Source organism: Fringilla coelebs (assembly GCF_963513975.1).
Source record: "Fringilla coelebs genome assembly, chromosome: 2".
Taxonomy (NCBI): Eukaryota; Metazoa; Chordata; class Aves; order Passeriformes; family Fringillidae; genus Fringilla; species Fringilla coelebs.
The window spans coordinates 31,723,438-31,842,464 of record NC_140029.1 but is presented as its reverse complement, the minus strand read 5'-3'; the positions used below and the strand labels follow the sequence as shown (position 1 = coordinate 31,842,464).

The following is a 119,027-nucleotide window of genomic DNA, read 5'->3' as shown; positions in this document are numbered from 1 at the left end:
GAGAAGTGCAGAAAGAAGCAAATGTCAATACAGATTTTATGTCCACTTTCTAAGAAAATGCCCTTGAGGTGTTTCTGTCAAGCTGGGATCTCAAATAGTAGTCCTCCAGGAAGGACCCTCTATCTGAAAATTGAAGATCTGAAAATTCACTCTCTATTTGCCTATTGTGAAGCAAATTTTTGAGTCAGAGTGTCATTAGCATTGGATAAAGTGGGATCTTCAGGAGGTACACTCACTCTCCTGAAGTTTTTACCAGACAACACTCAAGTAGTCTTTGAGTGGCAGCAGGAAGTGAGTGGGATGTTCTCACACTGCAGTAACAAGCTTCACATGGGACTCTCTTGCAAGCTGTGAAAAATCACAGCTCAGTTACTTGCCCTAAACAAGCCAGAGCATCTGGAGTGTAGCATCCATAAGAGAGAGAAAAAGTATTGGCTGGGGAGGGCACAAAAGGAGTGGGGGTGGCTGGAGAGAGAATTAAATAGATACAGGCTGACCATTTTAGTTAAGGGATTAATAAAATTTTCCCAAAAGAAAAAAACTACACAAAGATAACCCCAAACCAAAACAAATTAGCTATTCTGGAAAGTTTCCTTAGTGTTTTTAGTATGAGTCCATGGCAGGATGAAATCACTGGTGTTTCAGCTTAGTTATAAGAATCTTGCTGGGAAACAAATGTACCAGGAAAGCAGCACCTGGAGCAGCTTCTGCCTCATCCAGCATCAATTCCTGGCCACTCTGGAGTTACTGGCAGGGAAGACACTGCTCACCAGAGAGAGTGAGCCATTAATCTGCTTTGTGGCAATGTAGGTCACAATAGAAGCCAGTGAGGATGGCCCACTGCCTGTCAAGAGGGAAATACGCAGAAAGTGGAATCAGAGGAGAGGCTGAAATGCTCCTTCAGTGGCTATTGTTGGCTTCCTGGAAGGGGGAAGGACTTTTAGCCCCTCTTCCTGCTCTAGCCTGTCCTTATCAGTCATTTCATTAGCAGCAAAATCCTGCCAACTCTATAAAGAGTCTGACAACAAACAATGAAGGTCCCTAAAACTAGGCAACATTCTTCATTAAATGAGTATGACTCAGCTTACAGCTCACAGGGGAATTCCTGATGTGCTAGAAATCTTTTGGGACAACAGTAATTTTAAGGAATATTCATTTATGTCTTATCCCAAACCAGAACTTTATTCCTGTGAGCTTCCCAAGCAGGTGTAGCTGCCAAACTTTGCCCACCTGCCAAATTCCGTTCTGTGGCTGAAGACTGGATCTCCAGTTCAAGGAGGTAAAAATCAACAGATCTTAAGAACACATCAATGGTTTCTTAACTCTTCAGGTAAACTGTGCAAAGGCCATAGCAGAAAATACTATATTAATGCTTTGAAATAATAGGGAGGCACACAAAGAATAAAATAGTTCAGTGGAATTTAGCATGATAGGGAGAAATTCAGATTTCACGTGAAAGTGAGGAAGGGAGGGTGGAAAAAAAGAGGTTTAGATTGGCTATTAGAAAAAACTTCTTCACCAAGAGTTGGTATATATTGGAACAGGCTGCTCAGGGAACTGGTGGAGTCACCATCCTTGGAGGTATTTAAAACATGTGTTGCACTAGAGGTCATATTTTAGTGATGGACTTGGCAGTGTTACATCAACAGTTGGACCTGATGTTCTGAAAGGTCTTTTCCAACCTAAATGGTTTTGTGGTCCTGTTCCTGTTAAAGATGGCCCTCTCTTTGAAGCAGCTGAACTCAACATTTTAAAGACATGCTCCAAATGGAAAACTCATCACAGCTCAAACAGAAAGCAAACATCCATGCTACAACTGTCAGCACACAGAATATCTCATGGTTATGTGGAAATTAATTTCAGATGTGAAAATGTGGGAGCTGAGCACTGGCTGTGAGTTGAACCCACGGTTCCAGGTATGTGGAATGAGAATGAGGTGCATTGTGAGCTTAGTGCCCTTGCATTAATCAACTGCATTCAAAAATCCATGTGGTGCAGTTATTAGAACAATAAAAACTGAATATTGCTCCAGTCAGCAGGTTCAGCACCAGAGAACTTCAGGAAATGGACGGTATTTGTCCTGACTTTGTAATTTAATGGAACTTCCTTGAAAAAAGACTGATTTGGTCTATACAGCAATAATAACTCATGGGGGAAAAAAAGGCTTTTAGGAACTCTGATTTACTTGGCACACTGGAATTCACTTCCCCAGACTCAATAAATGTGACTTATGCTGTTTCCTCCCTTTGCAGAGTGAGGAATGAGAGTTCCACTGTTGGATCAACAGCCCCCCTCTGTGGCTGCAAAGAGCAATCTGGACACCACAGCAGTGCCAGTGGCTTTAGGATTTCCTCTAAGGCTTATCCTGACACCTTGAAAGAAAACATTTCAGATTTAGTAGTAGTATTTTGCTTTAATTAATTGTGCTTGGGAAAATTAACACTCTTTTCCGCGCTGCCAGGCTACACAGCTGCCATTTCTCAACAGTGATGTGCCACGAGTCCTACAGCAAGAGGAACTGGAATGTTCTTGCAGTTCAGTAGGGAAAGTCCACAAACCTGGGCATAGACCAGTCTTTTACTTCTCTTACACCAGGCCTTTACTTCTCTTCAAGCATAATATCACAACATGCCTGACAAGCCTAATGCAATCAAAATATTTCCTGAATTTATTCTGATATTTCTTTCATCAAACTATCTAAAAGGAACAACTTTTCTTTCTTTCCTCTTCTGCATAGAATCTTTTCCAGTATCTCTTTTTCTATATCTGCTCACCACACAAAATTGTTTCCCCACCTTTTTAGTAACATTAGTCACAGTTTTGTATTCTCTAAATAACTATCACTCTTGATTTATAATATGAAATCAAGAACAGTGATCATATTGCTGTTTATCTATGTCCATAGCTTGAGAGTAGATGGGAATGTATCGATAAAATAAAACCAATAATAATAATAAAAACAAACAGAAAAAACCAGCTACAGTCTATCAATGAGCCACCATCTTTCTGGTTAACTACTTCCACCATAGAGACAAACTGAGAAGCTAGTTCAAGTATTCTATGCACAATCTGCATAATCTTCATCTTCTGAGGACTGAAATGATGAGAGCCCAAGAAGAAATAAAGAAGTGAATACTCAGAGAAGGGGAAGTAGAGACAAAGTGACACAATGGAAAACACCAAAATGGCACTAAATAAATCAACTCAGAGCTAACACTTCTGACAAACCTACTTTCAAAAATGCAAATCATTTAAAAAAACCTGTGCAAATGCATGTGAAAATCCCATGCTATGTTTACTCTGCCCTTCCACAGATATGAGGTAAAAGCCACTGTCAAGACAGGACATGAGATAGGGATGGGTTTTCCTATCACAAAGTACAGATATTTTGAGGTTTCTAATTCAGGTTTGTAATTCTTGAATCTATTTGCTTGCTGAATCTTACCTACTAACTGCCTGTTTAATTAAGTAATTGTCACTTCTGTGCCTGTCCAAGCAGGACCCAGAAAATCAGAGTTTCTCTGGCCCCTGGGTAGTTTCACCAGCAGAACAGCACTGCTCATGAAATGCAAACCCTACTGCAGGAATCCTGGTCATGGAGGGAGCATTTGGGCCACAGAATTACAGACAAGAGGCTGCTTCCTGCCTTCACCCCAAACTGTGAGAAACAAGTAGCTAACCTAGGATAAATTCACCCTAAGAAACCATTTGTCCCTGGAAATGCCCCATGGCACTCATCCTGCCTGCCTCACTGACAATCCTCCCTGGCAAAATGAGAAGTCACTTTCCCACCTCTCCACTCAGTAAAATTCCCACTGATTTCTCAGAACCTAAATCAGCAGCACTTCACTGCCTTACTGAAAAGGTCCCCTGGTGCTTTTGGAGTTGCTTTCTGAGGATGACTGGAGGAAAGGGAGAGAAGCAAAGAACAGAAAAAGAAGAGCCCAGTTTCCAGCATCCTGTGCAAAAGCTGATGAAGATGCAGCAAGGATTTGGAGGGGAAGGACAGTGCCTGCTGGTGATGGATTCCTGAGGACTGCAATGCAGACAGAGAACAGGGAACAGGCAGCTCTTGAAGACCTTGTCCACAAGCCATGTTTCTCAACCATGTGGCTGGGGTAAGGCTGTGGCTGTGCCACCAAGGCCAGAGGTACAAATCCCTGCCTCTATTCCCAGCACTGGGCAGTGAGAGGAGGAAGGCCAGGCTGAGGTAAATCTCACTGACAAACTTCTCATTGGCAATTCTGTGGTAATCACATATCCTCTGAACAGAGAGACACATCATTCTCTCCCAGGATTTTCCTGAGAAGCTGTGAGAAAGCTTAGAGAAAACAATTCCTATCTTCACTTGCTGCACCTGTTGTTGTGCACATGTGGAATGTGTTATGGAGATTGTTTACCAAAAGGTAATTTCCTGATTGGACTCTGGTGATGGTGTTTTGATTGATTGATTGATTGATTGATTGATTGATTGATTGATTTAGGTCAAAGCTGTATTGGACTGTCTGGCAAGAGCCATGGGTTTTTCATGTAGGATAGGATAGGATAGGATAGGATAGGATAGGATAGGATAGGATAGGATAGGATAGGATAGGATAGGATAGGATAGGATAGGATAGGAACGGAACAATAAAGCAATGGATCAGCCTTCTGCAATCATGGAGCCAATGCTCATCATTCCCTGTTCAGGGGCTTGCTGCTACTGTAGCAATTCCTAATACAGAAAGCCTTAGGAAACTCAACAGGCAGCTAAGACATCTACAAGTTGGGCAAGCTATAGGATGCAAGTATCATTTGTAGATTTAGTCCAAGTGGTTCTTGCAAAGCTTTGCTGATGGCAGCAGTGGACCCAGAATCTGGAGTGTGCAGCTCACTGCAGATCCAGTCACACAGCCAAGGATGACAGCTGGATTTTGTGTGCTGGGTCAGCCCCACAAAATGGTATCACACAGGACCAATCTAGATACACACAGTAAACACAAACCTTGCCCATTTCCTCAGTAAATAAGCACTCTACTGGCTGACACTTCTTAATAAGCTTCATTCTAGCTCCTGCCATGTCACACAGGTGTTCCAAAGTTATCCACCTCCAGACACTAATCCCACACAAGAATTGTAAAGCCGTATTTTCCACACAGAAAGTTTGTTCACTTTTTTTTTTTAAGAGATAGAAGTTTCATGAGAGAAATTCTAAATCTAACAAGGAACTGAGAAAAGTCAGACTCCTCTTCAGCCATTTGCCTACAGACCTTGAAGTTGTGGATAGGGCCACAGCATTTCAGGGGAACGCCCACTCGAACACCCACTCACTCATGCTTGAAACCAAAGCTGATAAAAAATAAAAGTTTGTGTGCTGTGAAAGTCCTGACACACTCATGGGAAATTTGGTCAAAACACAACATTAAGAACAGGGAATGAAACACCATGGTTAGAGGAACAAAAGGGGGCAGGAATACCCCCAAATGCGAGAGTTCTGCTGTCAGAAAAAAATACAGGAAAACCCATCAGAAGGACAGAATCCTGTTGTAGCTAATGAATGCCATTCCAGACCTGACAGATGTCTCTCAAACACTTAGGCAGGTTCACCTCATGTTTGTTACAAACCTAAAACATGAAGGGCATTTTATCAACACTTTCAGAGCGTTTCTATAGCAGCAGGTAGGCTCAGTGATTTCAGTGCTTGGTTCTGGTGCCATCATCTGCCTGATACCAACATTGGTTGGTGGCAAGTCAATCAACATCTTGAAACACCTAAAAAGAAAGTGAGTTATTTCCATACTGCATTTCAGAACCTCTCAAATCTACACTGTAGGCTAACAGCAGCACTTTGAAACATGTCTACAATTCAAGCAATTTGTAGACAAATACTAAGAGCACTTAAAAGCTATCTGGACTTTATGTAAACATGTTTTACTGCTTTTATTTTAGGGACTCCAAAGATCAACTTGCCTCTGTTTCAAAATGGGAATTGCAGGTGCCACCAATATGCTGAGCCAATGGAAAACTAAATGACAGGCAGCAACCAAAGGATGTTTCATTTAAGCACAGGATCTAACAAACACTACAACAGGATTCTCAGTCCTAGATGAAATAATACTACAGTCCCAGCACATTTCCACAAGAGATGCTGCACAGTGGCAGAGGGGATGGTCTGTGCTGCCAAGCAGCCCTTGCCCATGAGGAGCGATGTTTGAAGGAATGTGTGTGAGCACCAGGCCAGCCTTGCTTCCACAGCAGCCTCCTTCCCTCCCTCCCTCCCTCCCTCCCTTCCACCAGAGGAAGGCAGTGGCCACTACTGTGGGGCCTCTCTGGCTGGCCAGGACACCCAGAGTAGGTGGGAATATGCAGCTGGCTGTGGGTGGAAGAGGACAAGTGGGAACCCCTGGCTGGGTCCTGGTGCTCCCAGACGTCCCCTGTGTGTCTGTCACACAGCATCAGAGAGCACTCTGAGTCAGAAGGACCCACCAGGACCATCGAGTCCAACTCTTGAGCAAATGGCCCATAGAGGGATGAACCCCCAACCTTGGAGTTATTAACACCACACTCCCAGCAGTTTCCCGTGGTCAGCAGGGTTATGGCCCTTCGTGGTGTCCAGGCTGAAAGGCCCCAGGTGACTCCTGTGTCCATGTCACTCACTCTTGTTACTTACCCATTTTCTGCTTATCCCTCTTCAAATCACATTGTGAATAAATGGATAAACTGCATCCATCCTGAATTGTGAAGGGCAAAATATTTCATGAATTGGGAGAGAAAGTTTTCCTGACATTTAAGGCAATGTGAGAAAAAGAGGTTGCTGTTGTGTTTTCCTTCACTGCCTAGAAGTCTTGTGGTTCATTGGGAAGAGGTATTTTAAACAAACCCACATGCAGTCAGCAACAATATATAGACACAAAGTTTCTAAGATATAAGTCTCAGATATATTTAGGAATTCGCAAACTGAAAAAGGTAGAAAAAGCTCGCCCTTGGTCACCAAAATTACATACAGCTTCTCCTGATGAGGACTCTTTCTCTGGTTTAAACACGTGGTTTGCCATTTTTTGTTGTACCCTTCTTGGTTTTCTATTCTCTCATGCATTTTTTGTGTTTCATCTATGAATACTTCCTCTCTTTTGGCACAGTACACGTTTCAGACTTGAAGCACATCTGTGGCACCAGCTAATGCCTTCAGAAGTGCTGTTGGTGCCCGTACACAGACCCCTGTACCAGCCCTTCCAGCCCTGCCTGAAGGGCAGCAGAAGTCATGGGGAGAGATGGAATTCTGCTCCAGAGCAGAGCACGTGGTCATTGCTGCTCCCAGCAGCTCCCCATGGGATCATTCACAGCCCACAGATACACAAAGGCCCTTCACTCAGCCCAGGGAGTGCCCAGGGAACCCAGAGTCATGGTCAGGGCTCCAAATGGAGCAATCTTTATGGAAACACATTCACCAGCATCAAACACGGGACACTTCCCGATAGCTCAGAATGCCTTTTAAGGATGCCAGATTTTCAACCATTTTTTAAACAGCCCACCTTTTAAAATTAAGGATAACACTAGCAGATACCTTTTGAACACCAATTAGATGTTTTGAAATCTGTGTATATATATTTTTATATATACATCTGATTTTCATTTGCAGTTTAGGAATTCCTACCTGCCAAGCATCTTCTCTTTCTGCATTTTGAATGAAAGCAGCGTGGGTTTTTATCTTCTATTGTTTTTCCTTTAATATAACTAAAAAAATTAATTCACTGAGCTCCACCAATGTTCCTCAGCCCTCTTTCACACCAAGAAAATTCTATTTGACAGTTCCCAAACTCCCAGTGGAAACAGAATTCTATTTTTGTGTTCTATTCTTCATATTTTAGAGAAATCTGAATGCTCCGAATTATTGTCTGTTCCACTATTATATAAACTTTATTTAATTTGAAATCAAAATGAGAATCAACAAGGACAACCTGTCCACATTGAAAAGCAGCACAACTGCTAAAGCTGCTTGGAGGGATGAGTTGGCTCAATGGGAAGCAGCAGCAGAGAAAAAATTCTGCTAATGGAAGGAAAAGTGAAAGAGCAGAGAACAAAGCTCAGGAAGCTCTAACAGAATGTTTACAGAGGAAGTAGGTAATATTAAGGCAGAAGAATATGTCATATCACTTCATTACTTAACTGCTGCTGCACAATGTGCAGCATGTAGGACAAGCTGGTACCTCACTTATAACTACAGAAAATTGGTATCAGCTGTTCTTCAGGAGGGGTTAGAAGTAACTACTTCCTGACTTGCACATCTGTGTAAAATGACCCCCTACACAACTTGGCTTTATATGCTCTCCAACAGATAAAAGTGTATCAAGCCAAGGAGCCTGAAAGTGTTTATTTTCCCTTACCACAGACATATTAAAAGTAAGCCACCATTGTTATTCTTGTCAGTTCTTTATTGGTTTTCATCCTAAAGACTAGCACATTTACAGCATACATGGATTGGATGAACTAGAATATATAAAACAGTAGCCATATGTTTATGATATATTAATACTGCCCAAAACCAAATAAATAAAAATATTTCAATGCACAAAGCATAGCAAATACAGTTGTGTTGGGACAAAACTGTGTCATATAATACAATAATTTTACACGTATAAATGAAAAAAAGGCAACTGTGCTGTAGGTACTTTCACAGAACATACACAGAACATACTTGGCAACAGTTTTCTTCTTTTACCTTTGTATGTTTTATAATTTAAAAAATGTACTCAAAAAAGGAACATTAGACAGAACTTCATTTTACAGTAATCCTTAGATTTGCCTCTCCTGTGCAACAGAAAAGCTCCCTTCCCCCTTGTGAGGGTCCCATGTGGACTTCACGTGTCACAGTTTTCTCTGGAGGCACCGCTCGAGCCCTCGCTGTCGGCGCTGCCCTCGGGAGGAGCCCGAGCTGTGCCAATCCCGGCGCTGCCGTGCCCATCCTGGCAATGCCGTGTCCATCCTGGCAGTGCCATGTCCATCCTGGCAGTGCCACGTCCATCCCGGCAGTGCCATGCCCATCCTGGCAGTGCCCATCCTGGCAGTGCCCTGTCCATCCTGGCAGTGCCCATCCCAGCAGTGCCCTGTCCATCCTGGCAGTGCCATGTCCATCCTGGCAGTGCCCTGTCCATCCTGGCAGTGCCATGCCCATCCTGGCAGTGCCATGTCCATCCCGGCAGTGCCGTGTCCAGGGCACACCGCAGGGACCCCGCGCTGGCAGCTCAGCACCCCGGCACAGCCCCACGGCACCCAGGGCTGCGGCTCCAGCGCACGCAGACAAAATTCAGCAACTTTTTCAGATTACATTGCTATACAAAATAAATAAAGGATTTCTAAGCTCTGTAGCAGGTCTAATGATTGTTGGCCACCATCTAAGAGGGTGGCGCTGCTAATTTTTACAAGAGACATTTGAAATTTCTTTCTGAAGCTGAACATTGGGAGGTTTTTAGTGTAACAATACAGGACTTAAACCATGTTTGAAATAGACAAAATAAAATTATCAACTCATAAAAACTAAGGGATATAAAGAGCATAGTTCATACAAAAATAAAGTAGCATTTAATAATGGGCCAGGGACTGAAGGCTGAGCAAAACTAATGGAGTAGCATGTCTAAAGATATCCCACTGAACAATTTTTCATCATATATTTCTTTACTTTTTAGCAAAAAATAAAATCAACATTTATTAATTGGCAAATAGGTTTGCAACATTTCCGAGGGACCGTTCTACTGTAGATGATTTGTTCAGACCTGGGGTAGGTACTACAATACATTGCTTTTGCACAGAATTCCATGTTTTGTTATCCTAAAGAGTCTAAAATAATGGTAACAGCCTAGTTCAGCAGAACTGTCTGGCCTGGCTTTGTGACATGCTGCTCAGTGTTAAACTGCAAAAAGCAAAATGCAAAAACTGCTGGACCTGTAACCCCCAAACCTACATGGGAGCAGAATGAACATGGCTGATTGATAGAGCAGTGACAGCACAGACAAACATCAGTGAGAGGGAGAAAGAAATCAGAAAACAGCCATATACTTACCTGGCTGTTGCTACTCCCACAAGAAAAAATGGGCAGATTTTTTTCTATTCTAAAACTCAGATTCTTAGAAACCAAGAAGGAAAGGACAGTGTGCTGAATGAAACTAGCTAGAGATTACTGGATCCTGTTAAAATTTGGAAATGAACATTTAGCTGCTTTTTAAAATGCTATCTTAGCTTCAAAGGCATTATTTGGGAGATTATTTCAGAGGAGATCTGTTGAACAATTTTTATCAAATGCTATCCAACTGACCACCTTTGTCATAAGCTAGAACCCACCTGTGGTTCTCAGGCACGAGCAGTAGCACTGAGCAGTTCCTCTCTATCAACACAGGGCATTGCTATCTTCCTCAGAAATACCCTGACACCGGCCACACTTCCCCCCACCAGGACTCTCAACAGGTGAAATGCAAAGGCAAACAGAAACCAATTTTGATTTTGGTTGGAGCAAAGGGGATGCATTGGGCACTTTGAGCATTTTGGTAATGACATACAAAACCAATACAGAAAAATCGTACGCTGACCAAAATAACGTAACGCCCCGAGATACTGAGGCTTACAATCCAGAAGTGATATAAAAAACCATGGGTAAAAATATGTTAATTGATGTACAACACCATGGAATATACTGAACACATCACGTGCAACATCAGCAACTTGCTTGTTGCACTTGCCTTAGAGTGGGGAAGGTCATGGGGAACTGTTGCTGGCATTAAGAGTTAAGCATCATGATGTCTCTGAAATACTTTTAAAAATCAGTTGTGTGCCCAAAGCCTTATCGGCAAAAGATGACAGGAATTTGTATTTATTCGAACAGAATTATAAACCAGACCTCACATGCCTGGCCTTTTATATATTGTTAATTTCATACATGAAAGTGGCATCCTATATACAGTAAAACAATTCTTTCTCCTGGCTCTTATTGTGCTGATTTTTTTTTTTTTTAATCAAACCCCCTTTTATTGATTGTAACAATGCGTTCTACAGTTACTAAACTGTCTAGGAGCCTTTTTATTTACAACTTTTGAGTTTTACTCTCAGTTTTAAAAAGTTTAGGAAAAGCTCAATCTGAAATCAACTCAGTATAAAAAGATGTTATGGAAACAGCTGCCTAAATGCCGTTCCTAGAGTCTTTGCCCATCCAGGAGGTACCTAGCTATTTGCATATAGGTAATTATTAAGTAGCACAGTATCTGCTCATCTTACATACACTGAAGGCTATTGAAACGGGCAGAGAGTCATCACACTATTCTCAAGCTAAGGTGTCAGAATAATTGTTACTATAGATTCCAATTCAGTAACATGCTCTGTATGACCTAACGAAACATACAAAAAGGTTATTTATCTCTTCTGGATGACAAAATCATGTGTTAATCTAGAGTGTATCCACATGTTTTAATGGAACAGCAATTAAAGGACATGGTATGCTTATGTTTCAACTTTTCCATAAGTTCCTTCTGGAGGCCTGTAATACTTTGGGAAAGCCTTCAGTTGCAGGGAATTAAATGCATACTTGCGACATCCAACATTCTTCATTGTATTTTCTCGGCGACAACCCTCACTGGGGAAAAAAACAAGCACAAAAAATGACAGCAGTAAAAGGGAAAAAAAAAAGAAAAAAGACTTAAACTAAGATGAAATGAACTGGTTATTTTTTAGCATTAAAATAAAGTTGGTTATATTTAATGAGCGTTTAATTAATTTGCCACTGCAAATATTAAAAGAGATGATTCATCATACAATGCCAGTAAGAAGCACACAGAATGGACACAAGCTATGTCTGATTGCTAGTTTTGCATTTCTAGAAAGCAGCAGCACATCTACTGAAAAGGTTCTTTCACGCCGGTTTCATGTATTTCAAGGTACACTGTTGTGGAGTTCACATGCCATTCACTGCACAAGGGATCCCAAGGGATTGCTTAAAAGCAGTTCTGCTAATTTATTAACACATAAAGCTGAAAACCAAAACCTGCTGATCTCTCTATAAGAGCTTTAAAGTAGTTTTATTGTTCCCTGTATGTCAGTATTATAAGTATTTACTTAAAGATTAGAGCTGATACAAAAATAATGTATGCCTTTCTAGTTATCTCTGCATGCATAAATGGATGTGAAAACCAAAGCAATCTAAAAAATAATCCTAACCATGAAATAGCAGTGCAAAAAAGACTGGCTGCATTGACAGTCATCACCCTAAAGAAACAAAGCTGTGCAGAATTTAATTTTCACCCAATATTTTGGTGCAACTGCCCCACATTACAAAGAGGTTCTGTGCTACAATAGAAAACTACTCCAGTTATAAGGCTTCTTTACACTTGAAAATCTAATCCAGAGTTCCTTTGATTATATCCAAAAAACAGACATACAAAGAGGAAGCACTATCTTTTAAATATATATTATAAATCAATTTAGGCTTGCAGGAGAATTATTTTCCCTGATTGAGGACTGGAACCTAAACAATGACTACTGAACCTTCATGGCAAAGTGTACAGTACAACATCTTATCGTGGAAATGTCAGATTAGTCCCACCTTGGAGACAGCTGCAGCATCTACCAGGTAAGCTGTGATCATCTGATTCAAAAGGAGGGTTTGGATTCTGGTTCTGTTTGAAAGCTCTCTTGCTCTTACAGACCTCACCATTCTTCTAATTTTGGTTCATGAAACTGGCTGTAACTGTGTTCTGTATGTAACAACTCGTTTAACTTCATAAAATACAGTAATTTTTTATTTGCTTTAAGGAATAGTTTAACTAAGTTTGAAATTTGTCTCTGGAGCACATTCTGTGCTTGCCTTTTATAGAATGGATCATCTGTGATGACACTGTTTTTCTGGCACTGGTTTGTATTTCACAAAACTCCCCCGATGGCTCTTGCAGCCAAACAGATACATCAAAAGTTTGCACAAATCATACTTCAGAGAATTAATAAAAGCAGTAAGTTTAACTAGCAAATATGTGATGCTAGGTGAGCATTTTAACTGCAAAGTGAATCATTCTCTTCATATCACAGTTCACTGGTTATTGCATGTGTCCCTCACGGCACAGATAGGGTGACAAGGATTTATTTCCCACATTTCACATGCCATCTTCCTTTTCTTGGAAGCACATAAGTAGGATGCACTACTGCATCTTAAATCTGAGTGCCTTAACAAAAGCACAGACCTGTCCCCAAAAGGAAAAAAAAAAACAACAAATTTGTCCCCATTGAAATGAAAAAGAAAAACCTACATTTTTTCCAAGAAGCCTGGGCTTTCATTCCAAACAGTTTTAAGGTGGTCTTATTGCAACCCTAGTGGTAATGATGAGCAGCACCTTCATACTTTAAACAGATTAATAATCTCAGGGAGCTCAGTGAATGTGCCTGCCACCAGAGTGTGGCTGGACACTGGAACAGGCTGCCCAGGGAAGTGTTTGGACAGTGCACTCAGGCACAGCCTGTGGCTGTGCTGTGCCTAGCCAGGAACTGATCCTTGGCCCTTCCAACTCAGGATACTCTGTGATTCCAAAGCTACTTTCACATCTGGTTAGACTGAACCCAGGACCATCCCTGCCACAGTCCAACCTGACAACTGCTCACCTTGTAAAAAGGTAGACTGGGGCACCCCCCAAACAAACCAGTGCTAACCATAAAGAACAGATGATTTCTGTGGAGACACAGCAGCGTCAGATGTCAGCACAGCACAGGGATGTGTCCCAAACCACCACAGCATGGTAAACCTCAACAGCAGTGAGGATGTACCAATGCACCAAAACTCATTGCAACTAAAAATTAATATGACATGTGCTTTATATATATAGATAAACATATATGTCTTAACATATATGCCTTTGTGGTGGTTTTTTTGGTTTTTTTTCTTTTAAAACAAAATTGGAAGAATAGTGAGGAAAAATAATAAGAGATAGTGTACTGCACAGTCTGATTTCATGAAGACACAAATATAACCACACACTTTTTTTTTTAAGTTAGAATAATTAAATCCAAATTTAGGATTTAATTCTGATTTTTATTCTAACTGTGCTTTTTTGGTTTTTTTATTTCAGCATACGTCTCTCAGCAGCTCTCAATTCCATTAAAATTTATAATAAAAGCTAAAGCTATCTATATTTTTTGAGCAAGTTAATAGTAGAAAATACAAATCACAGTACTAGTTTCTCCTCAGAAGCCCAATGTCATCTCAGGCACCAAGCGAAGTAAAACCCCTTATGAAGTTATCAAACTCTGTTAAATGAGGTTAGTTTTTTAATCAGCTATTGCTATTGACAAGCTCTGCCAGACCACAGCATCAACAAAATCTTTCAGTTTAAATAGGCCTCCCCTAGTTTGATGTTATATATAAATGATGATCAGATTTCATCTGCAATTACTCTGCATCACTAAACTAGGAAGCCACTTTAGCCTCACCACTTAAATAAATGCTAACTCACCATTGCTCGCTTATCACTAAGCCACTATCAGCATCATATTTTATTAAAGCTGTGCAACGCTTAAAAATGGAAGTAACAGTAATATTTAGTCTAATGTAATTAAAATAAAGACCAGTGGAAAACCTGAAACCCACCTACTGAAAGAGTTAACTGATACCTCCCGCTTCTTGCCTGAAAATTAAAGACCATTATCTTTAACTTCTAGGATGACCCTATTTCACAGTAAGTTCTATAACAGAGCACCTAAAATAGATAATGGATCATTAGCAGGCTAATGCCAGTCACATCCCCTTCCTAACCACAAGGTTCATTTTCCTCATGTCTTTAATACATTGCAAAATGCAGATCCACAAATAGAATGAAATAATTCTGCATGCAGCACACTGCAAGTTGTTTTATGAGTGCTTTCTAGTCTATTAGAATATATTTAACCATGAGAAAGGAACAAGACTATGGTTCTACAAACTGTTCAATAATGTAATTTGGATATTATGCTTTGAAATGAAAGTATAAATTTGTTACTTCTTTAAATAAATTTCTTACAATTTCTTATAAACCCCACCCATGTTTTTATTTTTCTCTTCATACCTCGTAAAAATGAAAGGCAAGATTAGCATACACCTTAAATATACAAAAAGATACAAATTCTTTTCAGACAGAGTTCCTTTCTCTGGAATACATGAAACAAGTAACACAAAACTGTATTTGGTAAGAGATCTTCAGGCCGGCTAAAGTAAAGAGGTAACAGGCCAATGTCAGACTATGTTACAAGCACTGAAAGCAGAACAATAATTTAAAGTTTCAATACAACTGTTTTTGATAAAATAATTTGATGTATATTTACAGTTTAGTACAATAGAAACGTAAAATTGTAAGGCATAATAATAATTCTTGGCAGACAATGCTATGACACATTCCTTTGTCCAGCAGGTACCAAGTGGCAATACACATTCAAGCACTTTTTTGTTTTTGTGGGTTTTTGTTGTTTTTCTTTTTTTTCTTTTTTCTTTTTTTTTTTTTTGTTTATTTTTGAACTCTATCTTCACTTGCAACGTAATCTGGCCACCAGGTATGCTATGCTCAGAAACAGCCACACAATCAGTAAATTGGGGCTGAGAGCTAGTAAAGGAATAGAGTAGAGGAGGCTGGGATCTAGTCTGAAATCTCGGATGGGCACCAAGCCACTCAAGTTCTTCTGGGTGACTATCTCCCGTGTTCCAATGCTGTGAAAAGGAAGAAGTTTGGGAAGAGGGAAAATAAAACAGAAAGGAAGACAGACATGCAAATGGATGGATAAAAAGAGATGGCAACACAAGGTGGTCAAGAAAATGAAAAACCATGGAAGAACGCACAACAGAACCAGAAGATGAAGTAAAGAAAGAGTGGAAAAACATCTCAAAAATATGTATCAGTACAATTATAAAAATAAGGAGAGGGAAAGAGAATAAAAGAGAAAAATAAGAAAGAAGTACTGTAGTCTAGTGAAAATAAACACATGTAGGTTGAACATTAATGGTTTTCCATGTTCATTCTTTCAGATTACCAAGCAATAATACCCCATGCTGCTCTGCCATGCTTTGGCGTGCTGCAAAGAAGTGGAGCTCTGAAAAGCAAGCTGAACATGAATAACCATTGTAGTATTTGACCCTTTCAAACATCTTTCCATGTGGGCTGTAGTGATTTAATTTAACCTCTTAACTACCTGTCCAACACCTTAATAAAAAAAACAAAACAAAACAAAACAAAAAACACCCACCTATTTTTCTGCTTGGACATGAACTCAAGGATATATCAATAGGCTTATTTCTGAAAGACATGCTGCAAAGCCCATCTCATTGTGCACCCACTCCTTACATTGAGCACCTAAGGCTACAGTGAAAAACAGCTCCTTAGGTAGCCTGGTTGGCTTGGTAGTGTGGTCTTCAAGTTTGGATCACTCTTATATCCTGAGCTCTGCAACTCTATTTTTAGTTCACAAAGCAACAACTAAATGACCAAGATGAACAGAGAGATGGAGCACCTCTCCTACAAGGAAAGGCTGAGAGAACTGGGTTTGTTCAGACTGAAAAAGAGATGACTTAGGGGTTATGGTATTGCAGCCTTCCAGTACTAGAAGGGAGCATACAGGAAAGAGGGAGAGAGAATATTTACAAGAGCATGTAGTGACAGGACAAGGGAGAATATCCTCAAAGGGAAAGAGAACAGGTTTAGATTAGATATAAGGAAAAAATTCTTTACTCTGAGGTGGTGAAGCAGCCAGGGATGCTTATCACTGGGAGTGTTCAAGGCCAGGCTGGATGGGGCTTTGAGCAACCTGGTCTAATTGAATCTGTCCCTGTCCATGGCAGGGGTGTTGGAACCAGACCATCTTCAAGGTCTCCTTCAGCTCAAACAATTCTATGATTCTGTGATTCTAAATGCAATCTGTAAGCCTCATGCTTTTCAAGCTTGTGCACTTGCTCCATCCATAACAAGCCATCCATAACCTTGATGGTTGAGTAGCAGGGTTATGTAAGCATCAGACAATGTCCTGCAAGGAATCAGACACACCCTGGAGGTGGTGAAAAAGAGCATTCAGGTGCTGGTGACACATCAAGTCAAATGGAATTAGTGGGCAAGGAACTAAACCAACTGTATTTCTGATCTGGATTTGATCCAAATTGGTGATTAAGACATATTTTCACTCCTACAGTGGACAAGGCTAGATTGAATCTGTGATGCCTACAAATCCCAATTTCTTTTAGCAGTGGGGAGAGTGTGTGTGAAAATCAGCCAGTGGAAACCTAGTGTTTACTGGAAAGTGGTGGATAAAGGCTCAACGAAATGGCCTGGAGGAAGAAAAGTGTTTTAGAATATTGAGAAAATGTACAACAATGGGAGAGGTGAAGAAGAAAGGCTAAAAATGCTAAGTGGGCATTGAACACCACATGCCACATCTCCACCATTAAAAATTAGTATCATGCTACTTAATTTTACACAAAGACATATACACAGACACATGTGGTGGGAAAGGAGGGAAGAGCTGGAAAGTGCTTTCCTTGTCACTGTTGGCCCATGAAGATGCTTCCCCCGACAGGTGAAAAGTTACCTTTTGGAAATATCAAATATTCCAAATTGTACAGGGTCTTAAATCAAAACATTCATCAGCAGACTAGCTCTAGGAGAGGACCAGGGTTAGGAGACACAGCAATTTCCCTTCTAATTTAGCTTGCATATGGGAATTCTCTCTGTGAGGAGAGGCTAGGGCTGCCCCATGCTGGACACTGCTGGCTCCAGCCAGCTTCAGTGACCCACTGCAGGCACAGCTGAGCCTCAGCCACGCTGGTGCCTCAGGGAAGGAGTGTGTGAGAAAAGGCAAAGCACTGCATGGCAGTGAAGAGCGACGATAAAGATCTGAGAAAGAGCCCTGTGAGCACCAGAGTCAGGGAAGGAGGGGAGAAAGAGTTGAAGCAGTCTCCCCTGCAGTTGTGGAGAGGCACTATCCACACTGCAGCCATGGAGGACCCACAGTGCAGCAGATGAATATTTACTGAAGGAAACTGGAGACCATGGAGAGCCCGTGCAGGAGCATCCTGAAGGACTGCAGCCCATGGGAAGGACCCACACTGGAGTGAAGGAAGAGTGCAAGGAGGAAGGAACAGAGGAGACTGTTATAGACTGACTGCAAATCCCTGATCCACATCCACTGTGCATTGCTCAGCATGGGGAGGAGGTAGAGAAGCTGAGAAAGAAGCAGTGGAATTCTTAGGCTTGGGACAAGAAGGGAGGTGGAGGGCAAGGTTTTCTAATTTTCATTTTATTTCTTAACATCTCCAATCCATTGGCAATAAATTAAAAAAATTTCTCTGAGTCTGGTTTGCCAGCTGTGTATCAGTAAGTGGCAAGGGATCTCCCTGTCTTTATCTCAACTCATGAGCTTTTTCACATACTTTTTCCCCCTGTCCTTTTGGGGGAAGGTAGTGAGCAGCTGGGTTGGCATCTGCCAAGTGGTCTAGCTTAACTCAATATGATTTTAAAGCAGGTCAATCAGTGAAGAAAACCAACCAAGCTTGTTATCATAGCTGTTTTATTTCATGAGTGGTCATACCCAAACATGACTCCCAGGACTTTATTATGTAATCATTTTAGTCAGCACCATGGTGATCTTCCTCACCTCATTTCCAGCTGCTTTTCAAGAGCCCCTATCAGAGATGGCTCTTCTCTGTTGGCTAAATTGCTTGTGTTGCACCTTCCTAATTAATTTCATTTAATGAAAATGAGCTGGGCTACCTGAAACATGTAAAAGATTTTGCCAGCCAGAATGATCTTGACTGAAACTGCCTTAGACCATATTCCCAAAAACAGCTCCACTGGCATTTCTGACAAGACAGAAATCTGGTAGGAAGAGGGAAGGCAAGGAGTCAAAGATCTAGTGGGGAGCGTGGGCTGCAGATGGAAGAGGCTACCTGAGCCAGCTGGACTTTGACTCTTGTTCTGCCTTTACTGGTCAGGTAGCCATGTCCTCTTAGCTTGGACTTCCAGACATATCATCATGATTTGACTATTTGTGAGCTGGGAGTTACTGTGTGTTTAATTTAAGACTGGAAAGGCTGTAACTTATCTACAGAAAATGAGATTATTGTAATAAGATATTTGTTTCTAAAGTGAAAGCCACAAACTTGTATATGTAAGGTACAATTTGCTACCCTTTTTTATCCTGTATCTGTCGTCTATGTCAGCTCAAACTGTCCATACTGGAGTGGGATTTGGTGGAGTTTGACTCCTACATATTTGTTCCATAATCCTGTCTCTCTCATTAAGCTTTATCAATTCTGTGCCATTGTTCCTGAGTGGAATTGACAAATAATTTTAAAAACACAACCACCAGTCCCAAAGAGCAATAAGATGTGAGGAAGAGTGATGGGCTTGAAGAATGGTCTGATCTTGGTTTTCCTTCTGGACAAGTCAGTATTTGTCCTGCACAATCTCTCTTAGTCAAAGATTTAACAGAAGAAAAAGCCATGTCCTTCACCTGCCAGAGCAAGTCCCTGATGTTGATAGAACACTCAAGCCAAAGGTTTTGATTAAATTGGCCCTCTTTCAATATCCCTGTATAGGTCAACACAAAGCAGTATTTCTCTTGGGTCAGTATTTTATCTGATCCTGTGTTATATTAAATTGGTAGACTGAAGGACCAAAACAATGTTATTATTCACCTCTCTCTCTCTCTATTGCGTCCATGATTGCATTAAAAAAACAGTGACCCAGTAAAGAATTTGAAGAAAGTAACAAGATTCCCAGTATTTCTCCTAGTTGGTTTTATTCTTATTAAATACACAACTGTGAAACTGTATAACAATTTCAGATGTCTATGTCAACAAGTGGCACAATTTAAATAAAGATGTTTGAGAACCACTTAGTCCATTATAAGTTAGTAAATTCTCCCTCACAAAGCTGTTTCAAGTTTTGTTTCTAATATCAAGGTTTAAGTAGTTTCTGAGTGCACTTTTCATGTACTGTACTAACTCTGTGACAATGTAGCAAAAAGTGCAGCAAAAAATTGAAAATAAACCCAGTGCCACCCAATTAGATGTAGGTATAAACCCCCAAATTACTAGTGTAAGAGGCTGCAAGTGTTATTATATGAGACATTTTTCTTCTAGGTAACTGAAGAGTAAGAAAGGGTCAAACAGCAAAAACATACAGAAAGGATAAGAGAATTGAACACTCTAGAGAATTTGGTGAAAAGACACACAGTACAGTACATTCGATAAGAGTGAATGTTGAAAAACAGGACTGAACAGCATTGTTGAACTACATTGATAAAGACTAAAGCTAGATTTCTTATCCTTTCTTTTGGTATGTGACTTACGGAGTTTTCCAGCAGTGCTTGAAACAAGGCATTGAACAACAGTAAACAGATTTTTTTTTTTTTTTTTAAGTACAGTACTTAATTCTGCAAACATCTCTGCTGCTTCAGAATACAGAACGTCATTATTTTGATATGACAACAGCACACTGACACGTTGTGATGAAATTTGGTTGCTTTATAGTGTGAAACACTCATACTGACATTTCAGCCAGTGAGCAGTGTTTCACTGCTAAAGAATACACTGGCAAACCAGTGCAAACTGCAGGTGTCTGTGTTTCAAAGAATAAAAAACAGGTCATCCCTGAGTAATTTCCCTGATCTAGAACTAAGAAACCTAGTGCTATGATGGTTCAGGTAAAGTCATCATTAAACAACTTTCAAAGAAGCACCAGTTTCCTGTTCCGTAAGCTCAGCATTAAGGGAAAACATATTTTTACATGCTTGTCTGAAAACTCCTAATTTTCTACTGAAAACTCAAGCCCATCTGATATAAATCTGGTAAGAACCAGCTTCAGCATATGCAACTCACATGCACAGGAAGGATGAATTCTAGCAGCCAGTTTTACAGTTCCTGACTTTAGCTTACTTTTTTTTTTTTCTTTTGATGGAAACAGAGACCACCACTCCTCTGCAGTTTGCATGGTTCCTTATTTAGGAATAAGTAATGTGGTCAAACTCTTACCTCCTCATACACTCCAGAGCCTGAGTGAAGACCTGTGGAGCCATTCCATGTTCATGCTGTAGGATCAAACACTGCTCCAGGGTGATGGACATGGCAGTCCTATCCTTGGCACTCTTACAGCTCGTGAACCGAACACCGTTGAGTCTGCGGCATATCTAGAAATGGGATAGACAACCCATGATCCTTCTACAGGCAAAACTTCCTGCCAGAGACAACACCTCTACTTCCCCTCAGAGACACAAACCTTCAGTGTCAAAGTTTGGCATATTTGAGGGAGCAGAACTTCATTTTGTATGAGTTGAGGGGAAAGTCTGACATGGAAAATACATTTTATTTCCCCATGTTTCATTCTAGAGGAGGTCTAGCCTGGCAGCATTTGCAAGCTACATGCAAGCAAATGAAGAAACTCAAATATACCAGTAATAAAAAAGTGGCAAATACATATGGATACAGAAAATCAGCTGAACTATGCAGAGATGGTTAGATGAATAAATACCTCAGCAGCTTGCCAAAGGATATCAACATTCTTGTTTTTCCTTGCATGAACATTTTGTCCCAGAAATCTTAACAGTTCAGGCAGGCACGTCTGACTACGAGATCGAGGTAGACCTATAAAACAAACAAAAGCAACTCCACCTATTAATCTGTATTCAACAGATCTTTTACAGAGTGTTTCTATATGCCTGTTGCAAACACATTTATGTTTTCTTGAAACTAGAACAATTATTCAAGGTCTGATTTACTTAGGACCATCAACGAAACAAAATCATGCTTAATTAAACTCAATTGGAAATATAAATTCCAGTTATTTAAAACTTCAGGGACTCAGAATCTAAAAGCAGTATAATAAGAGAATGACCAAAGGGAGCAAGATTGGTCCAGTCCTTTGGTTTGTGAGTCACAGACATGACAGGAGAACATGCATGTCTTCAGAGAAACTCCCCAGATATCTTACATTCTGCTCACATTTTCAATTTTAAATTTGCAAGCTGGTCAGCTTTCAGTTACAAGAAACACCCACAGGACACCACATTGTTGTGATCTGTTTATTAATACTTCACTAAGTGGAAATAAAGCAGTTAAAATTTTTCAGAGTACCTTCAGTATTCATCTTCTGTGTTCAAACTGTTGCACATCATCTCTTAAATATGTAGTAAGATACTCCAGACAATCAATTACAAATATTCAACAAGTTCTCTTTTTTTAAAGGAGTAAGCACAGAGAACACCAGCTATAGTTGTGACTGAATAAATAAAGAGGTATGCACTGTAAGAGATGACACTGTGACAGAAAGAATCCTACCTGAGTGACATGTGAGGTTTTATTTTAGGCCTACTTCTCACAGCAAATGGTATGTTGGACTAACCTGATCTCCTCCTACAGGAAGCTGACCTGCTGGGTTCAGCATGATCAAGGGTCAGGTCCTGCCCTTGGGTCACAACAACCCCAGGCAGTGCTCCAGGCTGGGGCAGAGAGGCTGGGAAGCTGCCCAGGGGAAAAGAACCTGGGGGTGCTGGTCCACAGCAGCTGAACATGAGCCAGCAGTGCCCAGGTGGCCAAGAATGGCACAGTGGTGACCTGGCCTGGATCAGCCATAGTGTGACAGCAGGACCAGGCAGGGATTGTCCCCTGTACTGGGCACTGGTGAGGCTGCACCTCAAATCCCGCGCTCCTTTCTGTGCCCCTCACTGTGAGATGGACATCGAGGTGCTGAAACCTCAGTGGTGTCCAGAGAAGAGCAGCAGAGCTGGTGAAGGGTGTGGAGCACATGTCCTGTGAGAAGCAGGTGAAGGAGCTGGGGCTGTTTAGCCTGGAGAAAAGGAGGCTCAGGGAGACCTTATTGCTCTCTACAACCTCCTGAAAGCCAGCAGGCAACTTCTCCCAGGCAAGCAGCAACAGGACGGGAGAAAATGGCCTCAAGCTGCACCAGGGGAGGTTTAGATTGGATGTTGGGAAAAATTTCTTCACTGAAAGGGCTGTCAAGCACTGGAACAAGCTGCTCAGGGAAGTGGTTGAGTCAGACACTGGAGGTATTTAAAAAACGTGGAGATGTGGCACTCGGGGAGACTGTTTAGGGGTGGACTTAGGAGTGCTGGGGAAACAGTTGGACTTGATGATTTTAAAGATCTTTTCCAACCTAAAGAATTCTACATTTCTATTCTATAATTAACAATCCTGTGCCTGTCCTGGGCTGGGTTGTTTGGACTCTACACCTAGAAAGAAAGCAATACCTGTAAACAAAAAGAGGGCACAGGCCATCTCCTCTTTCTAAAAACAAGGAGAGCTAACAGAACAAGGACAAGGAGCTAAGACTAATTTCTTAGAAATTCTGCAGAGTTTAGAATTAATAACACAGGGACATGGACAGTGGATAAGGAATCAACTTTTCTTGTGTACTGCTCCTGAAGGGAACATTTCCTGACATCTGCCAGCCCATAGCTCACTGGGACCTTTGCTCCCTAGAATGATCTGTCTGTTTTTCCTTTTGCCTCTACCTACCACAGAGCACATAACTGGGCATAATTACCTGGTCTGCAGTTAAATGTAAAATGCTATTCTCCCTTGATAAGGGTTCACAGAAAACTATACTTCATTTTGTATATCCTAAATTATCACAACTTTCAGGAGGAAAAAAAAAAGGCAAAAGCAAAAAGATGATTGGATCAAACATAAGAGGTTTGGGGAAGAGGGAAGAGACAAGTTATTAAAAAAAAGGCAAGCAAAATAAAGAGGAGAGGGAGGAGCTGAATGGGAATTATTATTATAAAAGACTAGACAGAGACATGAACAAAATTCATTTTAAACTGGTTAATTTTTGAATCATACAAGCAAATCTGATGCTAGACTACTATACAATAAAGAATTAAACTTTGCAGCTAACATTCCAGTGAATTTATTGTGCAGCATCATGAATGCCTGGATGGAGGAAAGCTGGCTGTGCTCTCAGCTGTATCAAAAAAACTTCAGGGTAACCAAACTCACAATAACACACTTTAACAGACAGAATTCTTACTATCTTGTTGCATGCTGTTGTATTTGTATCTCTGGAATAAAATTGTAACTGTAGAGTACATGAAATAACCTTAGAAGAGGTTTGATTGTAATAATAATGAATTGATGAATTTTCACTCTTTTTGTAAATAACACACCACTGCCTTCTCAACAAAACCCCAAGCAGCAACAAGCAAATAAAAAACCCAGTAAAAATGAAGCATGTAGCTTTTGTCACTCTCCTAGGCTCTCTGTTGTTGGCTGCAGATGCAACAATCACAGGGAAGCACCAAAGGAAAAACAGAGGGGAGTGACTGAGTTTCAAAAAACTGGCAGCTGCTCTCTGTGCAGGTTTTATCATAAGTGCAGGGAGCATCACCAAACACTGCAGATAAAAGTGCTGCTGCTACACTTCACCTTACAACAATCTCCCTGCCTAACTGGGTGATTATACAGTACAAAGTGCCACTTAGAAAGAGATGTAAAAGTAACCTTAAAAAGGAAAGTTAATCAGTCTGACCTTTAAACCCCTTGAATCCACTCTGCTTTACTACTAAAGTATTAAAAGAGAGTTATATCATTTCTTGGAGGTTACTAAAGCTGGTATACCAACAACAATTAAAAAACCAGCATAAAGCAAACAAATGAAAAGATCAGCCTGAATTTTGCTGTTCAAGCAAATTTGTCATTAATTACAAAATACTTACAATCATCAGGCAAAACTTCCTTGAACTGCTCAAAATATGAATTCAACCTCACTAAGCTTTCCATGTTAATTATTTCTTGCAGTGAGGTGTCTCCAAACCTTTAAAAGGAGAAAAAAGGAACAATTAAGCCCAAGGTAAAATGTGTCTCTTTTTCTTTGAAAGAACTGCACTAGGCAATACATCTACCAAAAAAACAGTTTAAAGATTCATCCCAGGAGTTCCCTAACCATTCAAATGCCAGGTGAAATGTAACAGAGAACTTGTTGTAATGATTCATTACAGAGAAAGAAAATATATGAGTATGAGGAGAAAAAGGGAAGGAAGGTATAAGAAAAATCTTGTAGAAAATAGTATTTAAAATTCTTTGAATTTCATGTCTCTCTTTCAATATTAAATCCCTACCTGGCAAATTTTTTTACCTAAATTTAAACTTTTAATAATGGATTTAATAGTTTAGTTCATAAACTAATAATAACAACCATAACATCAGTAGATTGGACTGAAAATGTTGACTTCAGGTATGTAAATGAAAAATATGGCTCTAGGATTAATAAACCATGAATGTAATAAATATTGTCAACAATGCCCCAATGCCTCTTATCTAAATATATCCACATACACAGATGTACCCACAGAGTGCTGACATCTGTAACTGTGCTAGTCATCTTGCGGCAACAGAGGACAGCAGAAATTGCTGGAATGCTTTTGTTAGACTTTTTCTCGTTGTCCACCACCACAGTGCACACTCCAGCCTGGTACCAAGGCTGCTGCTACAACATGCATGTGCCTGGCTTCACTGGAGTGCTCCACTGGAGCAGTGCTCTGCCAATGTACTCTTTAGAGGATGTGGCCATAACAGAGGGAATCTGCTGGCTCTTCCAGAACTGAGCAGTTTCCCTAGCAAATATAATTACATAATTATATTTTTCAGTTTTACAACAGCAGTGTTGCAATACATTAATACTGCAAGGGTATGTTAAAACAGAGGTGTACCTTGCCCATTATTCTGAATTTTGGCAGCGACCAGGAGAGGGAGACTCAGGGAGAGTGCAAAACCAAGACAGTAAATACACAGCAAGACCCAGAATGATCTCAGCTCTAGTGATCTGTCACTCACAGAGGTCTTAAGTCACAAGGAGCATCTGTGTGCTAACTGGCCCTTGATAGATCTCCCACTGTAAATTCACATCTGAACCACATAAACTTGCACTAGTCTCAAACCCATGAGGTAAGGAGTTTCACAGCTATGTGGCACATAAAGAAGGAGCTCCTTTTGTTTGGCATTTGGCAGATTCATTCAGAACAGCGTTCCCATGTTGGTGTATTGGAGAAACTGAATTGCCGTCAGTTGTCAGTTATGTGAGAGTGCAATTCCACACCAACACAGTTCCATAGCTGAACTGCCAGCAAGGCTGAGCTTGCCTGACTGGGTACCTACTTCTCTGCTAGGGTTTGCTGCTCATTGATTCCCACGTTGAAAAGAACAGGCTGAACCCTCAGTAACATTCCACTTTGAATCTCACGTGGCAACAAATCAAACAAGGCGCTTGGCAGAGGGATCCTCACGTTAAATCCATCACTGAAAAGAAATAAACAGCTGTTGGACATAAGGATCAAAAAGCTGTGTTCCAAGAATGTGTTATTTGTCTGAAGAGGGATAACACCTAGAACATAATACAACCATTAAAAAGCAACCATCAGTTAGAACTGACTCTGAGGAACTGCCACAACTTGCTTCTAGTCATAAGATCTATCCTAGTTCAAAAACAAACCTGCAGCAACCTGTAATGTAGCATTTATATCCTCTCAGACATTCACATCAGATCTCCCAATCTCCTGACAATACCTGATTTTGCTCTGCTCATTTATACTGCAGCTCTTCTACAACTTGGGTAGAAAAACCCAAATTTTAGCATGTTCCCACTCACCAAGAATAAAGCACATTTATTGGTTTTTACCGATTTCCAGTGATGACTGGCAGCATGTCAGTAGATGTATTTGATGTAGCCTGAGTTACTTTAAAGGTTACATTCCTCAAGTCCATGATTCCCAAACTCATGTCCTCCAGCATTGCCAGCTCCTCACCTAAATCCAAGAGGAAAAAGTGAATTGTAATTACTTGTTATGCACAACTTCCCTTTGTCAATCTGATGGCAACAATAGGCCATCACTCCATACAGAACTCCACAGATGAAGCAGTGCTGCAGCCCCAGCCTCCCCCTTGACCTACAGACAATGTCATGGCTGATTTTTTGAGTTCAGCAAGTTTAGAAAACGCCAGTTATCTAGAACAGTCCAGACTACTGTTCTTTAAGTATTTTATATGCTGATTTTCCAAGTTAGGTGATGCTAATAAGTACTTCTCAGCATTGTCAGAGCCATGATATCCTTTGCACAAGGTATTCTGGATTTGTCCAATAAAACATTCCCTAACGAGTATCCAGACAGCTTTTGAGACACAGGAGTGAAACACTTCTGAGTGAAGTACTTTCCTTTTTTATATTCTCTCTTCAGTCTCACATTGTGCTGCAAGACTACAGAAGTTTCAAGAAAATTCAAAAAGTGTATTTTGGGCACAGTTTCTCCCAGCTTACCAGAACCTTCATCCAATTATTTTCTGAAAAAAAACCCCAAAGACCACTGTGATACATTTTAGTCTTTCTTAAACTTTTGACATTCTATTATAAAAGAAGTACACTTATCTTTTGGAAGCAATTCAAGCAAGCGAGAAAAAATTCAGAGTTGTTAGATAATTAAGTACTTCAGCTATAATCTAGTTTTGCATTTTAGTTTTCAGAATAATTTTGTAGCTGAGCTGCAGATTGTCCCAAACACTGAGATCCTGCTGTAGCCAATTTAATGCAGAATTTGCTGACTCAACAGCTAATCCCACCCCCTGGCCCTGTGCCTTTACCATAAGTGCTCAGCAGGCTCTCAAACTGTGCCAGCAAGCCGATGGTGTAGAGCTGTCTTAGAAATCCATCATCATGCAGGCAGTTCCTCAGCTTGATAATGAAACCACAAATGAGAGCTGTCAGCTGTGAGAGAGGAAACAGAAAAGAATGAAATGATTCAAAATAAAAAAGGTTCTTCAGCCCCAAACAAAAATCTTAGCATGCAAAAGAGGTGCAATAAAATCTGTCACACAGATACTCTTTTCCTTTAAACATCTTTTTTTCCTTGCAGCTGAAGACAACCAACCAATGAAAACCAAAAACATTCATAAAAGCAGATTCAGGGCACACTGCCTTCATCTCACAAGCTGTCTCAAAATGGGGCTGCTGTAGATCTCACACCTTCTTGTTTTCTGAACACCATCACTTGTGGTAGGGTCTACAACTTATGAATTACAGAAGTTTTTTCTTAGAGAATTGGTTTAGTTTTAGACAGAAAAGCAACACAGCTAGTTCCAGGCCAAGAATTTTGATAGTATGAATAAATTACTGCTTTTCAAAAATGACATTTGAGAAAGCTTAAAAATGCAGTATCTGTTTGCATTATGCAGACTTAAACTCTGATGTTGCAAGATATTCAGAAAAAGATCCAGAGGATCTAGTACTAAGGTCAGTACTGTTAATCTAAGATTAATACTAGTCTTAATTCATTGTCCACAAAGGAATTTCCCAGGTGATGGCCATATACTATGTATACAGGTGTATGACTTTCTATAGAATTAAAGAGAAGAGAATAAAGTCCTGATCATGATGGGTAAACATATTCAAAGGATTGAATTTAAAAATTATCTGCATTAGGAGGTGGGTTTGACATAGGAAAATTCCCTGATTTTATCTCTGGGAGGTCACAGAATCAAAGAATCATTAAGGTTGGAAAACACCTCCAATATCACCAAGGCCAACCCAGTGCCACCACCATGTACACCACTAAACCACGTCCCCAGCTGCCATATGCACACATTTTTGAACACTTCAGGGATGGTGACTCCACCACTTTCCTGGGAAGCCCACTCCAGGTCTTAACAACCACTTCCATGAAGACATTTTTCCTAATATTTACTCTAAATCTCCCCTGGCACAACTTGAGAACATTTCCTCTCATCCTGCCACTTGTTTTACATTTCTGATAATACATTATTGGACTAAAACCCTGCCAATGATGTCCTAGAAAGAAACTGTTTAAAATAAATGAACAAGACAGTGGTTTCACAGGAAAGCAGACATAATACAAAGGTGTAGTGGGCAGAGGAATTTTTTTTCTGTGGGCAGTGGAAATTTTTTTAGTGCAGACACCTGGTAGTCAGTGTCTGACACAAGAGATGCCAGCAGGTCTAGAAACAGAACTTCTGGGAAAAAAAACCCAGAACTAATTTCTCTTCCTGTGGCTGGACATAGGTACCATCTGTCCTGCTGGGTTTCTCAATGCAGCAAACAACAAAAGGTAACTGAGACACTACACCTGCTACTCACAGACATTTTTGACCTCTCTCTCACACCTCACTTTTGCCTTGCCCTGGTGGCATTGGAAGGCAAAGGCTGTTTCTGAATACAGCAGTATATTCTAGTATACTAGTATTTTTACCAGTTCTGGAATAATTTTTGTTTTCAATAGTGAATGACTGTATACCCAAGGAGACACCTAATTTATGAATTGCCAAATGCACGTAACCAGTAAGGACAGGATAGCACAGCTTGCAAGGGGAAATCAGTGTCAAACCTGGGAAGAGATCTGAAAAATTCTGGAAAGAGTAATCTTTCATATGCATAGAAACCCCACCAAATGTGGAAGTGAAATCAAATCATGCACATGTGCTTGCTTACAGTCTGGCAGAAGACAACATCCCTGCGATACTGAAGGCTCAGGCAGAGCCCTATTGTCGGGGCACTGTCCTGCATTAATAAAAACACCATGGCTTTCTTGGCCTTGTCGCTCATCATGGCTACACAGTCAGTGAGTGTGGTCAGCAAGGGATAAAGAGCTTCACTCCATTCACCTGGTCGAAAGAAAAAAAGAATTTAGCAGCAGTGGAAGCACTTTATTTGAAACAAACACACATTAAGAAGAAACTTCCAGTTGCGGGACAAAGTTGTTGATAATTCACATTTAGAACCCATTTTATTTTGGCTGGATGGTTATTCCCTGCTTTGTAGTAATTAAGTAACCTTACAGTGTGGTTATTGCATGAGGAAAATGGGGAGAATTTTACTTTGCAAAGCTGTTATGACTTTCCAGGCCATGTAAAATTTACCAGAATTTGTGCCCACACAACAGGCTGTACAATAGCTGATGTGGAAATCATAACAGAAACATGAACAATTATACACAGAAGTGTATATAACTGCATGTCCATGTTCTAACAAACCCTTTCACTGCACATACATGGGCAGACAGTAAGGAGTCCATTGTATTACAGAAATAGGCTTAGCCATCTCTGTCAATGAGATTCCTCCCAAACATCCTGCCTTTTCAATCTCTAGCCTCTTAGGTGTGTCATTCAATTGCTTCACCACCTTATTGATCCTTATTGCACCTCACCGAGGCAAGATGATGCTCATCTCCTATTTGCAGCTAAGAATAATAAGGTGGGAGGTGAGAAATTAATGTAGATACTCTTTTAAGTGTTTCCTGTCTCCTGAGCAGTTTTAAAGGCTTTAAGTTAAATAACAAGAAATATTAAACATAGTGAATTAGATGGGAGTCATACAGATTGTTGGAAGTACTTTGGAGCTTTTCTTCCACTGAAATACACAACATACGACCCAGAGGGATTCTGTTCAAGGTCCTGTACAGGAAGCACAGAAGTGAAACTGAGTTGTCAAAGTCCTTCTCTTTTTAAAGGGCAGGTCAATATGTTTTATTTTTTAAAAGCACCAGAGCTCACAAACAACACACACACAACTCCCACCCCAGCTGGCTGTAGGAACAAGGCAACATACAGACCAGAACCTGCAGGAATGAGACATTTAAAGCCCCTGACAGTAAATTGTTTGGGATTTTGATTCAGAGGCAGAACTAAGAGTCAGTAATAATAAATGTTCCTTTGATAACCAGCCAAAAAGGGGAACTCTGGAAGTCTGCTAACAGAAACATATCTGGCAAAAGGAACAGAACTATCCTTTTGGCTTTTGTTCTATGTCGTAGATACATGACCTAACAAACTACACAAAGGGAAAGTTGTTTGACTCCGTTTCATTGCCTTAAAAAAAGCAGGAAACATCAAAAGAACAGGCAAGGAATCACAGCTTGTCTTTTAAATTCTATTAAATATTTTATCTCAAAATTAGTCAGATGCCATAACATGGCCTTGTGAACACTTAGGAAGCAAAATACAGATGAAACTAAGTGTTTTTCTTACTGCATTTAAGAGCTTTTCTGTAAGCAAATGAGAATAATAAGAACTGAAAATATCTTCCAGCACATCATTATCTCATTGACTGTATGTACATACATGTACATAGCTACTAACTCAGAGAAGATTTAAAACTGTAGTGTGTCTGACAGCACTTCATTTTAAAGATATGCTTATCTTTGGTAATCACAAAGTACACTGGTAAAGATAATGCAATTATTAGATGGGTTTTTTTCTTCCAACATTCACATACAAGGCAGGGACTCAACTGGGGTAGTGAGCAAAAATCCTCTGTGCTGTGTATTCTCTTGGTTTAAAATTCTGGCCATGAAAAACAAAGCCTTGTCAGTCTGCAAAGTTCTAAATGATTTTTGCTACCTACTTCACAGAGGTGTCACCTGTGTTCATTTTTTTTTAAGTCAATGGCAGTTGTTATTAACAGTAAACAGGAATAAAACAAATTGCACTCCCAGTGTCAAATTAGGTTGGAACAAGGTAGGGGTATTGGGGAGGCCAATGAGTTCACACTTTTGCTGACTATATACTACTGACTATTTCATAAAAAGTTCGTGTCTCATTAAGAGAACCAAATAAATAAAGCTTGTAGGATGAAACATCAGATGGGAAAAGTTCTTGCTTTTTCTGCCCTAAGGGTCTCTTCTCCAGAACAATAAAAATATTATTAAAACAGCTGTCCTCCTTGAAAAGATATTTTATCTTTTCATATTAAGTACAGAGGGACAGGACATAAGAAAGAAGGTTAACACTGGGATGAGACTCCTAAATTCTGTATCCTGGAACATGAGACTTGTAATCCCCAACACTACTTGGTGTGCACCCACAACAGAGATTTTCCATCAGCTTTGTTGACTCCTCCATGTTCTGCTCAATTTCTCCTTCAGAAAGACCAGCTCAACAGCCCATGTGAAAGGACATGTCTGAGATGTTAGACTCCCACAGACTTCAATGACATTTGGAACAGCCTCAATCCATTGTCACCTGCATCAGTTTGCTGAAACACATCAACTGGAGAGATCCAAGAGGCCCTGAACAAGTGCTCTCCCATACCTGGACGTGTGAGAGGACCAGATACCCCCTGCACTCCTAGGAAATAACTGCTCAACAGCTTAGGTAACTCACGTGGTGTTGTAAAGCACTGCCATTTCAAAATGGTCCATTTTAAAGCAAGGCACTTGTTCAGTTAAGTATGAACAAACCCCTGCAGTTTTCAGAAGAAGCAGAAGCCATGGATGCACATACCTGGGGCAGATTCTTCCGGAGGAGGGCTGCAATCTGCACAGAAATGGAGGGGCAACATGCATGATTAAGGAGCAGCAACACAGTCTAAATACAAGCAACTCAAATGCTCAGTGCCAGGGTTCTCAAACATTTTCACTGAGTGAAGAGGAGCTAGGCAGAAATACTCTATTGCCCCCAGGCATCGAGGGCATGGGCTGTCTCCTCCACTCCATTGTTCTGATCAGAGGAACACCTGGATGGGGACTTGGAGGAAAGCCAGTACCTGCTAGCTCAGAGGCTCGCTGTGGATTACCAGCAAGGGCACTGTCAACCCCCAGTGATCCACAGGGCACAATTTGAGAACCACTGGTTTACTGCAATTACAGATTAAGCTGGCAGTAAGGCTGCTAAACAGAAGAGCAAAAGACCAGCAGTAAGTTCAATGCACTTAACAGAAAATGACATTAAGGCACCCACAATGTAAGAGTAATAAGAAACCAGTACTTTGCTCAGTACCTGAGTCAAAATTCCATTACACAGTTTCTGAGATAATTAACAGAAATATCAGAATGTATATTAAGGGCTGAAACCCCACCAGTGAAGTCTGTGAGTGTTCCATACTCACTTCAGTGGGAGGATCAAGCTGTCAGATGAAAACATACTACAGGTCAGTGCTAACAGTAAAAAAATAACATAAGCCCTGTTATAGCAAGTCCTGCATTAATGAAAAGTAGTTTACTACACTAATGGGATTTAAGCTTCTGTTGTTTATATCTAGATTCACTAGTCAATGAATTAGAAATCTGAACATAACAACAGAAAATATAAAATTCAATAGTGTGCATCAGGATAGTCACCTCAGCTAAGTAATCAGAAAAAACCTCTCAGTAAATTAAAATCCATCATGTTCATTAAAGAAACTCTATGTCCCCATGTGATTTTAGTAATGAATATCTAAGCCAATAACCTAAGTATGTTTGAAAATATATTTTTTAACTTTCCCTTCTACTATTTCAGGCAGTATTTTCTTTCACAAACATTCATTTCCGGAGATCCTTCAATAAAATTTTACTGTCCCTCTCTAACTGATTCTGGAACTATCTTGCTTGGCTTGGTTTTACATTGCTTTCTAAATAATTTCTGTCTGCTCTCCGCTCATTTATGGAATTAAAGTTTTTCCAGTCATCCTGACTGGAAAAACTAATTCTTTCATACACAAAAGTAAAAATGTCATCATTCTGAACTTAGAGAAAGAAACTTCCTTGTCCTTCAATTCTGCCCCAAGTTCTGTAAGTTAAACAAAAGGATTTTTTTTTCCCTATTTTGGAGGGACAGCAGGGAAAAGTTACAGAAACTCTTTGCACTAAAAAAATCTTCAGCAGGGTCACACAGCCAGTTCCACTTTTACATGGCATAAGTGTCAAGATTCAGAGTAGATTTAAAAGCACCACTAAAAATGGTAAGAAAATATTATTCTAAGGTGTTCCCAGCATAGTATTTTCTTGGGAAAAGCTTTTACAGAGATTTTTCCTGTGAATTTTTAATATTAAAAATCCACAACATTTAATCATTTATGTGAATGTGCATTGAAGGTTACTGATTAAACTTACATGTAAATACATATAAAACTTCATGTAAACTAGCTAGCAAACAAAAACATTTATAGGTATCAAACCAGTAGAAGGAATTCAGTCAAAGGTTACTGAAACAAAAACCTACACTCCTATTTATTAATAATGCCCAAAAATGTCAGTCTAATCTAGAAAAACACAGTTGTCTAAGATACTAAATAAACTATAAGGTAACATGCAAAGCTACACAAAAAATATATTAACATTTATTTTCCCTTCCTTTTTGCCTTTTTTTCCTTAAGGCACTGCCTTCCACTGCAACATTAACAATGTGATGGACATGAAGTCACAGACACACATAAGGGACAAGGGCCATCAAACAAGAAGACAGAACAGGACACAGGAAATGAGAACACAGATCAGTCATTTTAGAGCTTCACTCCGCCCACCTGCACTATTAAGTGGCCAAATCAGAGTGACCACATGCAAAGAATGTCAGAATAAGTTAAGTACATAAGTAAATGAAATAATTCTGAAATTTAATGCACAGCTGCCCAACTGTCAGTCTAAAAATGATAAGGATTTATTTCATTCACATGCTCACAACTTTACAGGGGGTTCAATACAGCACCCACTTGAGATTAAATTTTGAATGGATTATTCAGCTAAGAACTTGCACTGCCAATTCCTACATTCCACATACAAAAGGTCTAAATAATTGAGTGCCTCAGCACCACAATATGGGTTAAAATTTGCTTTGAACTCTGTAAGGTTCATCTACATTCAGCTCAGTCTAGTGGGACTGCTTGGGGTCCTCTCCCATGCTTTGGCAGCCCAGCTGGGACTATCAGTTTTTCAGTAGTGTCTGCACTTCTCTCATGTTTTATTTACCTGTAATAAGCTTTGATTGCTGCAAAGAAGCTGAAGCCAAGAGGAAAGCTAGCAGAGGTGGTGGTGTCATGTGATAACCTATACAACTATTTTACCAGCTTAAAACACCCAGAGTGAAAAACCAAGTGCCACTGCCATCAATGGATTTGGAAATTATCTCAGTGGGACCAGGATTTCAAAATAAGCAATGGGTTTAGCAGCTCCCAGTACACCTAACAGCTCTTTCTGCCTGACATCACTGCTTAACACCACCACTGAGCTGAAAACACATGGAGGGCTGTAAGGGAGGCTTAGGAATGATGCCAGCACACAGCAAGAGAGCAGCAGTGAGAAGCAGTGTCTGGCATACGCACTTGTCTTGAGAGAATGGCATGCACAGGATGGTGTGGATGAAGATGGTGGTGAGGATGATGAAGGTGGTGAGGATGATGAGGTCTCATTTAAATCTTCTGGATTTATCCAGTAGGCACGACTGTCCCGATTACCTTTCTTACTAGTACTGCTGACGTCACACTGGAAAACGTCCTCACAGCTGTCACTCTGCAGGCGCTCCTTCTGCAGCAGTTTGTCCACTCGCTGGATGATACACTCCAGGCTTTTGTCAACGTTCAACCAAACCTTCTCCTGAAAAGAAAACATTTCTTTCTCAGTTTAAAACCAAAAGAGACGTTGGGTAACAAATCCCTTGGCGATATATTTCCTCCTGTGATTCTAGTCACAATTCCTCTGCAAATTTTCCTTTGGGCTATTGTGGTTGCATGTGTGCACACACAAATTATGGGTATATAAATAGCGTATACCAGGATGTCAACAACATCTAGTGACATGACTTGTGTGGTAAATTGCAAAGTCATTTACTGTGTAAGCTTGCCAAACAATTTTAAGTTCCTCTTCCTGCCCTATTATTTCAATTTCTAGCTGGCACTATTGTTTACTCTTGAAATTCATCTTTGACATAATAATTGTATACAATCACACATCTTTTTTTCTCTGTAACTCAGTGAACAACAGATAAAATTACTGTATTATAGTAATGTCTAAATACTGAATTAGCTTCATTTGTATCTCATTACTGTGACTTTGACTGTAAGTCAAAGTATGCCAAAATAATTACAACTAGCAAAGATCCATTTCCAAAATGAATTTAATCTCTTTTAAAAGTTGGTATTTCCCAATATTAATAATTGCTTAAATCATTCTTGACTACTTGTGAGATTAGGTTAACTTCTGTTTATTTAACATAATGACAGAATTTACACAGTCCAATTCTCATTTTGACTGGCAGTGTGGTAGGGAAAATCATTTAAATACTTCATGCAAACAGTTTTAAAATGCTGTTCATAATCGAAACAGTGATTGACTGCAAGTTCTAAATGTTTATGGTAGTATTTCTGTAAAAGGAAGACTAAATTGCATAGCTAGTACCCACAAAATAACACTTTATTTGGAAAGTGCAAAAGTCCATTGTAGTGCAGTCAGTTTTTCACTTGAAAAGCTATTTACTTTCCCTTGGGCCTCACCTTAAAAATGCTATGCACCTACTCTAACAATTTCCAGTGTTTAGGAGATGCAGAACTATTTATTAAAGCCTGCTTGTATTCCCATCCCAAGGAGTAACTTCCTGCAGGATAGAGACAACATCTTTGCTAGCTGACCAATACCTCCTACATACTCATCCTATGCATATCTGGTGAGCAGCTACAGAGCTTATTAAAACAGAAAGTAAAAAGAACAAAGGATTCATCACTCCCCTATGCAAACATACCCATTCCTCTTCGTGCCAGTCCACCTGCAGAGAAGATCGGCTATTCCTTCCTGTCCATCTGGCCACAAGTGTATCTTGATCATTCCTTAGCATCACTTGTTCCCCTTCTCCAGAGGTTGGAGATGCTTTTGAAGCTATATAGTCTGGCCTTGCAGCATTCAGTCCATGTATTGAATTTGCCAACAGCTTGCAGTCACAAACTGTGACAAGTTGCCGGGTCTAAAAAGTAATAAAGCCCCACATTTTGAAAATGTTTCATGTTTCCATACACAATTTATACTTTTCATTATTCCATACACAATTTATACTGTATTTTTTTCAAGAAAGAAAAAAAAAAAAAGAAGCAGTATTCTGTAAAAAACTATTGCTTGAAGGTGCCTTTAGAATACCTTTACAGAATGATCATAAAAAATAGTATAGGAACTCAAAATACAAATGATAGTCTGGACTACCATATTACATTTGTAATTGTTGAAAATTTCACTGAGGAATGTGCAATTCATCTTTATTTGCACTTCATTCTCCATTTGATGAAAGCTTAGAACAATGTGCAGACACATGTGGAGTGTTTGAGCACTGGAACAGGCTCCCCAGGGATGTAGTCACAGCACCAAGACAGAGTTCAAGAAGTGTTTGGGCAATGCTCTCAGGCACATGGTGTAAGTCTGGAGTGCAGGACCAGGATGATCCTGATTATAGTCCCTTCCAACTCACTATATTCTATATTAAATGATTTTTATACCCCACACAACAGTTGCCACACTAGAAGGATCAGGTTTCATCCTGATCTTAAGACTTAAGAGGAGGGCTGAAGGTATAACCCACTAATCAATGCAATTTGTTCCCTGTCTTATTTAGCCCTGTTGCATTAAAGGATTTCTGTAAGCCATATGAATATGAAAATTATGTGGCTTGTGTGTCAATAAAAATAACAACAAACAAGACATGAATTTGTTAAATATAAACATAATCCAGTTGTAGAAAATCCCACAGAACAATTATACACTGTATTAATTTAGAAAGAGTATTATAATAAATAATACATTTACATGAGACCCTATTATACAAAGTTGTAGGTGTATCCCTTCCACTGGGACAATTTAGGGCAAACTGATTGGCCACTACTGATCTGCTTCAAGGACAGAAGAGGTCAGTAAAACTGTATTCGGATTTTTTTCTCCCTGTAAGATTGTGTTCAGCTGTGGGTCCAGTCTGTTAGCACACACTGCTGTTAGCACACATCAAGAAATAACTGGTTTACATCACTATAATTCAAGCAAAGGTTGTGCCACCATTGCTACTTATTTCACCAGTGGAAAAATACAGAATTGTTTCATTAACTTTCACACAGTTGCTGCTGCTTGACAGATGACTCGGAACATTAAAACACCCCAGGTGGTTATGGAGAAAAGGATATAAAAGAAAGTGAAGAATGCACATTACTGCAATGTGATGAATGAATAGAGGGAATCCGAGGACATTGCACTTTCAAGAGGAGGTGAAGGCAAGAGTGTCAAAAATAGGAAACACATAAATAAAACTAGGAACTTTTAAAGGCTGATATGACTTTTGCTTAGGTCTGTGCATGTTACAACACACTACTGAAAAAGGTAAAACAGATGTTTCAAGAAAACCTACTAAAGGATCAGACAGAACAAGCAAGACACTGTGCTTCAGCAGGGAAATGAATCATTCTCCTACCTTATCTGCTAGGATGGCAAGTGTTCTTTCAAGGCCATTAGCTGATCTATCCTTGGCAGCTCTTGAGAGCCTTTCTGCATAGTAACTGACTTGTGTTTTCAGGGTGTTGATTTGTGCAATAATTTCCTTTGCTCTAACGATGTCCTGTGGGATGTATATTATAGACTGGGAACCTGTTGAAGTGCTGAAAAAGAAAGACTGATTTCAGGGGGGAAATTCATCTAGAGGTACACACATTACAGTGGCATGCTGGGGAATTAATGGCAGACAACAAAAATGTACCTAAACTAGTGAACAACAGTGAAAGTCCAGTGGGCAATTGCACAGCAGGAACATGATGCTAGAGACTTCTCTGCCTTTACTAAAAGTATTCAGATGCAGATTTACTAATCCCTAATACCAAGGGGCTGTGGGCAGAGTTTGGACACCAGAGGGACAGTTTTGCTGAGGAGAATGCAGGTGACAGATTTTGTCATCAGATACAGAACCAACTTTTGCAGAGACATCTTGCTCCATTCTCCCTCTCCTTACAACATAGATACTTCACTGAGGCCTTACTTACAAATATGTTTTATCATATATCTACTAACATCATGAAAAGAAAATCTATGCTTCTTCTAACACAGAAATGACACCCAGATCCATAATGAAAACACTTTTGTATTAACAAAAAAGTCCTTCTGTGAGTATACAATTTCTCCCATTGCAGACCAGAATCAAGTTATACCAGCAAAAGCAATTTTATGATATGTAAAAAATCAACATGCATCTTCAGGCTGATCCAAGGACACTGTTCTCTGTGTATTTTCTGTTAGCACATACTTAAAATACTGAACTAGGGACAAATATATCTTTATATGGGGATAATGCAGCTGCACTAAGACTGCTTATTTGACAGTGGAGAACAGATTATGCCCTTTTAAGTTTGGATGTCTATAGAAGTTGCTTATCCAATCCAAGACAGATGCTCTACAACTGCTGGAGAAAAAATAGCACTTCCAAGGGGTAATTTGATCCCACCTGAGAGTCATTCACAAAAGCTGTCTTTTAACTTAGAAAATTACTCCAAGTTGAAGTTGTGCTCTGAGTTAATTATTTGGAACCAACTGACAACTACTCCCTTTGTCAAGCAAAATGCTGGGTTCTTCCTTCCCAGTAGAAAAGGTACCCAAATACTGGGCCTTTACATCATCTCCAGCTGTGCCAAGCATGATGTCCATTCTCTACATGGCATCAAGCATGAGAGGACACCTATTGTGTATTACCTTAACTTTATTGGTTTTTTTCAGTCATGAATGGCTTCAGCATAGTGACAGCCCAGAAGAGCCCACTGTTTGCACCCACCTCAGCACTGTTAAATGGAGACAGCCACGCTGAGAGGTAACATGGAGAGGAGTTTCTTTTTCAGGAACAGTTACCACAGACCATGACCTCCAAGGAGCGTGAGCTCCTCTGCTACCCTAGAGCAGTGCTGTTCGTTTCTGCAGCCTATCTGTGAGGTAGGACACAAGGGTGGCGTGGGGCACACCTCAAAATCATGCCACAATTCCAATTCTTATCCCTTAAAGGATATTAAGGCAAGGGAGAAGCCTAGTGCCAGTGTCTGCCTGAGCTCCATTACAAAAGAAAGGTGAGGGATTTGTTATCAAAGGACGTAACTCAGTGATTCTTGGAAGAGCTTCCTTGTTTGTGCTCTGCTCACCCACCTGAGGGGCAGAGAACAACCACTCCCCAGTATTGCTATCCCATACAGCAAATTAATCTCAGCTTTTAGGGCTTTCCCTGTACTTGATCTGTGCTTTCTAGTGACTGCTGATCTTAGTGACAATTCCTCTGAGCAATTTCTTTCCACGACAGTGTGGTTAACATGCATAAAGACATAGTTGGCAGAAAAGGCCATGCAGCATATTGAGATTGGATTTAGAATTATTATATTTTTAATCATAAACATTTGCTAGGATGACTGGGGGAAAAATTATGGTGTAAAGTTCACATATACTTACTTTCCAACCTGCAATTGCTTTTTCAAATGAACAGCTCTCATTGTATTCTAGAAGCAAATTGTAACACAGACTTAAATTCTCAGTGAATTAGGGGTTCAACCTTAATAAGAGTAATTTAGAGCAGAATTTCTGCATTTTTGAACCACCCAGTAGTGTATGCTTTTGATAGCACTGAACACCACAAAATGAGAAAAAATATTATATGAAAATGTTTAAATAAAGGCATGGATTACAAAAATATACACCATGCCAAATCTGTCACTATCAAGGTTTTAAAATACATAAAATTATCTTAATTATCTTCCCTCACCGGCAGACAAGTTTCTCATTCCAGATAGTTTTCACTGTAAATAACAAAGGAAAATAGATCAAATCCTTGTGTTCTTATTTTCAGTTTTTTAACTGATTGTCAGAGAGAGCCAGGAAGCTAGCTGTTCATTGCAAACAAACATTGCAGATGAAATGAAGTTCATTCCCACATCATGTACTACAAAGCAGCTACAATTACTTAGAGCACAATTAGGGATGCCATGATGCATGACATTAAAAAGCCCTGCACACTTTAAAACACACCAGATCTTTGCCAAACAAAAGGAAAATAAAACGACCCAGAGAACAGAAACCCTCTATAGAACTCTCAGAAACAGAAAACTCACCAACACTCCTCATAACTGCTACAAAAACAAAAAACCAAAATAAAATTAGCAGATTGTTAGCAAATACCAAAAGCAGAAACAAAACAAAGTATGATTGGGGAAATAACTTATTTGAGTCATTTTTTCAATAAGGTGGGTATGTGAAGTTGTAAACAAAAAAACACAGATTGCCAGATGACCATGAGCTGATCTGGGGAAATGCTGTGAATGCACCAAGCACAGTTATGCCAATGAAAGAAGAAGGAACTGAATGTAACAATGAAACTGAGGAGATGGATCTTAGTTCTACTATACTGGCTTTTTGATAACATAAATGTATTTAAAACGAAAGCTGTTCTTCAAATGTTGAACCTGCAGTTTTTATGGATCCAGAAGGAACAGTTCTGAAAAGCTTAGAGGAAAAGTACTGGACAGAAATTAAACTCTCCAATCAACTTAATTATTGGGTGAAGGGAACAAGAACAAATCCACATGGGAAATGAGCTACTGCAGGAGCAAGAATCACTTCAGTGACTATGCTGACAGGAGGTTATTTCAAAGAGCAAGGGTGGTATCAAAAGAACAGAAAGGGTGAGCCTGGCATACCAGTGTTCCCAAGTTTACAGTTTCCTCTAGTCCTATCCTAGTGCACTCTGTCAGCCTGAATAATTACACTAGGTGTTTTTGCACCAATCTGCTTATCAGTACATGTCCGACTGACATTCACAAGATGCTGCTATTCATTTCTCTACGGCCAAAATTAATTCTGCAGTTGATTCCCACGTCATTCCCTTGTCCTATCAGCTCCAAATCCTACTAATCCTTTCTTTGGAAGGGCATTATCAAGGTCTCCTTTTCCCTGACTACAATGACTCCTTTTCTTGCTGCTCTTGTGTCTTGAATGCTCCATACAGTAGCAGAAGCAATGCAGATCCTGCAGCCCTCCCCCTTCTCTGGGAGCTGGAGTGGGTGCCATGTTAGCAAATGTGACCTTCCCAGCTTCTGCAATTCCTACAGCTCATACATCCACACTTCTACAGAGGACACTTGGGAGTCCCTGCAGACAGGACCATGGGGGTCAAGTGTCCTGCTGATAGGGCAGAAGCAAAATTCAGAAGCCCAGTCTGTTCATAAAGCTTAGGCAAGGAAAGCCTCCAGCAATAGTTTCAAAACTAAACCCATTTTGTCAACAAGGAATTTACTAATCAGGCAGAGCAGGTTCCTTCTAAAGAGAACTCAGCAGCAGGACCTGGAAGCTATGAGAAGGGTGAAAGTCTCCTGAAAATAATGGGTTGAAGCATGATGCAGTGCAGCTGAGGATGTTCAGCAAATGTTCTGACCCACAATTGGGCAGAACCCAAACCCAACACCAAAAATAGCTAAATTAAATGAATCAACAAGTATTCAGAAAAATTAAAGTTTTCATAAAAAGACTCTTAGAAAGAGCCTGTCAGTAAACAAATAAATACAGTAATATAAGCAGGAAACTGTTTTCCCTCTTCTTCTTTGGAAAAAAAAATGCACAGAAAAATATTCAATACAAAATACTGTATAGTAGTACTATTGAATGAAATAAAAACAGAATGGAATGATTTTCCAAAGAACTGAGCATGGGCCAGGAGGAAAAGGCACAATAATAGCTGACACAATCATATTTCTACTTACTGTTTCTTTGCCTCTTCAAATTTATGCAGCTTTTTCCGCAAGCCACCTGATTTAAAGCCTTGACAGTGAGCTGCTGGTGCTCCTATGGTGACTATGTCGTAGTTCTGATCTGGGATGGACAGAAAGGACTTACAAATGAAAACCTGACATCTTTAATGTGGACAAACAATTGTGTAAGCTCAAAAACTTTTCTGAGAGTGGTTTCTGGAAAACTTTGCCATGGTTTGAAAGACATGGAAAACTGAGTTGCTCTAGAGGCCCTGGAAATCCATCAAACACATTTTCAGGTGAAAGACCCGTACGTGAATGCAGGTCCTTTGTTTCTTAATCTAGAAGATGGACTGTGAAAAAGAAGTATTGAACACTGGTCTGTATACAAAGCTTGCCATTACTGGAATCCCTGACACAGACACAAGTGTGTGTCCATGGTCACAGGGAATTACTGCCAAAAGAAGGGAAAGCCCAGGTTATTTACGATGAAACAAGCTTGATGTGAAAAAAATGTGATTTCACATAACCATACATGCTGATTCTGGAGAAAAAGCACGCAAGTTTAACAAGAAACATCAGTCAGAACCTTTTCTATTCTACTACAATTCAGAATGTCTGGAAGGGACACAGCAGTTTAACTCAATACTAGTACAAAGGCTAACTTGTGCCACCTAGAGTTCAGTTTACTCCAGAACCTAGTTTTGCCACCTGTAGAACAGCAATAATTATATTTCTATCTCTTCTTTTGTAAAGAGATTTGGAATGTGAGACTAGAAGGTGCTATAAAAATGCCAAGTAGCACTACCACAGCAGTTTGTAGAAACTTGGCTGTATGGTTGAAAATGGAAACAAAAAAAAGTGGAGAGAAAAGTAACAAGATCAGTGAAGAAAGAGAAATTAATACCTGATCCTCCATCATCCTGGACTCTCATCCTCTGTATATGTAAATTTGTAGGAACAAACTCCAGTTTTTTATCAGCTTTCAAGCTACTGGCTTTAAATGAAGGACCTGAGAAATGCAAGACAGTAGTAAGCATAAAACCCTTCTCCTTGTGCCTATGCTAAAACATTCAAGAAGCTTTATTCATCATTTGCTATGTGCTGAAAGTAAAGCAGAGAAAATTAAACAGAAAAAACAAACCAAAATTTTTCTGTTACTGTTCACACCTTGTCCTCTACTTTCAGAGTAAGATAAGAGAACAAACAGAACAGACAAATATTCCCAGGTAATTAGCAAACTCACAATAATTATTAATAGATATAAAAAAAATAATAGCATTGTTTACTCTTCATAAAACATTCTGGGTTGCCAGTTTCAGAGAAGCACTAACCATCCTAGTAGAGAATCACAATTTTATTAAAAAAAAAAAAATCACCTTTATACTGGTGCAGGTCAGTCAGATTTTCCTGGTAAGTTAAAATAATTGTTTGGTACTGTGTAACTATTTGTCGACGAAGGCTTTCCCAACAAGGAGACAGTTCTCCCAATTCTTCTAGTTCACAAACCCTGGGGGAAAAAAAAATGGGGAAGGAGGGAAAGAGAGGTGTTTATGTCCATAGTCCACTTGACCAAGAATGAGTTTCATATCTTATCAACAAAACACCATCCTCAGCTGACACACTCTCAATTTACCATGGCTGAGCTACTCACCAGACTGAAAAAGCTTCCAAACACACATCCCAAGCACATCTCAGAGCACAGGCTGAGCACTACTCCAAGGTAATTTGCTTCCTCACAGGCAGAACACACTGTACTCCCCCCAGGAGTCTCAGGTGTTGGTCATAAGCAGAACTTCCCACCTTTCTGCAGGAGCACTCCAACTATATGAGGATTGGTAAATGATGGGAACTGTCATCGTGATGAGGATCTTTTAAGGACACTTTACTGAACTGTGGTGGCTCTTAAACAAACTAAGAACTGTGACAGAGGTTAGGTGGGCTATTAGCACCGATCTGATGTTAGGTACAAGGAGTATATTCACTGGTAAGGTAGGTACACAGTAGTTTGCAAGGCCAGGGAAAGCCTAAGAAGTGTAAGCATTAAGGGTTTGGAGAGACTGAAGATGAGCCAACACAACCTTCATCTGAAATCCAGGATTTTGGGTAGAATAAAGGAGGATTGGACATCCACAGATATAAACAGGAAAACCCCTTGTACCCCAGCTGCCAGGCTTCCAGCCACACATGGCAATCCTCTGTTACATACTGTTCCCCAGCAGTGCTGCTGAGAAAATACTCAGTGTACTCCATGTCACATTTGTATTTCTCTCTTCTTGATTTAGTGTATTATTTGGGAAAAAGTAAGAAGGGGGGAAAATAAACAAGTTAACACCAGACACAATTCAACAGCATGTTACCCCAGAAAAGGTAGAACAATCATCTGTCAAAAGGATCCAGCAGTTCTTTTTGCAATTCTCTCAATATTCCTAATTCCATAGTTTTAACCAATTGTCTGCGTATAATTTAAAACAGCATTTCACAGAGCAATTCCCACTCCATAGTACTTTGGATATTATCAAAAAGAACTAAATTTCCAAGAAAAACATCAGATTGATTTGCCAACAGGCAACAGCATAAAGCATATTTATCAGTGACCTAGATAAAGACACTTTCAGTTTCATCATAAAACCTGCTTTCTGCATAAGATGCTATTATGATTACCTCATCAAACTCCCTGCTCAAAACCAGCCATGCATCTGAGCCCTGGTCTTCCTGAAATAAATTCACAGCTTACCACTTCAAGTTCACTTGTTTGTCCCTTAGAGCCAAGACAGCAAGGAATATGAATGCCATAAATAATGAGGCAGTCAAAATATCACACCCCCCGTAGATGTTTCTTTTCAAAGGGCTCTGGCCCAGAAGAGTTTTATCCAAGAGACAGCAATTGTGATTATCCAAGGACATTTTAAAAGTCACCAGGATGTGAAGACAGAACAGCTGTGCTTGTGTAGCTGTCTGTCATTCCTCTGGGCTGCAGCACTGAGAATGGAGAACAGAGCACTTGGTCAAATTTGAGTGACTCTGTGAACACAGAGTGTGACTGTGCACATTATTGAGGGTCACCTCAACTGAACAGAGACAAGGGAGCCTTTCTCAGTAATTACACAAAGGCCTATTTAGCTCTGAGCCACACCACCCACTGGACACATACAAGGTCATATTAACAATCCCCTGGGCTGTTATTAACCTGTACCTGTTCACAACAGGCATCCACCGACCTCTGCATGATTTCAGCAGGAGCCTCTGAACAGTCACATTTCGTGGCCAAGGCCTCTAACTTCACTGTCTACAGCCTTACAGAAAGACACATCTTTCTGCTCATTCACCCTGAATTCTCCTTATCTTCAAGTCCTTAACCTACATCCATCACACATGGCATCTTATGGATAAGCTTGCCAACTCTTCATTTTTATGGTAGTACCTCATAATGAATAGGTGCTTTTAAACCTACTGTGAGGAAAGCTGTAGAGAAACAAAGATGCAAAATAAAAAACAAATAACTCATGATGAAATGTGCAATGGCATATCCCTAGCCTGCTCCACCAACGTTGTAGTAGGATAGCTGAACAAGATGCGGCATTCAGTTTCTAGAATCTAAGCACACACCACTAAAAACATAACATCAGAAAGTTCAGAAACTCAATTAGCTTTCCCATGCATTACAAAAAGTCTCTGCCATCTTCCTGTGAGAGTTTGGCATTTTCACAAAATATGCAAATACCTACAATGAATGCATTAACCCATGATTTTATTTCACAATATCCCAAAGGAACTGAAATGTCCTAACATACCATAATGAGAACACTAGTTAGTATTAATTAAGGTCAGACTTAGTTAAGGTCTATAGGATTGGATTCAAACACAGTCAAAAAAAAAGCCCAATACTCAAAAACACAGCTAAAATGCTTTAACATTCCAATCTTGGCCTTTAGAAAGAGTACATAAAACATTAGATTTGCAAACCACAACCTACAGATGTAGGGAAGAAATACTCATAAAGGAATATGTTGCCTGGAAGAAAGTTAATTGCTTCAAAAAGAAGCAAATTCAGACTAAACCTACAAAATGCTTAACAGATTTCCTTCTCCCTCCCACCTCCTAAAATGAGGCAATGTCATTATTGTACTACAGCATTTCCTTTTACTTGCTTTCATTCTGTTTTGTTTTACATTCAAAACTACTCTTCTGACTCTCAAAGCCATTTCTTACCTCACTGAGTAGTCAGTGCATTAACACAGTTATATTTATGCCTTTGTCACTCAGTAACAGCCACATCACTGCTGTACTACTGCACAAGTAAACCATCCCAAAACTCACCTTGCTGCATCTTCCTCTAGAAGCAGCTTCACAAATTGTCTGGGGATGTGCAGCGACAGGATGCTCTCTGCCATCTGCTCCAAGATTCTCAAGTGGTTTCCATCGGTGGTTGGGAAACGATACATTCGGCAAATGGCACCACCAAACACTAAAGAATTTAAACCATGTTATTTAAGCCTAGGTTTGAATTACAAGTGTACAAAGTCTCTTCTTTCTGAAAGTAAATGGCTTCAGTTCACTAACATGCTGAAAGACCCTGCTGTAAAGATCTGTTTTAGCCAGGCATCAGTCTACCTTTTGCAAGCATGGTCATTCTGCAATGGCCATTCTTCAAATGTTTGCAGGAAAAGCCTCCACTCCAAATGACTTACTACATTGCTAAGGAAATAAAATTAAATACATATTCACCTTTTAAAATGCCTTCTTTTTTTTTTTGTCTATGTACCATGCATTTTCCTCTCACGCAATCATTTGCTGGAAAACTAACCCTTCTGCAAGATTCTTTTTTTAAAGCAACCTGATTTCCTCTGTCCCTCTCCTCACCCTGCAACAATTGTTTAGGAAGAGACTATGTTATGTTACAGTCAATCTAATGGCAAGAGTTTGCTTCTGCTGTTTTTACAATACAGAATAGTGCGTATGATAAAATGATTTATTCTGGTATGACCCTCAAAGGACTGCTCAATCAGCAGCCTGTTCCTATTCAAATGAAACATCTGCTGAAATGCCCTGGGGCCACAGGCACACAGGGAAGATTAGCTTTTATTGATACCTAAAGCTTACTCCTTACAGCCCAGGGCAGCTTACCAGATTTCAGTAGTGCATCCTTCCGCAGTGAAGCATATTTGGATCTGATTCCTAAGGATTCTGTTAAACTTTCATCAACCGGCAACACAGTCTGAACAAAAACAAAAAACAAGAAAAATCAGAAACTGTAAAGAATGAAACCTCAGTGCTCAAACAATATGCAGTGATGACCTATCAGGAAGACTTCAAAGAAATATTTAATACACACATTCTTTAAATACATATTTCAAATATTTTTACTGTGGATAAAAAATATTGCAGGCTGGAATAATAAATCCCAAGCATTCCTATTTACTTCTACTGCACAGTTCAAAATGCCACAAAAATTTTCATCCAGCCTTTCAATTACTTATGCTGGCACAGCTCCAGAGTCCTTACAGGTACTGCATCAATAGGCATGAACAGATCTGGAGGATAAAAAGGGATTCTAATGCACACTGTGAATATAATACACATATAATAGTGCAATGATCACCAGGACACTCAAACCACAAGCTTTACAGAATTAAATATATGTCTAGGCTCAGAAAGTACTGCAAACATCTGCTTTCGAACAATTCTGGGATTTCCCTAGCATCTTTATTACAGTTTTGCTTAATGGTACCTTCCAATCCACAATGTGAAATAAAATACCACATATCTCTGGAACTGGTTGTCCATGCACCAAATGCACCAATGAACAGTACCAGAAGCCTCTTCCAATGAAGAACATGAATACTTGATACTAAAGCTTAATAATTTTAAATTAAAAATTTTTTCCCAAGACTTTTAACCCCACACATGAGCACCAAGAGCTCTGCAAATCTCAGAATGGCTTCCTCACCATTAGGCTGCTCCTTACAGTATTTTGAAAGTGTAAAGCACTACTAAATATCAAGATGGACAGGAAAGTTGATGGCAGATGTCAAATTAGCTTATTTCAATGCTGGCAATAAATCTGCATTCTTCTGAATTTGGTGCAATGCTCATACTCACCCTTCCATTAATTGTATCAGGTGACCTTGTCACTGGAGGCCTTTGGTCAGATTTTTCCTCCATCTGCCATCCAATAACTGTGATGTTACCAACACGGTCACTTTCAGCCGACCTGCAACAAATACTCTGCGTTGAGATTTTTTTGGAGGAGGACCTGTTCATCAACAAGGAAACACTTATAAAAGGATATTAATCTTCATACTTCAAAGAACATTTTAAACAGGAAGCTTTTCAACTTCATTTGGAATAATTTTATAATGGGTTAGTCCAACAGGAGAACATTCCCCTTATTCCACAAGGATGCTGCAAGGAATGAAGGCAGCCTAGGTAGTGCTCTGTGCTAGCTTATACATTTGAGGGTAACATGACAATGAGAAGAAATGCATGTATTCACACATTTTGATAATCAGAATATACTTGATATCAAAACAAGGGAGTTTAATTAAGTCCATTTCAACTTATGACATAAGAGGTTTTCATCTCATCTTAAGCATGTTTTGAAGAATTTACAGTTAAAAGAAGGAAAATATTACAAACCTTAGTGTTATGTGCAACCTGTGGTACTTCTCCTGAAGAAGATCCTTTACAGTGAACGTCCCAGAACCCAACAAATACATCTGAAAGAAGATGAGTTCCAGAATTTTATTTACCTTTACAGTGAGCAAAGGCTTTGACCACAGCACTGAAGTGCAAAATACAATTATTATGCATACTAGTCCAAGAGCAAAACCATAACTGAATATGCCATATACAACTAATTAAAATCTCTTAAAATGTAATATATTTGATAATTTCTACAAGTTTTTTTTCTACTGGAGGACAATCTGCATTTTTGTTTCTCTAGGATATGCATGGAGGCATCTCAACATATATGAGCTTAGGCCAAGCAATTCAGGAACACTGAAAGCAATGACTGAACAGGGCTCAGGCGGAATTCTTGACCCAAATTTGTCCCCTTGTGAAGAACTTACTTCCTCTGGAGGCATTCATTTTCCCCTAGAGCTTCTCCATGAAGCCCTGAACAGACAGGGACAGCTCTGCTGCCCCTGAGGAAGCCATGGAAGAGCAGACACATTGGGCCTGAAACAGTACTCTGGACAACAGTGGGAGAATAAACGGCCTGTATTGCCCAAAAATCCAAGCAACATGGGAGTGCTGACACTTAAAGGTTTTTTTTTTCAGTAAAGTAACAAACCTTACCCCTTAACAAAATCTAATGTATCAGGGCAGGGTGATTCCCAGAATTTAGGTGCTCTGTTCCAAAGTACAGTTTCATTCTGGCATTTTGGCACAGGCTAGAAGCCTCAGTTAGGGATGTTAGATCCTATTCATTATCTAGTTTGCTAAAGATGTCACAATGTAAGAACACAAGCGACAGGACCTTTTTTATTTAAATCCATGGATTCCAAACTTGCTGCAGACAAGCCTTATTAGAGAAAAGTGGCAATGCTTCTCACTCTGCCAAGCAGTCTCATTTGTTCCTCCTTTCCCTACCCATCCTGCTTTCTGTATGATCAGTGCTGCTATCCCTTTGTTTTCTTCTGCAGAAATTACTAATTTTATCTCTTTGCCTCTCATTTCCTTGCTTCACTGACTGGGCAGGCAACAGAATAAAGAAAACTTACTGTTCCCTGAGATCTGTCTTTAACGTCATACACGGAGAGTTTGATTTGTGTCATTTGATTGATAAGAGAGTCTTGGAAAAAGGCAATGCTGCTTAGAAAGATAGGATTACTTGTTCCCTGTAATCATAAACAAAAAGCCAAAAGTTAATGTAAGGTGATATTCGTTAGGGAAGAAACGATTCCTGTGTTAGCTTTGATCTTAAATCTAATCTAGAAGTACCTCAGCACTCACCTCAATAATTTCTGTCTGCGCATGTTTCGTCCAGAATGCCTGGGGAGGCGTAGTTACACTCACTGCTACAAAACTATTTGGTTTTCGATCTAGCGATGGAGTCAGCAGCTCACTGCAAGCTTTAGGTATGCAACAGATAAATAAATTTAGATTCAGGATCTTTTTCATGTTGCTGTAAGACTCTACATTTTTATAAAACCACATTCTACACCCTGAGCAATCAAACCACAAAGGGCTTAATATTCATTCTATCACCACACTATAGAAGCAGACATCACTCACCTTTGTGCATGCAAACAGTAAACATGCAATCAGTTCAGTCTGGCTCCAAGCTCTAGAGCTGCAATTTAAACTTGTTCTCTTCTAATCCATGCCTATCCACTCCTTGGCAAGCTCATCCTAACAGCCCACATGCAGGTTTTCCCCTGGGAATCTCATGACCTGGCTGCATTTGATTGGAAGTCACGCTCCATTAAGCCCATTATCAAATGGCATTTGCCCAGGGACAACCAACAGAAGCGCCTGAACATTGGTCAAGCAGCACTGCTGAGGAAAACCGGCTTGTAATTGTAAGACGACAGCAATTTATTTCCTCTAAAATGTTACTGTGAGTTTAACTGCTGGGAAAAGGACTATGGTGAGTAGGAAACAATTTCCAAAAATTTCCATGAGTGACTCCACACAATTACATTAAACTTCAGAGCCAAATTCTATAGCCATAGTGTGGTCCAACTCTGCTTCAGCTATGTGCATGAAGTAAATTCTGAAATTCAGCTAAACAGCTTTGTTATTCTAGACATTTTTAATTTATCTGAAAATAACTGAAATACCTCATTCAGCTCTGAGAATGCTTGTTAAGATTATTATTCATAACACAATTATACACAACTGAGAACATTTTCTAATTTTTCATTAGCCTACTGTTATGAGCATAACCTTTCAAATACTAGTCCACTATTAAGCCAAGAAAAACATCCTGCAGTTGAAAATGTGGACTGAATTTTCATGAAGAAAATATTATTCATTCATTCTTAAAGAGAGGTGAGTCAATGCACAAGCTTCTTGTACAAATTCAACCATCTCACAATTCAGGTCACTTCTGCATCTTGCATTATCACTTGACAGCAAAAGCCCCAGGAAAGAAGTTAGGTGTAATTCACAATTCTTAGAAACCATTCTGCCCTAAAATGGTGTTTCCAGCAAATCTTTAGTTTGCTTGAAGACCTGAACTGCTGATTAACTGACAGTGAAGGGAGTTTCACTTCATCTTCACATAAAAAAAGTAAACATTTAATAATAATAATATTCACATAGTAAACATTAAAAATTTTGTAAGACTGGTGTTTTAGTTACAGACTTTTAAAAACTTCACAAAATTAAACTGCTGGCTGCTTATCAAAAGATACAGGCAGCACAAAAATTGTACCAAATCTCCATAAAATCAGAACAATGTTGCAAACCTTACTATATGAAATGCACTTCAAAATCAACACTTAAAAAACCCCACACATATTCAACAGCATGCATTATCAAAACCAGCATAAAAATCACTAAGCCTACCTAAACTGAACTCTAAAATTGGCTCATCTGGATCCTGAATGTTTCCTGTAAAACAGAAAATTAGCACAAGATTAGCCAATTCACATCACTGCCATGTGAATTCTTTCCCAAAGCTGCAATCACACAGAAAAAGAAATTACATTTTATACAAAAAATATTTTTCTTTAATTCAGTGAGCCATGACTGGTATCTAAAACATTTATCTTGTAATCCTTGGTATCCAATAATTAATCTGGGATGATCTTAGTTTATAAAACATATTAAAATATGTAAACCTATATGAGATTATATGCAATATGGGAATAGTAAATGCTTAATCTCAATAGCAAACAACAGGATTAAGGCCCGAGCCACTGTTAACTCCGAATTATTAAATCTGTGGTAGCTAATAGGACAAAATTTAAAAGTACCTGTCTCTCTCACTAATGAAAGCAAGCCTCTGAGGGTTAGAATCCTAATTTAATAACCATAACAGATAAGAGAGACAAGCCTCATCTCCCTGAACTCTCTTGAAAATTTTATACAATGTCAAACAAGGAGGTTGCCAAGACTCTTCCTAGACCGTGACATTATTTTGTTATTTTCTCCCCATTGCTTACTTTTGAGTGACAAACATAACTACACAAAATCTAACTTATTCTTTTTAATCCCCCTCTGATTTCAATGTTTTGTCTATTTCAAAAGTAGCAAATTCAAGATCGTTAGAATTTTTTAGCCTAATTCCTTTATCTCATTACCTCCAGATAACCAGACAGAGCTAAATCTTCGAGCAATTTAAAGAAAAAAAACCCAACATTAGCACGAGGCAGATTCTGGAAGAAGCAGCAGCCAGGAAGGTACAAACCTGTTAGAGAAAGGCCAACCATGTCAGAGGTGACATCAATGGTGGAGGCCCTCTGCACAGTGCGGGACTTGGCACCATGGCGGGGGCTGTGTTCTCGTGCTGTCATTTTCTCATGAAGAGCCCTTCTTTTCTGCCTGCTTGGCTTTACTGATGTTTGTCTCACAGAGCAGCAGAGTGCAGCAGGTTGTCTCCAGCTGCTATTCTTCTAACATTACCATGCTAAGCAACAGAGAAAGGAAAAACATACACCAAAATTTTAGGCCATTATCAGCTACTGTTATTTTCAACAGCAGCAAACCTACTGCCATAAAATCATCTCGGGTCATTCAAATAAAATGCTCAAGGCAGATCCAAGGCACAGTAATTCCATTTGCATGAACTCTACATCTGCAGCATTTTACAGCAAATTGTTGAAAACTGGACCACATGCAAGAAAGCTTTTCTGTCAGAGAATGGGGCTTGAGAGAGAAGCGTTAACAAACCAGCTGCTCTTCTCCTTTGTCTAAGTTATTAAACCATCCTTAATGAAGTTTCCTGGTTTCTACTCCCTGGGGAGCACAAGTAAATTTATCAGATGGGGCCTCTGTCTGCAGAGGAAGCAAAAAGGTTAAGGACAAAGGGACAACAGGTTGGTGGAGTGCAGAACAAAAGGGCAGGAAATGTTGTCAGTGTCAGCACACTGTGTTGTTCTAGGCTCTACTGCCATGAGAAAGGGATAATGAAAACTATAAATAAAGCCTAGTGGGCCAGAGAGAGGTTGAAATTCTGGGATGGTGGTGGAAAGAAAAAGCAAAAAGGGATGCCTGCTGATGTGGCAGATGGCAGCATCTGTGCTTTTCCTCCACCCTACACTTTTTTGGACTACAGACATCCATGACAGTCCTTCCCCTCACAATGCCTATGAAATGAAAAATCACAGTAGGAAAGAAAGCCTACAGCAAATTTGGTTATGATTTTGAAAGTGAATGTTCCTTCAATCGACCATGCGAGCACTGCAGTTATATAACTTTTTTATTTGTTTCATAATCTTATGACAAACACAATTAATTTAGAAAGTGAGGAGTAGAATCTAATAAACCTGAAAACACTAATAGAGTAACTAACACCTTCCCAGTAGTCTCTCATTCATTCTACAAAACATCTGAACCACACTGCAAAATGGGAGAATATTTATTTTCCTTTTAGGTTGATGGACCTAACAATGAGCAAGATGCATTCTAATTAAACAAAGCATCCAGCTTACATTTTACACTTTAAATCTGTCAGAAGGCCTCCAAAGGAACATTCAACCTGCTTAACTTAAGTCTCTGAATTTAATTAGTCAGCACATCCCTCTGGAGGATTTCAAAAGAATCTTTCTCTCTCCATGGGGTACTCAAGCTTTTTCTTAACTATCACTGCTTCACCGGAAACCAAAAATTCAAATGCAAGTTAAGGATGTAAGACAACTGAACTGAACACGGCCCTGGACATCTACACAGCTTAGAAATTAGATTTTAAATGAGAAGTTCATTCTAGAGAGGAAAGAATTTGGACTTTGCCTACAAAATAAGCCAGTCTGCTACCAGTCAGAACTAAGAATTTAATTCAAGTCAGGTTTATATAATATGTCATAAGTCAATTCCAAATAGGAAAAAAAATTTTTGAATGGTAGAAGCAGAAATTGAGATCTCTGAACATCCCATCCCCAAAGCTCTGAAACTCAGTAACAGTGTATAAAAAACAACACTCTGTTTATAGATATCATTTCTGACAGCCAAATATTAAAGCAGGCAGATTTTCAATGCACATTGAATAGTTGAGGTTGGATAAAATCTGGAGTTTATCTAATCCAACCCCCTTGCTTGAAGAAAGCTTCTCATGACTGTGTCCAGTTGGTTTTGGACAAGAATGTACCTCTCTAGCCAACCTGGTTGTTCCAAGGTTTGATCACACACAGTAAAAAAGCTTTATTGTATTTATTAATGTTTAAGTGGCTAGTGAATACCCAACCTTTCTCAAATAGTACTGAATGTCCTAGTATTCATTCAAATAAAACTTCCATCAAAATTCTTTGACAGTGTCCAAGGCTTTCCATTCTCCTATTTTTTTCCCTTCTTCCAGCAAGAGATTTTTCTTGGCTTGTTCTTTATATAATGTGATGTTTAACAGTCTGTAAGTCCATTAAACCTAACTGCCTGATGAAAAGACCTACAAAATGTACTTGCAGAGATTTAGACAGGATACCATAGGCCCTTCCCCCAAAATCTACAAATAATATATTAGAGAATAACTAACATGTTCACCTAGGTACAGGCCAGACAGCAATTAGGTTCAAGAGCCCAGCTGCTTTTCAGCTAAAATCTCTGCAATTCCTGACATCCTTAAAAAGGGTCAATCCTTGATAAATTAAAAGAAGGTCAGATATCTAATTTGTTTTGAAGCTATTTGTATTTAAATATTACCGAGTGTAGTAATTTTCCAAGGTTCTCTAAGACCTCAATGACTCATTTAAATTGCAATATTAATTTATCATCTAATGATACATCTTTACATTACTTACAAGGATCATACTTACAGAGGGCTCTTTTCCTTATGTGGGGAGGGATTCTGTGTATCATAATACAAGTTAAATCCACATCTAAAAAAATAAAGAAAATTATCATCATAAATTCACAGTCTTTTTACACTGCATAAATCACAACCAGTGGGCAGGTACTATTCTCAGATTAACTGTAAATTTAACTTCTGATTACCAGTGCTCACAATAAAGTTTACTGAAAATAAAAAGAATGTATCATCTTCTACTGGACCTCACAGAGCATTAGTCATGGCAATACTCAGCCAGAGCAGGAGCACAAAGAAATAAGCTTATGCTGAAAAGGACTGACTTCAGGTCAGCATTTGGTGAGTGGGTAGAACAGCTGTAAGAAATATATGTAAACATGTTTACCAAAAGGCTTGCTGCTATTAAGAAAAAGGAATGTATATGATATGCTGAGTTTAAGACAGCATTTGTTACTATGCTTGCTTTTCTACAGCTGAACTTCCAAAACGTTGTTTGGAAGAGTTGTAACTGTTACTGTCATGAGAGAAGATCCTGTGTCAAAATACAGAAGTTCAAAAGATCAGGATGTAGGTCTCTTATTCCATTGTGTGAATATGCTATGTGAGGAAGGCTTCTACAAACCGTTGGCAATGAGTACACAGTAAAAGCAAATTATTTTTAATCCTACTACAGGTTAAATGAAGGTTTATATTTGATAATGCCACCATCACATTCAAGTACACTTATATTAAAAGGCTATGTCTTTTAAAACCTCTCATTTATCCCATATTGCAGTAAAAGAAATTGGGAATTCCAGTCTCAGTTTCCTGGGATTTAATCACCACCCCTACCAATTACCCAAGACTGCTTTAGAATTGAACATGAGCATTTATCACTTACAGAAAGATACTATCTCACCTAAAGAACACAGGAGGCAGGTGTCTGATCTCAACTCACCACTCAGGTTCTCTCACTGTGCAGTCAGTGGTGAGACACAGGCACTTCCAGAGAACAAGTCACTCTTTTCCAAGGTAGGTGGGATGAGTCACCCTATGGAGATACCTCTCTCTAATTATAAAAACTGTTTCGATGACTCACTTGGTCCTGATGCTGCAGCTGGGCAAACTGGATCCCTCCTACAGTTGTGCTAGCTCAGGCAGGGGTGAGTTCCCTTTACTCAAGGCATAGACAAACAACAGGTGCTCTGATCCCTCTCCTGAATGACAACTGCTTCAACAATTTCAACCTTATGATCATGTTTTTAAGAAAAACCAAAGGAATTAGCATTCTAACCAAATTAAAGGTTGTATTAAGAGATCACATCGTTTCCTTAGATGGCATGTGTCCTTAAATGGATAGTTTCCAAAGACTGGTACCACTCAAGCAGACAGCAATGCCAAGGCTGATGTAATTCATGTTGAATGATTTATCTACACATAGCCTTTGGCTTTGGCCTTACTAAGATGGCAGACAGTGGATGTTGGCAAGTTGTGCAACTTTGCACTTTGTGAAGCTTTGCTGTAAGCCCAGTTTCAACAGAAACATGAGAAGATGTTGTTGACCTCCAGTATTGGTAAAGGCCACACCCAAAGTTCAGAAAAGGCTTCTGAACAAGCCTCCCTTCAGTTATGTGAATGTTTATTTGCCACTCTATTAGCACAAAAGTGTATGACCTGAAGAAAGGATCTTCATCTGATGCCACTTCTGCCCTGCTACCCCCAGACCTGCCAGTTAGTTGTGGAAAGCAAATGTCATCCTGCTCAGCTACGTGATCTTGTGTCTTCTGGGACTGAAACTTTGGGACATTTGGTCTCACTCTGCTTGCAAGATCTCAAGCAAAAATGATGATCATCTCAGCCCCAGAATAAACCCCTGATGATTAGTTTATACAACTGCAAGCTAATATTCTCCTCACCTCACCAACTGTTTTGGGAAAGGGCTTTGGTCTGTCCCCTTCTTGAAAAAAAAAAACCTCCTACTGAACTAGCCCTTGAAATAAGCATGTGAGGTGAGATTAAACCTTATTTCAGCCTAACATTACTTTTTTTACATTCCTTACACAACTGCAGGAACCAGGATTTTTCCAAATCACACATCAAAGAGGATACTCCAATTACTGACAGAATCACAGTCTACTTTGAGATTGTACTTTTCTACAGCCATAGTGCTCTAGGCTTATGGCATTGGATCAGGTAAAAAGGCATACCAAAGCAAAAAATGCAACAGCAGTGGAAAGCTAAATGTTACTATATATATTATAATAAAATGTTATATATGTTACTATGATATATCTACATGAAGAGAATAATAAACAAAAAAGGAGAGTCTGGCAGTTTCCTTAATGCTTTTTTAAAAAAACAACCACAGATGTAATCCTACTGAAAGTTTACCATCATCTCCAAGAGAGGGTGAAAAGGCAGTTGTGGGCTACTTACTGAATTGCAATCAGTTTTAGAGTCTCAAGGCTCTCCAGACTATAAGGACCATTCCCTGAACCTTACTAATTGGGGTTCTTGTTCCTGAAAAATCCATTTTGAAACATCAAGAGGGCTCCTTCAGCCAACTGCATTCTTCAGACAACACCTTCATAAATATTTCCTTTGATTGAAAATGTTTTAACAATACACAAAATCATAAAAGTGAATATTGCCCAAAACAGCATTTTGGATGTGCAGCATGGCCTGGTTTCCAACTATCATTCTATTAGCCATATAAATATGGACAAAATAACGGAATGGAAGAAATGCCTAATTATGCTAAGTTATGAACATGTTGCCTTTTGTGTAAGAGCAGCATCTCCAGTATAACTAGCATGCAGGGAGTGTTTTATTATTTATTTATTACTTCCAACAATAGAAAACCTTGGTAGTGAAACTAGATTTGACATGTTGGCTCAAACCCAGTCTTTCAGCAATTCCAGCAAACCATCTCCAACAATGGTTTCAAAGATGATGCAAGGAGCTTTATTAGCCAGGCAAGGATCTGAGGTGAAGGTCTGGATGAACCCCACCACTCCTGGCTGCAGAGGCAGCCCAAGAGCCGAGCATCAGCTCAAAGGACAGCAGCTCCCAGCTAAACCCTGCTAAGACCTTCTCCAGTTAAGAGCTATTTTCTTTACAGTCTGACATGCACCCTTCTGTCTCATTTAATGAGAAAAGGAATGTCCTGAATCTTGCATAGATCAAAACAGGAAGAGTCAAAGCCATGAATTTGGAGTCAGATCCTTCCAGCCAAACTCACAGAGGCAGCAACACCGACTATGTCTACTGCAGATCCATGGGTTGACAACAGTTTCAGTCCATTCATTCCATGATCTAGGCCTTGGGAAGGCAAAAGAATGCAAGTGATGCCAGCATCCACTGTGAACCTTTGCCTCCCACTGACATTATTTCCCCACACCTGAGGAGTGGCAGTTTGTCAGCTCCACAAGGAGGCTGTATGTCCCCCTTCAGTCTGCTTCTTGGGTCTGGGTTCCCCTCATAATCTGGGTAAATGTCCCCTTCTCCCAGAACCTTGATTAAAAATACTCAGTTTGGCCTGAAGAATCTTCTTGTCACTCTCTGAGGATTCCCTGAGGATTCTGAGTAAGTGAGTAACTGCTGCAAGAAGATAGAGAAGTCACCAGAAATTGAAATCAACTAATGCAAGAGGTAACAAAGGTATTTGTGCAATGTGGAAATCCCTGACTGCAACCTTTCAGTGATACTTGGATAAAAGGGCTTTTCAGCACCAGGAAATGGCTTGTTTTCTTTTTGCTTTCCTGTCCACAGATCCCACTTAGCTGCAGATAAGTTTGTAAGTCACAAAATTTATTCTTGATCCCTCCCCACTATGAACTTCAGTAAACTCAAATACTCTAAAAACCCAGTTTTACTTCTTTAATATATTTGAGTATTTTAAACAGGAAGCTGCAATTTAGGCCACTTAGTTCTCTGTACAAATTAAAACTATTTGTCTGTATTCATAAAGAAATACAATTAGCATTCTTTTTAATAAGATGCTGTTTTAATTTCATTTGTCATTACAATATTTTTACTCCTTTAGTGCTTCTAGGAGCACAAAAGTACACACATCCAGAGGTGGAAGTGAGCACTTGTAACACACAAATCTGTTAGCTAAAAAGGAAAAAGCCCAGCTCTGTTTCACTTTGCAGAGCAGCTTTTATCAAGCTGAACACAGTCCAATGCCATGGAAAATGCTAAGTTTTGCTACAGGGAAGTTTGAAGTCCAACCCTCTCAGCCTCCTCTGTCACTTTACCAGCAGAAACTGAAACAGCTTACAAGTGGTCTTTACCCCAAATTACCCTTTACCCTCTTCACAAGAAATGTGCTGGGCACTTTGTGGTGAAGTTTCCTGCGCATGGGATGAGTTCTCTCCTCCTGACCTGGGGTTCTCACACTGCCTGCACAGACACAAGAAGCCCGTGAGAACAGGGGACATATTTTCTGTTGAGGAGTCTGGACTGGAAACACTCCTCTGAGTTTGATGGTCCTTTCAACACCTTCCCAACACCTGCCTCTCCTAGAGCAGTCTTTCATCATAACCATGAAGCTAGCAATGCAGAAACACACTGCTCTAGCTGGAAAAAACAAACGCCCTCTCTGAGCTCCTCCTCCTGCAATGAAGAGTGAGGCAGGGGAACAAAGGCAGGGAAAAAACTCAATGAAACAAAACCAAATAAACAAACAAGCCCACAAAAAAAACCAAGCACACCCCATCCCCCCCCCCCCCCCCAAAAAGATTAAAAAAACCAAACCCAAACCAAACAACCTCCCAAAACCACAAATAAACAACAAACAAACAAAACCAAGACGAAATAAAAACAAAACAAAAGCCACAAACAAATCCAAACCCCAACACTTTATGACCTGAAATGGAGATGAACCAGACACACATAACATTTGCTAAAGATTTCATACTGCTGTTGTTTACAGATCAGTGGCATTAACATAGTCTCCCTCATACAGCCAATGAGAGGGGGACCACAGACAAGACAGAGGGATAAAAGCACTAAAACAAGATCTGTAATAAGAACTTTTGGTCAAGTTTGGATCACAACGAAATGTCTAGGGACCTATGTGATCTGCCTGCCTATAATATTCATCCACTGCACTAAAGTCAGTGTACACTGGGCAAAACAGCCCAGGAATCACAGTGCACTGACAGCACTGTCCTCTGTGTGTGTGATGGGATCTGACATCCTGCTCTGAAACACTGAGCTTCACCTGGACAACAGGACTGCACCACAGTCACAGGGGAAACTTTATTTTCCTGAAACTGCATTTTCCCGCATGGAAGGAATGGCCCCATTAGGTCACAGGCACAGCAAAAATATCTCTCAAGCACTCTTCATTTCCACATGGCATTGTTCTGACTCACTGTGATTCTTACACTTATTATTTTAAATGTTTATATAAAGAAGAAATTCAAAACAGCACCTAAAGACAAACCAGCAATGCACAAATTCTTTCTCTAACATATGCATTTTAAATAAGATATAACTGACTCAGAATATGAAACAGTGTCAAGTATTTAGAAAATTAAAAATAAATGTTAGTGTAGGAGTAATATTCCACAAAGTTTATTACTAAGATTTAGGCAGCATAGCAAAACTGGAGTCCTAAGCTACTAATGCAAATCTGCTGGTGCATATTTCTCCATCAACACTTGTTTTGTACTCCTGAACTGTGTTTTGTTCATGTATTTCTGATCATGTAACTTTTTTTCTTACAGAGCACATGCCTGTGCAATGCCTAATGGCCACAATACTAGATATCTTTTTAAATGTTTATTTTTCTGTTGTTCCAGTATCTTATTCCTTTGTGCTGCTTTCATTTCTTCTTCCTGGAAAATAAAATTATTTGTTTGCTTACACTGACCTTTCTAAATCAATGGACAGAGGGTTGCTGCAGGCCAAGATCATGACTGCATGGCTCTTCCCTGCATTTCTTTCTGGAATCATGTGAACAAGTGGTGGGATGCTGGCAGTTTGAAGCATAAGCCTCTAACTCCTCAGAGGCCAACAACAGTCCATGCTTCCCACCACTGTTCCCGTTCCAACGCCTCGGTGGAACAGCTGTCCCAGTGAAAGGAATCCTTTTTAATGCCAGTACCACCCTGTGGGTAAACAGTAAGATCACCCTGTAACATACAATGGAGGGGGCGTGCTGCTTTGGTTTCCTGCCAATTTCTCAAAATAATTTCCCTGACAAGTTACAGGAGGTCTGTCACTAGTGGTGTCCCCCAGGGTTCAATTCTGGGCCCACTGCTGTGTAACTTATTCATCAAGGGTTTGGATGAAGGGGCAGGTGCCTCCTCAGCAAGTTCTAGTGACACAAAGCTGGGAGAAGGGGCTGATACCGCAGAGGGCTGTGCAGCCCTTTGGAAAGACCTCGACAGGTTGGAGGGACGGGCAGAGAAGAACCATTTGAAATTCAAGGAAAGCAACTGCAGAGACCTGCACCTCGTGAGCAGCACACCTGGGCACCAGCACAGGCTGGGGGCTGACCTGCTGGGAAGCAGCTCTGCAGAGGAGGACATGGGGGACAACAAGCTGTCCTTGAGGAAGCAGTGTGCCCTTGGGGCCAAGGTCAGTGGTGTCCTGGGGACCATCAGGAAGAGCACTGGCAGCAGGGCAAGGGAGGGGATCCTGCCTCTCTGCTCAGCCCTGGCGAGGTCACATCTGGAGTGCTGTGCCCAGTCTGGGCTCCTCAGTGCCAGAGAGACATGGGGCTCCTGCAGCAAGCCCAGGGAGGACAATAAAGGTGATCAAGAGACCGGAGCGCCTCTCTTAAGAGGGAAGGCTGGGAAGGCTGGGCCTGTTCAGCCTTGAGAAGAGACTGAGAGGGAGCATCAATATATACAAGTATCTGAAGGGAGGCTGTGAAGAGCATGGAGCCAGGCCCTTCTTGTTGGTGCCAAGCAGTACAAGACACAACGGGTAGAAACTGATGTCCAGGAAGGTCCGCCTGAAAATGAGGAAGAACTTCTTCACTGTGCAGGTGACTGAGCACTGGAACATTGTCCAGGGAGGGTGTGGAGTCCCCCTCACTGGGATATTCAAGAACTGTCTGGACACAATCCTGTGCCATGTACTCTGGGATGACCCTGCTTGAGCAGGAGGTTGGACCAGATGTCCCACTGTGGTCCCTTCCAACCTGACCCACTCTGTGATTCTGTGATTAACTTGTAGCAGAGCAACTGAAACCCAACCATGTAGGAATCATGATATGAACTGATGATCACCAATCACTTTAAATCCTACTGGAATTATACTTGGAATGTATGGTATTTGGCTGCTAAATGAAAAAAACCCAAATCAGTAGCACAAAACTGGAATAAATAAAGAACACAAAGTACAAAGAAAATAGGTAAGTGACTTGAGTGTCTCTGAAGTGTCATAAGAGGAAACCAGACCAAATGTCACTGCCATATTTCCATGAATTTCATTACAAATGAGTATCTAAGATCAATAGCTTTCTATTAGAATACCATATTTCAACAATTGTTCCCTATTTGTGAAAATTCCCGGGAGTTTCCCCAGTTTTGACTATCAGCCTTACCAAAATACTATATTATTTGTTGAGGTGTGATTGAGCAAAAAAGCTACTAGAGAAAATAAATGTCATGTAGTACATATTATGATGTTATCTCTGAGACAGAAATAACAAAAAGTAAAGTTTGGTAAGAGTAACAAAAAGTATTTCAGCTGCTCTGACAGTTTTCACGTGTAAGATGAGCAAACATACAAACAGCTGAGGATAAATAAAATGTTGCAGGTACTTATTTCAAAGGTTTCAAAGGTCTCCTCATGCCAGCATATTACAGGTTAAAATGCTCCATTCAGACAGAGAAGCTGCAGTAGCTGCAGTACGTGTTGTGCAACACTTTATTCCACAATAACATTCTTGTCTGTCAGCTACTAACAGACCAGATGTAATAAACAATTCAATCCAAATTTCCAAGAATTCAAAGAATATTCAGACTCCTGTAGGGTATGCCCATGGATTTCTGGAGTACAGGGCTTTTAAAAACAATTTTCAAGTAACTGCAACCACAATCTACTGGCCTGTTTTCAGCAACTAATACTGATCAATCTTTAGATCCGACACAGTGGCCTTCAAAAATTTATTTGAAAAATAACAGGGGGCAATTGCAGGGAGGCAACAACCACAAAAAAAAGTTATAAATGGTATGCAAAGACAAAGGGTGTATATTAAGGCTGAGTTCCTTGCAGCACTCAGTGCTCAAAAATATGAACTTAAATGTCAGAGTTTTGTCAATTCTCCAAGCACTTACATGACTTCTAAAACTGGAATGTTACTATAGGCCAAGTTTGCATGAATTTCACTTTTTGTAAAAGCAAATTTTGCATGAATACAAAAAGGCCTGAAAATGTGAATGATGTATCCCAAATTACTTTCCTTTCTTAAGTTCATGACTAACTCACTCTCATGACTATTTGACTCCCAATTTTTGCATGTTAAGGCAAACCACAGTGATGCTGACTTTTGCTAACTTCTGTTGCCTCCCACCAGACTTTATCAGAAATTCATAAGCATGCTGCCTACCTCAGCAGTCAAACCTCCACAGCAAGGCAGCAGAAATGATCATTTTGCCCATAGCTACTTGTCTTGATGTTCAGGCTCAGATGTGAGCAGGTAGCTACATTTCAGCCACACTGCATTTAGAGTCCATCACCTCTTCAAAGCCCCTTTCAGCAACAGGTTAAGCTACTGAGCTGCATCACAGCGTGGGCACATGTTCCTACATCCACTGTTTCTGCTGGTGGGACCCTTCTGGCCAAAAGGTGGGACCAAAGGCTGGATATAGAGACTGGGTCAGAACAAAAGCTTAATCAAGCCTGGAGTCTTTGAGAGGAGGCAATGCTAGAGACTGAGAAAAACACTGCAATGAGCAGCACTGATATTCTGTGCAGCATCTCCATGTTTGCACTCCCATACTCACCTGACAAGAGAACTTCTAAGCTGGGCATCATACCCAGACCTCGGTATTTAAGGTCTGGAGGTAACACAACAGACAATGTCACCAGAGTCCCTCTCTGGCCCTTGCAGCTCTGTTACCCTGTAGCCCTGTAGATACCACACTGCCACCACCAGTGCACCAGTGACTGGCCTGAAGCCTTGCAGCAGGGCTTGCAAACATTGAGCACTTTCAGGCTTGCTTTGTTTGAACTCCTATTGACCTGCCTGCAACTTTGTTTTAGCCCACAATTAAACTTGGTTCAGCTGTGACAACAATTTTTTCCAACTGCGTAGATGTCTATGGCTGATTTGTTTTAATTTTTGCTTATATTTGCATCCTCTCATCATCATTTTACAACTCAATACAATGATTAAGTGTAGAAAAATAAAGGCCTGGCATGATAGCAGAGGCCTTCAGACTTGGAGACATAGGATGGAGTAGAAGCATGAGATAAAAAGAGAGAGGGTACAGAGCTGGCACTTGGTGGGACTGTGGCTATAGCTCACCCACGGTCACTTAAAGAACTGCAGACTTAAGGCTGGGCAAAAGTAGTTCTAGAGTGATCAGCTGTATGTATGGTATCACATACAGTAAATCTGGATGTAACTCAGAGCTGCAGAACAGTAGAAAAAAGGCCACCATTCAAAGCTTCTCAGCAAATATAAAAATGACTCTAAGCGGATCCAAGAGCGGAGAAGAAGAAACTACCAACGTGAACATCATATTCCTCAGATATTCATATCCTTCAGTATCTGAAGTCATTTGCATGCTGACAACTGCTAAAATGCCTCCACATACCCACCACCAAAATGAAACCTTACAGTCCAGAAGGGGAGGTAAAAGGTGAGCATTATAGCATGATAGAGGTAGACACTTTATGTGTTCAATGAATTTAACTGCATAGTTAGTTATTGAGACTTTCCCCTATACAGAAGCATTCATTCTTTTCCAGTAATTATTGGATCCAGCCTAGCAATGATTCCTGGATCAAGCTGTGATGAGTTTTAATTATAATAACAACAACTACTTGTCTTTAGACATAACATGAGTTTCATCTTTGCAATTAGATAAAAAAGATTCTGAGTGTAACAGTATGTATGTGGAATTTCGTGCCATTCTTCCCTGTTTACATGTACCAGCAGATGCTGTGGTCCTGTGCTTTATAAGATAATTTCTTCAACAGTTAGGAGCACTAATTTTACTGTTTCCAGCCTTTCAGGTCCTGCAGATCTCCTCTCTACTCTACAGAGTTCATTTACGGAGTTTTTACAGACTGAAGAGGCAAGAATGAGAGCTAGCCATAAGAGGCTAGTCAGGACAGTTTGTGATCATTTGGATAATTTCCATGTTACAAGCACAATATATCTGCTTCCACTGAAAATATAATATGATTGTCTGCCCACAGAGATATCACTGAGAATCATGGACATCACTGTTCTACATCTTTGTCAAATAATTTTGTAAAACAGCCAATGTCACAAAACCCAACTTTTTCACTTTTAGAAGTGAAATAAGCTAGAACTGCATGGCAAAACTAAATGGAACATTATTAAACTCAGCTATCAATAGCTTTCAATCTTTTCTGATTTGAAAATGCCCTGAAAATTTTCCAGTGGAAGAACAAGCTAATTTAGAGCTACTGATCGTGGGTTGCATTCCTCAGTTACTTCCCACCAATTTTATTTGCATAGCTCATGGACAATTTAAAACCATCAATTTAAACATTCTACAAAATAAACAGCTGTTTCATCTGCTCAGTACTACACAAAATATTCACCTAACATTCTAAATTTTTCCATGTTTGGTCTCAATTTAGAAGCAAATTTGGAAAGTGTGAGCAAATATCTTTCTGGGTATTTTCCAGTTCTGAAAAGGGAAAGTCTATTAATATCTTTCTTTATGCAATTAAGAAAGAAAAAAAAAGAAAGCAATCTTTTTTCAACAAAGAAAACAAAACCAGAGTGTAACTGAAAACCTACAGGGCAAATAGTTCTTCATAAAGTATATAGTTAACAAACAATTAGCACATTTGCTAATCCAAAACAAAGTGAGTTAGAAAAAATCAGTCTGGCATTTCCTATGTGGAAGAAGTCAGGAACCACTGGTTGATGTGAAGGAGAGTAGCCTTGACCTTTTAATACTGAAGTAACAACAGTGCCAAAGCCCTGTGAAAACCCAGCAACTAAAGGATGATGCAGAAAAAGTGGTATTAGTGTGCATCCAACAAGCACTTTGTTAATTCTTCCATTCTGAATATCTCTGTGGCTAAGTACCTTAGGAGGGCTGGCTCTGGGGCAATACAGACAAGATTTTTAAGGAGCACTCTACAGGCAACAAGCTACTAAACTGCATCCTTATTCTGGCTATGAAATTATCTGAGTGCTAGAGAACGTCAGGCATGCAGCTTCAATCCCCAATAGAGACTGCAAAAGTCACCAAAAAAATGTCCTCTACCCTTCATTTATACTCTACAAGTTATTACATGACCTAAGCCCCATAAAATGTTTCGCTAATTTGAACGATCGGTGCTGTAAATTATAATCTTGCAAATGGATGAGTGTTCTCAGAGATCCAGAGGGGGTGAGAAATTTAAGAAGGGTGACTGTCAGTCAGGTAGAAGATGCAAAAGTTACCATATTTATTAACATTTGCATAAAAGCATATGCCGTGTAACTGCAGCTATATCTGCCTTTTACAACTGCAGATAAAATTAGATCACCTGGGAGTGGACAACAGCAGCACCCAAATAATTAGAGTTGAAGCATATTCAATTTTTCTCCCCAGTGACAGTCTCCAGGCCCATCCTGCATAAGTAAGAATAGAATTTGTAAACACTTATCCAAATGGATTTTCCTAATGCGTTCTGCCATGTTATACAAGGACTCCTTAATGTGCCAAGATCACAACTGTGAAGGCAGGATTCAACAGGGCAAAATACACTGCGAATTTCTCCTCAGTTCTAGGAAACCAGTGACTATGTGGTAATTGCCCTGTTTTCCAGGCATTTTTACAAACCAAAATCCTTTCGGTTCTCATGTTCAGATTTTCCTTTTTGATCACTAATATGGAAACTGACCTCAGGACAAGAGATATCTTACCCCTTTTGTGCTAAATGACTTCAAAGCCAAAACATTTAAGTTACAATATGCCAGTGTCATCCCTGTAGTGATGGATGCAGCTGGACATTGAAGAGATCTTTGCCATTCTGTGAGGCTCCTATTTAGCAAGCTGATTTAGTCTAGTCTAATGAAAGATGTTTTGTAATGGATGCCAAGTACTCATTGGTACTTAGTGGTGCTCCTGGGAAAGAGGAAGAAGTACAGTTTTTAAACAAGATCCACAAGAGTGGCACCAGATGACTGGAGCTGTCCTGGGACAGTTACAAGCTGCTTTAAGACTTGAAGAAAAATCAAAAGATATTTTTTGCCTGCACTCGCCTCTTCCCTTCACTGCACAGCAAGATATCTAAACTCTCAATTACAGACAAGCTGGAGTACAACCAAGTGCATTTCTCCAACCCCTAAAGTAGAACAAATATCAACACATAGCAAAACACAGTCAACTGAAACCACTCATTCCCAGTGCTCTGGGCATCTCTTTTGTCCTTCATATCCATAACCACTGCCCCTCAGCTTGACTTCTGCTCCCAGCAGAGTTCCCTTTAAAAAACAGTTCTCAAAACCTTTTTCTTTCAATTTTTTCCTTCTTCCATATCAAATACTATCTGAAAACATTTAGCTCCCAGCCTTCCTTCTCAAAGAAACGGAAGACCCTGTGTGGCAGAGTTGACTTGATAACTGTTCCTTAACCCATCAAAGCAAATGGTTAACACATACAACCCATTGTTCGAGGATAAAATGCACCAACAGGCACCACAAAAACAATGCTGATTTGTCCTACTTTGAATCCATAACAGAAATAGCTTTTCTTCTGGTAGTATATGTTTTTCAAAGCTGATTCATGAAGAAATATCAGGAAATTATTAACATTTTTATTATTATTAAAGTAATTCAAAGAAACTAAATGCTACTTGTCAAACTATTGATACGTGCCACATGTCTTAAATATTCACAAAAGACTTTTTTTCAGAATTTATCTCAAAAGCCATTTAAGTACACAGTTAAAGAACTCATCCTTGAACTAGCAAGGATGAGCAAAGAGCTCATCTGTTTGATAGTGCATTGCTGCTGGCTTTGAACATTTTGTATTATCCCCTAACTTACTGTTAAAAAATATGCAAAATGCCCTTAAATTCTAATTTATATTTCTACATAGTTCATATTTCTTTGGTCTACGAACTACAAAACAATAACAAAATAAAGCAGTGATGGCTTTATTATTTTTTTTTCAGTAACTACAGAAACATTAAAATTCCTATGTTGATAAATAATTGCAATTCTATGGCAAGCTTTTTGGCCCACCAATCCCACTATCCCAAGATGCTTTCAGGACACTATACCAAACCTATAAATGTACACAACCGGAGTTTCCTCCACACCATTGTTTTTCTCTACACCTCCACTTTGAATGTTTGAAAGTATTTGGCAGCTGCCTGGGACATTTCCAAAAACCATCTTGTCTAAGATCACAGCAGATTTGACTGAAGGAAAGTCTCCAAAATGAGCATGCACAACCAGAAGTGAAAAATGCCTCCACTTAGAAACACCAAATCAATGTTCAAAAGTCCCAGTAAAAATAGCTCGGTGTTAATAGCTCAGCAGCACTTTTAAAACTCTTTCTTTGCTCATGCTAAAATAGAGAAAAGGCAAAAGTATAATTTCAGACAGCTTATTATTAAAATTTTTTCAAAGACAGTATGCTCCTACAGGGGTCCATGCTATAATACATCCTTCAGATTATTTTATCTTCACATTCTAGACATTTCTGGGGTTAAAATTTAGCAGGAACTGCATTAAGTATAGGGGGTTTTTAATACGGAAATTACAGAACGATCTTGAACATAAATATTCCGCAAGGCGTATATTCTTGTTTCAAAACAAAATCAACATAAACACATCTCAAGAATAAATTATCTCTATCATGTTTGACTACAAACCCCCGAAATACCTTGGCAAAACTTATTTTTAGTTTTTATAGCATATATTCTATCCTAACAGCAAACATACTATTAAAAATATCATGATGCAAAATGCAAGTAAGTTGGAACAACCTTCTCTCTGGTACTGTGCACAGTTCAGCAGAGACACAGTTCACTAGTCCATATAGTTCTGTTGTAGAAAAATATTTAGGTTTTTATTACTGTTTAAGAATCTGTGTGAACAAAGCATAAGGACAGAGTTTACCTAGATTAGATTAGGGTTACGAAAAGGTTAAGCAAGGGGTACAGTCTTGGGATGGGATTCACTTCACTGAACTGTACTGAAGTTAAGCAAAAGAAGAAACTAGATAGGATTGAGCAGGGAAGGATAGGAATCTTCAAAAGGTCATTTTCTCTAACTTTCAAACAGCTATCTTAAGAGACTATGAAACAAGATTCAATTTGCATTCCAGCATCTCATGGTTAGTAATGATCTACAACAGTACATTGTGCTTATCTGATCCACCACCATCCTCCTCACTGCCCATTCCCACACACAAAGAATCTGGGTGTGCTGGAAACTCTTCTGCTTCTTCTTATTCCCCAATATAACTGCAAGATATCTTTTTCCTGAAATTTAGAGGTGGGTTCCCTCAGACCTTATAATCCTTTCTTTTCTAGAAACATCTTCAAGTGATGTTATTCTAGTTTTTCTGGGCATCTTTTTAAGTGACAGCCATGCAGGCCTGAGATGCTCCAAGTATTGTCTCTCAGGAAGAGGCTTAGACAGATTTTCAAAACAAACCCCCAGTTTACTAGCCAGAAAAACATGACTTGGAGCTAAATAAAACCTAGAATACAGGGGGAAAAAAGACATATATAAACTGGGACAGATTCTAAATCTAAGGTAGTTGACCATGACTCTAATTAAAAAATAAATCTGAAAGAGCTCTGACACATTTTCACACTTATCTTCTCAATCCTCCCCTCCTTGTCATCCATCCTCTTGGACTGTCATTCAAAGCACTCTGTTTCCAGCAGAACAACCCCCTTCCAAACTACTGACAATTCGGTGCATAAACAGACTTTTTCTTCACTGTGGCAACTTTCCAAGTAAGGACTGTGAGATCATCATACAATTGTTTTTACCACAGAACAATAACAATGTAGCACCACTATACAATAATTAATTACAAAGCAGACAGGAAAAAAAAAGAGAAGCCATACTACTCTCCCCTGATGTTCTTCTCAGCACTTAAAAACCTCAGAATCCCAGGCTGAGCCCTTATTAATGAACAAATAACTAGAGAAGTAAACATAGTGCTACCAGAAGTACATTAGAAATGTTTCTTGCTGCAGAATTTTCCTCCTGCTGTTTTATGAAGATTTCTGGTAAAAAGCAACCTGATCAATCTCTGAATTACTGGCCAAGCCAATTGGAGTAACTCAGGATTTGCAACAGAGCAGAAAGCACATTACTCACTGTTGCTCAAAGGATTCAACTTCTTTTCAAACCCAGTGTTGGGACAAACCAACATCCAGGGAAAGGGCAGCTCTTCACTAATACACAATTTTTAGTTTCAGTGTTTGTCAAACTAAGGAGGTATCTGGGGCAAGGGCTGTCACTGACTGTAAGTGCTGCACCCATCACTTGTCACTACAGGCACATCAGGGATCTACAACCACAGTTTTCACTTCAGAGCAAGCTTTTCTCTCAGTGGTCATGAGTTTGCTACCCAGCAGTCAGCTTCTAAATGTGTATTTGTCACAGGCTAAACTAAACATGCCTTTGTCCAGCCCTACAAATTCATTCAAAGCCTGATTTATCACACAGCTTTCCATGTGCTGCGCAGGGAACTGCAGGGCAATACAGCAGACAGTAAGCATCACACTCTATAGGAGTTATCAAAAAGCACAAGCAGCCTAAGTCCAAAGAATCCAAGCAATCATTATACAAACCTTTACAAATCTTTAAGCTTGCTCCTAATTTTGCATAAAGCATTCTCCTACTGATTACTGTCCTGTATTATGCAATTATCACTATGCATTCTATGTTGGTTAAATATTTTATCCATGTGCTAGGTGAATGCACAAACTCAATCAGTAAGACATGCCATATATTCAGTGCACATCACCTCTAAATCACACAAGCAGACACTTCTGTTTTGGTATCACAATCTTCCTACAATACCTTAATGTTGCACATAGACCTGCATTAGTCCTCTGATGGTCTGCAGACATGCTGCTTTTTGGCTGTAACCCAGCTGATAACAGCCACATTTCAATGCTCCCTGTAACTCCAGCAGCAGAGCTGTGGCAATTACATTTCCCATTTTACCAGTCTTCCTGAAATACCCAACACAGCTGTCTCAGCCTCCTCCTGTAACATAAGTTCTTCAATCATCCCTCCAGTTTTTCACCAAGTGGTTTGGGTTAAAATGGACCTTAAAGACCATGGGCAGGGATACTTAGACCAGGTTGACCAGGTTGTTGAGAGCCCCATCCAACCTGGCTTTGAACACTCCCAGGGATGGGGCATCCACAGCTTCTTTGGGCAACCTGTTCCAATGTCTCACCACTCACACTGTAAAAAATTACATCTTCATATCTAATCTAAATCCACCCTCTTTCAGTTTTCTCTGCCTCTATCACATACTGAGGTGAGACTTCTCAGATACTGCAAAAGGTGTTGTACACTTATGCTGTTTCAGGTCCCAGCTCAGATGCACCCAGCTGAGATTCCCTCCCTCAACTGGAAATACCTCTTTTTCACACTCGCCTGTACCCCATAGATCATTTTCATGATGGTATCAAACTGACAGACTAAAGACAAACTTAAACCCACTTACCCTCATATAGGCCTTTCTCCTTCAAAATCTTCCATTGCTGAACTCCCTCTTCATAGGAAAAGTTGCTGCATTACTTCCTAAGCTGAGGCTGTAGCACCATCCAGTTTCAGGCACTCAGCACTGATGCCAGAGTCAGGTGCCCAGGCTCTGTTAACAGTCAAGACAGAAAGCAGGAGTTGGGTGCCTAATTAAAAATCTGCCTCTTTCCACTGATTACATAAGAGCTCAGACTGTCATACTGCTAATTTTGACAGCAAGGTTAAACTGGGTAAGAGAATTCATGACAATGTGTGGCCTGACACGTTGCTGGGTTGAATTCCATCCCTTTAGTATTATCTAATTGTCCAATTAATTGCATAGTCACTCCATCTAAAACTGTGCACTAGAAATTAACTTACTCCTCCCATCCCCAAGTTTCAACAGCCTGCTTTTAATACAGCATGCCAACAATATCAACTCCAGAAAAAAACAAAACAAACAAAAAAGCTTCAAGAAAACTAAACAAGCCAACTCCCAGAGAACAATTAACCATACACATCTACCTCCTTCTGTCTCTCCCATGACAGTTCTTTGGGTGTGTTTACAGTTCTTACACTAACCTAATCTTCCTCCACCTTGAACAGCATTTTTGTTGCAATACCATGTTAAATGGCTCAGTAGAATCCAGAGAGACCAGATCTAGCCCATTTACTTTTCTAGAAAACCTACTTTCTTATTAAAAAAAGATACTAGGCCAGTTTGACATGACCTATCTTAGAAAAATAGATTGTGTTTCATCCTCCCTCCACTCAATTCCCATGTCTTTAATTATTTATTCCTTAAAAAAAATTCTAAGGTTATTAGGGTCAAATTACAAGCCTGAAGTTGCCTAGATCATATTTGCCATATATGTAAAATTCAATAGTGTGAGTAATAAAAATCCTCTAAAAACTCTTAGTAACGGATCTACATTTCAATCACACATATAAAAAGTACCTTGAAGAAATTCCCAAATTGGAAACTCCCAATGGAGCAACTTAAAAAGCCATTCTGACAGCCAGAAAGTCTGATTGATTTTAAAATATGAGAGATGCAAAAAATGGATGCTTCGTCTCAGAAATGTAAAATCATGAGTAAAGCACCCAAGGCTTCCTGAAATCTCCAGAGACCACAAAAAACACAGGATATAGCTAAAGCCTTTGTATAACTTCATATGTGTTGGACTCTATGATCTTTTCCAGTCTTAATGATTCTATGGGAAATTCCAGTGCAAATCTGAAATGTTTGTGGGATTCTGTCACACAAGCCTCTGAGGGTTGCACAGTACCTTAAATTCTCATTATTCAGTACAATTTCTTATATTCACAAACTGTTGAATACGTTCATGTACGCTTTTCAATTACTCGGGGGACTTAAGCATGCAACATCTGGAAAAGTTTCTGTTATAAGGCATGATGATTTTCTTGATAATATCCAAAAGCTTTTTAAAAGAATAAGTACACTATTCATTTCAAGAAAACTGTAAACATGCTGTGAGAATTTGGGTTTTGTTTTTCTTCCTCTTCTTGTTGTTTTAGTATTTTGGTATCTCTACCAGCTTCAAATAAAAATGAAAAAAAAAAAACAACTTAAAAGCACAAAACATTTCTTAATCTGCAATTTCAAACTCTTTTTCTGACCTACATTTGCATTTCTCTGCCTTGAGCTGCATGTAATCATTTTGTTAAAAGGTAATATTTTTATATGTTGCCTCCTTCAGACAAATTTGGCCTTAATTTTAATATACTCACTTACTGACTCATTCTTCAAACAGCAAAAGTGTGAGTTGTGCATCTTGGTGCTTTAGCAGTAGGTTTGTAGCTGCCTGCACATGTCACACAATAGTCAAAATAGGCAACCAGTTAAGATTTCTTTTGAATATCATGGCGAAAAATGTCTAATTGTGCTAAATTAATAGCCATGGGGCATCCAATAGGAGGGGTAGAAGTGGGAGGGTAGGCACCAATCTCTTCTCTTTGGTGACCAGTGACAGAATTGCAAGGGAATGGCATGAAGCAGTGTCGGCAAGGTTTGGTTAGATATTAGGAAAAGGTTCTTCTCCCAGGTGGCTGGGCACTGGAACAGGCTCCCCAGGGTGGTCACAGCACCAACCAAGCCTGACAGAGCTCAAGAAGCATTTGGACAACACCCTCAGGCACATGGTGGGGCTCCTGGGGCTGTCCTGTGCAGGATCTAGAGCTGGACTTGATGATCCTCGTGGGTTCCTTCCATCTCAGGAGATTCTATGATCTGTTCTGCTTCAGGAAGGTGACTCAGCACATGAGCAGACACATAACTATAAGCTTCAGTTCCACTGCAGCAAGCAGAAAAGTTAAGATTTCTCCTGGTGTAGATTTTAAGACTGACCTCACTTTTTGGGAGACCTCAGATCACTGACAATTGCTCCTGACTTCACCGAGGGCTGCAGATCCTCGTGTCTACAGAGGACTTTTATTGAGATGTCTGACTACAGATTAAAGATATGAATTTGAAAATTCTCCCTGCCCCCCCAAAGTCATGAAAAATCCTGCACTAAAGTTAAAAATAACTATGAGTCTATTCTGCTATTTATTCTTCAGAGAGTAGCATGCTAGCAGTGTCTCAGTCTGAAATAAACTGCAGATTTTTTGTCTTTTATTGCAGCGCTTCAAGCTATTGCAGGCCATACGTATGGAGACCATACAGAGGGTTCCCAAATGTTTGCACTGCACGGTCCAGACCTTTTGCTGTGGGGAAATCTGTACCCCAGGACCTACATGGTCACTTTTTATCTTCCTAGCTAAAAGGAAAATACTAATGGAAGTAGGAAATTATCCATATGCAGAGTTTCTGTGAATGAAAGAAGCATGGTAGGCAGCTGGTTTTGAAGGTTGGTTTAGATGGTTCAGATTAAGTGCTAATTCTCTCAGTACGTTTTAGTGAAACAATTATTGCTGAAACCCTCATTATTACTCTGTGGTAGTTCATCTATGTATCTCCCAAGGATAATACTGAGATTATTAACAATTAGGTACTGGACATTTTGTAATTTAAACATTGTAACAGCTTTATAATTAAAATGCAAACACAGGAGTAAAATCAATGCTATTGAATTGAATGCAAGCTTGGACTGGATAAAGTTCAAAGACTTTAAAGGGCTTAATGTAAGAGCAGTATTTAATTCCAGAAAAAGCTTGATTTTTGTGCTTGCACAGAATATAATATAGACAAAATATTTGTAAAAAGAGACAGAAGCCATAAGAAAGAACCAAAGTAATAGACCACAGATCTCTCTCGTTTCCAGACACTTAAAACATTTGAAATTCTGCCTCTGCCTCCTCCCTTTGTGCCCCCTTCAGTTGTTTTCATTAGCTACGTGACATTATGTCCTCTTACTTTTCTTTCTCTCCCTCTCCCTGGATTCAGGCTCTATTCAATACCATTACACCTTCATGTAACATATTATTCAAACTCAGTTCTTCATCTCTCTCTTCACTGCTAAAAGCCATGGTTAGATCTGTATACTAAAGCCAGCAGTCAGAAAACCCTCTCATGGAATACAGAATATTACAGAAAGGCCAAGTGCCACACATTATGCAACAACTGCACGTGTAGTTATTGCAATTATCCACGCCACGTTGGCACGGGGCATGAATCCATCTAGCATTAACAAGAGGATGATGAACATGATGCTCTAAGAAACAAGATCACTGCAGCAGTCACACATGGCCTGCTCTGCATTTATATTGTACAAACTGGCAAGAAGGAAAAAGGAACAAACTAGCAAATGCTGGTGGTTTTTGCTAAAATACCCCAACTGTAAAAGCAAATAGAAAATTTGCAATAAGAGGTAACAAGAATAACCATAAAGCAGCTTGCTGTGCTTCTATTAATATCACCTCTCCTTAGTCAGTCTCCCGTGCTGTTTGTCCACTCATCATCTACACCAGTATTTACTTTAGCAGGGCACATTTTCTAGAGGTGTCACCCAGAGAACTGACTGAAGAGAAAGCTGTGACTTCTACTTAAAAAGAGTGACACACCCTGTCTTATACACAATCACGGAGACTTAATAAAAAAAATTATGTGGAGCTTTACATATGCAACATAGAGTTAGACTCCTAATAAGGAAGCCACTAAATCTACATCAGTGGAAAGAAAGTATTCACCAAAGTACCAAGAAAACAGGCAAACAGAAGTGGCATTTTCTTTCCTTTCTCTCCTATCTTCTCTCCAGATCTACTCTAACACAAAGCTTCAAGCAGGTAGTGCAATCTGACAAAAAATGGAGTGGGTTGCACAGCCAGGGCCATATTTGAGAAACACTTAATTAGGATGAAATGCTGTCCCTGTAGGGGAGCCCCAAATGCTGGCTTTTAGCTCTATTATTATGGATTTCTTTGCAAGTGTGGAGACAGACCCCACAGGGGAGAAGTCATAGCTGTCTTGGGGTAGAATGACAATTCTTTTTTAATTTCTTCAGCAAGAAACAGAACTGCATTGGATGGAGATGAAGGATTGCCTCGGGCATTTCTTTTCCAATGCAGACAATGATTAATAAAAGAAAGAAAGATGGTATGAATGACTAGTGTTACTGCAATTCCTTTTAAGTCACAATATAGCTACAGGATCTGGCAATGCTAATTTGCTGCTGGCAACTTTATCCTGGCCTTCTTGGCATGGAGAAAGATCTGTAAGTGCATGCCTGATTCCCAAGTTGTTCTTCACTGAGCAGTTCAAGATGGTCAAAAGAAAAAAATTATCCATAAGCCCCTAGAGCATCCTGTTGTGCACTCTATTCCATTCTGCCCCAATTAAATAACTGAGTCCGTGGTATCGACCATTTGCTCTAATTTCAGATGTAGGCACAATCATGGCAGCACACCTCTCTAGACTTTCCAGTAATTGATTCTCAGTCTGCATTAAGACACACATTTAACACAAGAAAAGCAATGCTGCAGGAGAAAGTGCATCTGCTGACTTTGTCTGCTTGACCTTACAAAAGAATTTGATCTCCCTTAGCAGGAGCAAGGGAATAACATCTCTGAGAAGTCAATACTGTTCACCATTGACTCTACTCCACCATTCATTATTTGCTGAACTCTGTAAAAGGGGACTAAGGGCACTATATCAGGGACAAGGACACTGAGGTCCACCCTCAATTTCTACATCACATTTGACCAAGAGCTACACCTCTCACTACTTCCTATTCCCACACCAGCAAAACTTCCTGCCTCTACCAGAAGACTCTTTTTATTAGTCTGCTTCATACTGCTTTGCAGTTCAGGCCACATCCCCTCTTCTCATCAGCATATGTGGCCCAACTTCTCTTACTCTCTGGAATGCCAGAAGCAGCTGCTTAGCTCAAAACACAGCTGCTCTGCACACAGGAAGCAAGAGGAGTCCTATGACTGAACTTTGCTTGGAAACAAGTGGCCAAGAGTCTTCTCACTTCTGCTAACAGGAGCCCCAGCTGGACAGAGATTTCTCTCTCAGGGCCTAGAAATGTGACCTTCAGTCTCTGCAGCCTGCCACACGCAGGACATAAAGCAGCTCTTTCAATATGGAGAAGTAAATACTTGACAAATGTTTGTGAAGTGCCCAGCAGGGTTCAGATCCCATCCTGAAGGAGATGCTCTATGCTACAGCAATGCTCAATGACAGGCAGACCTGCCTTCTTCATCAACATCTCTGGATGTTTAAGAGAAAAAGTAAAGAAAGACTGGTTTGTTCCTATGGTAGAAACAGGCAATGAACACTGGCCTTTCAGCATAGGCTGTACTTTAAATCTCACAGACTTCCAGAAACACATAATTTGTCCAAATACAGACATATCATCCTGTCACTAACCATTGAACTTTCTCACCCTCTGTGGGCAATGCATCCCACAGAAAATAAAAACAGAAACCCCCTGGCCAATATAATGAACTACTCACACACAAACTATAGGGTAAAAGCACACCACTGGGACCAGAATCTTGTCAGGATCACTTGTTGGATCTTGTCAGTGCTTCATTATTTCCAAGGCTGAAAGTTCCTTTTAGATTTCTCTGCCTCTAATTTATGATGAATCTTTGAACCCTTGCCTTCAGTGTCAACAGATCATCACACATTACAGTAGTAATCACTAAAATTATCTTACCTTACTCCACCTTTCACAAATTAAATTCAGCATGTGCATCCAGTTCTTTTTTTAATGGAGTCTGAAAGACATAAAAAGCACAATTTTTTTCTGACTGAATCAATCCATATAAACAGGCTAGTAGCATAGGATTTTTCTTTTTGAGGGGGAGGGGGGAAGCAGGGCAGAAAGTAATAATTACAGGGACTAAACCCAGCTAAAAACCTGTGAAAAAATGCTGAGTGTTAACATTTTATAACATAGCTTCTCTATCATTTGAAACAAAATCGTTCATTCAGTTTCACACCTTCACCTGTTTATTGGCACTCAGAGAACAAAGACTGTATAACTGGGAGGTAGGAAATAACTCTATAGATCAAACTTTTTATCTTAAGGTCAAAACATGAGCTTATCAAGTAGCATGCCTTCCAGTATAATTTTTAACCTGATGTATCTACCATTTTGCTTTAAGAGAGCATGTTAGAAATCTCTGAGTGTGGTACCACAAAACTGTGGCAAATCAACAGGTTCCTATGTGGAGAAGATGCTTCTCTATTAAAATGTACACACAGGGCAACCATATAAATATATACAGTAAGATTAAGAAAGGTAAATCCTTAATTCACAGAAAAAAAAATGCATTCATAAGAAAAGCACTCCTCAACACATTAAATTCAGGAAAGATTCATACATAAAGCAGTGTTCAAATCCGTGATGCAGTAATCAAGATGCAATTCACCAGCTTACTGCAAAACTAACAAAGGAGAGCCAGAACTGAAGTAAAAGAAAGAAGTTAAAAAGTACTAAGATAAAACAGCACACTACAGACTAACAAGAACTTCTGCTACCAATTGGGAGCTTATCAGTTGATAAAAAACAAGAAGAAAGAAGGCCTTCGAGTCAGATAACACAGCCACAAACAGGGAGATATTTCACTAGCGTGTACCAGCAAATGCGCTGCTGTTGCTACAAGCAGCAGCAATGAAACTAAGTCAGGAACACTTGCTACAACGAGCTGAACAGCACCCAGCTCAGCCTGCAACATGCAGAGAAAGGCTTGTGCAGACAAGGAAGAGCCACCTTCTGCAAAAACACTGTTAAACTCAGCAAAGTGGAAGCTGAGATGAGTTACAATTTGTTCTTCAGAGATACATAACAAGGGCTTTCACCACTGTGGTGAAAAAAGTGTTAAGATAAACAGAATGTTAACAAAGTAACAAATGTAAGCTGAATAATAGCAACGAAAAAAGACAGTTTAAACAAGGGTAACCTTTTTTTTTTCCATATAATAAAGTGTTACACCAACGTTAAAACAGATTTAACTCAGGAAACTGCATCTAGCCCTGGGCTTTCATGGACTCATAAGCAAAGCATCTAAAATTTCTTGCAAAATTATACCTCTTCATAGAAGTGGCCTGCAAAGCAGCTTAGGTTTTGTTCTCTTTTCATTGTCCAAGGTGAAGGCAGAATAAACTCGAGGTTCACATCTATGACTGTCAGTTCAGATGAGAAGTTATAAAGCATTTAATTAGCCCTGGCTTTTTTGTCATGAGGACAGAGACTTCTAACATTATATGGAGCTCTTTTCAGGCTAACTGTGATATGGAAGATATCAGAAAAAAAAAATCTATTTAAAATCATTTTTATATTGGCAAAATCAGTTGCAAAGTTCCAATTTAATATTCTCTATAACTTCAACTGTATTTATTTAGTATGGTTATTTTTTCTTTTTCCACTCTAAAAGCAGGGCAAGTGCTGTGAAAGCTCCTGGACCCCACGAAGGCTACTGTCAAGGCAAGTCATACAAGGCAAGTCATTCAGGCTACTGTCAAGGCAGTCACAGTCACAAGATCAAGGGCTGATACTGTGGACCTACTACACTGATATCCTGTAATATACTGTACCACCTTCACCTTCAAGACATCTAATATAAAACTTAAACCTGGTCAGTTATTATTTATTTAATTTAAAGGAAGAAACTAAAATGGCAGAGCTTATAAAGGAATCTAAAAATTCTATTTACAATACTGTGACAAAAACTAGATTAGTTCTGGGGAGACAGACAAATCCTTTTCAACTTTGTGGCTTAGCTCACATATCTGTAAAATGTGACCTAGTAAGTACATCGAGCTTCCTTGCTGCCAAGTCATATTCCTAACTTGTTCACTACCTTCAGCAAGTCACACCCATCTTGCAAAGCAACCCTGAGATTGGTGATGTGTTTTAAAATCAGCCCATCAGTGAGATTTTTAAAAAAATATTTCAACTTCTGCAGAGAAGGCCAGACCTACCCCTACCAATCTCTCTGCAACTTCTGACCCCCTGCAGATGCCCTCCTGCTCTGCACCCCCTTCTGAAAGCAACTTTGGGTTTTCAACTACATTTCCAGAGGGCATCTTTAAGTCCTCCTCCTTGACACAGCCACAGTTTTTAACTGCACTCCAGTTCTGATGCACTTTGGTACCTGATTAAGAACTGCCAAAGTGCAGCTTTAGCTGTAACAACTGAACTGAAGACCAGCAGCACATGCCCAGGCATTACATTCAGAGATGCCAATGGCATTTGCAGATGAACAATTCTAACTGGGGACCAATTCAAGCCTTTTTCACCTTACATGGTAAAGTTTTTAAATTATATTGCCCTGTAATAGCAGTAAAACCATAGCAGAGGGTGATAATGTATGACTGTAGACTGCACCAAAGGACCATCTTCTTTACATGTTCTGCCTTCTTTCTCTCCTTCTGCATTAAGACAGCCTCATTACAGAAAAAAAAAAACCAAAAAAAAACCAAAAAGCCACATTCTATTAAAGACTGCAGCATGGTTTTGCTTAATTAAAATCATTCAGAAATTGTTTTGCAATAAAGTGATGATGGCAGTTCAAACCTTAGAGCTTGCTGCCAGATTTTAAAAGCCATTCAGATCCTTCACTGTACAGAAAATATATATAGTGAAAATAAATATAGTGAGGCTTTTTCTCTCCCCAATCACTTATACTTGCATCCAGGGTTACCAAATAAACTAAGGAGAACATAATTTCTCCATTAAATCTCCCACACCATTATTCTAAAGTACTGCAGAAAGTGAAGTGCATGACACTATTTTCTGTAGAAAAACATCAGCGTGATAAAAACCAAACATAAAAATAACAGGGAGTATAGTATCCATGCTCTCACTGGAAATGCCTCACTTTCTCCTCCATGTTCCCTTCTTCCTTCTTTCTGACTCACTGGATAGCAGCTAAATCATTCCAGGAAGGAAGGCACAACTAACAGTTCTTCTTTGCAATTAAATGTGGTGTCAACACCTCTGAAAGGTACCTGCAACCCATGACACCAGGTGTGATTTTGTCTATTAGTTAATCAGGGAAAAACAGAGCTGCTTTGACAGGAGGTTAGCCTTGATAGCTTTTGTCCAGGTTCAGTCCAACAGATGTGCTATTCCCTCAAGAGCTGTGCCAATCTAAACTACTGTCTCCCATTGCTTGCCCTCACTTTTCCCCTCTTTCTGTCTGTCAGCAAAATGGCACATGCTGGTATGACCTAAACATCTTTAAAAAAAAATCCAAATACACCACATTAAAAGCAAGCAAAAGAAAAAAAAAACAAAAACCAAACAACTCCACCACCCCACTTAGCCTCTCTCCAGAATATTTGGACAGAAAAAAAAAAAGAGCAAAACAGAACCCTTTGCAAAAGGTACAATGCAAAACCAAAGCTCTCTAACAAGCACAGGATGGGATGGGGAAGGACTGTTTGCTGATAATACTGTCAAATTTGAGGAGAAAGAACCTCAGCAGTGGACAAGAAGGTGAGGATGAACCACATGACAGCAGAGCTGCAAACCAATGCTCATTCAAAGCAAGTTGTTAGACTCAGTGTAGCCCAGAAGATATTTCCTGTAAACATATTTTAGAGGCTCAAGTTTCCAATAATCAGCCAACAAATATAGGCAGCATGTTCTTTTTCTAGCAGACAGAAGGTAGAAAATACTGTGTGTCCTGCTGTGCTGTCTGATCTCTTTGCTTTGGGGCAAATAAAATACTGCATTGTCTCAACTCTCTTCCAACTCTTGCAATATATTATTTCTTGGACTCCTTCTTCATTTCCCATTTTGAAATACCAGTTTACAGGAAGCATAAGAACATAAAGAAGATAAACTCACTTCATTCTGAGCAAATCATTATTATGATCAATATGGCACCTCTTTTTGCAGTATTTACACAAGATGCTATCACCATTACACCAAAATATACCGTCCAGGAAAAGAGTAAACTTGCCTTGTCTTCATGTCGCTTCCCCAGAATTACTTCAGATTCACTTGCATTATATATGCAGCCTGTACTGTGCACATTATGTACACAACATTAAAATTTTATCAATTCTCAGCTCCTGGTTGTGAAGAAATAAAACACGCCTGCAACTCTATCTATCACTTGGTTGCACAGTACTTTACCATTCCTAGTGATAGGATGTGTTCCTGAAGGAGTCACAGCTTCCTGTTGGGCAGAAACACAGGTACAATTTACCTTGCTCTGCACCTGATTTTTATGAAAAGAAAATCATAGAACACACAGGCTGAACACACAGAGTCAGAACCCAGAGCATGACCCAACATTAGGTCCATTCCTCAACACTGTCAAATACCTCCACAAAGTCAGTCTAGATAAAGAGTGCAGTTCTGCAAAATGGGAAGTCAGGAAGAGAAGATTACAAAAGACAGTCTCAAGGTCAAAGTGGCTTGCACAAGTAGATCCTGCATTTCATATTCTATTTTACATACTAAAGAGAAGACATGGTTTGATTTCACAAGCATTACTGACCCAACCATCTGCTATGTGTTTTTGCAAAAAGATGAGGTGACATCCAGGCCCCTGGTGCACCAACTGTGAACAATTTTGTAATAGTGTTGAGAGCAAATGAATGGTGTCCAGCGTCTAAAATTCCTACTCTCTTCTTTCATTTATTCTATCACTGTCACAGTAAGACACATTTTACTCAGCTACCAAATGCCCACAAGGCCTCTCCCTTTTTTTTTATCATGGGAGGCAATGTTTTCAAGCTAGATAATATTTCACTATACTAAACATTCAAGGAACAATGGCTGGAAATTATCTTCATGCAGTGTAACTGGCAATTTTCTGAGGATGTTCAGTTTTACACAAATTCCCAAGACGTTGAGACATTAAGATGGGTTTTCCTTACTGCACTGGCCTTGTAATGTTCATTTTATGAGCCCCCAAATGCAGCTTGAGAGCTCATGTAAATGGGAACATTGGGTACTCCAGCCATGAAACATACAGTACAATATGGAGAAATCTAGGCTGCATTATTAACTGTTCTTATTAACAGTCATGTTTACTGTGAAGGTTGTTTTCCAGAAATCTGAATCACAAAGGAACAGGGGAAAAAATGCAAGTTCTAGGGATGCTGGGAAAGATGTCATGCTTTCAAAAAATAAATGTTACAAACTGTAACATTCTTCCTTCATCAGTTACCACAGTCCTCCCAAATGCCTATTTGACATATACCTCCTTAGCCATCTTTTAGATGTCTGCAAATGCTGCTAGTGACAATAAAGTGCTGTACTAAGAAGAAAATGTTCTTCCCATTTATCCTGGATGCCTTGTTTATGACTGGAAGGGTGATCAAATCTTCACACAAATTGAGTCAAATTACAAGAGTTCTTGTCTCCTACTTATCACAAATATAACACCAGCTAAGCAGATCTTCTCTGGTAAGTGTTCTGTCCTCCATTTGTCTTTCTGCTAAATTTTACATAAAATTGCTATTTAAAGACACCCCTGTTTTTTTTAAAGAGACAATTCTTAGCTGTGCCAAATTTCTCCTAGCCCACAATAAAATCTTACCAGTGGCTCCTTGTGACATTTTGATTTTACATGAAATTAAAGACTATGGTGATGTTTCAATATCTGAAATATAAATCCTACTAACAGGTACAGAAAAGAACATGCAGACCTTCTTGAGGTATTAGGAAATATTTACATCCCCCCCAAAAAGGCAAAGCATTTACAAGGAAGTCAGAATGGAGACAACATGGGTGTTGATGCCAAACCCCTCCCTTCCTCGGATCACACACACATAAACACTGGCAGCATTCCCTCACTTCCACACATAAAAGAAGCTGTTTCACTCACACTCTCACTGTGAAAAAGGAGGTTTATTCTTCCATGTGCCCAACCAGGCTCCCCCACCACTGCTCTCTGTACCCTGAAGGTGCTCATCTCTTTTCACTATGCCCATGCACTCTGTCTCTCTTACGACATTCCAGCAAAATCTGCCTTTCTTACTATGTACCAGCAAAAGAGCAGTCACTTTTCCAAGCAACTTTCCTGTGTAAAATCAGTTTTCTGTAAAAGTGTCAGCTTTATAACATCATGTTCTCATCAGAATCTACAAAGCTACGGGACAATGATGAGAAATCTTCCTTATGCAGGCAAAACCACAAAGGCCACATTCTTCCTATTACTCACTACCTCCTGTTTACCAAAACACAATTGAAAGTCATCTATTTCTCTCAGAAACAGAGAAAAATTTGAGTAACTTTTCCCAGACACCCACTTTTGAGAGAGTGTTTGTGACAGAAAGCACTCACTCTGGCCAGCCCAGTTGCATGCATTTTTATGTCATGTATTTAGAGCTATGATACTAATATTCAATGACAGTAATACTTGTGACACAATCCTTTTCATACAAATCCACATATCATACAGAGCTCAAAAGAGCTCTTCTTCCAAGTTTTCCTGAAACAATAGAGGACGTTGTCAACACGGCATCATTTATTTCATGTTCTTGTATGTGCATAATACAAATCAACATTTTACCATTTTGGTCCATATATCCTCAGGAGAAGCCCTTCCAACTGCTTGACAGAAATAACACTGACGCCTGGAAAAAAATAAATCTTATCCTGTAAAGTCAGGCCTCTTGTGTCTATTTCTGAAATGAGACAGAAGAAATCTTCTATAGCAGTTTGTATTTCAGGAACCTGGGACTTATAATACATTCACCTATCACACATAGGAAATTGGATGAAGTTATTGGCATTTAGTGCAATCTAGAATATTGCAGTGCTGTCCTTTTTTTTTTTTTTTTTTACAGCAGACTCCATGCGCTGTTATTCACCTCTGCCTGTAGCTGCTTTGTCATCTGGAACTAATAAGTATTTATCTAAAAAGAAAATCTGAATTAAGGATCGTGAACCCACTCCCTTTAAACTGTTTCACCTGAACATAGAAGGTCAATTCAGTGTTATGTGAGACATCAAACTACTAATTAGGTGCTGTTTATTTAAGCTCACGCAGAGGAGTCAGAGGTACTCTGCTGCTTTAAAGCCAAAGCATCAATTTGAAATGAAAACAGAGCTAATCCCAGATTTCTGCATCCCTACAAAATACAAGGACAATTCTGCACAGAAATAACATGCCATCATAATCCAGGCCATAACCTCATTTAACCAGAGCAAAATGAACTATCCTCTTCCTCACACTGGCTCTGACTCCAAAGCAGGACAGGGGGACTACAGTCGTGAAGTCAAGTGAAAACCCCGACCCTGAAGGCAAATGAAAGGACCATCATTGTTATCCTCTGAGCATAGGCTGTACCATTCACTCTTTATTTAAACCAGCACAAGCTTCAAAATACACAAAGATTTAAACAGACAAAAAATGAGACTGTGACTTTTTCTGCCTGATGCAAAAGCTGGTGCAACACAATGAGCTGGCAGCCCCTCTGACAGCTCAGGCCTTCCAGGGCAACCAGGACGTGTTCACTGTCTGACTCTGTGTCCCCCTGCTTGAACTGCTCCAGGATTAAGTGGAGAGCTTTTCAGGACACACCACAAAGATTTAACAACTCTTTCCCCCTACTCTTTAAAATCAGGCAGCAAATCTAATCCCTATAAGAAGAGTTCTTCAGAAAACAGCCAAAGGGGCCAAGGAGATGCCCTCTAGATGCTTACATTTACACAAGACCCCAAAAATAACTCATGTAAAAACTGTCATCTCTAAAAATTGCACAAATAAAAAGAGGAGATCTCCAACAAACAAGATGGTCCAGTACTGAAAATGGTGCTATTCATACTGCTCATGTGCAAGGATTTTATTCCAACAGAACTCCAGTTTACATGGGTTTATTTCAAACATGCAAAAAAGAAACAAAAACTTGTAAAAAAACCCTAACTAATGCAATTTTTCCCTCCCTCCACTTCAAATTCCTGTTTGAAAACAGAAATACTGTGCTGTTCTCTGACAAGGATGCACTACACAAACACCAAGATGCTGCTTTTTCTATGCTGCAGAGTCCTTTATCAGGAAGTCTAATGTCAAACAGCGTATCACCACAGAAAATATGGCAACCATTTTTTCTGGGGAAAAAATATAAATCCTTATTCAGTGCATGAGCCATCTTTTACTCTGTGTAAAACTCAGCTTCTGACACAGCAGTGGTCCAGTTTGGGGTGGTCATTAGCTAAAACTGTAATACAATAAAAAAATATCACTCATATTAAAGATGACTCACATAAATTAAATAAATTACAATGACAGGATTGGATTTCCCCTAAGTTCTTCATCAGGCAAGGCTAGTTATAAATCATTGCTAAGGCAGCTTTTGTGTAAAACAGGAGAGTAAGTGCTTCCTCCCACTAAAGAATTTTGGAGAAATGCTTTATTTTCTCTAGGGTCCTCATTTCTCTATGTACTACCCACAGCAACAGCTCTGTTTCCTGCAGCCATTTCCTGCTGTCACAGCACAGAGAGGTAGAACAACATGCCCAAGGATGATGCCACTGTCTGTTTTCAAACTTCTGCTCAAGGACTGAGAGAGCAGAACACGTAAGAGATCACAGTTAATCCAGCAGCTGCCAGGAAGGCTGACAAAGGGATCAGAGCAACACAGAGCATGGCCACAAAAGAAGCCACCAAAAAAAATCAGGAGGTTTTACAAAGGAAGAAACAAATAAAGGACAACCTGAACACCCCACCTGTTGTTTGGAACACAAGCAGCACAAGGAGCAAAAGGGAAGTGCTGAATTACGTGAGCTTTGTGGCATTCAAGGCTCTCCTAGGTGGAAAACCCACCAAGGGGAGAGAATCCACACCTGAGCAGCTGAAGTCAGAATCAACAAGGGGGCTTGAATTTCAGCAGGAAGTTCACAAAAGCTTTAGAGAAGGCAAAAATAACAAAGCATGGCTCTGTAGTAATGCAGAGATGAGAAAAACAGCTGTGATATCCTGTAGGTTAGGAACAGGAGGGGAGAACAGAGAGCTGGGATCTTCTGTTTGGGTTTACAGAAAAAAAAGGCCAAGGATATCAACAACTCTCACAATTCAAGTCCTGCCAAAAAGTACCAGTGAAATAATCCAAATAGCCTCTGCCACTTGTTACCTTTGCAGCCTAACACAAAGCCATCTTAAGGTAACAAAACCCAGCTTTCAGGGTGCCTAGAGAGCAGACTTTGACAAGCCCTGTTATACTTACTGCAAAATCCCTCCACAGAAGGATCAAATGCAGCTGGTTCCTTTGCACTTAACACAGATATTATGTACCTAAATGCATACTTAAAGGCAATTGTTTAAGCAAAATTCTGACACAATCTTAAATAACAGTAATTAAGATATGAATCAGTGGAAAAATTCAGAATGTAAAGAATGTTTTATTTCTACTTTCTTGCATTTGGGAGGAGAAGGAGACTGTAACATGACAGAACTTTGTGAGTGAACAGTCCCAAACCCAACCCTAGCACTGTTTAAACTAGTTTGCATTTATAATGCTGTAGCATGAGAAATATTTAATATCAGAAACACAAGTAATAAAAATTAATCAACAAAATTTTTCCTCTGGGAGTTGGGCATCCATGACAGACATTGTTTTAAATGCTCCTCTCACACTGTAGTTTTCCAAGTTGGATGTGTCATCAGAAGTATAAAGATCCTACAAATTCACTAACAGACCTTACTTTCCATTTTATTAAGAAAACTAATCTATTATAAAAGCTAGAGTAACACCAAATCTGGTTAATTCATAACAATGAAAACACTGTCCATCAGTAAATGCTATAAACTAGCAAGCAGAAGAAGAACCTAAAGATACTGTCATTTTTAAATGCTATTACTACAGCACTACATTTCTTCCAGAGAAGATGACAGTTGTCCCTTTTATGTACATTCTACATGGAAATGAGTGGTAATTTCAAGTACCTGAAAGCAATCTAGGAAATGATCAGGTTTTGAAAAAACCCTCATTCCCTCATTCTGAAAACAAACACAAGTGATCTGGCTCCCTAATTACTGAAAGCAACTGCCAACCTCACCGTACTTCAAAAGGATACTGCTTTGCAAATACAAAATAAATGAAAAAAAAAAAGAGGAGAAAAGAAAAAAATTAATTAATAAATTTACTACTGCAGTTGAAAACCAGAATCCCTAGCTTAAAAAATCTCTTGTGGGAAATACAGCAAATGCTTGAGACTCAGAGGATTCTACATGAGCATAATAAGTGATACCACTCTAACCTTCATTAAAATTACAGGACTAAAGTGAGTAAAATAGCAGTAAAGCCACTATAAACAAATGTTATACCTACTCTGCATATGTCAACACTAACTAGAATATGTCTCATTTTTTGCATATTACTAATTGCTAGAACATGACATTTGTGCTTTTAGTGGCACAAGATGAAAATCACCCCAATATCTGGAAGGACCACTTATAGTATTTGAAGAAACTGTTTACATCCAGGCATTGCACAGATCACATGCACAGCCCCAGCCTGAACGCTGAAGGCAAAACAACACAGTGACTGTAAAGGTAAACAATTATTTTGCTCCTTCAAATACAACAGCTTTCTTTATTCTATTGACACAGAAATTCATTAAGCAAGAACTAGAGAACTGCAGCACCCTCCAAAGAACAGAGAGCTGCTTAAAAACTACTTGTTTTCCTTGCCCTACCGTCTAGCAGCACTGTTTCTTCAAAAGAGGTCTTCTGTCCTTAACATGGCTGCCATGCCTTACATAACATCAATGAATGAGAAAGTAGTTATTTTGTTTCCTAGGATGAACACTGCCCATCAGCCATATGATTCTCCATATGGCACAGCAAACAGCCCAGACAAAGCTTTGCAGCAACGCAGCTCCAAAGATCAGCATCCTCTGAGGATAACAGCAACAGTAATTCAGACTGCACAAGCTCCAAATTCCCTTCGGTACACATTTAAATAAACAGCATTCTTACCTTAAGAAAGCAATACTAACAATAATAGCAGTGCTCAGTAGAGCCTCCCCTGTTTCATCTGCGCTCGTAAAAATGAATCTTGGTGCAACTGTCTGCTGCAGCAGGTAATCAATAATATAACCTGCTTCTTCTGCTGCCAGAGCTGCTCCATCTGAACGCTAGCTAACGTGAACACTGTCAGTGTGAGTCATACCAGTGACTCAGAGCAGATGCAGAGCTGCAGGAGGAGTTTAAGTTTCAAGGCTTCCTCTCGCTCGAGCTCCCTGTCACACAGGCACTCGCTGCCTGCCTGTGTGTCTGTGTGTGCCTGCAGACTGCCCCAGAAGTTGGATTTTATCCTCTGCATAATCTTGGAGAGTTTGCTTTGGGGTTTGGGTTTTCCCCCCAGTATAGCAATTCTGCTTCTTCACCACAAATATATTTATTAGCAATGCAAAAGCTTGCTCTGCAGACCAAGTTAATACCACGGTATGGCAGGTGATGCACCCCTACAAGATACGTGTGGGCTCACGTATCTCATCAAGAGCCTCAAAAAAAAACAGGAAGGACTGTAAAATGAAAGTATTGAGTCTGGGCAATATACATTTATTCATGACAACTTCATAGAAAAGTGTCTGATTTCATTAAGTACTCTGGGCACGGCAAATTTGGTCTCAAATGCAGTGAGATGAAAGAACTGTAGGAAGGACTGTTAGAAGGGATGCACAAGAGCAGAAATGCTGCGTGCCTGACACCAGTTTAGCAGGGAAAAGAGCCTATAGGAAAATAGAATAGCTGCATTATAAACTGGAACAGTGCATCTGGGTTTAGGGTTGAGTTCTGGCAGCTACCCCCACAGGTATCCATCTCACCAGGCACTGATAAGCTAGTCAAAGAAGCATTTTGAACATGTATTTATTTCCCAGGCCTGCCAGACTCCCCACCACGAACAAGCAAGAACAGGCATCATGAAGCCAAAGTTAATGTTGGACTTCATGTTGGACACTTGATATGCATTGCTGTACTGATCCCACTTATTTCTGAAAGGCACATTGTACTAAGCAGTTGCAGTATTTAACAGATTCAGCCTTCAAGAGAGATGAAGCCATCTAGTACTGAGCTATCAGGTTTGGTACATGAAAACAAATTACAGTGGGATGAATCAAGCAAGTATTGTCAAAAGAAGAGGCTGGCTGAAGGAACAATGCCACTAAAATGCATAGATCTGCTAAACAGTCACTCATATAAACATCCCAGATAGTCTGTGGAAAAAACACTTGGTTTATGTCAAAGCATTTACAGCTGAACAATTTCCCTCATACTTAGCAAATGTCCAGTTGGCTATCACCCAGCTAAACAGATTTGTGTTGAGATTTCTCATGGAAAGGCTAATATCAAAGCATGACTTTCTTGGGTCTGTGTGTTTTGTCATTTTAAAGAATTCCTTCTTTTTCAAAGCCCAGTAAAATGAAAGGTACCCATCCCCATTCAATCCAAGTATGTGTGCAGCACTCTCCAGGACTGTATCTGGCTGTTAAAACTGCTGAACAAACCTCGTACTGCTGATGGCGAATGTTTACTCCATGTCTCTCAAAGCAGCCAAGAACACTGCCTTGGCAGGGATCAAGAGATGAGAAGGAATCAAGCTGAGCAAAACAATTCTTGAAGCATGGTCATAGAGACAGCATAAACAAGGGGGATATAGAATAGCTGGTATCAGTGAAGATACCCTGAATTAAATTCTTTCCCCTAAAACCATTAGTATTCTATCGCTTGGAAAATCTTCTGTTGAATCCCATCCTTTCCCCCAGTTTACTAAGGACAGTGAATATTTGCTCCTGTTAAGCTTCCAAGGCTTTATTTTCATGTTTTAATTGCTTGAACAGGCAAGACAATGCTAAGAACCACAGCGCATCAGGGAAAAAACCAAAACACAAAAAAACACAACAGCAGCAACAAAAAACCAAACCAAGACCCCTGGGATTTTAATCAGGAAAACTAACATGTTCCAAATGGCATCTATGACACAGGCAGAGAAGAAGACAAAACTGGATGATACTTCACATGTCTGGGAGTTTGGAGGATGGTATGTTTTCTTTTTGGAGGTGGGGAGTTGTGGGTTTTGTCTCCTTTAAAATATATGGCATGCAATTGTCTATCTACATTCAATTTTGTGCTGCTGTCCAGCTAAGAGCCAAGATTTGGATCAAAGCTGATTCAAAGAAAAGAGCTGTTAAAGGCCTCAAAGGGATAAAGCACACCAAGAGCGAGCACCCACTGTGAAAAATGCATGTACTTGCCTCAGCTGCAAATGACCTCATCTACAAATCAGATGTGATTTAGCTGCTGTAGGCAGCAGTTTCCTGTTGTTTAATTGATCAGTCTTTTTTGCTGGACCTTCTGCAGCAGAAAGGGGTTGGGTCAGGGATTGAAAAGTGGGAAAACCTGAATCTTCTTACCCCCCAAAAAAGTGAATGTACACAGATGTGGATGAAATCTTGACCAGAAATTTAGTACAGCCTTCTGAACTAAACACTGCTGCAAGAGATTCAGTATCAAGAGGCTGTGTAGACTATTATACACTCTTTACAGTCTACAGATAATGTTTTTTCCTTCTTCACCTTTAGGTAGCAAGCAAGCAAAGACTTTTCTATGGCACCTATTCAACATGGTACCAGGCTCAAGAATCTTGTTCTTCCTTATCACCTCCCTGTCTCTAGGAATTAGTTTGTTTGGAATTATTTTTAAAGTCATCATTAAGCCAGTGATGGTGGAAATGGTTTCCCACAGCCTATTCCAGATTGTCAGATTTCTTATTAACCTGCTTTCTCATGAAAGCTCAGATTGTCCTTACTGAGAACACAAACCTCTAATCCTGTTTCTGAGCCTCATTCTCGGTCTGGGGGTGGGGAGGGAATGAAAATATTGTAAAAAGCATTCATTTTCTTCAAGGACAGACATGGCTCATGATGCAGTAGGGCAACAGGAGCAGACTGAGGACCACTGCCAATACCCACAGTGCCTCCTTCCACCCTCACCCTCCTAGCTTTCCAGTCATCTTTCCAACAGCTACACTCTCTGCTGCATCCTAGTGTTTTGTAATCTTGTTTTTCTGAGCCCTATGTAAAGGTAAGAGTTCGGAGACACTAATTTTTGAGAAGCACTGATACACATTTTCAAAAGGAAAAGAAGAGCTATTTTCCTGAACAGACTTTTACTCTTTTATCATTGACATGGGCATTAAAATACTTTCCAAAGTACCAGTGAGCAGCCACACATGGAAATGAGCACCATGCACACACACAGTAGAAGATACCCACTGCAAAAGGAGCATGTATTTTGAAAATACATACAGGCAATAAGTTGGAAAGAGAAATATTTTTTGCATTATATTACAAACACAGCTAACTGCCTTGACATATGTCCACAGAAAAGAAAAATGCAGAAACTAGATCTCAGTGTCTTGCTCATTAGACTATCAGACTTCCCTTTCGATGCATCTCACTAGCTGGCCCCTTTCTTCCATCTAATTACCTTTCATGGCTATTTTGATATGCCATGACAAAAGCACTGTTTGCTTCTCAGGAAAATTAAGACTCCTGCTGGGAAAAGTGTCTGAACCAGAATCTTTACCCTGCACAATGAACAGAGGAAGCCACACATGAAAGCAGATCTTTAGTGATTGGGTATGGGGGCAGGGAAGAGGATGATGCACTTACCACAGTTATCTCAAGGTTTCTGAAGATAAATAGCAGGACACACTGCAGCAGTTGAACTTTTTACCTTCACTACATCATCCACCACTCAGCAGCATCTTGCAGTCCTCTCTAAAAAGCAGTTAGCAAAGCAACCCACAAGAGGCTGTGGGAAACCATTTCCTGCACACAAGTACATCTCTTCACTGAGACCACCTCCTCAAGCTACTGCTATAGTTGTGACCCACGTAAAATGTATTTTTTATAACTCCCTAACAATCCAAAGCCACATAGGCTGCAATGGGAAGAGACAACAAAGTTACAAGCTGTCAGTAACAACTGCATGCAGATCTCAGAGGGAAGTACTTCTGCAATCCAGTGAAAATGCAAAAGACAACCTAAATGTCCATTTCCTCTTAATTGTCTTTTCTCATCAGATGCAACAACAAACTGCAGAGACTAAGATCAGAGAAATCAGCCAAAACAAGACAAGGACAACACATCTCATAGCAACAAAGATGTACTGACCAGATGAGAGACTGGCTTACAGACACTGCTGTGGTTCCTGCATATACAGAGAACCATACATTGCAAAGGCTTGCTTGGGTAAGGACTCTCCAGATTGCTCTTGATGTCAGCACAGAGTCAGCTGATCTTTTGGCAGCAGGCCTGCTCACATCTATCCACTTCTGCTCTCTTTTTCTCTCTAATGCTAACATCTGCCCATGTTTTGCATCCACAGAAAAGGTCAGCAAGACCCTAATGACACATTAAACCTGATAATCAAGCAATGCACCATTTGCAATTACTGTGTGCCCGCTCTCATTCCCCTGATATTCAGAACTCAGTTTTTGCCTAAAAAAAATCCCAACATAGGGCAAGTGCAGAAGAATCTGTAATCTCAAATCTTACATATGTACATAAATTCATTTTGGATAACAGAGAAAGTATGTCAGAACACACCCAGTCTCCCCAGGCTTCCAAGAACATTACATTTTGTACTATCAACATAGCCACAAATTCCTTATTCCAAACAATCTTTATTTTTCTATACAATGCACAACTACCCCTCTGTTGCAAAGCAGCATGCTCATTTTCTGCACTTATACAATCAAGTCAATTGAATATTGACCTGTGAATTCCAAGAAAAGAGACACCCAAACAAACCAGGCATAAATTCATTTTGAGGCAAGCCTGTCTGACTTAAACATGAGAGTTCTTCACATTGTCTAACAAAATTCTATACTCTGATGGATATTCTCTAAATCCACTCATTTTGCTCATCCAATAAACATTTTCAAACTGAAGTTCCTCCTGTTGTCTCCACAATGCAGGACTTGCAGATCTCATGCTGGTGACCTGTGACTGGTAGATTCTTCAAATGCCTCAGAAAGAACAATTGTCAGTGCTGGAGAAAGTGGATGCAAAGACTTATTGTTTTCCCAGTACCATCTGCTGCACTGGGGAAAACAAATCAAACCCTGTAAGACTGAATGCAAAGCTGGACATTTTTGATGACTATTCCTGAAATATTTGTTATAAAATTTACTCCTCATTTCCGCAAACAAAGAGCAGCTGCAATGAGAGATTTCTGTGGTTGCACAACAGATTTCCAATGCTTTGTGCTGTCTTCCCAACTCATCTGTAGTCTTTTGCAAGTTAACCAGTCCCAATTTTCAACAGGGAAATAATCTTTCAATAGGTTCCTAATTAGTAAGGCCATGGAAAGTAACTGCCTATCTAGACATGCTTACGGGCCTCATTCTCTTATTCCTATTTTTGTCATTCTCTGCCTCCATTGTGCAAAAAAAGTCCTGCTCTTAGTACAGTGTAATACCAGCACTTCACAAAATGTTAAGAGGATCCCCAAATGTAAGTTGATCAGTAAAAAAAAATAAAATTAAAGACCACAGGGTTAAACATTTTTCTTCCTTTTCAAAATTCTTCATTTCTCCTTTCAAAAGAAGAAATTATTAGAAACATTAGAAAACAATCCAATCATAAAGAGTTATCTGCAAGCTCACAACTTTGAAGTCATTATGTATTTGTGGTACACAGGAAATTATTCTCCAGATTAATGCCACCAAATAATCAACGGGACCACTCAAAGACAGAGGTACTGTACACGTTGTGCATCCAGCGGGGAGCCCAAGGTGGAAAAGCTTATTAAAAGTGTTGATAATGGAAGCATTTCTTTCATTATTAATTTAAATTTTGACATTCAGAACTTAATTGATTTGAGATCATTTGGGATTTTTCCTAAAATTAGGTCACAGAAAAAGCTCACTAAAAGTAGCACTGTGGTGTTCCTAATGGGATTTCAAAAAATCTTTATGTCAAAGGCTACATGTCTTATTCTAAGAACAGTCAATTCCAAACCAGCAAACCTACAGAGACAGTAAAAGTAGGCAAGTAATAATCATTTTAAAAAATAATTGATTCAGAACCTTCTTATTAAATGAACCTTTTTTTTTTCTGGCAGGTACATAAAAATACAGATCCCAAAGAGACCCACCAGTTATGACATCTTTTTCCATGTATCTGTTGGAAGAGCAGGTGATTTATCAGTGCTGTGATGGATTTCTGCTTTTCTTTCCAATGAGCTTCACTTGTTTATGTATGATCCATAAGCGTGCATTAATATATTGCTGTATGTTTAGAATATTTTCACTTTCTATTAGAGTAAAAGGTCTCTGGCATGGGATGGCTTGGTGACTAAGATGAGATCAGAGATTACAGATCTTTGCATCATACGATATTTCGGGAAAAGACCAAGTCCTTGAATTTTATTTTAACATACAACCTCCTGTTTATACTTAAACTGCACCAATCTAAACAGGTAAGATTTTTGGCATCATCTTTTTATATTACAAAGACAATAAAACAAGTATTTTCTATCAACCTGCTCTCCCCCACTTCCACCTCCTTCTAATTCTGTATTTCAGCTCTTTGAAATTGCTGGCTGCTCCTGCACCTGCCTGATGATGGTCACAGCCCACAGGTCCTGCCACTCTGCACCCCTGGGAGCTGCAGCTGTCCTTTCCAGCCTGGCTGGGCCACAGAACCAAGGCTTCCTTCACACACAGATTAGTTTGGTGAAAAGGACAGGTCTGCTGGCATGCATTTTGCATCTGAGACAACTGGGGATACAGAAAAAGCATGCACCTGGAGATGAGGTCATGTTATCCTCATTACTTGTTCTCTAGATTACCACACTGATTTTAACCCAAACCAGAGGAAGGCTTGTTTTCCTTCTCCCAGCTAATTTTAGGTTTTTCTGGGGGACAAGGTGTGGGACTGGATGGCAATGTCTTGTTTTATTTTTTTCAAATGGAAGAATGAAGCAGGTTGAGTCGGAGGCTCAGAGGTACAAGTTTCTAGGCCCACCTCACTGAGCTGGTAATGATTTTATTCATTACTTGCCTGACATTTTGCAAAAAGTCCTGGGAACTGAATCTTAAGCTCTAATTAGTGCATTTAATATTGGAGAAGCTCTCTTTAGGATATTATTAAGTAATTCTGGGATAATGTTTAGTTTTGGAAGGAAGACATCCATTTATCTCCCATCCACATCTTGTGAAGTTGACTCTAGTCAATGCAGAACACTTCAAAGAACTATTTAATAAATGGCAGCCACATTCCTAGAAAGGTGCACTCCAAACTACATTCACTAGGATTTCAAAAATTTGTTAAGTCATTTTAGAGACAAAGAAGACTAACAGAAAAAACCTGGCTATAAATCCAAAATCACCAGTACAAGTCAGCAAAAGCCACAAAGACAGGTAGAAGGAAAATACTTCATCAATTGCTATATTCCAAAATAGCATTAATTCTCGGTTAATTTCTCTTGGGAAAAACAATTCTAATAACCCTCCATGCAAGGCCTTCTGAAACAGACTGCAGTAAATTAACATTTGCTGATTATATGAAAGGTGAACAGAGACAGCAAGCTGAGCAAAGAGGAAGAACTATATGATCCACACCCATAACTGTGAAAGGACTCTTAAAATACACAGGCAGTAATTCAATGTTACACCCGTAGTTAGGATGGAAAAGGAAACAGAAACATTAAAATGAAAGACAAGTAAAAGCTATCCTCACATTAAACCAGTTTCAAAAGTATGGGTGTCTTTTTTTTTTTTTTTTTACAGTGGGTCTAAAATAGGGTAAGATTTAAGCAGCACCTATTTTGGGCAGAGTTTCTAAATAATCTGCCTTTTTTAGGAATTCATATAATAGACTGAAACCACACAAATACTGGCTAAACACTATTTCAAAGGAACTTGATGCTTTGTCAGCTTCATATAAACAAGCTAAAAATTTATTTTTATAGACTATAATAGGTAGTCAACACAAGTCTTTTTCGTCTATAAAAACAGACCATATTTCTTCAACCTGCTCCCTGCCCCCAAGAGAGAAACTGAAGCAACCAGCATGAAACTGGTAGCAATCAGCACCTATATAAGAAAGGGAAAAGGAAATAATAATTTTTTACTTGCCTAGAAAAGAAATCCATACAGGAAAGCAACATATTTTTAGTACCTTACTTCTGATCTTTTAGTTTGTTTGCTTTTAAGAGAGGGATTTTCAGGTCTATTACTCCAATGTGCAAACTCCTGTAATTTAGATACTAAAAAGATGAAATAGTTAGAGTTGAGTTTTTCATTGAAAAATGTTCCATTAAGGAAAAAAAAAAAAAAAAGGAAAAGAAAAAGTGGGAACTCAAAACGCTTCATTAAAGAAACAAATCTATTTATTCCTCCTACAGATGCAACCTGCTAAACAGAAATAAAGGAGTAAGTACAGAGGCTAAAAAGTCATGCCTTAAAATTCTGCAATGCCTTTCGTCACTTCAATAGGTTGAAAATTACTACAATTCATGCTACCCCTTATATGCAATGTGGAGGATGAATAGACTGCATTATCAACAATGTCCAGGAGAGTCAGAAAATGCACTTTATGCTCTACTTTCTCAGCAAGAAGACAGGCAGAGTGCAATTCAGAGCACCTAAGCTAGGCAGGAGCTATGTTGCTAACTTAGATTCTGTCAGGAATCCCCTCTATAAAGGCAATTGCTTCCCTCTAAAACCACAGAGGGAACAAAGTCTGCTGCTGCTAATATGCCCCCAATCAGACCTACCAACAAATAAAAATTCTACAGAAGATCCACAGAAATGTTGCAGTGGATTAAGTCAAATAGCTATCCAGTAGAAGCAGAGCTCAAAATAGAACATAGATGGGAAGAATCTCTGATGAGATTTTGTACAAGATAATATAAGAAATCAAGGAAATGTCAGAGCAGGGGAATGAAGACTCTCAGCAAGGCAAAGATCAATGTTACCATCAACAGGATACACACCAATCTGAGAGCAGTTCTTAGCATATGGCCTTGAAAGGAGAGAAGTCAAGAGCACTGTGGTGGCTCACTAATCAGCCAAACTGGTTTAGAGAGCAGGAAATAGCAAAGTGATGGCAAAAGTGCACAGCAAGTCATCTTAGGGGAAAGTGTGGCTGGGCAGGAAAAACAGCACAGTTAACTCTGATGGAGAAAGATGCAAAGAGGTGGATTCAGGACAGGAGGAGCTCAGGCAGAGACAGGCACACATTTCCCCAGGCAAGAGTGAGCTGACTGATTGACAGGCTGTTCAGAATAAAGAGAGATGCTTGGGGAAGCTGTGACAGTAAAGGGAGAGAGAGGAGACAAAAGGACCTAGGAAGAGATCACCAGGAAAGCATCACAGAAGTATTATTTGGCAACAAAAACAATGTTTGCTAATTCTCTATGGAAAAAGACCCAAACATTTTCAGGTCTGTCTCTTGTTTTGAATTTAGGCAGAAGTTAACTATATGAATTTAGGCTGTAGTTAACTATGCTACTTGACAGCATCAAGGCCTCTTCCACTGACACAGCTGCATAGAGAGCTTTTCACCATGAAGAGCTCAACAGGCTTCAGTCTGAAAAAGGTCCAATTACAATTTCTGATGAACATAACACTCCCTGGAAGTTTGGGTCTGACTGTCAGGAAACCAAGTGAGACACTAAACCCATAAAGCTTTATTTAGTCAGAGGCTTCAAAAGTAACTCCCTTCCTTGTTCAAGGGGACTAACCATTTACCATGAGGCAACAATTTACACCAAAGCAGTGCTACTTCACATTAAATATTTAAGGTCTGCTTAGCCTCTTTTATGCAATAAAGGCAATGATACTGAATGAAGGGAAAGAAATACCATGCAAGTTTGCAGTGCTTCAATCAGAAACTCCTGGCTGGGCATTAAGCAATCATCAAAGGTTTGGCTCCTGAAGCTGCAATTATGCAAGTCCCCCAGGATTTCTGAGCATGCTGGAGCACAGTTACATAAACCACATGACAGGTTGAGCTTGGATGCTGTTTTGGACCACCCATCCCTGAAACTCCTGGCCTTTTGGCTCGTGACAGAAATACTCCTTTAGTGTCAGCACAGCTTTCACCAAGTGTCGCTTCGCAGATTGGCACCAGTGCCATTTTTCAGAATTGTGTGGTACCAACAAAAAAAGCCAACAAGAAGAAAAATATCAGTTACTCTAGAAGAACTGCTGTGCAGAGACTCCACATGATATTCTACTGCATGGGCTTCAGGCCTGGAAAGGCACTGTAGCAGGCGTGGCCTCTAATACTGCAGAAGACACATAGGAAAAATGGTACTGCAAGTTAAACCTTTCTATGATACTCTGTTATCAACACCCTGAAATCTATAACAAACCCACCTGAAGTAGTTACCTTTTATTGTCCTCCTTAAGTCCACACACTAGTTTTTGTACTTTGAGCAGCTAGTTGGTACAGGGTCTTCTTGAAGAGCTGGATGTCAAATATAGGAGGAAAGGTAACTAACAGGATTGCTTTTATACCTCTTGGAAGTTGTAGGGGCTGCTCATCCTTTTTCCTCCAAAAACTGCTGTCATCAGTTTTCATCACTACCTCTGCTACTCATCACTTTTCTCTTAGTACAAAGAACACTGCAGGAAAGTGTTAAAAAGGTAGATACATAGTAATACAGGCAGTAGTACTATGGTACTCCAGTCTTAGCCTAGTTTCTAGAAACTAAGGACATTAACAGCTGAACTACGGGACAAACCTGGCTTAAATGCAGCACGGTGGAGAATAACAGCACCAGCAGAACGAAATACCGTCTTTAGCTCACATAACACTCAACATACCTCAATTTGTGTACCAAAGCAGACCAACCCTAGTTTTTCAAAACAGCATAAAATTAATCCCAGCAAGACCTAGGGGATGGCATCCTTAGTATTCAATTTGGGAGAGCAACTAAGAGTAGCTGGTGCAGAGCAGCATGTCTTCAAGCTAATCTCTAAACTGTTATCAAGTCCCAGAGTTCTCCTACTATCATCTGCAAGCATAAAAATGGGACAATTCAGGAAATTGCTGTTAGTCCTTTTTCTCTTTCATCAGTCTTTTAAGCCTGAGAGCTAACAACTCTAATAAGAATGAAACAGAAAAAAAAATTCATATAAATAATTAGGCTAGTAGGTCTTATTTTAGACAGAGATTACCCAGTTAAACATCCAAAAAATTTTCCAACTTCTAGGTATTTTTTATCCCATTGCCTATTTGAACAAACACAATATAATCTATTTTTGCACTATACAATCGCCATGGGTGCTAAAGGATGAGACTTGTACACTTGGGGCTAATTAAAGGTAATGTTAGCACTTTTGCACACATGCACCATAATCAAGCACTTACCTTTCTTTGCAGGTGAAAACACGAAATTAATCAGCTAGTTTTTGTAGTAATTTTGTTCTATTTCCTCAAGTCTATCTGCTTTGTCACCCTTCAAATTATTAAAACAGTCCTGCCACAAAATCATTCAGAGTGAACTATCTGCTTGAAAAATAACCCTACAGACAGGTGTAATTTTTAAAGTAGGAATAGTTTTCTCCTGGCATTCTTTTAAGCAACATAAAATTTGTAACTCCTGCAACTGTTGTATCTAAACAAAATAAAAGAAGTAACTCTTGTATTTATGAGAAATCCTTTAATGTATTTCTCAAAAAATGTCACTTAGAACATGAAGCTACATGGATAATAAAACTTGAATCTCTTTAGGATAAGTTCAGCAAATATTTTAAGAGGACAGTACAGAGGTACAGGCCTACCCATCTTACTGCACATACTCATCCACATCTGGCTCAATGCTGCATGGAGAGATTGAAGATCAAACCAAAGAAAGGCAAGTTTTGCAAAGAAAATTAAGGCAAAAAACACCTTGGGATGAAAATACTGTGAGAAGCATAAGGTAGACAAGATACATCCTCTATTATTATGTTGCCTCAAGGCTGGGACAGAGTCAGAAGTTTTAAAGCACCTATGGATGTACATAGTGTATCAGGAATTATAAACTTTCTGACATTCAATGTTTTCCTCAAATTCCCAATTTCTAACATTGCAAGACTAGGCAAAAGTCTCAGATCTGACTCTTAAAATTAAGTAACAATCACTGCAAATCTCTACTCTTTTGTGTTTTAGCAGAGGGAATTTCGAAGACCTGAACCTCCAAAGTTGAAGTGTAAGAGCACTATTACAAGGACTTCCACCTCAGGGTTATTTGAAACCTCATCAATGTTTACAACTAGCTTGAATAATGAGTTTTGACCACTGGCAAGGTAGCTGCACCCAATTACAGTCGCTTGGACTGGAATACTGCAGAAATATTTAGACCAGGTTCAAGGAGCAAAAAGAAGGATGCATGTCAGCACAAAAGACAAAAAAAAAGTAAGCTGGTTCCCTCCATATGGATAGTACTTTTCTCTCAAAAGAACAACACGAAGTGAGACTTTCCTCTAAAAAGACAAAGGCATTTTCTGTCCATTGCTACATTACAGGGTACTCTTTACTCAATTATACCTTCCCTATGCCTCTGTAGCCATACATCCACAAGCAAAGCAGCAAAGCCACTTCCCCTTCTCCCTCTAGTAACTCCTTTCAATTTGCATTTTAAAAAGGCTCAAGGACAAAGTAGTTTTGCCTATGGTTATAGGTAATTTCTTTAACAGAAGTTATTTAATACACCGACTCCAGTCAGATATCTAACTTCCTGTTCAGCAAGTAACTTCACCAATGCCAGTGCAACTTACTCAGCACAAGAAAGACACCAAGGCTCCACTTCAAGCTGCTTTCAATATGCAGGATTGGGTGACAAACAGGAAGAAGTCAGTTTCCCAAGGCGTGAGTTTTGTGCCTCTGAGCACAGGAAGAGCAGAAAGCCAACACGTTATCAGTCATGAGTGTCTCAGATGTCTTGTGCAAACCTGTCCCCGTTAGAACTAAAACTGCTGGGAAGCACTGATCAATAACTACACGTAACTCTGAATTGCTTCCCTTCATGTAAGGCTGAAGCGATCCATCTAGAGTGAACAAAAAAAATTCAGGGAATCTTTGGGGACATAAGCACACCCAAAGGAGAGACAGCAAAACCTAACACATCTGGGATCCACATTTCTGGGGGTACTTCATAGATATAAGCAGAAGTGACAGCAAAACATCTACTCTAAAATATAAACTACTTGAGAAACCCTTCTTAGCAACCGTTTCCTTGTTTCATACTTAATACAGAAAACCACTCTAAGTATTCTAGTGATACAATTAAAAGCTCCAAGAAAATGAAAGTATTAAACTTTGCAGAGACCTCAGGTTCCTCTGACTAAATCTGTTGCCTTCAAATAGCAATCCCCAAGTCCCTAAATTAAATCTGTTGGTGCTTTAGACCTCATCTTGCCTCTGGCTCTCAACTGTTATCCCCGTAACCCTTCAGCAGAATGAACTAATAGATCATGTAATTTTTCACCTCTTTGCTACAAGACATTCTAACATGCCTACCTGTAGAGGCCCCAGCAAGTCAGTTCAACCTAGACTGGTGTTAGTTAACACCAGTAAAACCCACAGAAAAAGCAATCTGAGCCAGCCCTTCACTCCCATCCTACTTCCAACAGCAGGCTCATGTCTCTCAGCATGCAGACAACTGGGATGAAGCCCAGACAAATATAAGTGCACTTACAAAAGCCTTGACAAAAACACTAGTGCTGATGCAAACAAGCACATCCTGTTTCAGCTCATTTCCACCAGTCACCTACAAAACTCTTAACTTTGCTCGAAGTATGCTTAATTACATTAATTAGTCATTTCTCAGCTCCAAAGGTTTGCAAAGTAGCAAGGAGACGGCAGTTAAAGCTGTGCTTTTCTGGTCCTCAAAGAAGCAACAGGCAGCCACCTGAACTCACATTTGTAAGAGCTAAACCTTTCATGATTTGTTGATGAACCTGAACATGTCACCATTCATTTAAAAGGAATTAATTTTTTCATCTAAAACTATTAGATACTATTAGAGCTAAGTAGTAGTTCTGTTTTCTGTATATTGCTTACTACCTTCCCTCATGTCAGCCCTATTTCTCCTGCTACAAAAATGTACAGATGTTTTGCTTTCTAGGATTCTATGATCTATCTCCAGTCTGTATGACTTCCACAGAAATAAAAGTTTGATCCAACACCCACTGATGTCAGAGGAAGAGACAAGTCAGACCATAAAGAGAGGAAAATAGCCAGAATGTAAAAGGTCTGTTCTGACCAATTTAGTGTCTGGCTTTCACAGTTTTTAATGACACCAAGTGCCAAGAACAAAGACTTCCTCAGCTGGAGTCCTGGCAGGTATTATAAGCAAATATGATGAATTTGTGTAGTCTTCATTCTTAGTGCACTTATCATCATGGACTCCATTTACATATTGCAATCTATTTATTCTCCTGCAACAGAACAGAACTTGAAATTATTTTTTTAAAGGGAAAAAAACCCCCCAAACCTTAGAAAAATATTACATCTTTTCATCCTATCTTCCATTACCTACAAAAGTTTCTGTTGACCATAGTTACCTGAATACACACCCTGTGCAGCCAAATTTAAGAGTTGCTGTGTATATGGAACTGACATGTATATGTAAGTTTTCATATTTGCAGATATTTCTAACCTACAGATATGACAACATTTTTCTGAGCAGAAAAACATCTACAGATGTCTCACATCTCTGTGCCCATGGCCAAAAAAAAAAAAAAATATGTCCAAATAATTTTATCTTTAAAATCTGTCATTAGGTCAAATTGAAAGAGGAAAGTAGCCAATATGGCAAAAACAAACACCTAATATTTTCATTGGCCTTTTCATTGTTTTTGGAGAGCTCCTGGATAACATACTATGTAAGAGACAGCTACCAAAGGTATTCTGTTTTAAAAGCCAATTTCAAGGGTAGCAACAACTCTGTCCAGTAAAATAATTTACCATCACGAGTTGTTTCTGTTTTTAGACTTTGTTTTCCTTGAGCAATAAGTAAGCACTGATTTTAATTTCTCAAGCATTAAGAAAATTCTTCATCTCAAAGCCTACATTCACCCTGCCTGGGAAAGAACACGTACTTTTTTCCAAAGCAACATCATTGTTGATTGCACTGTAACAACCAGCAACTGCATCACACTTCACATCTCTCTGGGTTCTGTCCACCCACGGCCACTCACCCCTTCTACCGCAATTCCTTGGACAAAACCAATGACAACAAAGCAAAAAAGCCTGCAGATTCTAAACCAGGTGGTGACTTGTACCAAAACATAAACAAAACCACCCCAAAACCCAAAGAATTATTTGTGAAGTTTCTGCTTATACTGTTTCTCAGGATATTCTAAAAGGACTGAACTCTCAGCAGGCAACAGCCACATTTAGCCTTCTATGTCACCCTCCGTGAGTCGTGTTGCATTTTTCCCCCACGATGCAAGTAGCCATAAATAGATGTGGGAATGCAAAAATATTGAATTAGTTTTGCGGGATTTGTTTTCTTTACTTAAAAAGGGATGATGGTTGAAAGAAAGGAAGAAAAAAATCACATCATACAGTGCAATACATTTAATTACATTTAGAATTCTCTAGTGAAAAGAAAGATCTGAGCAAACTCACCATCTGAAATGAAGCCCAGAGTTTTACAGCACACCAAAATAAAAACACACAGAAATACAGAACTTTCCCAAAGTCAAAGCACAGGATGTATGTTTACTTTAGGCAGCAGCAATCATTGCACACAATAGACATTACTGTCATGTCTGATTAGTAGATATCATAGCATGGCAGTCCAGATCCCAGCTACAAAGTACTATGGGAAACAAAATACATGAGAAGTTTCTTTTTCTGCATGTCCAAAAAATAAAAATGTCTCTACCTAAGCTACACCACAGCAGTTCCCTTGTCACCCCGCCCTGCCCCATTTGTGTTGGTAAAAACTATCTTCTGCAATCACATCTAGATAACCACTGCTAATGACTCACAGAAGCACATTAGTAAAGTGGGATTTATGCCATCTTTTTTTTTCAGTCAAGACTAATTAAAATGATTTGGCAATACTGCAAACACAATTCAGCATCCCTGGCACTGTTTAGAAAACTGTGATCGCAGCTTCACATGTATTAAGACAGGTGGTCATCTGCAAAATTTCATGCTGATGCATCCAAAGAACAGATATCCAGCCAGCCATGTGAACTATGGGTAAAAAGGATGGGTGGGAAAAGAAGATAAGATCCAACGGGGTATGATTAAGCAAATACCCTGTTTCTGAGAGGATAAAATTCCAGCATTAAAAATAGACACTGTGTAATGCCATCTCAAGTGTTGCCTTTTACATTAACAACAAATTAAAAACTAAGACTTCAACAAAAATATAGAAGACAACTGATTTTGATACAAAAATACCTTCTGACAACTATAATTATTATATAAAAATAATTATTTAAATATGTTATCAAACTGCAACAGTGTTTCTCCCCCACCCTCCTCTCTCCTTTCAACTTTGCCTGAAATCAGTTCTCCAATGACAGCAGCAAATCCACTTTGCTTCAGGCATTTCTCTGGCACCAAGAAATGGAGGCAGGGTATCAAGTTAATTAGGAGCATGATATTAAAAGCTGTGTTATCAGCAAATGGAAGGTGCAGACAGCAGCAGATTTTCTGTGACTCTTTATGACAGAACTTGTCTCCACTTCCATCTGAAAGTCAACATCCAGGGCTCTGAATATGGAAATTCAGTTAAAGCCTGGAGGTCAAACAGCAAGAGATTTCAGATTCAAGCAGTTATAAGGGAGAAGTTCCAGCTCCAACAGGTAGACTACTGCTGCTACATGGGGCTATGCCTTCATTTGTTAGATTTTCACACAGTTGTTAGCAAATCCTTTCCAGAGGAACAATAGGTCAGTCAGCCTGACAGTGCAAACAAATGACAGTATCTTATTTCCAAAGCCTTCCAGCGTGTTGCATGTCCATCTCATCACCCACCATCAAGTTTTCTAGTAAAAATCATCTTCATGGGGACATCACAGAGCTCCCACTTCAGCTTAATGCCCTTCCTGTTCAGAAAGAAGACTGCTTACCTACTACTCATCTTACCACATTTGCTCATTATGTCTGTCATGTCAAGGATTTCCAAACTGATCATTACTGCCAGGAACACCCCTCTTGAGCCTAAACCCTGCCTTCATTTCCACCCCTCCTAGCACCCAATGCTGAGTATTGCAGAGGAGTTCAATATCTGATAAATGCAATGTCGTACACACTCATCAGTACCAAAATATCACTTTCAAGCGTGAACACTACAGGAGGTCTCTGGGAAGGGACTTTTTTTAGCATCTCAACCACACAGACACAGAGTAGCAGGTCTAAACAGCATATGGTAGAGTTTCTTTGTGTAAAAATCAGATAGAAAAGAGCAGAATGTGCCTGAAAGGTAACATGGAAAATGGCATTAGCTGGGCTGCCAGGAAAAGACAAGAGTTTTCAACTCTGCTGGTATTTTGGTAAATACAAGCACATTCTACATACACATAGAAGTGCAGTTGCTTTTTCTCCCAGAAAACGTTACTAAATCTTATTGAAGAGTATTCAAGTAAATTCCCAAAAAAATGTAAAACAACCCAACAAAACTATGCAATGTAGGAAGGAAACATGTAGCTTTATCTTCCTTTTCAACCTATCCACCCATTATCTTACTCACAGTGCCTGGTCTCAGCCATGTTCAACACAACTTTTAGGAGAAAACCAGGTCTACACCCGGATTATTGCCAGCCACACACAGCACAACAGGAGAGCACAAATATATCCTGTACCATTCTATCATTCCACTCTTGTCAGCAAACAATAATTTCAGATAAATGCAAGACACCATTAGAAAGTACCTCCACTAAACAAAGCAAACTAAAAAAAAAAAAAAGAAAATAAGCTTTTTTTTAAGTTACCCACCTGCCCACTGCATTTAAACACTGTTAACCAAACCCTTCCTACACACACACACTCATTCACCTTGTAAAAGGGTACAACAACTGTTCAAAGGCAAACAGGGAGACAGGTGATGGGATGGGGAAGGGGACTGACTTCCACTTGGCAGCTTGGGAAGGCTTAGCCTTTGGGAAGGTCAGCAAGCAGCTCTTCAGAGACAGAGGCTGACTAGAACCCCCTCTCATGCTGCCCAGTCTCCAGGAGGACAGAATTGCTTATTTCCTGCGGGATGTTACTCCACTTTGCTTCAGTAGGAAGCAAAAAACCCTTTATATCCCATATGCCATGGTACTCAGAACTACCTGACAGGAAGGATTACAAGCCAACATTTTAGTAATGAATCAAACTTCCAGCTTCAACACAAACTTCCAGCCACAAGTGTTTCACCTTGACAAGCAGCCTAACAAAGCACCCTGTCAGAAGTAAAAAGCTGTTCATCTAGACCAAAAGAGTAGATAGTGGTATGTATCTTGCAACTGATGGAAACAGCAAAGATGAGATCCAGAATGCAGAGTTGCTGACAATATAACAAACCATTTCCTTGATGTCAATGTCTCATTGAAGACATAGTCAACTATCAACTATAGCTTTATTTTTAAGTCATCTTTCTTCCTCTCTGGAAATTAATTACATTTGCATACTTCCTTCTACCCACAGGGCAGCCATTAAAGAAGTTTTCATATTAGCAATCATCGTCACTAAAATCAAAGTAGCTGAGAATATCTTTGGATAACCATGTAAACTGAAATATTATTTTTATACACATCAGCTAAAATTAATGGTTTTCTTTGATTTAAGTATCTATAGTAGTCAGCGTGGGAACCTCATTCTTCACTTCTAAGTTTTCTTTCTTCCTTTTATGCTTTAGTGTGCTGGTTTTGAAAGTAGAGCAAATTCTTATCACTTAAAAATTCTACACAGCCTCTGTACTGGACCTTCTAATTTGCACAGTACCTTGAAGGTACTCTTTTAAAGCATTATTTCAGTATTTTTAAAATTTATTGTGCAGAAAGCTGCTTCTCCTTTCATTTTCTTTCTGAGAAATGCAATTCTCCCAACTTCTAAACTTTTGTGTACTTTCACTTTCTGACTGCTAATTCTGTTAATTCCTAGTACCAAAATTCTCTCAGAGTTCATAGTTCCCCTTCCTTTATTTTTCTTTTTTTAATCTTCTTTAGAGGGTTGTTTTGGTAATTTTTTTCTTTTTCAAGTCTTCCTTCTTGCAACTCTTTACGTTCTCCTGATCTTCAATCACAATTCTAGAGCATCTTCCATTATCTCCTTCCCAACAATATCATCAAAATGACAGATAAATGATATTTCCCCTATATTATCCATAAACTAACATCGAGGTCTTTTAAAGTCTGTGAGCCTAGAACTGATATATAATCCTGCCAAACTTTCACAGGCAGACCATGCCTCTCAACTTGTGCTCTGCAAGTACCCTTGCATATGTTCAGGCATATATCTCTTGCCACCTTCACAGCTTCCCTGTTTCAACTGATCCAAATTCTAGTCTAATCCCAATGTGGAATCATGACTGTAGCAATGATGAAAAAGGGGTCATTGAAAAAAAAAATCCCCTTTTCCTTCTACTTATAGAAGTAACATTTTTCCCTTCTACTTATAGAAGTAAAACTTTTCTTTTCTTTTTTTATTCCCAAGCTCTTGCAACATTTTAGGTAAACTGAAGCTTGCCTCCTTCCAGAGCCACACAACATTACTCTCCCTAGAGGAATAAATCTTCAAGGGCTCTCTAACCAGGATGCTAAAAAATAAACAAGCAAACAAAACAAACAACAAAAAAGGCAAGAAAATAGATGGTTTTTTAGCTCTTCTTGGTTCCTCTAATCTTCAGATCTCACCATTTATTTTTAATTATTATTAGTTATACCAACTGTTCACACACTCTAATTTATAAATCTCAGCAGCAGGTCTCAGATGGGAAGTATCAGACCAAGGGGAGCACGGCACTGCCACAACACTGCTCCCTCCTCATAATTTTCCTTGGCACTCCCCATGTGCTGGGAACCTTAGCCTCAGCAAAAGGCTGCATTTACTGTTCCACTTAGGGTTAGGGTAACCCTTAGGGTTATGGTTGAGAAAACCACAAAGCCTACAGATCCAGGAACAGAGGAATTACAAAAGGCATCCCAAGTGGAGCTTTCCATTAAAAACAGTAAAATAGCATGCTGTGCGTCACCTGAAATTCTGCTATTCCTGAAACTCCTCTCGACTGACTGGATTTTGCTGTGTTTTCTTTTTATAGAGTATACAATCTTCTGGTCATAAAAGATTGATTGTTTCCAGCTTGAAAGCCTCTTGGGAACACAGACTGTAACCTGCCATTCATATATTAAGTACAGAACCTTTCAAAACACCATGACACAGCAATAGCAAAGTGAGAACTTGAGATCAATTTAACAAGGCTTTTCTCCATATCTATGTCTAGATCAAGTGAAGCTGTAAATCCATAGCTCGTGCTGGATGTCTGTGTCTCTAGCACTGCTACCAGAGCCACTAGTATTTCTAGCAGAAATACAGCTCTTACTGATACTTCTTGGAAAGGGTAATTTCACTAAAATATAGACTAGGTCAAACTAACAGGAACACGTATTCTTGGGTAATCTGTTCTTGCCAAAAGAAACATATTGTAGAAAAGATTCAATCAGAGCATATGTAGTTTTCTCAAGTCTTACAAACTTTGTAAGATGAAGACTGTCTATTACTAGAAATAAAACACTCTAAGTAATGCTGACAACTTTGATGGCAGCAACCATACATTTTGGGTTATTGCTCAACAAACGTTTTCTCATGGTTGTTTGAGAAAAGGTACATTGCTTGGGAAGAGAAAGGGTTTTGCTAGACAACAAAGCAAAGGTGCACTTCAACATTTCCACTGTTCTTACCTAAAGGGGAAGAAAAGGAAAATCTCTGTTTACAGTGAAAGCAGTTCCTCCTTAACACAAGATTTCCCCTATTTTTCTAATGGCCAAGTCACCTAAATGCCATCACTAGTCCCACACTGTTCTAAAAACCTCTTATATGCAACTGCATGTCAAACATCACACTGCCATGCCACTGAACAACAGCTGGGATACACAGGCTCCTATGAAGTGAATGAGCAGTTTGTAAAGCTCTTTCTAATTGTTCAGCACAAGAGGGCAATCAGAAGGTGGGACTAGTAGCATCTCTGCCTGTAATTACGCCTGCTCAACACCACTTCTTAAAAGACTATTCTTTTCACTTGCTTACATTTTTCCAAAATGTGTGCTCGGAAATTTTTCATGCTGAGTGTTTGTCTCAGACTCTTTCTAAAGAACAATCATCAGTTTCAGCTCAAACAGTTCAGTTGCTACCAAGAGTAAGGTCTAAAGAAAAAACATTTTGCATAATATGAAAAGAAACCAAAACCAATCAACTATAAGTCTTTCCTTTCTATTGTAATCCTTTAAAAAGTCACAGTAAACACAGATATGGTAGAGGTTAATTCACAACTAAAATCTCCAAAGATGCCAAAAGAATGAGCACTCTTGATTTCCACAGGTATCATAGCTGAACACGCAGGTTCAGAAGACAGTTTCTTGTAATAATCATTCAACATTTGGCTAAATGTTGAACTTGGCCAACAGAACCTATATTTCTACAACAAGCCTCCAGGGATAAGAAAGAAATATCAAATTCAAAAACACAGGTAAAACTGGCCAAACCAAAGGAGCAGAAAAAGTAACTGAAGAGCAATACTGGCAAGTTGTCAGAAGACCAGGACTGATGTTTGGAGCCAGAAATAAAGTCAGAAAGAACTTGGCTGAGAGGAATCTTTGCAGTAAAGAGCTTGGGAAATTGCCAAAAATGGGCAGACCAAAGAGATGGGACAAGTAGCATAAGGAGAATAACCAAAGGGAACAGTCTAAACTAGTGCAAGGAGGCTGGGCGCCATCTCTGAGAATGAGAGAGATACTGGACGCAGATTTCAAGGGAGAACCAGCCAGCTTCTGCAGAAAGAATAAAGTATCAACTAGATTGGGTGTCCAACTCAAGACGCCCATGATTCAATACTGGAAGTATACAGACTCTTACATAATATATGCAGTAATAGATGGGAGGGCTTAGATGTTCTATGAAACTGAAACCAGATCTTAAATCAAGCACACAAAACCTGAGAAATATTGTACTGACCAATGACAAAAGGAAAATTTTCAGACTTGCCTTGCACCACACAGAAACTCTGAGGAGTGGTAGAGTTGTGTCACAGGCCTCTGGAAGGATGCAGCTCTCAATTAAAAAAACAATTTTGTCCTCCTCTTCCTTTAATCTTCTGCTTTGATGGCTGTACAACTTCCAATTTCTGCAACAAATAAAGCTGCTACACTCACTGATAGTCACAGTGAGTTCATCCCCATGAGAACAGTTCATCCTCAGATTAGACCCCTCCTGTGCACTAAATACAACAAGAGAAAAGTAGATCATCTAACTAAAGATTTAGCATAATTGGAATCCACAAGGCTAAACTGTGGCTACACAGATTGCTCTTTCAAGACAGCTCTTTTGACAGCAGTATGGGTCATTTGCAGTTTAAAATGCTGTATTCATGCCTCTGAACTGTCACGTTTATATGGAGCAGCATTGCTTTCCATTTGGCAGGGAAGCAGTTCCAAACACTTCTCCCAGTCTCAGAAATAATGAGGGGTGGTCCGCCCACACTTTGGGAGGAGAAGTTATGATCACTGAAAAACCTCAAGGACCATGTTCATAGAAATATGTGACTGGACAACAAAGCAAGTTCATGATCTACAGGGAGTTAAGTGCCACAGGCCAAATGCTTTCAGCTTCTATCTGTGACACCATCTTTCAAACATACATATATTTTAAAAAAATATATAGAAGGCTTTTCTACTGAAATTATTATCTACTGGTATCACATTAATTGTTGCTGTAACTGTCTGTGTGATACTGTATAATTCTGAACTTTAAAAAGTGACTCGTAAAACCTGTAAGCCATGAGATAATTCTCCTGCACAGATAATGTCCATTCTCAAAAATGGAAATGCTGAGAAATGCTCCACAGGCTTCTGGACTTGGACAGGAAGACTTATGCCAGATTTTACATTTTATGTGTAGCATCTTCTACAAGACAACATGTGAGAACCTTTTAAAAAAGAGATTATGCAACGTACAGTATGTTTTAATATTTACAGAAGTGTTATCAGAATTAACAGTGCACTAGCACTTAGCACTTTAAGGTAAAAAATATAACAGAAAAATGGCACTAGGAGCATGGCAAGCAGCTCTGGTGACTGAACATATTACCACGCTGCTGTTCAAGTTTACAGCCTCCCAAGCAAAGTCAATGGACCAGATCTAGTGAACACTCTTCAGAAATGTCAAGCCAACAGTTTAAATTAAGCTGCTGAACTTCGCACTAAAGTTGCTGAAGCGTAGGGACACATTTCGTTCCACCTGCCCTGCTGTGGGAGGCAGTAGTTTCCAGCCTAATGAATGTAAAAAGTAGTTACATGATTGAAAGAATTGTTAATGGCAAGACAAAATGTAGGTGGGTAAGGGGGAAAAGTAAAAATATTCAATCTTTAGACATTTTTAGAGATCAATAGCTGCTCTATTCAGCACAACACAAATGCCACCCCCATTCCCCAGGTTGGTTTTTGAAAGAGCACTGTGAAAAATTAGAGGCTTAGCAAACTATGAAAAATTATTCTCTTAACACTGGTCATCACAAAGAAAAAGTAGAGAAAGAGCTGGAAAAAGAAGAGACTCCAAACAGGCCAAGTATTTTTAAAATACCTGATATAAAGCCATTTCCTTCTGAAGTCTTATTATAACTCTTAAAGATTGGACAATCATTTAAAAATTCTTCTTAAGTTTGAATCTAAGCTTCAGACTGCCAAGGTTTAAGACTTGAAGCAAACACAAACAGGAATTATAGAAAGCTCCAGTGTCTAATCTTAGCAGTAAACTCAGCAAGGCATTTCAACACAATAGATTTAACAACAGAGAAGGAGTAGAAAATCAAATTCTCATCAAATCTCTGTTTCCACTCCTAGCTGTAATTTCTACCTTAGAGATTTGTTCTACTCATGGCAAGGAGAAAATCCAGGTATTAGAAATTCTTCCTAATCACATTTCATTTTGCCGGAAGGAAGTTAGAGAAAACTCAGTGATACAACAGAGTAGAGCCAGGTAAAACAGTTTTTCAAGCACAGAATTAATCTGGGCTTCTCAGGCCTTGCATAAAAGGTGGGAACTGAGCATGTGCAGAGGCATTCACAGGAACTGGTTATAGTTGCAGGATTCTGCACAGTTTGCTACATTGCCTTAAGTAAGGGCACCTAAACTATAAACTCCCCCAAGGAATTGAAGCGTGCTGTTTCCAAAGATTTGCAACATCTGTACATACCTGCTTCCTATAATTAGTCATACTGTGGGAAGAATAATTATTCTTTTAAAATTTTAGATGCATGGTAACTAACACATATTATTTTGTTAAGGAAGATTAAAATACCCGTGGTTTTGAGAGCTGATGGTCCCAACAGCTCTAAAACATCTTACCTAGCAGTGGGAGTTAGCAGCACACAAACCTTGTAGCAGGTCTCTGTCTGCAGGTTCTCACTCAGAATGACACAGCCCCACTTGCTTCCCATATGCTCAGATTCAGGATGCATTTGCCAGGGAAGCCCAGCTGTAAAGCCCAGCCCCTGCTGTTGCATTTCCCCCCAAGCACACCCCAGCTACACCTACAGGTTTGGGATACTTCCAGATTATTTTCAGAAATTATAGCTCCAAAGTGCTCCACTGGAAAATGCTACAAAACCATGATGAGAAACATGAAGGAACATGAATTTTTTCTATCGCTATCTATCCTCCTTCCTGTACTGTCTCACCCTCTACACTCCCTTCCCTTCACATCCCTCCTCTATATCCCCACTCCTTTTCTCCTATGCTATTCCCTTTCACCTCACTTGGTTACCTCCTTCACAACAGAGTAATCTGCTCTGTCTGCAGCAAACTGGAAGAGCACAGCTGTTTAGAGAGAAGCAACTCACACACAACAGGCTTCTCTGTCAGCACACCACAGCAGCAGATGCACAAACAAGATGCAGGCATTTGTGAGATATACAAGAGCTTTGAAGGGCACAAGTGGGCCAGGTCTAAATGTAACAGCTCAAGAATGTCAATGTTTTTTTGAAAATATCCTGCTGGTTTCATACAAGGTCTTAGCAGTATCTCACTGCTGCACATAATGAGTACTTTTAGTGAATACTGGTGCACATTTACAAACCTCTGTTGCAGAAAAATCCTTGGTCACATTCTACAAGCTGGACAGAAAGTCTCCCCCACCTAAGGTCAGAATCTCAACTTGCCTGGAAATTCAGGGAAAAACTATGTTACTCTCTCATATATCATCAAGATGGTTTTAGCTAAGTTAGGATGCACCTTGGTACTTGAATTTCCCAGTTCACTATTTATTGCATATTTGGTAAAATCATCATAAATTCAAGAATTTCACACTCAGTGGAAGTCCAAACAGCCCTCTAGCTGAGTGAATACACTTTACTGAAAGCTTCAAATGCTGTTTTCAGGAAGTGCTAACATATTTCTGTAGTACTGGCACCTGCCTTTCCTCTGTGAGAGACCAAAGTAGCTGGATTGATGTGCTGACAGAAGCACAATGTCCAGCTGTGTTGGCTCAGGAAACGTCATTACTTTACAGTACAGGGAAAAGAGAGCAGTAACTGCCAGGAAAGCCTGGAGTGTTTGCCTTATCTCCTGGATACCTCCCTTACCATGTACAACACAAACCACAGACTATGACCCTACCACTCCCCTGTGCAGTCAAGACACATGCCCTCCTCTCAGTCATGGCCTGAATTTACAATGTTCCTGTCACTTTCTGCACTTCAATTGATTTGCTCCTCATTGTCAACCTGCATTGTCTTGATTGTGGCATGGTTTTGTCTCACATGCCACCAGCCTGTGGTGACACTTCTCACAGCAAGCAAAGCACTGCAGAGAACAGAGCATGGGAAGTAAAGGAAGGAAGGCAGCAGTAGCAGGAGGTGCCTGTGAAGCTGAAAAGGGAAATGCCTCCTTCTATCTGAGAGCCAGAAGAATCAACTTCATCTATAGAAAAGAGTTGATTGTATTAGATAAAGCAGCAATAGGTGTGATTTAAATACTTTTGAGGCTGTGCCTATCTGCCTGACAGATGTGCATGAAGTAGATACAACCTAAAGCTTTCTTCATCAAAGGTCGACAACATTTTCCAACAATGCTTCTGCAAAGGATGTCTGTTTGAGATTTAGGTAGATAATCCAACAATGGAGAGGAAATTCAGTTTATCAGACAAGAAACAGGAAGGGAAGTGGCAAGCAGAAGCAAAGAACATGTAAGATAGAGCTCTGAGCTGTGCTGCCTGTATCACTTGATCTCCCATCTCTCTTCAAATACAACAGGTAGAGGTTTCAAACTTCATCTCCAAGCAAGGCAATTGCTCTTCATATCCAGTCAAGAAATGGGGGTTTTTCCAACAGAGATATCTACAAAGAGGGTCCTAAAGTATTATATTCTAACAGTGCAACTTACACACTTGCAGTTGGGCAATTAAAATTTGCTGTAGCAGAGCACAGCTCAGAAGCCTGAATTAAATCTTAACAAGGAAACAAGAACCGAAAGGGGATCCTTGGCCTCCTCATTTTCCTTCCTAATTCTAGTAAAACAATACAGAGACTAAGGAACCAGAACATATAGGAAACAAAGCAGTCATTTCTCCTAGCAGTCAGTTCACAGGGACAACCTCCATTTAATACAGCATCTGTACAATCATACTGGACTTGTACAGGTCTAAGAGATGATTAATGACATGCAACCCTCAATATATCTGAGATCTTAAGACTGAAAATTCTCCTACCTGAGAAGGGGTACAGCCTTCAGTCACAACTGACAGCAAATTAGACAGATGTAAAATAAGCAAGTTTCTGCAGAGGTGTCATCACTGTTTTCAGTAAGAAAGCCCAACACCCTCTGAAGATCACATGGTTCTTTTGCCACACTTTGGCAGGGTTCTTTGTTTCTCCATGGCTCCCTGCAAGCTACCACCCCCTACAGATTAAGTTAAAATTAGCTCATTAAAAATAAATTAAATCAGAAGCAAATTTGTCATGTATCTAGCAAAATACATACAGCCTGGATACAGATACTTGAAAACAGCCCTGAAATCATGATTTGCTATCAACTTAGTACTGCAGCAGGGAACAGTGAGTAAAAGAGGTCACATCCACCTCAAAGTTTGAAAGTGCCAGAACTTCTAAATTTAAGAACACTAAATGTCAAGTTCCTGCCAAAAATACACATGCACCCCCCGCCATTTGCTCCCACCTAACATTTGCATAAGAGAGTCAGAGCTACTTGTGAAAAAATTGGCAAGATATTGCATTCTCTGAGTTCCTAGAAGAGAACCAAGAGGACCAAGGCGGTCCACTGAATTAAGATCTTCAGAAGCAGGAAGAAAAACTTAGTAAGCTTTTAATTAAGAGCTTTTGTGAAAAGTGTTAGCAAACAGCTGTTCTGCAGTGGGAAACTGCAAAGTAATCTTGTTTTCAGCACAACAGGGTTTTCTAGAGTTTGAGGGCAGAGACAAAGATGAGTCTCTGCCTCTGTTGCTTAAGAAGTAACCCAGCAAGACCCTCCCAGCTGGTCTCTACTGCAGCCTAGACAAGCTCAGCAGCAGAGGCTTCTGCAGAAGGATGATATCGGCCTGTGGATGGAGAGCTGTCAACACCATGCTGGACCACACAGGCAAAGTACCCTCGAGTGTCTCTGCAGTCCAAACTGGGCTCTGATCAGCATATATTGACTTTACTCATGGTATGGAGGGAACGTATGCCACTGGGTAAAGCTTCAAGTTCATTCTTAGCGCTGCTCCGCCAAACCCACATAAGACGGATGATGGTGCATCAGTACTGCAAAGGCATTTCTACCATATTTCACAACCATATTCCAGCTCAATAAACAGGCAAAAATCTGAAATATGCACCAAACTAAACACACAATTTGCTTCCTTTTACGGTTTCTCAACATGGGAAAGGAATCGTGAACCCCGGCCTGTAATAAATTAGGGGAGGTTAAACATCATCCCCGCGTCCGCTGTCTCGCTCCCGCGTCCCCCCAGGAGGCGGCTGTTTACGCGCTGTACCTTCCACGCACGCTGTTCCGCGCACCGCCGCAGCCCGGCACGGCTCGGGACGAGACACGGCTCGGGCCGAGCGCGCACGGACAGAACCGGCAGCGCTGCCGGTGACAGCGCCGGCGACCGTACCGGGCGGGCAGGGCCTCCCCAAGATGGGGGCTCGGCCGTGCGCGCCCGGCGCGGAGCCGCCTCCCGCCGCGGCCGCGCGACCCCGCCGCGCTCGCTCGCCCCCCGCCCCGCACCTTCCCCCGCTGCCCCCCGCCCCGCGGCCGCCGGCCGGCGCCCATCGCTCACCTCCGCAGCCGCGGCTCGCCGGGCACCGCCCCGCGGCAGCCGCCGGCCCCGCGCCCCCAGCGGCTCCGGCGCCCGCCCGCTCTGACGGCGCCGGGAGCGGCGGCCCCGCCCCGGCCCTGGCCCGGCCCCCTGCGGCCTCAGCCGGGCCGGCATCGCCCGCCCGTCCGCCGGCGCTGGAGCGCTTCGGGCTGCCCCCGCCCGAGCCAGGGTGTCATCTCCGGCTCCGAGGATCCAAAAATAGAGAGACTAGGTTTCTCTTGTATCTTCATCTGCAGTTAAGCATTGGAGGCAGAAGAAATTCTTCCTAATGTCCAAACTAAATTTCCCCATGCCCAGTTTATCGCTACGTCCTTTTGTCCTGTTGCTGGTTGCCGGAGGGTAGAGGCGGACCCCCACCCAGCTACAGCCTCTTTTCAGGTGGCTGTAGAGAGCACTAAGGTCACCCCCGAGTCCCCTTTTCTCCAGGCTAAACAGCCCCAGCTCCCTCAGCTGCTGCTCACAGGACTTGTGCTCTGGACCCCTTCACCAGCTCCACTGCCCTTCTTTGGACGTGCTCCAGCAAGCACCTCATTGCTTTTCTTGAATTGAGGGGCCCAAAACTGGACACAGTACTCAAGGTGTGACCTCACCTGTGTGGAGTACAAGGGAAGAATTACTTCCCTAGTCTTGCTGCTCACACTGATACATTTTAGCATGTTTCCTCCATCCATCCATCCATCCATCCATCCATCCATCCATCCATCCATCCATCCATCCATCCATCCATCCATCCATCCCTTATTTTCCACACTTGAAGTTGTTTGATAGCTGTCTCACTCACAGGCACGTGTTGAAATTGCTGTGTATTTGGAGGCTGGGCTCCATTTCTTAACCAATTTCCGTACCCTGCTGCTATCAATGAGAGATTTATTGTGCTCAG

General features: G+C 39.9%; 1 protein-coding gene across 7 annotated transcripts; it reads right to left on the bottom strand.

Moving 5' to 3' along the window:
* Window positions 1–8,399: 8,399 nt before the first annotated feature.
* Window positions 8,400–118,194, bottom strand: INPP4A (inositol polyphosphate-4-phosphatase type I A). 7 transcript variants are annotated; one of them, XM_084201160.1, is made up of 29 exons: window positions 118,109–118,194; window positions 78,352–78,412; window positions 72,213–72,359; window positions 71,574–71,709; window positions 55,370–55,432; window positions 52,813–53,031; window positions 51,969–52,013; window positions 50,409–50,527; window positions 50,177–50,293; window positions 49,089–49,168; window positions 48,552–48,663; window positions 47,577–47,667; window positions 46,770–46,917; window positions 43,829–43,959; window positions 43,357–43,461; window positions 42,462–42,570; window positions 40,818–40,835; window positions 38,159–38,342; window positions 36,458–36,676; window positions 35,178–35,316; window positions 32,252–32,284; window positions 29,463–29,635; window positions 27,602–27,725; window positions 26,646–26,772; window positions 26,126–26,266; window positions 24,688–24,785; window positions 21,486–21,598; window positions 20,990–21,144; window positions 8,400–11,596 (listed from the first exon to the last, which is right to left on the bottom strand). In XM_084201160.1, the coding sequence occupies exons 6-29, from the start codon at window positions 52,916–52,918 to the stop codon at window positions 11,464–11,466; spliced, it is 2,820 nt and encodes a 939-aa protein (XP_084057286.1). In that variant the 5' UTR covers window positions 52,919–53,031; window positions 55,370–55,432; window positions 71,574–71,709; window positions 72,213–72,359; window positions 78,352–78,412; window positions 118,109–118,194; the 3' UTR covers window positions 8,400–11,463. The 7 variants fall into 7 exon arrangements, with proteins under 7 accessions (XP_084057286.1, XP_084057285.1, XP_084057288.1 ...); XM_084201159.1 differs by lacking the exon at window positions 71,574–71,709; XM_084201162.1 differs by lacking the exons at window positions 71,574–71,709; window positions 72,213–72,359 and adding an exon at window positions 111,790–111,958 and having other exon boundaries at window positions 118,109–118,154.
* Between the last annotated feature and the right edge of the window lie 833 nt (window positions 118,195–119,027).

Bases quoted from the DNA above. Each gene is read 5' to 3' on its own strand.
- INPP4A (XM_084201160.1), bottom strand. From the start codon at position 52,918: ATGACAGCACGAGAACACAGCCCCCGCCATGGTGCCAAGTCCCGCACT. The intron at 46,918-47,576 runs GTAAGCTGCCCT...TAAATTCTTTAG, and splicing joins GGATGCACTACTGAAATCTG to TGTTTGGTGGTGCCATTTGC. The intron at 35,317-36,457 runs GTATGTTTGCAT...TTTTCTTTTCAG, and splicing joins ACTGGCACGAAGAGGAATGG to GAGAAGGTTTGGTTGAACGT.